Genomic DNA, 141,136 nt, shown 5'->3' with positions numbered 1-141,136 from the left:
CCTGCCCCTGCATCATGAGCCTGGTATTCCTTGGAGATCTCCCTTCCAAATACTGGCCAGGGCCAACCATGCTTAGCTTCTGAGATCTGATGAGATCGGGCTAGCCTGAGTTTACACTAATTTATTTTACACACACATTTGGGGTTATAGTTATAACTGTCCTTCACATTATTAAAGAGGTAGTGAGATGTAAATAATGTTGTCCTAGGCATTGTCTTGGAGGAGGCCTTTTTCTTCTCTGAGAGAAAAACTTGCCTTTTCCAACGCAATACCTGCCAACTGCAGTTTTTGAAAACAACAAAAGGCAAAGTGTGTTGTTGAGTTAAAACCGACTCTTAGCAACCCCATCATGTTCCCCCTCATGGCAGGTTTCAAGGCAAGAGATGACCGGCAGTAGTTTGCCATTAACAATAATTAAATGATCAGAAAGCTTGTATTGGATATAACAGAGAACAGATTGACTAAGTCAACAGTGACTCTGGAGCCACTGTGGCTCTTCTGAGTGCCCAGTTTGGAAAGTAGGCAAGGTGGTTGTCTGGTAGACCCTGTCTGGGAGGCAGTTCCCACTCTAAAAGCTGCTGCCTGAGGAACCGGATGGCTGAGCTGTGAGGCTCTTTGCTTTGTAGGCCATGTGCTAGGGATGGAAGAACCCTTCCTCTCCAATGACAACCTGCCTTTCTCCAGTCTCTGCACTCTCATCCCAGCACCTAGGTGGTGACCAGGACAGCAAACTCGCCATGGAGAACAGGAAGAGCAGAACAAGCTGGCCACATTGGGGACGTGCGGAGTGGGGTTTTACTTCTCATTCTTCACAACTAGAGTGTTCTCTTTCAGGCGACTTGGAAGACTCTCTTGCCTGAGCAGCCATGCCTCATGCTGAGGAGAGACTGAGAAGGCCCCTCACTCCAGGGCAGGCAGGGCTGGCCCTAGGCAAGGCTAACATCTGGTGCCCTTCCATTTCACTGATAACATCACAGAATCACATGGGGGTGCCCAATTTGGTACCCCTGAAGGCTGGTACCCTAGGCGATCACCTAGTGGCAGGGCCCTGAGGGCAGGCTAAGATTCAGCATTTGTAAGGAGAGATGAGGGCAGAGGTGGTCCAGTAATGTAAAAGGTTACAGTTAATCTTTTAATATTAATAGTTACATTATTTTGTGTGCGTGTGTTTGGTGGGGTGGCGCACAAGGGACACAGTAGTCGTGTAGCTCTTTCGGTAGTTGGCGACTGAGAACATGGCTCTCTGTGAAACAAACAATGAGAACCACCGGACTAAATCGGTGCAGTCCTAGTGAGAAGGGTTTTAAGGCTAAAGTGACATTCGCACTACAGTTGCTTTTTCCCAATAAGGCGTTCTCTGAAATACACCAGACCCTCTTCTCAAAATGCTAGCCCTCCAAGGAGGAAACTAAATGGCCTCCCCAGGATGTGGTGCTGGACTTAAAATATCAGCATTCTTGCAAAGAGGTTAGACTAAGTCTAGCACCTGGCTCTTGCAAACTGATTGAGAAAACCTCAGAGAAAAAGACTTTGCAGATGAAGCTGACCGAACTAAGAGGATGAAAGTCAAAGTGTACTATAAAGTTTGAGACCGGTGGCACCTTTAAGACCAACAAAGTTTTATACAAGGTGCAAGCTTTTGTGTGTATGCAGATACATGAAAACTTATACCTTGTATAAAACTTTGTTGGTCTTAAATGTGCCACTGAACTCCAACTTTGTTCTGCTGCTTCGGATCAACACAGCTATCCACCTGAAAATGTACTATGTTAGACTGGAATAATTTGCTTTAAAAAATAAATAAATAAACATAGCAAGTGGTTCCAAAACCGTTTTTGGGAAATCTAGTCTAAAAAACTGACATTTTCTAAAAATACAAATTGGGAAATAGCTTTGAATCTTCCCTTTTGTATGAAAGGAATAGCCTCTGAACAAGGAATGACAATATTTCACAGCACCAAGTGGAAAGATAGCAGCAGGGAGACAGTATTACATCTTCAAGTTGGTATACTGCTATTCTCTTAACTCCAAAATCTTGTACCAAGCCGACTAGGCCTTTTCAACAATGATTCCTTTCAGGGTTTCTCTCTGTTGACCTTCAGGAAAGCATTTTATTTACTCACAACCCACCTTTCTGAAAGCCTGTCTTTCCATTTTTCACCTGAACTGCTTTGCTGGTATAAAAAGAAGAGGCATTACCTAAAAAGGAGGGTAAAATAATGGACTGTGGGAACCTGCAGACTTTCATTTGGAGGACCTCTCTGACCCCATAATCGTCCTACGAATGGCACAGAGAGAACAATGAGGATCCTTTCAAGAGGCAGAAGTACCTGTGTGATATTAACAGCTGTTTTTTTCAATCTCCCAATAATCTCAGACCTATTTGCATGCCTAGCAAGCTACACACTTTTTAGTAAGGGGATGGGTTCACAGTTTGCCACACTTAATAGGCTTGGAAGTTAAAGGACCCTGCTGGTTCCAATCTCATTCCCACCATTTCCTTATGCATGAAATACTGTATGTATGACTGTGACAAGAACTGAGTTGTTTTTTTGCAGTCTAGAGGATGTCTAAGGATGCTGTCTCTTCCCCGTGAAGCATCTGGTGTTCTAAAAGCAGTGCTTTAGAGCCAAAACTGAGCCTGCACTCTACACATGTGTTGGGCTTCTCTCCTGTGTGAGTCCTCTTGTGCTTGGTCAAGGTGGAGCTATCACAGAACCCTTTGTCACAGTAAGGGCATTTGTAAGGGCGTTCCCCTGTGTGAAGTCTCCGATGGATGACCAGCTGAGACCACTGGCGGAAGGCCCGGCCACAGTCAGGACACCCAAAAGGTTTCTCCCCGGTATGGGTCCGGTGGTGGTTCAGGTAAACAGAACTCAGGACAAAGCCTTTCCCACACACGTCACACTTGTAGGGCTTCTCTCCTGTATGGCTTCGCCGGTGGATAATGAGCGAGGACGTATCCGTGAACCCTTTGCCGCAGTCCTCGCACTTGTAGGGCCGCTCTCCCGTGTGACTCCTCTGGTGCGTCACGAGGTGGGAGCTGAGGCTGAAGCTCTTCCCGCATTCCAGGCACTGGTGGGGTTTCTCCCCCGTGTGGATCCTCTGGTGCTTCTTCAGGGTGGAGTTCTCGATGAAGCTCTTCCCACAGTCAGGGCACTTGTGGGGCCGCTCCCCAGTATGGATTCTCTGGTGCTGAATCAGGTGGGAACTTTGGCCAAATCTTTTCTGGCACATGGGGCACTGGTAGGGTTTGTCCCGCGCGTGATACCGCTGGTGCCGAACCAGGTTCGAGGCCTCGCTGAAGTTGATGCCGCACTGGCCGCACCGGAAGGGCTTCTCCCCCGTATGGATTCTTTGGTGCTTCAAGAGATTGGAGTACAGGCTAAACGTTTTGCCACAGTCGGTGCAGTTGTGAGCTACGCCGTTGGTTGCAATGGCGGTGGCCTCTCCATTGCTGTCAATGAGAAAGGCCATTTCCGTCACGTGGGTTCTCTGGTGTACACGCAACCTCGCACTCTCATCGAAGCTCTTCCCGCACTTGTTGCATTTGTAAGGTTTGTCCCCTGTGTGAATCCTCCGGTGTCTGAGAAGGATCGAGCTGCGGTTAAAAGTCTTCCCACACTCTGGGCATTTGTAAGGTTTCTCTCCTGTATGGATTCTTTCGTGCTCTGCCAGGTTGTTGCTCCGAGTGAACCTTTTGCCACAGTGAGAGCATTTGTAGGGCTTCTCGCCCGTGTGGATTTTCTCATGCTGGACGAGATTAGAAGTCTTTGTGAAGCTCTTCCTACAGATGGAACACTGGTAGGGGGCTGTCTCTCCCATAAGGTCTTCCACAACATCTAGGAGGGGTCCAACGGGGGTATCAGATATCTCCTCAGAACTTTGTATAACTAAATCTTCCTCTTGCTCCATTTTAGGAGCCAGGAGGCTGAGTGTTCCTGGGGGGAAGATTAAAGAGACAATAAATAAGCTTAGGGAGTCTACAAATATCATCCATATACACTACAGAGAAAATGGCTGCCCCTTATGCCAATTATAAAAGCAACAAGACCACCCACAAACATAGTAGGGGTCCCTAGCTACTCAGGGGATTTTCTAGGTATACAAAAACAAAACTTTCTAAAGAAGACAACTCAATTTGATGATGGCTACATGTGCTCCAGGAGTAATAATTATTATTATTCTCATATGGCATGGTGCAGAACAGCCAGGAGATCCTAGGACTGTCTGGCAGCCAGAAGTTCTAGCTCTTTAAGTGTTATTCACCACTAGGTGGCGATCTAGACTTGGTTTTTCTAAGGCAAGAGATGTTTCAGAGGTGGTTTGCTATTGTCATTGCTCTGCATCAGGCCCTTGGTATTCCTTGGAGGTTGCCCTTTCAAATATGAGGCAAGGCTGACTCTGCTTAGCTTCCAAGATCTGATGAGATTGCCTTGCTTGTGCTATCCCAGGTGTACAGCATGCTAAGCACAGCTGAGAGTAAGGAAAACAAAGGACAACTGGAGAATCAGGTTCCTGAAAGAGTCAAGAATCCTGAGCAAGAAGGGAAAAATCCACAATTCCACCCCCCTCACCCCACTGAAATTCCTCATCCATCCTATCCTGTGGGGATTTTATTCATTAACAAAAGTGTTCTGATTTGTAGGGCTCTTCAAATATACTTCACTTCAATTTCTAAGAATACTAATGGTTGATAACTAATTTCTCTTTAGGGATATTCTCATTCTGAACCTGTGATGAACTGTCACGTATTTGAAAATGAGTGATTTGAACAGCTCAGAAGGTTCCATATTGAGGATGATTATTGAGTCCTGCAGCGTAAATGAAAAGCATGGGGTAAAACCTTTTACAATAAATAGATTAATTTTTAATTAATCTGAGAACCACTCAGTCACTCTTACAAAAGGGAACTGACTTTACCATGCCTTCCATACACAGAGCATTTAAGAATACAATCTCTATAAAAACAGTAATCTCCATCAAATAGATTTAATGTATGTTTCAAGCCATAAAGTTTAGTTTATTTCCTCTTTGTTTTTATTATTTTATAGTATAAAATGCATTGTTTGTGTCTTATGGTAGAACAAGGAATACAGTTTCATGTTGGAACCAGTACGGCTCAGTGGATACCAGGCTGGTCTTTTGTTCTGGGAGACCTGGAATGTGGCAGCCATGGCTCACCACCGCAACCGGCATTCGCTCTCACCCTCAAGTTCCCTTTCTGCCAAGTGGGCAACTTACAAGGCGAGATCACTGGAGTGACTAAAAGCAGGTTAGAAACTTAACTCATCCAGTCTCAACCTCTCCAGGTCCAATCTGAGGAATAATAAATAATACTGGCTGATCATATAGGGTTGTTGTAAGGAGGGTTCCGCTCACCTGCACAAAGTGCTTTGGACATTCAGAAAAGCTAATTTTAAACCATCCACAGGGGAGGAAAGGAGCACACCACAAGCTGTCTCATTTGAAAGCAATGGCTGTTTATCAGAGAATCAAATTATTATTATTATTAATTAGGGCAGGACAGTGTTCCCTCTAAGCTGAGTTAGTGTGAGCCAGCTCACAGTTTTTTACCCTCTGGCTCACACATTTTTGTTCTTAGCTCAGGAAAGATGGCTCCAGAGCAAACGAATTTATTCAGCAGCCAAATCATTCACTCACAACTTTAATGCCAGCAGCTCACGAAGCAGAGTTTTTGCTCACAATGCTCCACAGCTTAGAGCAGGGGTGGCCAAACTGCGACCCAGGAGCCACTTGTGGCTCTTTCACACATATTGTGTGGCTCTTGAAGCCCCCACCGCCCCATTGGCCAGCTTGGAGAATGCATTTAAAGTTGCTTTATTTCCACCTCCCCCCATCTCTTTGCCTTCTTTCTGGTTCTCAAACATCTGATGCTCATGTCTTGTGGCTCTCTAACATCTGATGTTTATTCTATGTGGTTCTTACCTTAAGCAAGTTTGGCCACCCCTAGCTTAGTGTATCTGTGTTGGCGGGACAACTGCACTGAACTAGAACAGACCCTCTGATCTATTCCAGCAAGGCTTTTCTTATATGGACTGCTGTTACTAAGCCTTATCCCAGCAATCCCCCTTACTGGCTGATTCCCACTGTCCCTTGGCTGGAAACTCTGCTCGCCTCCCCTCCTCACAGCTCCAGCCTTCCTCTGGCCAGGCACCCACCACAGCCTCTCTTTGCAACAGGATTGCCCTGCCCTGCAGCCCCCGCCACCCCCGTCGCTTCCTCTCCCTGCCAGACTTTCCCCCTCTTCGCATAACTTACCGAACTGGAGGCGCGGTTTAAGTCCCAGGCATCACCCCAGCCCCCCCCCCCCGCGCCCCTCCTCCCGGATGGTGTTTGCAAAAAAAAAAAAAAAAAGCCCACCTAGCTGCTTGCAAAAGAATATTTGGAGGGAGGCGCAGAAAGGAAGGTGCAACGTTTATTAGAGCCCCCCTCCCCTCTTTTTTTCCCTGCTACACCACCTAAAGTGCAAGAACAACAAGCGGGGAGGCCGACAGCCAGGCTCACAGCCTCTCTCAGTGGTTTTAACTCTTTGATTCCCACCTTTTGGCTGTTTAAATCCGCAGTGGAGGTTTTGCACCACGGGTCAGAATGCAGTGATAGGATTTGAAAATACCCCCCTCCCCGCGCAAACAAGAAATAGGATGTACAAGCGGAGCTCGGGGGGTTGGGAGGTGGAGGAGAATGCCTCCCTAATATTATATATCCAACCCTTCTTTAAAAATCTTAAAGGCATTTTGTATTTACAACAAAACAACCCTGTGAGGTAGGCTAGGATGAATGCTAGTGACCAATCCTAAATGACAAAAGAAATATTTTGTGGGGTTTGGATCTTGTGGGGTTTATTGGTTGAAATCCAGCTTTCTGAACCACACTGGCTCTCAGTATTATGCAGTCCACCCCCACCCCCCAAGATATCTTGTGGCTTAAAGCACCCCCTGTGTATGTGTGTCTCTGTCTGCACACTCAACCCCCCCCCCCCCCCCATTTTTGGCCTGAGATTGTCTTGCTTTCCTTCATCATTAATCCTCCCCCTTAATTTCATATCTCTTGTAGGAGCTGTATTTACTAACCTTGGTGTCAAAGCGAAGAGAGATGCATAATACTGCAGAATGGTTAGTGATTTATGTGGTACATGTGTATTTCCTTCTCCCACTGGTGCCAAAACATAATTCCCTAACTTTTCCCTATGCTGGTGTTATGGGGACTGTTACTCCCAGCTTTTATTTTTTTTAAAAAAGTCTCCTTCTGGCATGGTTGTGTTGTCAAATACATACACATGTATTTTATCTTTCTGTGCAAAGAAAGTATTAAGAATTTTAATAAAGACATATGTGTAATATTTGTTCATGTCTTGCAGCTCTCAAACATCTGATGTGGTTAAATTAAGCAAGTTTGGTCACCCCTGTTTTAGACCAACAAAGTTCTATTCTGAGTATAAGCTTTTGTGTGCCTGCACACTTCTTTGGAAGTACCCAGAATTAAACCTGATCCATCTAGCCAAATATTGTCCAATAATTCAGGAGTCCTGAAAGCATTTAGGCATAGGGTCTTTTCCAGTCCTGCTACCCACAAACCTTAAGAAGGAGCCAAGAACATGGCATCTATTACCATTTTTTTTTGCTGTGCTCTTCCTCACCAAGAAGCCCGGTGGAGTATATATAGCTTTCCCATCCCTTATTCATCTGGTGCATTCTTATCCTGCCTTTTCTTGAAGGAGCTCAGGGGAGTATAGATGCTCCTCCCGCCTTACAACAACCTTGTGAGGTTTAGGTGGAGACAGCGTGATTGAGGTCTCCAAATCAGCTGTATGACAGAGTGCAGGTTTGAAACATGGTCCCCTCAATTCTAATCCCATGCTCTAACCACTGTGCTGCACTGCTCAGTGTTCCAGGCACGTAGTCTATGCTTCCCACCGCTAGCCTTATCAGGGATGCTTTCTCAATCTCCACTTTACAAATAAGGGGAATGAATGCAGAAGTTGTTGCCTCCTCCAGCCAGATGACAATGTATTTTTAGGTACTTTAGTTCTGAGTAGGTTGCCTATGAATATCTTATTGATTTTCATGTAAGAAGAAGGGAAGACAAGATAAGAATAGAATAGCTGAAAACTTCCCTCTTAATAAAGAGTATTGAATACCAACAAATGTCAACTTTCCTAAGGATGCCAGTCTCCAGGTGGGACCTGGGGATCCCCCAGAATTACAACTCATCTCCAGGTTAGAATTCATTCCCAATCCAGAGTTGGCACCCCTAGTCCAGTATTCAAATGAGCCTCTACTATAGCTGTTTCAGTCCCAGTCAACCAATTGCCAATTGAGGTTATAAAAATATAAAAATGTCTCTTCTTCCTTGCTGGGGATCCCCCAGAATTACAACTCATCTCCAGGCTGCAGAGATCAGTTGCCTTGAAGAAAATGGATGCTTTGGAGGGTGGACTCTGGCAGCTGAAATTCTTTTCCTCCCCAGATTCAATCTCCCAATGGCCTGGCGATCCCCCAGAATTACAACTGATCTCCAGATGACAGAAATCAGTTCCCCTGGAGAAAATGGAAGCTGTGTGGGTAAATTCATTATAACCTGTTGACGTCTGCCCCTTCCTCAAACCCTGTCTTCTCCAAGTCCTATCCCCAAATCTCCAGAAATTCCCAATCCAGAGTTGCCGCCCCTAGTCAGTTTAGCGTAGTGGTTAAGTGTGCGGACTCTTATCTGGGAGAACCGGGTTTGATTCCCCACTCCTCCACTTACAGCTGCTGGAATGGCCTTGGGTTAGCTATAGCTCTGGCAGAGTTGTCCTTGAAAGGGCAGCTGTTGTGAGAGTCCCCTCCAGCCTCACCCACCTCACAGGGTGTCTTAGGGTTGCCAATCCCCAGGTGGGGGCAGGGGATCCCCTGGTTTGGAGGCCCTCCCCCCACTTCAGGGTGGTCAGAAAGTGGGGGGAGGGGAGGGAAATGTCTGCTGGGAACTCTATTATTCCCTATGGAGATTTATTCCCATAGAAAAACATGGAGAATTGACCCACGGGTATCTGGGGCTCTGGGGGGGCTGTTTTTTGGGGTAGAGTTACCAAATTTTCAGTATAGCATCTAGTGCCTCTCCCCAAAATACCTCCCCAAGTTTCAAAAAGATTGGACCAGGGGGTTCAATTCTATGAGCCCCCAAAAAGGTGCCCCTATCGTTCATTTTTTCTATGGAAGGAAGGAATTGAAAAGGTGTGCCATCCCTGTCCCTTTAAATGTGAGGGCCAGAACTCCCTTTGGAGTTCAATTATGCTTGTCACAGCCTTGATCTTGGCTCCACCCCCAAAGTCCCCAGATATTTCTTGAATTGGACTTGGCAACCCTAGGGTGTCTGTTGTGGGGGAGGAAGGTAAAGGAGATTGTGAGCTGCTCTGAGACTCTTCGGAATGGAGGGCGAGATATAAATCCAACACCTTCTTCTTCTTCTATCCAGTATTCAAATGAGCCTCTACTATAGCTGTTTCTGTCCCAGTCAATGAATTGCTGATTGAGGTTATAAAACTGTCTCTCTCTTCTTTCTTGCTGAGCAAGAGGAAAGGATAGGGTTAACAACAGGTCTAGAGAAAAATGTCCTGTCCCTTTAATAGAGGGGAATGTGTGGAAATGCGCAGCTGAAGTTTTTCATGGTATGGAGGTAAATAACATCCTATTAAGCTTTTGTTCAAGGAACTGGTACGGTTGCCTGATCAAGAAATATCTGGGGACTTTGGGGGTGGAGTCAGGAGACATTGGGGGTGGAGCCAGGAGCATGGTTGTGAGGAGCATAATTGAGTTCCAAAGGGAGTTCTAGCCATCACATTCAAAGGGACTGCATACCTTTACTATACCTTCCCTCCATTGGAAATAATGAAGAATGGGGCACCTTCTTTGGGGGCTCCTAGAATTTGACTCCCTAGACCAATCTTTTTGAAACTTGGAGGGTGTTTTGGGGAGAGGCACTGGATACTATGCTGCAAATTTGGTGCCTCTATCTAAAAACACAGAGCCCCAGATATCCACAGATCAATTCTCCATTATACCCTATGGAAATTGGTCTCCATAGGGAATAATGGACAGCCCAGTAGACATTTCCCTCCCCCCCTGCTTTCTGATGACCCTGAAGGGGGGGAGGGCCTCCAAACTAGGGGATCTCCTCCCCCCACCTGGAGATTGGCAATCCTAGAAATTGGCCATTTTTCTCTAGGCCAGTTTCCAAGCCTTGCCCAAGAGCCTGATTTCAAAAAGCAAAATCAAGAGTTGTCCCATTCCTTCTAGTCAAGTCCCCAAATCATTTTTAACCTACCAGTTGCAAACAAAAGCCTGGCCAATGTGGTTAATGATGATGACGGATTTTTAAAAATAAATAAATTCTGAAGTCTCATGTTTGGTCTGTTTGGAGCAGAAGCAGATGCAACATCTCTATGTAAAAAAATTAGGAAATGGGCCCATAAATAAACTAGCTAATTGTGTAATTTGACCACAGTAGACATCCATGTACTCACTGGTGGAAAGAGGAAGTTTAGCAATGTTTTAAAAAAGAAATCAGCACAGGGGGTTGCAGGCGCTGTGGGTTCTTGGTTTTTACCCCATAACTAAGACCATGCTATAAAAGACAGGATTGCATTGCTGAGCTTTGCCTATCAGACTAATTCAGTTTGTATGCTGCTGAAAACAACGAAGGCTGCTTCTGTACAGAGTCTTCTCCAGTTTGACATCCAAACTGGAGGGTTTTTTGGGGGGTGGGGTGGGGGTGGGGAGATGATCATCCAACTGATGTCCCCTGCCTCATCTACTTTCTGGGATAGCCACCATTTTGTAGTGATCTTTCCTAAACGTAGTTCAATACAGACCTTTTGGAAATCTCACAATAAAGCATGCCATTTGGACATGAGGCATGCATTTCTGAAAACTCTGTCCACATTGCTGCCATTTTCCTTGCCTCAGCTGTTTCCCCTTGCCTACCAGAGGGCTTTTGGGGGGCTCATTTTATGCGTTTGTTTAGGCTTCTATATTGCCCTCCCCACAAGTGGGCTCAGGGCAGTTCACAGCTAATTCATATTAAAGGTAAAGGTAGTCCCCTGTGCAAGCACTAGTCGTTTCTTACTCTGGGGAGACGTTTTCGCGGCAGACTTTTTAAGAGGTGGTTTGACATTGCCTTCCCCAGTCATCTACACTTTTCCCCCAGCAAGCTGGGTACTCATTTTACCAACCTCGGAAGGATGGAAGGCTGAGCCAACCTGGAGCTGGCTACCTGAACCAGCTTCTGCTGGGATTGAACAGATCATGAGCAGAGGGCTCCGACTGCAGTACTGCAGCTTTACCACTCTGCGCCACATGTAAATACATCAAACAGTCTAAATCCTGATTCATAAAACCTAACATCTACATGACACCATTATACAAATTTCTGTCTCCCCCCCCCATTTACATTAGCATGGGAGAAGATGGGGTGAAAAGCAGTTAAAAGCTGGATAGTTGTTAAAATTGTTAAAAACCATTCTACAGTTGCTAGGTTATAATGCAGTAACTTTCTGTTTTCATGATCTACAAGCTTTTCCGAATTCCCAGCTTTCATTACCCAAATTAAGACGCTAGCCCATTTCGTTGTTAAGGTATCTTTCCCCTTATATTTCTGCACTGAAAAGAACTAGAGCCTTTTTTTTTAATGAAAACTAAAATTCAGATAAGTTACCAACACTGGTGCAGGGTGGAGTGGATCATGTAAGGGAAGTGCAGGGAGAACTGTTGTGTGGAGGCTCTTCTAGTGATGCAAATGTTTTGTAGTGGCAAGAGTGCAACACACAGAATCATTGCTATATGGAAGTATGCCAATTTTCTAGTTCTCATGGATGGATGGATGGTTTATGCCAATTTAGAAGGTTTGCATTTCAGGCAGAATTGAGCTCTGACATCACTTTGTATAAAGCAGGAATACGATAGCTCTGTAAGGGAAAATTAGTAGAGAACCATGATGGACAATGTATCTCCTATATATCAGAAGGACAATGGAATAGCAATGTTCCCAGAAAATGCTGAGTAGGTACTGATTAACATGGCTCAAAGCATGAAAGTAGGAGAAGGGAAGGATGCCTAGGAGGGAAGTAGTTCTCCCTCTCTTCCAAAATTAAGAAAGAACTTAATGATGGTAGTGCATTAAATAACAAAAAATGTTTAAGATAAGCAGCCAAACCACAGTATATCAACTTCTGCATATCAGAATGTAAGTGTATAACTGTTGTGAACCTCATGAGACAGAACGCAAACCCACGAGAGTAGAACGTGCGTGAGAGAAAAGCAATCAAACAAAAAAAAAGTTGGGTAGACTTCTGATTCAGGCAGGAAATGATTAATGTCTGTTTTATGAAATGCAAGGATGATTTTTTTGCATGTCGTTTAGGCTCTTTTATCCAGTAAAAGAATGCCTAGTCAGCTGCTGTAAATGGGTCAATACTTTTCTTGTACTTCTATTTCAAGCAAATTGTATTTCTTCAGGGGTACTTTGGCACTTCCCTGACCTGGATGGCCCAGGCTAGCCCAGCCTCATCAGATCTCAGAAACTAAGCAAGGTTGTACCTCGTTACTGCTTCAGTGGGAGACCTCCAAGGAAGTCCAGGGTTGCTATGCAGAAGCAGGCAATGAGGGCAAACCACCTCTGTTAACCTCGTGTTGGGTTGCCTTAAGTCAGCTGCGACTTGCCGGTTCTTTCCACTGCCATTTTGTTGCTACAAACAAGCTGTTCTTCCCAGCTACTGCACTGACATCTCTTGAACTTTGTTTTGGGCTCTGCACCTATTGGACTGTACTTGTGTGTCAAGTGTGAGCTTTGTTTAAAAATAAAAAGGTTAGCAGCTACCGGATAGGATCCTCACTTTACCAGAGCATTTTTACATGTGTTTGTATTTCTTTTTTAAAAATGCTGCTTCTCATCTATGTACGTCTTCTGGTGTTCCATAATATGTATGTACGTCTTCTTTGTTCCATAACATTTCTGGTGTAAACAGGCTTTCCTTATGAATGAGTTGTCAGTCTCCAGGTAGGGCCTGGAGATCTCTTGGAATTTCAGTAGATCAGTTCTCTGGCAAAAATGGTTGCTTTGGAGGATGGACTGCATGGCATTATACCCTGCTGAGCTCCCTCCTCTCCCCAAAGTTCAGCCTTCCCAGGCTCCAGGAATTTCCTATCCTGGAGTTGGCAACCCTATTCAAAGTGGATTTGAGAAAAGTAGAAGCTTTCTTCTACTTTCTACACAACGCACATCGATTCTTCATCACCGTGAGAGAAGACTGAGCAGGTCACATGATGTTGACAGGAAAGTTATGAGGTGACTCCTACACCTTCACTAGCTCCTGCCTTAAAAGGGAATAGAATCCTTCCACCTCCCTCTGCTTCCTGCCACTTCAGTAGACGGATAAGAAAATAGAACCAAAGAAGTGTATCTTTAGTTTCAATTTTTCTTCCCCTTTGTCTGTGGGTTGCTTTACATATCTGAAGATATCTCCTTTTCCTCCTGTACGATAATAATATAAATATAATTTAAATAACATTGTGTTGGCTTTTCAGTAATGCTGAAACCTGTGGCCATGTGGAAGCAACTGCCTTATTCTCATTAATTGTAGGGCTGGCTCTTGGGAACAGGATGGTCAACATTCCCTCAGTAAAATGCAGGGTGACTGCAAGTGAGAACTGGGTAAGTGGGTGAATAGATCACATACATGCCAAGCAGATGCTTTCCCTCTGAACCCTCTTTATGCTGAGTTTTGTTGGTGACTAGGAATGGGCACAAGCTGGGGAAATGCAGTTAATTTTGGTTTGTGGTTTACGGCATGTCCAGTTTGTGATCCACGAACTGTCATTAACTTTTAAGAGCTAAATGAACTGGTTCACTTCATGAGGTTTGTGATGCAGTAGAATACCTCTCCATGTGCTAGAGACACCAAACTTACAGGGGATCTCTTGCTCTCTCTCCTCTACCTCCTCTCCAAGTTTGGAGAAGATTGGATTTACGGAGCTTGAGTTAATGCCCCCAAAAGAATGTGCCCCATCCTTTATTGCAAGGGCAACAGAAGTCCAGTAAAACAGAATCAAAATCCCAGAGAATCTCTGCAGTAGAAACTGAAGGGAGGGGGGGTTTACAAGCCCAACAGAACCAGTGCAATCAGGGCCGGCGCTAGAGGCAGCCCCCTGCGCCATGCCCTCCCCTACCCAAAACTCCCTCTATGGAGCTGATATTTAACATGGCACAATGACATCACCAAAAGTGACATCATCATGCAGGGAGGCAGGGAGGAGAGAACGAAGGGCGGTGCACAACAGTGCCGCCATGCCGCTTTCCCCCTGCAATAAGGTCAGCGCGTTGTTTTAGCGGCGCTGGTTGCTTTCAACCCAAAAGTGACGGTGCCACTAAAACAGCACGCTGAGCTTACTGCAGGGGGAAAGCAAGGGGAAATAGATGTAGCAGGTTCTCTGAATCCTGCCTTCAAGGCAGGGTCAGAGGAGCACTTTTGTAAGGGGGCACCTGGTGGTGCCCCCAGGCGGGGTAGTCCCTGAGGTCGCCGCCTACCCTGTCTATTGCCACGTGCTGGCCCTAAGTGCAATGTGTTCAGCAACAGGGGAGTCTTTAAAAAAATCGACCTAGAATATTATTTTATTGATGTACTGGGGGTTGGACTAGATGATCCTGGAGGTCCCTTCCAACTCTTATGAGTCTATGATTCTACTGTTGTAAAAATAGGTAGCAGGTTCTCTGAATTCTCAGCTTTCTGTTTTGAAAAAAGCAATTGCAGAGAGGTAAGGAAACCAAAGGGGATAGAGACTTAAACTGTTTTCTCACACAGCTCACCTCGGAGTCATGTCCCTCTTCACTGCACAGCGTCTGGTCGGATTTCCCACCATCTGCGCCGGAGGAGCAGGAAGAGTCACGGCTTCTGCCCCGCAAACGGAAACTGGGTTTTAGCAATTTCCGTTTGCGAAGCAGAAGCCGCAGCTCTTCCTGCTCCTCCGGCGCAGATGGTGGGAAATCCGACCAGACGCTGCGCAGTGAAGAGGGACGTGACTCCAAGGTGAGCTGTGTGCGAAAACGGTTTTACTTTTTAACATGAAAGCTGGGAATGCAGAGAACTTAGAATCATAGACTTGGAAGGGACCTCCAGGGTCATCTAGTCCAACCCCCTGCACAATGCAGGAAACTTACAAATACCTCCCCCTAAATTCACAGGATCTTCATTGCAGTCAGATGGCCATCAGAGACTCCAGGGAAGGAGAGCCCACCACCTCCTGAGGAAGCCTTTTCCACTGAGGAACCACTCTAATAGTAAGGAAGTTCTTCCTAATGTTGAGCTGGAAACTCTTTTGATTTAATTTCAACCCGCTGGTTCTGGTCCTACCTTCTGGGGTCACAGAAAACAATTCCACACCATCCTCTATATGACAGCCCTTCAACCTGTAGCTACAACAGTATATTGATTTACTGTAGTCCCACCTCCCCCGTGGTGCAGAGTGGTAAAGCTGCAGTACTGCAGTCTGAACTCACGACTTGAGTTTGATTCCGGTGGAAGCTGGATTCAGGTAGCCGGCTCAAGGTTGACTCAGTCGTCCATCCTTCCGAGGTCAGTAAAATGAGTACCCAGCTTGCTGGGGGGAAAGTGTAGATGACTGGGGAAGACAATGGCAAACCACCCTGTAAAAAGTCTGCCGTGAAAACGTTGTGATGCGACATCACCCCAGAGTTGGAAACGACTGGTACTTGCACAGGGGACCTTTCCTTTCACCTCCCATTGGCCATGTAGAAGTTCCATTGTTGCTGTGCTTTATCTGCAGCTGCACCAGCATCAGGGAAACCACAGAATCCCATCCCCATGTGGAAGACACCAAAATTGCCTAATACTTGCTGACTGATGTTAAAGGGACAGCTAAAAGGATGGCTTAAAAGTTGGCAACCCTACAAGGTTGCCAACAGGCCTGGAGATAAAGTGTCACATTCCTTTAAACAGTACCTTAATATGTAGAAATGTGAAGGTGAATATTTTCATTGCATAGAGGTAGATAACATCATCTGGTAAATCACATCCATTTAAGCCTCTGTGAAAAATATAAGGCATTTTTTCCCCTCCAGGCAGTTGGCACCTCTAGGGCAGGTGCTAAAATTTCTCTTCCAACATAGCCATGAGGGGGACGAAGCCCTATCAGCCATTAACATCTCTGAGAGTGCATCTAAAGAGTATTGCAACTGATCCTTCCCCTCTAGTAGTCACTCTGTATAATCCTGTCTCCTCCTTCTGGGCTGGACTTTCCTCTCAGTCCCTGTGCCAGAGAAAGGTCTTCATTCAGTCTCTATAAGCAGCTGCTATAAATTCTCCTCAGGGCTGCTCTTTCAAGCCACTTTGTTCTCTTCTCATCCTATTCCTCCCTCTTTTGAGGTAGCTTTCTTCTCACTTAAATGCTGTCAGACATGGCTGTTCTGCCTATGCTTCTTTACCTGGGCACAGGTAAGTGACCGCTGAAAGGGAAACAGCTCAGGGGGTGAGAAGGGGGTATTAATTTAAGTCTTGTTGGCTCTGGCCTTTTTTAAAACCCTAGGCTAAACAAAAGAGAAGTGTCCTTTTCTGATTTGGTGTGTTTGGGTTAAACTACCTTTAAAGGGGGGGGGGGGCTGTATTGAACATGTCGGAAGCTGTGAAGTCTGTGAAGCTGTGAAGTCTGGTGAGCAAAAATTCTACTTTGTGAGCTATTGCCATTAAATTTGTGAGCTATTGCATAAATTAGCTTGTTCTGGGGCCAGTTTTCATGAGCTAAGACAAAAATATGTGAACCAGAGGCCAAAAAACTGTGAGCTAGCTCACACTAACTCAGCTTAGAGGGAACATTGGTCACCAGCTACCAAGAAAATGGGATCTATGTTTTTATTTTGATGTGGTGGCAAAGGCAAGGAATAGAACAGCAGTAGAAACACCAGGGAGAAAACAGGTGAGCATTAAGGCAATCTACTTTTATCTGTTTCACAGTCAATGTTTTTGAAAGTAAAAATTACATCCTTAAGTGATAAGCAGATTCCTTTCTTCTGGTATTTTCAGGATAAAAGTTTGGTTGCAGTTTATTTTTTGGGGGAAGTTTGCAATCAATCTAAGAGGCAACATAAGAAAGTGAATGATGGGTTTTGAAAAAATAGCAATAGCTGGAGAAAGAAAGGCATTTTCTAAGATCTATCCTCTGTTGTTAGATGTAATCAGAAGAAAAGAATTGTAAAAACTTGAGGGATTTGGAATTGGTAAACTGAACTTGAGTTCTGGATATCAGCACTGAAAAGTAGCTGAAAGTATTAAGTAAATCTCACTACTAAAAGAGAATATGATCAAAATGTTTTATGTAGCATCTGACCCCTAGGGTTGCCAAGTCCAATTCAAGAAATATCTGGGGACTTTGGGGGGTGGAGCCAGGAGACTTTGGGGGTGGAGCCAGCAGACATTAGGGGTGGAGCCAAGATCAAGACTGTGACAAGCATAATTGAACTCCAAAGGGAGTTCTGGCCATCACATTTAAAGGGACGGCATACCTTTTCAATTCCTTCCTTCCATAGGAAATAATGAAGGATAGGGGCACCTTCTTTTGGGGCTCATAGAATTGGACCCCCTGGTCCAATCTTTTTGAAACTTTAGAGGTATTTTGGGGAGAGGCACTAGATGCTATACTGAAAATTTGGTGCCTCTACCCCGAAAATCAGCCCCCCCCACAGAGCCCCAGATACCCATGGATCAATTCTCCATGATTTTCTATAGGAATAAATCACCATAGGGAATAATAGAGCTCCCAGCAGACATTTCCCTCTCCTCCCCCCGCTTTCTGACGACCTTGAAGCGGGGGGAGGGCCTCCAAACCGGGGGATCCCCTGCCCCCACCTAGGGATTGGCAACTCTACTGACCCCTCATGAATCAGCTAAAATTAATCAAAGCATTAATGGTGATTGTTGGGTAGTGGAGTGCTTGGTGCAGACTTTATGCATATGTGCTGGAATCGTAGAAGAGCTGAAGAATATTTCTAGAACTATTTCTCAAGGAATAGGTAAAGAGTGAACTTTCCCCCCTCAATGCTTCTTGCTGAATTATGTATCTTTCCAAAGATGCTGAAGTGTCGTTTTTTAAAACCATAACCTCTGTAAGATTAGTTTTTGCTAGATACTGGAAAAGGAACATAACTCCACATAAGGAGAAGTGGTGATTGGAGAAACGTAAGGAATTAGTATAGCTGAGTAAATGAACTTAATTGCGTAAATTTGATAAATGAAATGTTGTTCTGACTAGGATGGCAAACTGAATTTCATAACGTCTATATGGTTTGTTTATAGAAATTGAATAGGAATCTGTAAAGCTTTATATCCAGCTTTCTTTTTATTGAATAGAAATAGAATAAAAACGATTCCAGCTTCATCTGAGCCTCTACCAAAGTTTACAGAAAGGAAAAAAAGACCAAGTGAAAGGGAAAAGCATGAATCATCCCCTAGGGCAATTTGGCCGTATGGAGCTGCAGAAGATTGGAAACAAAGCTTTGACCATTTTTGCCCTGCTCTGTGGGTCAGCTTGACCCCAGCCTTTAGTTCAAGGCCTTTAATAAGCATCCCTGGTCAACCATTTATTGTGTGACAAAGCCCTGTCTAGTTATAAAATGTTGGGCCTCGTGGGCAAGCAATTATTTTGTTTTGCAGCCCTTCCCTATATTTCTGCACACGTACCCCAGTTCTGCGGGAGCAAGGTTTTCAAAGCTTTCTGTTGTTCCTTTTCGCTGTTGTGAACAAAGGGTATTGTTTGGGATGAACTACCTTGGTCTGGAATTCCTGCATTCTGCCAGCTGCACACACACACAGAGACAATTCTCATCCCTCTCTGCCTTTTCACAGCCGCTGAGCTCCCCTTCCAGAGGGAACCTGTGACCTTTCAAAGGTAGAATGGGAAGAATTTAGATGGGAGCTGGGAACGGTTGCTGCTTTTTGTTTACTTTTTGCTGGCTGTGACCCTGGGCTTTTAAACTGCAGGCTGTGCAGGAATATGAGGCGGCATTTTAATTTTAACAAGCAAATCTGAATAAGCACAATATGCTTCAAACTCCCGATCCCCAAGTAGTTTCGGCTCCATCGTGAGAATGAATTTTGTGCTGGATCCGGCAAAGCTTTGGGGTGAGCCTGTATCTTGCCCTATTTCCCTTTTCTCTAGGGTAGCCAACCTCCTGGTGGTACCTGGAGATCTTCCGCTATGGTTATTGATCTCCGGTAGAGCTGTTAACCTTCAGGTGATAGCTGGAGATCTCCTGGGATTACAACTGATCTCCAGGTGGCAGAGATCAACTCACCTGGAGAAAATGGCTGAAGGTGGACTGCATGGCATTACACCCCATTGAAGTCCCTCCCCTCCCCTCTTCAGGCTCCACTCCCAAAATCTTCAGGTGCTTCCCAACCCAGAGCTGGCAACCCTAATCACCAGACAATCAAGAACAGTTAGGGTTGCCAGGTCTGTGTTGGAAAATACCTAGAGATTTTGGGAGTGGAACCATGGGAGGGTGGGGTTTGGGGAGGGGAGGGGCCTCAGTAGGGTACAATGCCATAGAGTCCACCCTTCCAAGCAGCCATTTTCTCCAGGGGAGCTGATCTCTGCCACCACGTGGAGATCAGTTGTAAAAATGGGAGAACTCCAGGCCCCACCTAAGATCAGTTCCCCCGGAGAAAATGGCTGCTTTGGTAGGTAGACTCTGGCATTATAACCTGCTTCTCCCCAAGCTCACCCCCCCCCCGCCCCGCGGAATCTCCAGATATTTCCCAAATGGAAGCCATTAACCTTAATTCTCGCTAGGGCTTTTCTGGCTGCTCATTTGCAGGAACTCATTTGCATATTAGGCCACACCCCCTGATGCTAAGCCAGCTGTAACTGCGTTCCTGCTTTTTAAAAAGCCCTGCTTCTCACTACTACAATCCCTCTTCTGCATGGCTTTGTCGGTGCTGGCACCATGGTAAAAGAAAAAGGGACTCCCCCATGGAAATCTGGCGGGGTCCAACTTCCTGTTCTTTCTGCCTCATCACGTGTTCTCAAAAGGCTTGTGCTTTAGCGTTCAAGAATACACCCCAGACTTGAGCCTCGGTTCAAACTGAAACCTACACTGAAATGGTGATAGTTTTACCACAACAAACACTGAGTATTCAATAAATGTGGCAATCCAAGGAGGAGGTGGGGGGTCTTGTGTGAGAAGGATGGACACTGAGAACCTTTTAATTCCGGCAGTGCTAGTGCTGTGCTGTGGATTCAGCGTGGACGTGGATTTGCCGACTGCCTTCCAGGGGCCTGCCCAGAGCTTTGGAAGCAGCGTGGCCCAAATCGAGAACATGTAAGAGGAAACTGATGTTGGGCTGGGCTGGTGGTGAAGTAGAGACATGGCTGAAATGAAGGCGCAAAAGTTGTAACGGAGCCTGGTAGGGGTACCCTTGCTTGCTCCATGGGGAGTCCACTTTTGCATCCCATGTTGGGCTCTCCCCAAACCTGCTTTTATTTCCTCCTACTTGTCCCTTATGCTCCAGTCTGACCCCACCCTGCCTTGTTGGACCTTCTTAGACATCCAGGGAAATCCTGTTCATCACTTTGGGGTTAGGAAGCAATTTTTCTGCAGGCCAGTTTGGCCAGGGATCCTGGAGCTTTTTTGCCACCTTCTGGGCATGGAGCAGAGGGTCACTCCATGTGTGTGGGAAGGAGGTATTTGTGAATTTCCTGCATTGTGGTTGGTCTAGATCAGGGGTCCCAAACCCCTGGGCTGTGGACCGGTACCGGTCCGTGTCCTGTTAGCAACTGGGCCTTGAGTTGTATAATTATTTTATTTTATATTACAATGTAATAATAATAATATGACGACACTGGATTTATATCCTGCCCTCCACTCTGAATCTCAGAGTCTCAGAGCAGCTCACAATCTCCTTTATCTTCCCCCCACAAACAGACATCCTGTGAGGTGGGTGGTGCTGAGAGAGCTCTCACAGAAACTGCCCTTTCAAGGACAACTCCTGCAAGAGCTATGGCTGACCCAAGGCCATTCCAGCAGCTGCAAGTGGAGGAGTGGGGAATCAAACCCAGTTCTCCCAGTCCTCAACCACTAAATCGAACAAATAAATCGAACAAATAAATAAAATAAATACACCAAACTAATGGAAATCAAAGTGCACAGTGGTATTATCCTGAAAACATCGGGCCAACCCTGCCCCCACCCCCACCCCCCGGTCTATGGAAAAAAAGTTTTGTCTTCCACAAAACTGGTCCCTGGTGCCAAAAAGGTTGGGGACCGCTGGTCTAGATGATCCTGGAGGTCCCTTGCAACTCAATTCTACGATTCTATGACTTTCCTATCAGAATAGTGACACCTCCCCCTTCTCTGAATCCTTTAGCAGGGGCCTCTGCTTCTCTTCTTCATTCCAAGGGAAATCAAAACACACCACGCTGCATGTATTCATTCATGTGTGTCTCTTATCTTAGCTGCCTTTTTGTCTGCTTCTTGTGTTGGCTGGGAGCTCCTTCCTAGGGTTGCCAACCTCCAGGTGTGGGGTGGAGAATTGAAACTGATCTCCAGACTACAGTTCCCCTGGAACAAAGAAGAACTTCAGAGGCTGGACTCTACGATGTCACATCCCTACAAAACCCTCTCCCCGTGCTCTGACCCCAAATCTCTAAGAATTTCCCAACCCAGAGCTGGCAACCCTATGCAGAGACATGTTCTTGGTCTGCACCATGTTGACTGCACCAGGCAAATGCTAATTGTGTCTTCTCCCTTCCCAGGCTGTTTGTGGGGGCTCCATTCCAGACAGGTGAAGCCGATGAAATGGGCAAACTCTACCAGTGTGCCTACCGCACAGGTGCCTGCAAAGAGATTAATATCCAACGTAAGTCAGCCTCAAGTTCCTGCTAAAATGGGCTCTCTCTGGATGGTTGTGCCTCACGGAAAGGGAGAGCAGGGAAGCCAGGACCCCTGCGTTCCCTTGGAGATGGGTCAGGCAGCCAGGGTTTCTGGGTGTGGGAGTTTTGTAGAGGTTGGGGAGGAAGAACATCTCAGTTTTGTGAGAAGTGAAATCATCTCAGAGAAAGCAAGAAAGGACTGACAGTGAGACTTATAATTCTGGTGTTTCTCTGAGAGGAGGAGTGGAGCCCAGGCAGTTAAGGCCCTGGAAACTGAGGAGAGGGAGAGAGAGAGAGAGAGAGATAGCGATGCCAGCCTCCAGGCAGGACCTGAGGATCCTCTGGAATTACAGCACCACTCCAGACTGCAGAGATTAGTTCCCCTGGAGAAAATGGATGCTTTGGAGAGTGGACTCTGTGGCATTGTACCCTACTGAGAACCAGTTTGGTGTAGTGGTAAGAGCGGTAGACTCTAATCTGGAGGACCAGGTTTGATTCCCCACTGCTCCACATAGGGTTGTCAAAGAGTTTTTTCCCATAGGTAATCATAGAGTTCTCCCTCAAATGATAGAGCGTTTCCCCTGCAATGTGCCCAGCGTGATATCACTTCCAGGTGATATCATCATGCCAGGCATGTTGCAGCGCACCGGCACTCTTTGGAGATGGTGCGCTCCCTGCCAGCAAGTTGCATTGTGGCAGGTTGGGGTCCCTGAAATCAGGGGAAACACCCCCCCCCCCCAAACAGGAGTCTGGGAAGCCTACCTCCACATGCAGCCAGCTGGGTGACCTTGGGTCAGTCACAGTTCTCTCAAGAGCAGTTCTTTTAGAGCTCTCTCAGCCTCACCTACCTCACGGGTTGTGTGTTGGGTATAAATCCAATCTCTTCTTATTCTGAAATCCCTGTTCTCCTTAGACTCCATCCTCAAATCTCCAGGAGTTTTTGAACCTGTCCCTCACAATGCTACTCCTCCCCTTCTCTCCCAATGGCCCGAGGGACCTAGCAATCCTATCACAATTAGGCTGCAATCACACACACTAAACAATGCACTTTTAATCCACTTTCAATGCACTTTCCAATTGGATTTTGCCAGTTCACGCAGTACAATCCAGTTGGAAAGTGCATTGAAAGTGGATTGCAATTGCATTATTTAGTGTGTGTGATCACAGCCTTAGAGTTATGTTCTTCTAAATCCACTGAAGTCAATGGGCTTAGAAGAGTGTAACTTTGTTTAGAGTGGCAGGGAGAGGGTCTGAGCTGATTCTAAAGGTCGAGGAAGGTTGATGACTTGAGAGGAATTATTTGGGAGTCAGAACCCCTATTTTTTGTTTAGATTATAAAGTCCTGGGAATACAAATGTGGATTAAAAAAAACAGGTTGTGATGTTAAGCACTGAATACATTGTAGGCTTTATTTATAACCATAACCTTAGTGTGTTCTTTCCCTTTCAGGACCTGCAGACGCTGTCAATATGTCTCTTGGCTTTTCATTGGCGGCCCAGAGCTCTCAAGTCCTAGTATGTACATCAGTAATGAAAACTTCTTACCTGGAAGTGTGTGGGGGGGTGGGGGGAGAGAGTCTAGGATTCATAGAGTTGGAAGGGACCTCCACGGTCATCTAGTCCAACCCCCTGCACAATGCAGGAAATTCACAAATACCTTCTCCCAAATTCACAGGATCTTCATTGCTTCAATTCACATCTTCATTCATACAAATTGTGGATGGTGGGGCCCTAAATGGCTTCTCCCCACACACACTGGTGGCCAAGGGGGACCTGGGATCCTTAGGTCAGGGTGCTAGAATAATTAAATCTTCCCATGCTATCCAGCCTGCCTGTTGAGATCCGCCTCTCAAACCCTGCTCTCTTGGCCCTGTTGCACCACCGAAGAAGTCCAGGGTCGCTTGGAAGAGGCAGGCTATGTCAAACCACTTCTCTCCATCTCTTGCCTTTAAAACCTTACAGGGTCGGCATCAGTGGGCTACGGCTTGATGGCTCTTAGCATTCTATCTCACAACTGCAGGGCATTTGACCCTAACGTGCAGGAATGGAGAAATCTGTTTTCATCAGAGCGGTTGCCTTCATCCTTCCTGTCTGTTCTCTTTGAAGGTGTGCGGCCCCACAGTGCAACGGGCCTGTGGGAAGAACATGTACGTAAATGGCTATTGTTTCCTCCTGAACCAGAACCTCCAGCAGCTCCAACGCTTTCCTGAGACCTTGCCAGGTGAGACCCAAACCTGAGTCTGAAAAAGGACAAAGAAGCCAAAAAGAAAACAAAAAGAAACCCCTACAGGGGAGTAAAAGTCTGAGGGTTCCAGGATTTGGGCCTTAAGCCGGGCATGCTGTGTATACAAAATATGGTTTCTAGGAACAGGGGGTGAAAGCGTTTCTTGTTTTCAAAATAGTTTTATTTAATTTTATTTTTAAAAAATGTTATCCCTGGGGCTTTCTTTGTAGAAAAAACTGAGCAGGAACTCATTTGCATATTAGGCCACACCCCATGACATCACCATTGTTTCACACAGGGCCTTTTGTAGAAAAAGCTCAGCAGGACTTCATTTGCATATTAGGCCACACCACCTGGCACCAAGCCAGCCAGAACTGCGTTTCTGCACAAAAAAAGCCCTGGTTATCCCTAATAAGTGAATGGACAAGAGTGAAAAATACCGGTTGCATTTCTAAAGCATTCAATGTAAGGATGGCACTGTTATAAAGATGGACTGGTAACAGGCTATTACCCCCCTCCCAACCGTGGGAAGAATTCCTTTTAAAACAGACACATGGAAACAAAGGCCTCTTTGCCTGCTCCACTGCTTTAAACACTAAACCACAGGGCTACCTGGAGATGAACTTCTCTTTTCAGTAACCTATCTCAATAGGTTATCAGCCCTCCACACGACTGTGTGCATGGACCAATAAGAACTTGGAACACCAGAAGCATTTCTATGGAAATACAGCATAAGGAACGGGAGTGCCATTCTAAGTGACTGAATTTTTGTATGGACTTTATATGCTTTCTAGTCGAGTCTGCATTGTATTGGGTTTTGTATAAAGATGGGAGTGTTCCCTTACGGGTGATGTAACAGAAGCTCACTCGAAAAGGGGTTATTGCCCTTCTCCCCAACAGCATTTTAAGCTTCACAACAATCCAACGGGGCTCTAGATTGCCCTCTGGGTTCCAGACCCCCATCGAAAGCTGCATCATTGTGAGGAGGGTGAGACCCCACCCCCCCAAGTAAGATCTCATGGACTATAAAGAAGGTGGAGGGGTGTGTGGAAGGAATACCTCGCTATCCCTGAAATGTAACCGGCGAGAGATTTGAGTTTATGAAGATTGGGGTGGCAGCATATCACTCTCCATTCGCCTCCCCCTCCCATGCAGAGCTGCAGGCGTATTCCGTTACCGCCTAGTCCTGAAAAGCCCTTGCAATCCCCAGCTAAGCCAAGTGGATGCCAAATGCCGATTGTCACGTTTTGTTTCTATTTATTTATTTTATTTTATCCTACCCCAGAAGAAGGGGGGGGGCCGGCAGTGCCAAAGGAATCTCTTCGATGTTCGAAGAGTCAGCAAACAGAGCACTGCAGGAGAATCGCTCCGTTCCTGGGGCCCCTCCCTCCCGCTCACCCCCTCCTGCTGGATATCAGTTAGGGGTTTTTATGTTTGTTTTTTTTGGGGGGGGGGATGTGCCAATTCCCTTCTGTTCCCCTTCTGCACCTTTCCCTTGTGCTGCTTTGATATTTGCATGTGAAAAGGGGGGGGGCGGAGGAAAATGCATAGATTTGGAGGGGGTGGTGGTACAATCCTACATCCCACTTTTATAATAAAATTTATCTCTAAAGCACTACTCAAAAGGGAGGGGAGAGGAGTCATTTTTATGTCCACAGAGAACAGAGAGGAGCTTTTTATGTACTGGGTGGGGGGAAGCGAATCTAGACCATTCCACCACCCTCCACACACAAGGGTTGACCTCCACCGAAGCTACTGTTCTTTGTTTTGCTAACAGGGCAGCAGGCAAGAGGGAAAGAGCTACCCCCCTCCTTCCTACACCATGGCTGAAAATACCCCCCTTCCCTTTTTGATAACAAACTTTATTAAAAACTATGTGCTTTCTAGTTGAGTCTGCATTGTATTGGATTTTGTATAAAGATGGGAGTGTTCCCTTACAAATGATGTAAAATTTCTTTGAATTCTTTTTCTAATTGCTTTAGTATCACTTACTTACAGCTAGTGTCTACCATGAGCCTTGTGCTTTCTTCTTTGATTCTGTTATACACAGTTTCCCTTTTTTGTTTTTGGAACGTAAGCTATGGCAGCCATTTTGTGCCTGGCTCCATCTTCTGCAGCAGCCATTTTGTGGAAGCCATTTTGTGGCTGTACCCACCATGCTGTATCAGAATTCCAAAAGTGCCTGCAGGCTCCAGAAGGTTGGGGACCCCTGTCATAATCAGTCCTCAGCCTATCTTGTCTATCCCTGCTCTGTGATCTCTCATCATATCCCCCTCTCTGTGACTTGTCTTTCACCAATTTATATTCTCATCCTTGCACTGTTTTATTATTTGCTTAGGGCATTTATTTGAAGACTGCAGATTTATACCCTACCCTTCTCTCTGAGTCAGAGTCTCAGAGCAGCATACAATCTCCTTTATCTTCTTCCCCCACAACAGACACCCTGTGAGGTGGATGGGGCTGAGGACTCTCACAGCAGCTGCCCTTTCAAGGACAAGCTCTGGGAGAGCTATGGCTGACCCAAGGTCATTCCAGCAGCTGCAAGTGGAGGAGTGGGGAATCAAACCCGGTTCTCCCAGATAAGAGTCTGCATCACTACACCAAGCTTTGCTGCCTCTTCAGAGTCCTGTTGGTGGCAGCTTTCACTTAAAATAAAGCGCAACAGTATAAAACAGCCATCCATTAAAAACAAGCTATGGGACATAAAAACAACCCACAAAACAGACCTCATATGAAAAACAGACTATTAAAGAAGCTGGCAAGATAAAACTCCAAATTAAAAGCCTGGGTAAAAAGATGTGCTTTGACCTGGTACCTAAAAGAAAGTGAAGTAGACACCAGGTGAGCCTCAAGGGGGAAGGAGATTCCAGAGGCAAGGTGCCACCACAGAAAATGCCCTGTCTCTATTCATCATCCTTCTCACGTCTGAAGGTGGGGGCCCAGAGAGCAGGCTTGAGAAGCAGAACTTAATATAGCAAGCTGTAATAGGATGGGCAGAGATGGTCCTTCAGGCACCCTGGCCATGAGCCATTTAGCACCTTAAAGGCAAGAACCAGCACTTTGAATGCACGAGCATAAGCTCATAGAAGGGCAGTGAAGATGACTCTGTGATTATATGCCCCTTCTGCCCCCAGAATGTGCTCCTCACCCAACTGACATCGTGTTCTTGATTGACGGCTCAGGCAGCATTAACAGGAGAGACTTTGAAAGGATGAAGGTGTTTGTTTCTAACGTCATCAACAGATTGTCCAGCAGGAACACACTGGTAATGGGCTCTTGGAGGGTTTCCCTGCTACATGCTTGCCTTGTCCTGTCTGCTTCCTGGAACTGGAATGGAGGAGCATCAGTTTTCCCACGCATGCACCTGCAGCTCATAGTGGCTGCCAGCTTTCCCGGCGATACTAATACAGTCTTTGCCAGGGCTTTTTTTAAAAAAGAAAAATCCCAGCAGGAACTCATTTGCCTTTTAGGCTGCACCCCCTGACATCACCATTGTTTCACACAGGGCTTTTTTTGGTAGAAAAGGCCCAGCTGGAACTCATTTGCATATAAGGCCACACTCCTGATGCCAAGCCAGCCGGAACTGTGTTTCTGTATGTTCCTGCACAAAAAAAAGCCCTGGTCTTTGCTTCCCTGGTCACTTTTCCCTGGGACCCCTTGGAAGTGTCCATGTGGGTGTTATGGAAGCCACACTTGTATTGTGCCACTAGAGGGCTCTGCAGTTCAAAGTTGGACTCATAATAATGTTCCTCCAGGTCTGGAATCTCTGGATCCACCCAGTGGTAATTCTCTATTTTGTGTTGATTGCTGCATTGGGCAATGAATCTTCCACACAAGATTTTTCTGTGCACTTTTCTCAGTTAGTCATTTTTTAAAAAAAAATCCTTTTCTCCCACAGAGGCGTTTCTCCAAGGTCATTTAAACGTATGTACTTGTTATAACTCTTCAGCCTTATAGCACTGTAGCAATCGCCAATTAATAAAACACACATGGGTGAAAAACTTCCAGGGGCATGATAGCAAAACTGGTGGCTGAAATGGAATATTCAAAATATGCACCTTTCTGTCCAGCATGCTAACTCATTTGGATTGTGTTCTTCCCAAAAAGATTGCAACAAAGCATAATTAATAAAACATGCCCAGGATAGGGAAACCTGGAACACCAACTATGACATCATGTGGATGCTTAAAAAGTATATAGAAAAGCAGCAGTCTCGTTTGGGAGCAAAGAGAGAGAAAAACATCTGTGTGGAAGCAGCTACGGCCAGTTAAAACACCACTAGTTGTCCATGCAAACTTCTAAGAAGCCAGTTTCTCCTTGGGGAAGCTGCACTGGGAAATGACAAGGCCTAAACTCTAATGGTGCACAGAACATGTACATATGCTAGCAATTTGGGACCAAGACATGGTTAAGTACTAGTACCAGCATAGCACCATCCTAATGAAGGGTCACTTTTGTGGGTGAATTCATGATGACAATTAAAAAGACATCTCTCTTTCTCTGTTGTGCAAAGTGAACTGCAAGAGAAACAGATCCTGGGTCATGGAATGAAACTGCATGACTGCTGCATGGCATGTACATGCGCTACGAAGCTGCAGACGTCATTGCACATTATGACAGCATTATGTGCCTGTTGACTTGAAGTAAAGCTTGAAATGAATTTGATGGGTGTTCTTGAGTGAGTTTTCTTAGCTCAGATTTACTTAGTCTAGTACTGATGCTGTTACTTGCAGCATTTCCAGTTACAGACAGTTTGTGGCCAACTTCAGGAGGGGTTCCAAAGGTGCATGCATGCTCTCTCTACCCCTCTACTCCATTTAAATTTGACATTGGTCTACACACATTAGACCTCCCCCCACCCCCCACTAACCCTCTTTCTTTTCTTCTCCAGTTTGCCCTCATGCAGTTTTCGGATGATTTCGAGGAACACTTTGATTTCAGAGCTCAAGACCCAGCAAGACGCGTGATGGATATTGAGCAGATTGGGGGCTGGACCTACACCGCTACTGCTATCCACAGAGTTGTGTATGTCTCTTAAAGCCATTTCTCCATGGAAGAACTTGGTCTCTTCTCCTCTTCTCTCTTTTGCTGTTTCCCCCCTCTTTCTTCCTTCTTCTTCTTCCTTCTCTGTGGTTCTTGACATTCAGCCAGCGGAATTGCCATGGCATCTTGCTTATCTTTTCAAGGAATCAGCTGTTCACCCCACGTAAAGGATCCCGGAGAGAAGCCACCAAGATTCTTATTGTGATTACAGATGGGGAGAAGGCAAGAGATCCCTTGGAGTACTGGAATGTGATTCCGGAGGCTGAGCAAGCAAGGATCATCCGTTATGCTATAGGGGTGAGAGCATTATAAAAGGATATCCAGATGACAGAAATCGCTGAGGGTTTTGACTTCTAGATGGTGGATTACATGGTAGATTGACTGTGTGTTAAAAGGACACTGAATTCTAACTTGCAAGCTCTTATATAGCAAGCTCTTCTATACTATAAATCGATATTGTTTCCATGGTGAAGGAAAGGGCTGTCAAGTTGCAACCAGCTTACAGTGACCACATAAGACTTTCAAGGCAACTCAGTGGTGGTATGCCATGGCCTGCCTTTGCATCACAACCCTGGACTTCCTTCGTGGTCTCCCATCCCAATACTAGCCAGGGCTGACCCTGCTTAGATGCCAAGATCTGATCAGAACAGGCTCTCCTGGGCTATCCAGTTCATGTTGTTTTTGCAACAGTTTAAATTCCATCGCTTCTCCCAAGTAGTCCTGGGAACTGCACTTCACAGAGATGCTTTCTCCAAGATTTCTTGGCATGAGAGAATAAGGGTCAAACCAATCTGTGATGCATTTCCCTCTTCCCTCCCTTGCAGGTCGGCAGAGCTTTCTCGACACCCAAAGCCCAGAATGAACTGCACACCATTGCCTCCAGCCCCAGCTCTGAGCATGTCTTTGCAGTACATGATTTCGAGGCCCTCAGGGGCATCCAGGACAAGCTCCAGGACAAAATCTTTGCCATTGAAGGTACAGCTGAGGCCATAAGATCCTAAATTAGTGTTTTCTCATGCTTCTGCTATCAGACTGTTTTCTGAAACTTGGAGACACACTTATACTTTTGAGTTGGAGGCATCTCCCTCACTGCCCTGTGTTTCTGTGTGAGCCACTGATCTGAGCATTCTTCTGTTTTGGAAGGAGGTAACTCCTGAGTGATGACTTGTACAGATTTACAACAAATTAACAATTCTATAAATGGAGAGCCAGTTTGGTGAAGTGGTTAAGTGTGTGGACTCTTATCTGGGAGAACCGGGTTTGATTCCCCACTCCTCCACTTGCACCTGCTGGAATGGCCTTGGGTCAGCCAGAGCTCTGGCAGAGGTTGTCCTTGAAAAGGCAGCTGCTGTGAGAGCCCCCTCCAGCCCCACCCACCTCACAGGGTGTCTGTTGTGGGGGAGGAAGGTAAAGGAGATTGTGAGCCACTCTGAGACTCTTCGGAGTAGAGGGTGGGATATAAATCCAATATCATCATCATCTTCAAGGACAGGTAATGTTGCTATGTCAGTGCAACGCTTGTGTTTGAATTATTCAATTCCATCCAAAGAAGAAATAAGACAACAGAAACTGATGGCAGGAAACCAAGCCAAGAGATTGATACCACGCAGAGATGCAGTAGGCAGCCTCTGCTGTGAGAACGTATAGAGATGCAGCAGGCAGCCTCCTCTGAAGGAAGATAATTTTTCTGAAGGAAGATAATTTTGGGCCTGCGGAGTCTTTGATTATTTGATGTTTCTCATAGCGTACTAGAAGTTCTTACACAGTATACTGATGTTTCTCAGCAAAGAGTTGGCAAATTACTGTCAATAGTGTTGGATATGACAGTAAATTATATCTGGAAATAAGGGCTCTCCTTCTCTTTGAGCAATTCAACAAATTAATATTTTGTGAAGAGCTGCAGGTCTTTGGGGAAAAGTCTGTAATTTTATTGCAATTAGAGAGCACACCAAAGATCACACCCTTCTATTTCTAGCAGACAAATGTAAAATAATTTGTGAATAATGCAGTTTCTAAGGTCATTGCTTGTTTCCAGGGTGTGAGTTTAAATTTGAGGGGTTGAGAGTCAACTTTTAAAAGCACCACTTTGTTGCTTTGATTTCTACAGTGAGATTGACACCATTAGGAATCAAGCTTGAAGGGAAGAGGCCTGCTCTGCCCAGAAGACTTTTACCCTTGATTCTATATATGATTGAATTGGTTTACTTTCTTTATGGTTAGGAAAAGATATTCTGCTCAGTGGTGTTCTGTTTATTTTTACATGACATTTTTCATGGTCTAAAATCAGGTCTAAATCCTAATAATGCCTGAGTCTAAATGATCCCTCTATTGGGTCCAAAATAAGCTGGGGTCAAAGTAAACCCTGCCCCCTCCAAGAACTAACAATTCGAGACGAGAGTTTTATTGTAACCCCTACTGAGTGTTCTTCCTGTTTGCTTGTGTGTCCTATTTCCCACCCCCTCCCTGCAGGGACACAATCCCAGAGCAGCAGTTCTTTCCAGATGGAAATGTCCCAGGAAGGATTCAGTGCTTTGCTGACCCCGGTGAGTTGCTTTAGTAGTCAGAGCCTGTGAGAAGTCTGCGTGGTATAGAGAGCCAGTTTGGTGTAGTGGTTGTGTGGACTCTTATCTGGGAGAACCAGGTTTGATTCCGCACTCTTGCACTTCCACTTTCAGCTGCTGGAACGGCCCTGGGTTAGCCATAGCTCTTGCAGAGTTGTCCTTGAAAGGGCAGCTTCTGTGAGAGCTCTCTCAGCCCCACCCACTTCACAGGGTGTCTGTTGTGGTGGGAGAAGATATAGGAGATTGTAAGCCGCTCTGAGTCTCTGGTTCAGAGAGAAGGGCGGGGTATAAATCTGCTAGTTGTCATCGTTACAGTGTCGGACAAGGATCTGGGAGGCCCAGGTTTGAATTGCCACTCTGCCATGAAAGCTTGCTGGGTGACTGAAACTTACTCTTAAAAAAAGACCGTGAAGAGGATGCTGAATTTAATACAACAGCCCCACAGGTGTTCATAATGAATAGCATTGATATATATCTATGAGGTTTCTTTCTAGCTGGATGAATCCAGTGAGTTGAAAGGAACAAGGATCTCAAAAGAAACTTTTTGATAGTTACTGTAATATTTAACTGCAACTGTAGGGGGTGCTGGCATCAAGTTATCAGTCACATTCTTTTTTCTTTATGCTTTCCTTTTCTCTTCTTTTTCCTGTTGCTGCTGGTTTTGTGTCGCTGTACTGCCTTTACTGTGTATGTAGGATGGCTCTGTCTTGGGCACAGTGGGAGCTTACGACTGGTCTGGAGGGGCGTTTCTATATCAGGGTAGCAACAGAAACCCAAGTTTCATTAATATCTCCAGCACTTCTTCTACAGATATGAATGATGCTTACCTAGGTAAGTACTAAACCAGTTGTTCCTCCCAATTCTACTATTTCTCCTCAAAACAAATGCATTTTCTCCTCCTCCTTGAAATTCTGCATCTTGGTTTCAGGTGAGCCAACAGATAATCATCTCAGTTCACCATGACCTCATAGCTACATGCTGGTAGCTAGTTAAAACTAGGGATTACCAAGCATGAGAATGGCCTCTCTACAGTTCTTGTGGAGATCTAAGTTTCTCTTTTGACTTAGGGACTCTCTGTTCCTCTCAGTCCTCCCAGGGCCCTATGATTAGGCAAGCTCTGTGCATGAGGACCTGAATGTGCAGTTCCAAGATAGTCCACTGGTTATCTTGCCATAATATCTGTGCCTGATTTAAAGATGACTCAGGGCTTTTTTTGTAGCAGGAACTTCTTTATATATTAGGCCACACACCCATGATGTAGCCAATCCTTCTGGAGCTTACAAGGCTCTTAGTACAGGGCCTACTGTAAGCTCCAGGAGGATTGGCTATATCAGAGGGTGTGGCCTAATATGCCAAGGAGCTCCTGCTAGAATTCCACCCCTGAGAGTGACTAATGGGAACCTCCACATTCAGAAGTAAACCTCTGTATACTATTGTCACAAGGCAACATCAAGGGAAGGCCTCAGCCTCTATATCCTATTGTTGGCTGTCCAGAGGAACTGGTTCACCACTGCGTGAGACAGAATGATGGACTAGATGGAACATTGGGGTGATTCCGCACTCATGTTGGTCCGGGGGAGGGGATGCTTCCGTTTTGGGGTGCAGCAAGCTGGCGATTTTGCAGCAGTTGCTCCGCGCCGGCATTTTGCGCGGGGCAAACCCATGATTTGCCCCACCTCAGTGTAAACCTGAAAAAAATAGGTTTACACTGCGGCGGGGCAAATCATGGGTTTGAAATGCCAGCGCGGAGCAACTGGTGCAAAATTGCCAGCTTGCTCTGCCCCAAAACGGAAGCCTGCCCCGGACCAACGTGAGTGCGGAATCACCCCTGGTCTGATCCTGCAGGGCTCTTCTTAAGATAAGTTCATTGCTGAGCTTCTAAATGGCCCCTAACAGCTTGGGTCATCCTTTGACATATTCAGAGCTTCCAACTCCCCCCTCACTGCTCCATCCCTTTCTAGGCTATTCTTCTCAGTTCTTCCAGCTCCAAGGTAGACGTGGCTTTGTGTTGGGAGCCCCCCGTTACAACCACATTGGCAAAGTGGTTGTCTTTGAGAGACCTACACGAAGCCGACAATGGCAGCTGACAATGGAGGCCGTCGGAGAACAGGTATGGGTTGTTTCAAAGGGGCAGCATGGAAAACCTTTGGGTGCGGATGGGAGATGAGGCTGTGGAGACCAATAGTGTGTGATTTACTGGCTTCACTGATATAAGCAGTGCTTCTCCCTGGTAAGAACATAAGAACATAAGAGAAGCCATGTTGGATCAGGCCAGAGGGCCCATCTAGTCCAACACGCTGTGTCACACAGTGGCCAAAATTTTTTTATATATATATATACACACACACACATATACACACTGTGGCTAATAGCCACTGATGGACCTCTGCTCCATATTTTTATCTAAACCCCTCTTGAAGGTGGCCATGCTTGTGGCCGCCACCACTTCCTGTGGCAGTGAATTCCACATGTTAATCACCCTTTGGGTGAAGAAGTACTTCCTTTTATCCGTTTTAACCTGTCTGCTCAGCAATTTCATCGAATGCCCACGAGTTCTTGTATTGTGAGAAAGGGAGAAAAGTACCTCTTTCTCTACTTTCTCCATCCCATGCATTATCTTGTAAACCTCTATCATGTCACCCCGCAGTCGATGTTTCTCCAAGCTAAAGAGCCCCAAGCGTTTCAACCTTTCTTCATAGGGAAAGTGTTCCAGCCCTTTAATCATTCTAGTTGCCCTTTTCTAGACTTTCTCCAATGCTATAATATTCTTTTTGAGGTGCGGCGACCAGAACTGCACACAGTACTCCAAATGAGACCGCACCACAGGGGCATTATGATACTGGCTGATTTGTTTTCAATTCCCTTCCTAATAATTCCCAGCATGGCGTTGGCCTTTTTTATTGCAAACGCACACTGTCTTGACATTTTCAGTGAGTTATCTACCACGACTCCAAGATCTTTCTCTTGGTCAGTCTCTGCCAGTTCACTCCCCATCAACTTGTATTTGTAGCTGGGATTCTTGGCCCCAATGTGCATTACTTTGCACTTGGCCACACTGTGCACTGTGCATCTGCCACGTTGGCGCCCACTCACCCAGCCTCAACAGGTCCCTTTGGAGTTCCTCTCTGGTTCTCACTACCCTGAACAATTTAGTGTCATCCGCAAACTTGGCCACTTCACTGCTCACTCCCAACTCTAAATCATTTATGAACAAGTTAAAGAGCATGGGACCCAGTACCGAGCCCTGCGGCACCCCACTGCTTACCGTCCTCCACTGCGAAGACTGCCCATTTATACTCACTCTCTGCTTCCTATTACTCAGCCAGGTATTCTGTTTTGGTCAATCAAAGGCAGTAGATTTATACTTGAAAGGTGTTCAGGCTGGTCCTCTTCAGGGCTTTTTTTGTAGCAGGAACTCCTTTGCATACCCCACCCCCCTCAATGTAGCCAATCCTTCAAGAGTTTACAGGGCTATTCTTACTGTAACCCGTTGGAGGATTGGCTACATCAAGGGGGATTGGCCTAATATGCAAAGGAGTTCCTGCTATCAAAAAAAAAGCCCCAACCTCCTTGGTGGCCATCAGACAGTTGTCTTTTTGTTATGTTATTGGAACTGGAGTTTGGCCTTAGGGCCAGCAGAGACTTGGCTGAACTTGAGACCCTACAACAATAGCCACCTGGATTCAGGAAGGAGGCCCATCAGGAATCGTTAGGCCAGCTGTTAACCTATAGTTGTGTGTAATGGGAGGATGGTAATGGGTTTTTGGGTGGGGAGGTTTGCATGCATATAAGCAGGGCCCTTGGTCCTGCCAGACAGTTCTGTTCGTATCTCACTATGCTGAATCACTGAATGAAGAGCTGAACTCACTATCTCTTGGGCGACCTCATGCTTTGAACCCAGTACATTTTACTTTTCTAAGACCTTTCCTAACAATCCTTTCTTCCCTTGGCAGGATGAGCATCTTAGAGTGTGATGATGGCATTTCTCTTCCCTACTCTGTCATCTTATAGTCTAATAGTGAAGTGTGGCCCATTCTGCAGACATCTGAATCAACAGATTGAGGCCACACTAGTTTTAAACAGATAGTTTTACAGACTTGCAAAAAAATCTAACACTGGGGAAAAAAAGATTGGAAGGATTTAAATCCCTCCTCCCAAACTACAATGTTGTCTGCACATGCACAGATGACCAACCCACCTCTTGTGTCCTGTAGGAGGACAAGAGCCACTCTGGGTCTGGAGCAACTTCTGGGTATTGTCACTGCCACATCTGGAGACAGTTGCAGAGGCCTGGAGCAGTGCCAGTCTCAGCAATGGGGGGGGGGGGAATGAGATTCCCCCCATGAGTCTTGTGGACCCCTCTTTTGCTCATATAATGTTTGTAAACCTAGTGGGAAGGAACATTCTCTGGCTGAACTGTGCACATGGTATGCATTAAAGTTTAAACCAATCTCCCCAAGAAAATTAAGAGTTCTGCAGCTGTATGAATCACACAAATGTGATGTGAGCACTTAGCTTGAATATTTTTTTTTTGGGGGGGGGGGTTCCCCTGGTCATGGAGGGGAGCAAAAAACTGGGCTATGACTCACTGCCTTGTGAGCCGTGGAAAGATAGCTTAGTTTTCCCTTTTTGCCCAACTGGAAAATTGCATCAGATGTAGCTTTGAAACCTTTTATTCTAATCTTAATGGCTAGAATTTTTTTGGGAGGGGGGGGGGAACGGGCTGAGATTCCCAGGATGCTAAATTCTGCACTGTACACTGACCTGTGCACTTATGAGATACAGTAAAGAAATTCACAAAGCCCCGGGTGTTGCAGGCTGTAATTCTTCTGTGCATGTTAGTAGCTTACTGAACCCCACACCAGAGGATGAAACATCAGAATGAACTAAAACTGAGCTTTTGTCTCCCAAATCAGATTGGCTCATATTTTGGAGCGACGCTCTGCTCGGTGGACCTCGATAGAGACTCCAACACAGACTTGGTTCTCATTGGAGCCCCCTTGTACTATGATGCTGTTACAGGAGGAAGGGTTTATGTCTGTCATTTTCAGGTAAGAAAGGAGAAATGTGTGTGTGTATAAAGAACTGATTAAAACCAACCGGCCTGTCATTTGAGTGACTGGTGTTGAGGCTGCCCCTGTGACTTAAAAGGCCGGCCACTAGGGTTGCCAGCTTTGGGTTGGGAAATGCCTGGAGATTTTGGGGGTGGGATTTGGAGGAGAAGAAGATATTGGATTTATATCCAGCCCTCTGAATCTCAGCGTCTCAGAGCAGCTCACAATCTCCTTTATCTTCCTTCCCCACAACAGACACCCTGTGAGGTGGGTGGAGCTGAGAGGGCTCTCACAGCAGCTGCCCTTTCAAGGACAACCCCTGTGAGAGCTATGGTTGACCCAAGGCCATTCCAGCAGCTGCAAGTGAAGGAGTGGGGAATCAAACCCAGTTCTCCCAGATAAGAGTCCACACACGTAACCACTACTCCACACTGGCTCTCAGGGATCTCAGCTGGGTATAACACCATAGAGTCCACCCTCCAAAAGCAGCAATTTCTCCAGGGGAATTGATCTTGGTCATCTGGGGATCAATTGCAAGAGAGGGAGCTGTCCAGGGGCTACCTGGAAGCTGATGACTTTACCTGCCACCTCCTCTCCCTCCCAGGTTTATGGGAGCTGGTTGTGTTTATTCAGTAGTGAAAAGATAACACTCTGCCCGTGTTTGGTGGGAGCCCACTCTATGCCATCGTTTCTTGATATGCTCCAAGGCATTGTAAAGAGATTTTTTTGGGTTGAGTTGTGGCTCTCTTTTTTACAAAGTGTCCTATAGCATCCCCAGTTATAATCTCAATTATAATTTGTCAAATTAAAGATTTATGCCTGTTGGTAACTATAAGACAGAAGAAGTAAGCAGTCATGTGTGTGCGCTTGAGAGAGAATGAGGAATTGTGAACTGGGTTTTAAAATTAGTCCGTGTTGGTGTTAGCATCAGGCACTTTAAGATGAAAACTGCTGATGCAACAGTATGTAACTCCAACTATACTAGCTAATGAGAGGCATGTGAAGCTAGTTAAGTGGGGTGTAACATGATTGGCCAGCTGCACCATAAGAACAAGGAACCTAACTCTTAGTCTTTGTTGGGTTGATGAGGAGGAAGGACGTGTTGGAGAAGTGGAGAGCTATTGTTATCAGAGACTGTTACTCTGTCCGTTTGACTGATGATGGTAATGACCCTGGTATGTGTAGACTATTCTCTGGATTTGTGACTGTGTACTTCTGACCTGGATGAACTGAACTAACTGTGCTTTGACTATCTTGGACTGCCTTTAACTACTCTTTTGCTGTAACCCCAATACAACTGTTTCAACCGGCTTACTGAAGTTGTGTCTTTGTAGACTTTTTACTAGAGGCTGCACTTATCAGCATACTCATACTGCAGAACTCCCACGCACTACTGACAGTTGGTACATTCAGAGTGAAATCCACTTAAGTGATACTTGAGGGCCGATGTATAAAATGCAGAAGTCATATGGATGCTAAGTTGGATCTCACAGTCATTTGCTTGGCCCCAGGAGTTATATCAAGGGGGCTGCAGTCTCTGATAGAATTTTCCACAGTTTCTATAAGCTGCAGCTCCCAGGATTCTTTAAGGGACAGACATGACAATTTTGCTGGTATGAAACTGATCTAAGCTGCAAGGTAAGTATCTCCTGTGAGCAGTGCTTATTTTTAGCAGGAACCCACAGGAACGCAGTTCTGGCTGGCTTGGCATCAGGGTGTGTGGCCTAAATGAGTTCCTGCTGGGCCTTTTCTACAAAGTCCTGTGAAACGACGATGTCATGGAGTGTGGTCTAATATGCAAATGAGTCCCTGCTAATATGCAAAAAAAAGCCCTGTCTGTGTGAATCAGTGAAGGAAGTTGTGTTGTACAAAGGCAGGACAGCTTGCATGGAAATGTTGCCTTTTGATTGCACCCATTCATGTATCCACCCTGCAGGAGGAAGGTCTTCAGTGTAGCATGACTCTGAAAGGACAGGAGGGACACCGTTTTGGCCGCTTTGGGGCCAGCATGGCGGAAATAGGTGAGGTCACAGGGGACAGATGGACAGACGTTGTGATCGGGGCCCCCCTGGAGGATGAGAACATGGGAGCCCTGTACATCTTTGCGGGCAAAAGGACATCGCTTAGTCTCCAGTACAGCCAGGTGAGCCAAGATCCTGCTAGGGTTGCCAGTGCAAGGCTGGGAAATTCCACGAGATTTGGGGGTGGAACCTCAGGAGGGAGGGAGCTCAGAGGGGCATACCACCATAGAACAGGGGTGGCCAACGGTAGCTCTCCAGATGTTTTTTTGCCTACAACTCCCATCAGCCCCAGCCATTGGCCATGCTGATGGGAGTTGTAGGCAAAAAACATCTGGAGAGCTACCGTTGGCCACCCCTGCCATAGAAGAATCTGCCCTCCAAAATAGCCATTCTCTCCAGGGAATCAGATCTCTGTAGTTGTGTGCTCAGTTGCTGTCCTGGGAGTTCTCCAGGCCACACTTGTAAGTTGGCAAGCATAGCTCTTACTGTCTCCAAAGGGCCTTCAATGGCTGTGCAACCACTTAGTGAACCTTAAGGTAACTCTCTCTTCTGCAGCTTCTCCGTTCTGAGGGCTTGCTTTAGGAGGGTGGTGAGGGGAATCTCCTGTCGTCCCCTGAATGTTTGCTGAAAATCCTTAAATTTCTGTCTTCCTCTTTGTTTTTAAATACATGATTCCCCATTCAGACAGTGTTAGATATAGAAAGGGCAGAGAGTGTAAATAGAAAAGCAAAGGGAAATACGATGATGTTGGCCTCCAGAGAATCTGCCCGTGTCACTGGATCTCCGGTTCATTTTTAATGTAGTTATTTATCGGTGGAAATCTCCTTATTGTCAGTGCCCCAATCAATATCACTACAAATTACAAAAAAACTGGAGAGTGTTTGATCAAAATTTTTAAGAGCAGTCCTCCAGGTACCCAAGGGCATTCCGAACGCATTAATTAGGATAGAAACTGGCATGATTACAGTAGAAGCGAGGCTTTGGATTTTGGCCATCCAATTCTGGTTGAAACTTATGTTTTTTTCTAAGGACTTGATCAGTTTAATTCTGCAAGATACCTTGGTCCCAAGATGAATTAGGGCCATAGAGGACAGAATTCATTATTACGGGCTTTCAAAACAATATCTCAGTTCTCTTACTTATGATAATGCTAGGGAGAGAGTGAAACAGAGAACATTGGATGTAGTCAGACAAAATGACCTTAATAGCACAACCAAATGGTGAGCTCTGACAGAACCAATTAACAGGGTGACCCCAATGCCCTATCTATACCGCTTAACAAATAATGAATATAGGAGAACGTTTACTCTTACGAGGTGGGACGTTCTCCCTTCAGTGGTGGTGGAGGGGAGATATAAAAAAGTGCCGTTCCAATAACGATTATGTCCCTGCTGCAATGATGGTATCGAATCTTTAGTCCATATCATTTGACTGTGAGGTGTATAATGATCTTCACGAAGTACTTCCATTTCCCACAGCCATACCTTTTACCAGTAGTCAAAAACTGTAACTCCTTAAGAATCTTCTTGATGATAAGATCTCTGAGGTTACATACAAATTAGCAAAATTTGGCTGGCTTGCCACAAGAGTAAGGAAAACTCTAATAATTCAATCAGGAAATGGCTAAACACCTTTGCCAATCTGTTTGCTGTAACTGCCATGTTCTGTTATATTTGTAGTTTTACAACAGCATTTTATGTCTTTTTATGTATGATTTTAGGGTCATTCAGTTTTAATTTTGTATGATTTTACTGTTTTAAATTCTGGCTTAGGCTGTGAATAAACTAACAAACCCTTATTGTCAGTGGTTTCTTTCTGAAGTCACCCTCTTCCTCTCCTTTGCCTCTCTCGGTTTTTGTGCAGCGCATTGAAGGCTTGCGATTTTCCGGTGGGTTCTTCAACTTTGGCCAGTCTGTCAGCGGAGGGACAGACCTTACAGGGGATGGCCTGCTGGACCTGACAGTGGGAAGACAAGGGCAGGTGCTGCTGCTGAGGTGAGAGAGGACGTCCCTTCTGTTCCTCCAGAGCAAGAAAGATGCCACTGCCTGTCTTCCTGTTTTATTTTCATTTTTGAAATAATATACATGCACTTGCTAGCAGAGCAGCCTCAAAGCAATTGCTGTCTTCAAAGTGAGGGCAGGGGATCTCCCGGTTTGGAGGCCCTCCCCCCACTTCAGGGTCATCAGAAAGAGGGGGAGAGGGAAATGTCTGCTCGGCTCTGCAGTATACCCTATGGGGACTGATTCATAGGGTATAATGGAGAAATGATCCATGGTTATCTGGGGCTCTGGGGAGAGGGCTGTTTTTTGAGCTAGAGGCACCAAATGTCCAGCATAACATCCGGTACCTCTCCTCAAAATACCCCCAAGTTTCAAAAATATTGGATCAGGGGGTCCCATTCTATGAGCCCCAGAAGAAGGTGCCCCTATTCTTCATGATTTCCAAATGGAGGGAAGGCATTTAAAAGGTGTGCGGTCCCTTTAAATGTGATGGCCAGAACTCCCTTTGCAGTTCAATTGTCACACCCTTGCTCCTGGCTCCACCCCCCAAAGTCCCCGGACATTTCTTGAGTTGGACGTGGCGTGGGAACCCTCCTTCAAAGCTCCTGAGTGAATACAGCCCAGATATCAAAGCCCCCCTTGCCCCTGAGCTCAGGTAAGCGCAGGTAAACTGAAGGCTTAACTACATGTGATGGAACACAACTTAGCCCCAGATGTATAGAAAGAAGGTTAAAGTGTGTGTTGAGGGAGGGGGGGGGGGTTGATTTCTTTGATTACCATGAAACGAGAAAGAGTTCTGACCTGGGCGGCCCAGGCAAGCCCAATCTTACCAGCTCTTGGAAATTAAGCAGGGTCAGCCCCGGTTAGTATTGTGGGTGGGAGAGGAATCACAGCGAGATTAAGGCCCCTCACCAGTTTCCTCCTTTTAATGTTAAAATCATCTCTCCCCACCCCCCCGAAAGGACTTCATTATGTTTTAGAATACTGAATTTCAAGATATATATTATGGACAATGCTACGTTATGGAATGTTTTAAAGAGCCATCTGACTGGATGCTATTTTGAAATTTTGGCAACCCTCCCGTTAGGCTGGGGGGAGGATCTGCTCCTCTCACCCAGGCACCTTTTCCTGTTTAAGATCGAGCCCCCACCACCAGGGCTTTTTTTGTAGCAGGAACTCCTTTGCATATTAGGCCACCCCCTCGCCAATGTAACCAATCTTCCAGGAGACCCTATGCTAAGAGCCCTGTAAGCTCTGGGAGAATTGGCTACATCAGAGGGGGTGTAGCCTAATATGCAAAGGAGTTCCTGCTGCAAAAAAAGCCCTGCCCACTACACTCCTTGTATACAGATGCTTCTCTTCCCAGATAATTGGAGCAATCCTGCTGTTGAACTGCTGCTGTCTTGTAGGTTTTGGCTCTGAGGCCGATTTTCAGTGCTAATGGCTTCATCACTCTCTCTGTTGCTTCTGCAGGCAGCAGCATCTGGCCAGGTGTTGTTTGCCTGTTTCTCAAGATTTTCTTCCTCTACAGCCATGAGAATTAGACACTTACTGTAGAAAATCTTGAGTTGTTGCCTTATTACTAATTATTAGTAATATTAGTAGTTTTAACTAATTATTTATTAATTATTTATTCAATGTATTTTAATGTATTTTACCGTACAATGTATTAAATGTAATCATGGTACTTCCATGTCTGTGAGCCGCCCTGAGCCTGCTTCGGCGGGGAGGGCGGGATACAAATAAAATTATTATTATTTAAATTATTATTATTATTACTAGTGATACGTGTTTGCTCTGTGGATTCATCTGCAAAAAATGCAGCATCTTTGGCCCGATGGTGACAGTTCTGCCCTTTTGTCTTTTCTGGTAGGTCCCGCCCCGTTTTGCAAGTGGGTGTCTCCATTGCGTTCCAGCCCCCTGTCATCCCCACCTCCGCCTTCCAGTGTCAGGGGCAGGAGCAGCAGCAGCAGGTGGCCAGTGCTGTCAAGATATGCTTTGCTGTCTCCAAGGCTACTCGGGATGCACTAGGTGAGACTGTGAATTCCATCCTCTTAAGCAGGTGGCTTCTCTTCCTGCGAGTTCTCATCACCCCAGTGGGTACCTGACTGACAACAGAGAGACACAACAGACTCCCAAGTGTTACTGATACTGTGTACAATTCTGGTCACCACACCTCAAAAAGGATATTATAGCATTGGAAAAAGTGCAGAAAAGGACAACTAGAATGATTAAAGGTTTGGAAAACTTTCCCTATGAAGAAAGGTTGAAACGCTTGGGGCTCTTTAGCTTGGAAAAACATCGACTGTGGGGTGACATGATAGAGGTTTACAAGATTATGCATGGGATGGAGAAAGTAGAGAAAGAAGTCCTTTTCTCCCTTTCTCACAATACAAGAACTCATGGGCATTCGATGAAATTGCTGAGCAGTCTGGTTAAAATGGATAAAAGGAAGTACTTCTTCACCCAAAGGGTGATTAACGTGGAATTCACTGCCACAGGAGGTGGTGGTGGCTACAAGCATAGCCAGCTTTAAGAGGGGATTGGATGAAAATATGGAGCAGAGATCAATCGGTGACTATTAGCCACAGTGTGTGTGTGTATTGGCCACTGTGTGATGCAGAGTGTTGGACTGGATGGGCCATTGGCCTGATCCAACATGGCTTCTCTTATGTTCTTATGATACACAGGGCTTTTTTTGTAGCAGGAACTCCTTTGTATATTAGGCCACACCCCCTCCGATGTAGCCAATGCACCCAGAGCTTACGGGGGTCTTCTTATTGTAAGCTCCAAGAGGATTGGCTACATCAGGGTGTGTGTGGCCTAATATGCCTGCTACAAAAAAAACCCTGCAGATACAAATTAAGTGGTTTACTGGAAAGCCCTACTGCTCAATACACTACAGAAGCAAATGACAGATGGAATCAGGTGCACGATACATGAATACCCATGCCAAAGACATGGATACAAAACCATCAGAAAGATCTGCGTGGAAGCGGCAAATACGTATTTTTCGGTCCATAAGGCGCTCCGGACCATAGGACGCACCTTCCTCCTGGGGGGTGATCCGCTGCCTCCGCCTCCGATCCCGGCGCTTCCCCCGCACCTGCCTGCCTGCCTGGCTCCAGCTCTGCTTCCAGCAAGCGCTGGGATCGCTCCAAGCTGCCCCCACCGCAAACCCAACGCTTCGCGAGCGATGGCTGCGGAGGGGGCAGCGTGCTTCCTCCGTGCCTGTCTGCCTGGCTCCAGCTCTGACGCTTACAGCAAGCGCCAGGATTGCTCCCTCCGCCCTCCGATCCCGGCGCTTTCTTTAAGCATCAGAGCTGGAGCCAGGCAGACAGGCACGGAGGAAGCACGTTGCCCCCTCCGCAGCCGGAGCTCGCGAAGTGCTGGGTTTGCGGTGGGGGCAGTATGGAGCGATCCCAGCACTTGCTGGAAGCAGAGCTGGAGCCAGGCAGGCAGGCGCGGGGGAAGCGCCGGGATCGGAGGCGGAGGCAGCGGATTGCCCCCCCCCCCGGAGGAAGGTACGTCCTATCGTCCCTTTGCTCCATAAGACGCACACACTTTCCCCCACACTTTTTTGGGGGGGAAAAGTGAGTCTTATGGTCCAAAAAATACAGTAATTTGTGCTACATGAACAGGCAGTGCTTAAGCATGAGCAAACAAAGCATGAGTTTACAGTGTAATTCTATATTTGAAATTTTTATTTTTTACGAAGAAAAAGGGGGAAAGGGGAGTAGAAACAGAAAAGTAATAATACATCTATCAAGAAAAAATAGAATACATTCTGGACAGTGTAATTCTAAACCAGCCGCCAGCAGAGGGCACATTAGGCAAAACTTCCAAGCACTGACTTGGACTTCTGCAAGGCCTAATGGCTGTAGAGCAGTGGTCCCCAACCTTCTTGGCACCAGGGACGGGTTTTGTGGAAGACAATTTTTCAGTGGACCGGGAGGGGGCGGGGGCAGTGGTTTTGGGATGATACAATTGTGCACTTTATTTTGGTGTGGTGGTTAAGTTTGCAGACTCTTATCTGGGAGAACCGGGTTTGATTCCCCACTCCTCCACTTGCAGCTGCTTGAATCATCTTGGGTTAGCCATAGCTTGGGTTAGCCATAGCTCTCACAGAGTTGTCCTTGAAAGGGCAGCTTCTGGAAGAGCCCTCTCAGCCCCACCCACCTCACAGGGTGTCTGTTGTAGGGGAAGAGGATAAAGGAGATTGTGAGCGACTCTTAAGATTCGGAGTGGAGACCAGGATATAAATCCAATGTCATCGTCTTATTATTACTACATTGTAATATATAATGAAATAATTATACAACTCACGGCCTGGTTGCTAACAAGCCACAGACCAGTACTGGTCCACGGACCAGGGGTTGAAGACCCCTGCTGTAGAGAGAAAAATTACTGAGAAATGGGCAGGCAATGCCTGGCCAGATGCTGCTGCCTACAAAGGCAACAAACTCAGAGTGATGAAGCCCTCCCTACCAGACCTGGGAATTGGCCTCAGAACCAAAGTCTACAAGATGGCAGCAGTTTAATGGCAGGGTTACTCCAATCACCTGTGTAAAAGAGGTGGGGTGGAGGCTCTGTTCTTAAACTGGAGATATTAATCATAAACCTCTAGTTGTTTTAAATACAGTTTGAAGTAAAAGGCTGCAAACATGAGAGGGCCTTTGTACACAGCCTAGAACAGGAAGCACCTGAGGGTGGGAATCGGGTTGAGAAAGAAACGTAGTTCCCCTGATATCCCCCTGTGGACCTTTTCCTAGTTGGTTCTCCCAGACCAGCTGTAGCTCCCAGCTCCTTTTTCTCCCCTCTCCTTCAGGTAACATCTTTAGTGACCTTCGGTATGTCTTGGCCCTGGACTCGGAGAGAAGCAAAATTCGGGCCTCCTTCAGCTCTAAATCCCCCGTTCTGAATGAGGGCTTTCAGATTGGCCTTGAGCAGAAATGCCAGAATCACCAGATTGAATTGCCTGTGAGTTTGGCAGTATAATATTATTGGCTGTGGTGGGGGGGGGGGGAGAACTTCTATGCCTTTTGGGGTCTCTGTCTCTCTAAAGCCCTAGTCAGGTGACGCATCACACCCAGCGAATGTCTGTGTAGGGGGATTAGTCCCCTAGTCTTGGACTCCAAACTCCACCCCCCTTCAACTAAAATAAGCGGTTTGCCCAGTTTCAATTGAATATGCAGAAGCCAAGAGGCAGACCAACAAATGCAATTCCCCTGCCTCTCCATTTGTTATTGAAATACTTTGTCTGTCTCAAAGGCCCTCGGAGTGCCCCATCTGCCTTTATGGCCAAGGGTGGCTGTGTGCATCAATGAACTAGCTAATGGCTGTTTAATTTGAAGAAACTCAAGCCATAGCTGTGTGGCTGGTTTATCACAGGTTTGTGTGAAACATGTTACATCTTTTATTTCTGCAGCCTGGAGCTGTGTGATAGGTAGAAATCTGACTGGTGCAGTGGTCTCTCCCCCCCCCTCCCCCCACAGGCTGGGAAAGGCTGCTCCTGTTATGTCTTGTGTGGCTAAAGGAAAAAGAGCTTTGCCTGTGTGGGGGGGGGCAGGATGGCATTCACTGCAGCATGTGGTTCTGCCTGCCTCTGACAGCCTTGTTGGTGGGGCAGCTGACTTCTGGTGTTTATTGAGCTAAAGAATGCTGGGAAATTTTGAAGATTCCCAGGGGTGTTTGGGTGCCAGCCTCTAAATGGGGTCTGGAGATTTCCATGAACTACAACTAATTTCTAGACTACAGAGATCAGTTTCCCACAAAAACAAAACAAACCCCAAGTGCTTTGGAAAGTGAACTGTATGGTATCATATCCTTCTAAGGTCCCTCTTCTCCCGGTACCTAGCCCTTCCTGAGGCTTTTACCCCAAATCTTCAGGTATTTTTCATCCTGGAGTTGGCAACTCTAACCAGGGATATGAGGGAGTGTTTTCAGGAAGAAAAAAAACTTGGAATAATGGGAAGGCTTTTAGTATTTGCTGCTAATAATCAAATAAACGTGGATATATCTTGTTGTTCCAAACTTATATGTAAAACATTCTTTGCCATTTACTCTGTGCAGCCACAAAAAGCCCTTGTGCTTGTGCAGAGGGGGCTGTGAGCCTATCCACAGTCCTCTCTGAGCTTGTTCTCTCTGATTTTCAGATCTGCATTGAGGATACCCTGACCCCGATCACCCTACGGCTCAATTACAGCCTCCTGGGGATGCCCATTGCTGAAGCCCAAGGTCTGCACCCGATCCTGAGGGAAGGATCCCGGCAAGTCTACACGGCGCAGGTCAGAGCATCTCTGAGTCTTAACACTGCAAAACCAAGAACCAGCAACAACGACTCCAGTAGCTTAGCAAGTTGATTGTGCTGTTAGATGCCAGTGTCCTTTTCCGAGTATTTATGACAGGCTGTGAGCAGAGTGAAAAGCAACTGGTCTCCATGCACAAGCCAGCAAATGCAGGAGAAACAGTGATGGTGAAGGGGGCTGGAGTGGCTTTCTGGGTGTGGCATGCTGTGCAAGTTGCCCAAGCGTCAAGACAGTGTTGCCGCAGGTATAAAAATCTGTGCCTGGCAAAGCTGTACTGTGTGACCAGGATAAATTTCATCCTTTGTTTTTTTTAGCTGCCCTTTCAAAAGAACTGTGGCACCGATGGGAGATGTGAAGACCGCTTGCAAACCTCGTTTGATTTCTCAGGGTAGGCAAAAAGTCTCTGTCTCTTCCTGTCCCTGTTCTCCCACCAAAGCGAGATGCATTTGCCTTTGGGAAGCATGAGACATTTTAAAAAATCTCCTCTTTGTGGTTTACAAAGAGTTGCTGCAGTGGGATGTACAAAAGATCCCCGAATTGAACAAGGCAAAACAAGGGTGTTTAACGTTTAGAGCTTCCGAATATCATTTCTCTGCCAAGAGCAGCCCCACGGCGAACCTGGCTGGATTGTGGCTGCAGATGGGGAGGAGGGAGGTGGCTGACCTTCCCCTTGGGACATTTCCCAGACCTCAAATTGCTCTGTGAAGCAGCCGTTAGTCTTCTTGGGGCAAAGGGGCTTTTCTACATTCTTATTTTGTTCACTGGCAAATTCCTGTTTCTTCAGGGTTCTCTCCCCCGCACCCCCGTGGCCTTCTGCAAGTATTTTACTACCTCTAATAGTCCATTCAGTACCACACAGGTTTATTTCCAGCATATCTCCCTGCAGATTTAAACGTCAGGTTTTTATGCAGCATGCAAATAAGAACATAAGAGAAGCCATGTTGGATTAGGCCAATGGCCCATCCTGTCCAGCACTCTGTGTCACACAGTGGCCAAAAAAACCAGGTGCCATCAGTGGGGCCAGGACACTAGAAGCCCTCCCACTGTGCCCCCCCCCAAGCACCCAGAATACAGAGCATCGCTGTCCCTGACAGAGAGTTCCAGCAATATGCTGTGGCTAAGAGCCACTGATGGACCTCTGCTCCATATGCTTATCCAATCCCCTCTTGAAGCTGTCTATGCTTGCAGCCACCACCACCTCCTGTGGCAGTGAATTCCATGTGTTAATCACCCTTTGGGTGAAGAAGTACTTCCTTTTTATCAGTTAAATGCCATTGGGGGTTGCTGTACTCTAATCAGACTGACTCCCTGCCTCTCCTTGTCCCTCCCCTCTTCAGTTTGGACACCCTGGTTGTGGGCCTGACTCCAGAGCTCAATGTGACAGCTTCCGTCCAGAACTACGGGGAGGACTCTTACAGCACCACTCTGCGCTTCTTCTACCCAGCAGGAGTGTCATACCGCAAAGTCACATTGCTGCAGGTAGGTGGAGCAGAGGGAGTGCCAGGATGGGAAGGAGCCAGGGAAGCAGGAGGGGGCACCTGTGTCTCATCCCATGCTCTCATGAACTTTGGGTACCTTGCCGTGCCTTTCGCAGCCCAGCAGGAAGGTCATGAGTATGAAATGCAACTCGGCTCCTGCATCCGAAGAAGATACCAAGCGGAATGCCACCTGCAACATCAACCACCCCATTTTCTGGAGTGGGGCAGAGGTAAGGAGCTCTTTATGTCTTCATAAATCATTGCTAGAAGAGGGAAGGAGGGCAGCTGGCATAGGGCTGATCTACACATTCAGAAAAAAGGAGATGGTGGAGCTTTCCTGAGGAGCCCCGTGGTGCAGAGCGGTAAGCTGTAATACTGCAGTCCAAGCTCTGCTCACAACCCGAGTTCGATCCTGGCGGAAGCTGGGTTCAGGTAGCCGGTTGAAGGTTGACTCAGCCTTCCATCCTTCTAAGGTCGGTAAAATGAGTACCCAGTTTGCTGGGGGGAAAGTGTAGATGAGTGCGGAAGGCAATTACAAGCCATCCCATAAAAAGTCTGCCAAGAAAAAGTCATGGTTGAAACTGAGGACATGGAATTTCAAATGGTATGGGATGCATATAAAGCAGTGATGAGAGGTATTTTAATTACATTGAATAATAAAAATAAAAAAAAGAAAAGAAAAACAAATGTTAGACATTCAAAATGAAATAAAGAAAAAGGAAATGGAACTAAGGAAAAGGCCTGGGAAGAAGGAAATTATTAGGGAGATTACAATGTTGTAGACACAACTGGGACATTTGTTGAATAAAGAAGCAGAGTAGAACCTGAAAAGACTGCAACAGAAATCTTTTGAAGGAGCAAATAAACATGGTAAATATTTGGCTTGGCAATTGAAAAAAAAGAAAAGAGAAGCTAAAATTATGAGTAAAATAAAGGTTGGTGGAAAAGAAATTGTAGATCAGGAAGGAATAAAAAGGGAATTTTTTAAATATTACACCAAATTATTTAAAAAATTGAAAATAAGTAAAGAAAAGTTGGAGGTATATTTGCAAAGAATTAATGTGGCTCCATTGACAGAAAATATGGAAAGTCTTAAATGAACCGATAGAAAAAATGGAAATTGAAGCAGCAATAAATGTAATGAAAATGGGAAAAGCACCTGGTCCAGATGGATTTACAGTAAAATTTTATAAAGTCCTCAGAGAAGAGCTAATACCGAAACTGCACAAATTGATGAATATTGTAAGAATGGAGGGGAAAGTACCAAATACGTGGAAGGAAGCAGTGATTTCTTGATTCCAAAAGAAGATAGAGATTCACAGATGTAAAAAATTATAGACCAATCTCATTGTTAAATGTGGATTATAAAATATGCACAAGAATACTAGCAGAAAGACTTAAACAATTTTTGATGAAGTTTATTAAAGAAGAGCAAGCAGGATTTCTTCCAAGGAGACAAATAAGAGACAATATTAGAACTGTTATAAATATTGTAGAATACTATGAAAGACATCCTGAAAAAGAAGTGGCGCTATTCTTTGCGGATGCACAGAAAGCTTTTGATAATTTAAATTGGGACTTTGTTTGCGGTGATGGAGAAACTGAGATTGGGAGAGAATTTTATTAGAATGGTAAGAGCAGTATACACTGAACAATGGGCAAGACTTTGTATTAATATGGATTTAACGGAGTATATGATGATCAGCAAAGGAACAAGACAAGGTTGCCCTCTATCTCCGTTGTTGTTTATAATGACTTTAGAAATTTTGCTGATGCAAATTCAGGAGGATAAAGAGATAGAGGGACTGAAATTGAAGGGATTTTCCTATAAATATAGAGCATTTGCTGACTATGTTATGTTCATAAATGAAAACCCATTAAAAGTAACGCCACTGCTCTTGAGTAAAATACAAGAATATGGAGAACTGACTGGATTTTATATAAACAAAGAGAAATCAAAAATTTTGTGTAAAAATATGAGAATTGAAAAATAGAAAGAATTAGAGAGCTTAACTGAGTGTGAAGTTACAACTAAAGTAAAATATCTAGGTGTGGAAATTACCATGAAAATATTGATTTATATAAAATAATTATGAAAAGTTATGGCATAAAATGGAAGAAGATATGTTAAAATGGAATAGACTCAATCGGTCGTTAAGAATAGCTGCAATAAAAATGAATATTCTACTGAGAATAATGTATTTGTTTCAAACAATTCCAATTGTGAAGGATAATAAACAATTTATTAAATGGCAAAAAGGAAAATTTTGGAATTTGTGTGGGCTGGGAAAAAATTAAAATGAAAGTATTAACAGATGCTAAAGAAAGAGATGGATTTCAACTACCAGATTTAAAACTATACCATGAAGCGGTGTGCTTGGTGTGGATAAAAGAATGGATAACTCTGTTAAATAAAAAACTTTTAGCATTAGAAGGACATGGAAACAAATTTGGGTGGCACGCATATATGTATTATGGTAAAAGTAAAATGGACAGCTTTTTCTCTCACCATTATATAAGGAGAAATCTGTTAAATACATGGGTAAAATACAAAAAATATGGAGATGAGAGAAAGCCATTGTGGATAGTGCCAATGGAAGTAATAAAAATATATGCTGAAAGTGAAGGAAAGTGGCTATCATATGGTCAAATATTGAAAATTCAAGGTGGTAAAATCTAACTAAAGATGGAAGAATTAAGTAACAAATATGATTGGTTTCAAATTCAACAAATTGAGAACCTGGTGGAAAGCGACATTAAAAGTGAAGGAATAAGAAAAGAGCAAATCGAATTGGAAAAAGTTCTGCTTGGAGATAATGAAAAGTTGATTTCAAAACTATATAAATTACTGAAATGGTCTACTGAAGATGAAGTAGTAAAATCTCAAATGATAAAATGGGCAATTAATGTTAATAAAGAAATACAGATGGAAACATGGGAATACTTGTGGAAGAACTCTACGAAAATTTCGACATGTTATAGTATCAAAGAAAACTGTTATAAAACAATGTAAAGGTGGTATATGACTCCTAAAAAGCTAGCAAAAATGAACAATAAGATGCCAGATGTTGGAAATGTAAAAAGCATGAAGGTTCTTTGTACCATATGTGGTGGACTTGTGAAAGAGCGAAACAGTTTTGGCAAATGATTCAACAAGAAATTTCTAGAATCTTGGGATATGAATTTAAGAGAACTCCAGAGACTTCCCTATTGGGATTACAAATGGAGAAATTTCCAAAAGAAGATAGAACTGTAATTTGGTACTTGCTTTCAGCTGCTAGGACATTGTATGCGCAGTTATGGAAGCACGATAAAATACCAAAAAAATGGGACTGGATTGTAAAAGTTATGTCATGGAGTGAAATTGATAAACTTACAAGAATCTTGAAAGACTATGATTTAGAGGGATTTAAAATAGATTGGGATAAATTCAGAAGATATATAGAAAAAGAATGGAAAGTAAAAGGACATTGGATGATTTTTGAGAATACCACTTAGGTTTTTAGAAGAAGAAAGAAGATGAACTATAATAACTGGGTGGGATTTTATAAAGTATAAGAAATGTGGGGGGGGTTTTGCAAAATTTCTTTGCAAAATGATATATATTTTCTTTTTTATTAAGATTCTTTTAAAGTTAAAGATACCTTTTGATATTAGAATTTTAGGCAATTGGCACCGGCGGAAGTCAAGATGGGGGGGGAGGGGAGGAGGGAAAAACGTAATGTATGGGGACGGTAGTAAGTGTTTATTAATATTTTATTAGTAGTGGATATAATTACCATATATTACCAAATACAATTGTTTTAATCACAAGAAAACGTCATGGTGTGGGTCGGTAATGACTTGGTGCTTGCACAGGGGACTACCTTTACCAGTGTCAGATGTTCCTGGCAATGCCCCAACTCAGAGAACACTCAGGGATTGCATTAGGGAATACACTGTCAAAAAAAATAATCTTTGCCTCTGAAAAGCTAGCATATCAAGGAGGTTTTTCGCTTAAATGAATGTGCTTGTTTTTGGCATACAAGGCTTGTGTCTCACAGTCTGTTTGTCTGACTGTCTGTCTAGATATCTATCTAGACATCTGTCTGCCTATTTAGATACAGAAACAGAGAGAACTGGATTCAAACATTCTGTCTGCCACTCACAATTTTACAGTCTGAGAGGGGCTATACCACATGCTTTCCCTGAAACAGATTTGGTTTCAAATCCCATTCATAAATATATCACTGCTACCCTCCCAAAGTCATCCGACTTCAAAGAAAATCATTAATAAAACCACTACCTTTTGAGAAAGAAGGAATTAATGGAAATCTATGGGGGAACCAGAGCTTAGAGCCAGACTAGCTGTTACATGTGATACAGGTCAGGACACATGCATAACTCACCATCACATCTATGAACTGGGGAACTTACTGTTCAAAGTGCTCCATGTCTCAATTCAACTTGGGTTGGGGAGGAGGCTTCTGCCTTCTCTCCCGCACCATTTTCACCGGCAGAAATGACTGAGGAAGGGGACCAGTAACCTCTCCTTCTCTCCTTGCAGTGCTTCAATGCCAAATAGAGCATTTTCAGGACAAGTTCCCCAGCTCACAGGTGTGACAGTGAGTCAAATCAGGGACCCATGTCCTGACTTGTGTCACATGTACTTGTCTAGGTTGACTTTTAGTGGCAGGACCACTGCTTTGAATTCAGAAGGTCCCTAGTTCTATCCTCAGCATCTCTTAATAGAAGAGTTGGGAAAGATCTCTGCCTCTGAGACTCTGAAAGAGGCCCTGCTAGTCAGAGCAGTCAGTGCTGGGCTAGGTGGACCACTGGTTTGATTTGGCAAAAGGTAGTTTCATATATGTCAATACATCCATACGTTGAAGGAAGCAGAAACATGAACTCTGTTGTGTAGGTGAAATTCGCTCTTGTCTTAAAACCCACACTTGTGATACCAGCCCCCATCGGTCTCCATGTGTTTCTGTGTTCCAGGCCACCTTTGTTGCCACCTTTGATGTTTCCCTGGATGCTGATCTGGGGGATACACTGCGGATCATGGCCAAAGCCAACAGGTGAGCCTCATGTTGCTGGTCCTTGCAGGCTAATGCTGTGACTCTGCCCCTCGGCCACAAAGTGCAGAAGCTGACTGCCTGCTGGTGTCTCACAAAGGGTGCCTGTAAAATCAGGCTTCAGGATCATGGCCTGAGAATTCTGCCTTCTAATGTTCAGTCTTTTTAAAATATCCAACCTTATGAAGAGCTCTGGTGAGCTTAAAATAGGGGTGTCAAACGCATTTGTTATGAGGGCCGAATCTGACATAAATGAGACCTTGTTGGGCTGGGCCACGTCAGGTGAGGCTGGGCCATGTGTGTGCCTATTTAATATTAGCTCACAGAGATATAAACTTTATAAAGGACGCAGACAAACACAATGAAAGATTGTGATTGAGAGAGTCTGGCAAAGCAAGCTCTGCCTCTTCCCCTTCCTCCCCAAGGGAAGAGCTTCAGCCAATTGAGAAAACAGAGGCTTTCCTCTGTAGCTCCTGTGCAATTGAGCAAACCTGGCAAAGCAAGCTGTGATGCAGAAGGAAGCAAGAGAGAGGAAGAAGGAAGCAGACAACAGCCAGTTGCTCGAGGGCCTGATAGGAGCCCTCTGGGGGCCTGATTTGGCCCTTGAGCCGCATGTTTGACATCTCTGGCTTAAAAGCTTGTGCTTTTTTGAGCCAGCCTGTTTGGCCCTCATGAAAGGTCTTCATGAGAAAATAAAACTCACTGGGAAGCATAATAATGCTAGAAAAAGTTGGGCAGTAGGAAAAGAGGAAGCTCCAACATGAGATGGATGGACTATAAAGCAGGGGTGGCCAAACTTGCTTAACATAAGAGCCACACAGAATAAATAAATGTCAGATGTTTGAAAGAGGGAGGGAGGGAAAGAGAAAGGAGGAGGGAGGAAGGAAGGAAATAGATAGGGGAGAGAAGAAGATGATGATGATATTGGATTTATATCCTGCCCTCCACTCCAAATCTCAGAGTCTCAGAGCGGCTCACAATCTCCTTTATCTCCCTCCCCCACAACAGACACCCTATGAGGTGGGTGGGGCTGAGAAGGCTCTCACAGCAGCTGCCCTTTCAAGGACAACTCGTGCAAGAGCTATGGCTGACCCAAAGCCATTCCAGCAGGTGCAAGTGGAGGAGTGGGGAATCAAACCCGGTTCTCCCAGATAAGAGTCCGCACACTTAACCACCACACCAAACTGGGAGAAAAGTGGAAAGAAAGCAACTTGAACTTTAAATGTATTCTCCAAACCTCCAGCCGGCTTGGCTTGGAGAAGTGATTTAAAGAGTCAAATGCCTTCTCCAAGCTGGCTGACAGGGCGGTGGATGGTTTGAGAGCCACATGATGTGTATGAAAGAGCCTCATGTGGCTCCCAAGCTGCAGGTTGGCCACCCCTGTTATAAAGGAAGCTGTGGCATTTGCTTCGCAAGACCTGAGCAATGATGGGACGTTTTGGAGAACATTAATTAATCAGGCCACCATAAGTCAGAAACAACTTGATGGCACTTAACGCACACAATAGAAAATGTTGCACAGGTTTTGTGATATGGCCAAACATAGTTGTGTATTCTGGAAGGTGTGTGGTGGTGATAAATCCAACTGATGTGTGTGTCTGTGTGTAGGGCACAGAACTGATCTGTGTAAGTCTTATTATCATCTTATTATTGGGGGCCAGCCTTTGAATACGGAGCATACAAATGACATAGATTTCAAACATTGGTCCAGAGAACCCCAAAGTACCCTTGCAAGCTTATCTGAAGCTCCTCAGTGGAAATAACAGAATGGCAGATGAACTTTCCCAAAAGGCAGCTCTCTTTTGCTATCCCCTCAGCCCTGTGCAACGTGGACACATATCAAAACTCTCTGGGGTGATACTTCTTCACCCAAAGGGTGATTAACATGGAATTCACTGCCACAGGAGGTGGTGGCGGCTACAAGTATAGCCAGCTTCAAGAGGGGATTGGATAAAAATATGGAGCAGAGGTCCAGCAGTGGCTATTAGCCACAGTGTGTGTGTGTGTGTTTGTATTGGCCACTGTGTGACACAGAGTGTTGGACTGAATGGACCATTGGCCTGATCCAACATGGCTTCTCTTATGTGATTCTGAAATTAAAAAAAAAAAGACATGGCCAATCAAGGCCTGATGCAAAGTGTGCATCTCAAATGTGTCCCAGAATCCTCTGATCTCAAATGCTCAAATCCTCTGATCTCTGAGCAGACCAGTCAAGCTGGGAAGTGAATTTGTACCTTGAATATGCTCTGTTTCACTGTACAAAAGACCTGGGGAGCACAGTGGAAAGAGCCACACCAGTTGGGAAGTAGCACAATGGAGCTGGTGTAGAGCATGATGGTGAATGTGATGCACAATGCAATAGATGTTAGAATAGTGTCTTATATTCACAGAGAGCAAGAGAGAGATTTAACATGTTTGTACTTTCCCACTTGTCCAGTGAAAATGGTGGTGACGTCACAGCGGACATGGTTCATCAGGCAGAGCTGCCGGTCAGATATGCGGTCTACATCATCGTCACGGCGTAAGTGGCAGAGGGTATTTTAGGGAAGAAAGTGGTCCTTTGCAGTTCCCTGAGGGCACAGCCTCTGAAATCTCCCTTCTCCATCCACATTGGAGCCCCACCCTTTTCTCATTTATGGTCCTTTCTTCCCAGTGCTGAAGAATCAACCAAATATATCAACTTCACATCCAGTCAGGGGGAAGCCAACGCTAGCGTGGAACATCGATATGAGGTAAAGAGCTGGTTGAGTGGGGGGAGGATGAAGAGGGTCCAAGTTAAAGACGCTAAGGGAGGAGTGATGGACCAGAATGAGAAAATGGAAATCGAGCGCATTGAAAGATAACCTTGTGTTTGTTTTATATGTTGTTTATTTGTTTGAAATATTTCTACTCCTTCTCTTCACATAGATATCTGTGAGGCAATTCCTAACTGAATAAATATCAATAAAGCAGTGCAGTAGAATAAGAACAGGATAAAAAGTTTGCAGATAAAAGAAAATTAGAGCTGTCAGGTTCTACATGGAAATCTGTTATTACAACTGATCTACCAGACAACCAAGATCCCTTCCCCTGGAGAAAATGGCTGCTTTGCCAGATGAACTCTATGACAATATGTTCCGCTAAGCCCTGCCCTCCCTAGGCTCCACCCCCCCCCAAAAAAATCTCCAGGTGTTTCCCAACCCAGAGCTGGCAACCCATCAGATTAAAAACGGTGGCTTCCCCCAAAGAATCCTGGGAATGGCAGTTGGGTTTGGGGTACTGAAAATTTCCTGTCAGGGTTTCTTTGCTGCTACCTCAGCTGCAACCTCCACAGCCAGTTGGGTTCCTGAGGGTGTCAGAGGAGAGAGAATGACAGTTTAAATCTTTAGGACAGGTATTTATTGATGTATGGAGCTGCTGAGTCAGACCACTGGTCCCTCTAGCTCAGTACTGGGTAGCTTGCATCTATCCCATCACCTGCTACTTGAAGATCCTTGTGCTGTGGTGGCAGGTCTTGCCAAACAATTTATTTTTTAAAAAAAATCTGAGCAGCCAATCCAGTCTCCAGTGGCCAATCAGAAATTTTGCTGGGTAGAAGCCCCACTTGGCCCCACCCACTTTCTAAAAAACACTTGGCCGGGAAAAGTGTTAGCAGGCACCATGGTGGTGTCCACAAGCTCCATGCTTGTGGGTCTTTGTTCTATGGTGTGTATAAGCCAGGCTTTAGTTCTGGGGCCAGGAGACCAGCTCTTTACAACTAATTGTGTGGAGGGCGGAGTAGCAAGGTTCCAGATGAGGCCATGTGGTCTCTGTCTACTTTACCTCTTTCTCTTCCAGGTGAAGAACCTCCGTAAGCGAAGTATCCCCGTCTCGGTCACATTTCAGATCCCTACAAAACTGAACGGGATCCAGATCTGGAACGTGTCTCAGGTTATTCCCTCCAAGGTATATTTTCTGCTGTCCTGTGATGTGCAGTGAAGCACTGATGCCCTTCCTTCCATTTTGATGGGAGGGATGTGACCTACGGATAAGAAGCCCCTCCCTGTTCACATCCCACTTTGTGCTCCTCTGCCTGATGTGTGTCTGGGGAGGGGCTTAGGCAGAGCTTTTTTGTAGAAAAAGCCCAGCAGGAACTCATTTGCATATTAGGCCATGCCCCCTGACACCAAGCCAGCTGGAACTGCGTTCCTGTGAGTTCCTGCTCTTAAAAAAGCCCTTGGGTATAGGACTCTTCAATGGCTGGCTGACACTTCTCTTCCCTCTTCACTGGTGAATTCTTGAAATTCTTTTCTTCCACAGCCTCAATTTGCAACTTGTGTTTTGGAAAAAGAAACTGCAGGTGACAAAGACGTTGAGGAGAAGCTGAAAAAGCGCCCCCTTCTGGTGAGTATGTCCTCCAGCTCTTCCTGTAGCCCTACCCCACCTTTAAAAGGAAATTGGGAAGAGGCTTGTCATAGGCAGAAGAGGGCAAGCACTCGTCCCACTGGTTCTCCCCTGCAAATGCCTTCTCACCAGCACAATCATGTCCTTTCCAGACTTGGGTTGGGAACATACATTTGCTTAGGCCATTTTGCCTGTATTTGTCTTCCTGATTTGTTCCTGAGTGTTCTCCAGGCATTTCCTGCATATTGAGGCCTAGCTTCAGAATCAGAAGGACTGCTAACTTGATCTTTTGGTGAAATAACAACTAACGCTGTTAGATGTGGAATTCTGCAGACAGAGAGAATTCAGACAGTCCTAGCTGAAGACATTCATCCTCAGTTATGAGTATGTTTCCCTTGACCCCGGGGTCTCTTCCTCCTCCCCCTACATCCAGGACTGCTCAGTGGCTTCCTGCAAGACAATCCGGTGTGACATTTTGTCCCTGAAGATGTGGCAGCCGGTGGAGTTCACAATTAAGGGCAACGTCAGTTTCCAGTGGACATCTCAGGTATGAACACTGTTGTTAAGGTAGAGATCCAGCAGGGAGATCCCTGGAATTACAACTGATCACCAGACTGCAGAGATCACATCCCCCAGAGAAAATGGCTTCTTTAGAGGGTTGACTGTAGAGCAGTGCACTCCACGCATCTCTTTCCCGTCCCCAAACTCTGCACACCCGGGATCGATCTCCAAAATCTCCAGCAATTTCCCAACTCAAAGGTAGTAAAGTTAAGGACTAGGGATGTCACCTCCAGGTGAGACCTGGGGATTCCCTGGAATTTCAGTTCATCTCTAGATTACAGAGATCAGTTTCCCTGGAGAAAATAGCTGTTTTGGAGGGAGGACTCTGCGGCATTGTACCCCACTGAGGTCCCTGTCCTCCACAGTCTCTATCTCTAAATCTCCAGGAGTTTCCGAACCTGGATCTGGAACCCTACCCTCCCATCCCCTGCCAGTGGCTACAGGACACCTGGTGACCTTATTAAAGGCATAATGGTAAAGAGGGGCATTGGGGTAAGAGAAGGAAACTTCTGGCAGAATATTAATGTGTTCCACCTCAGAGTCAGCAGCATCTGAGTGTCCAGCTATGCATTCCTCTTTTACTCACAGTTCCAACAGGCTGAATACCCACAATTCTTTATTGATTCTTTTTTTGTAGCAGGACCTCCTTTGCATATTAGGCCACACCCCCTGATGTAGTCAATCCTCCTGGAGCTTACAGTAGGACTGTACTAAGAGCCCTGTAAGCTCCAGGAGGATTGGCTACATCAGGGGTGTGTGGCCTAATATGCAAAAGCATTCCTGCTACAAAAAAGCCCTGATTCTTGTCCATTGGAACCTACTGAGGGTTTGACTCCTGTCTCATGGAACATTTTTCTCCCCCATCTCCTAGACCAAACAGAAGAAATTGATCCTAGTGAGCTCTGCGGAAATTTCTTACAACAATCAAAAATACACCCAGAAGGAGGGTTTTGTGAACCAGCAGGTAATGAGAGTGCCCGAGGGAGCTTCGCCCACTGTGGGATCCTGAGCCCCTGTTTTTTCTGCAATAGGGCACAATTTAGGATTGTTAAGAAGCAAAGGCAGAGGCCTTGGAGCAGGGGCTTTGGGAGGGAAGTGGGGTGAATAAGGATGGGCATGAATCAGCACACAAACTAAAATTTGTCACAAATTTAGGGCATTTTGTTTTTTTTGCAAAGCAATGTTCAGGAACTGAAGAACCACCATGAACTTTCATGAATTTTGATGCAGTTTGTGGGGGTTCATGAAGAGCAGAAAGCAAAGATTTAACGTGAGTCATTTAAACGCCTGCTTTTTGCTCTTCATGAGAAACAGTTGGTCCACAGTAGAAGAGCTAGTTGAGCAATAGCATAACTGTTTGGTTTAAAGAGCCATTTAAAACCACTGCTTTTTGCTCCCCACGAAAAGCAGCGGGGAGCAGAAAGCAGGGGTCACAAACCCATATATGAACTGGTTCGGTTTGCGAACCAATCTTACAATCTGTATAGGTTTGTGGTTCAGCTACGAATCATGAGCTGAACTGCAAAAATCTGTCTTGTGCCCGTCCCTCGGGTTGAACTGGGCTGGAGGGGGTGACTGCTATTGCCTGTCTCTGTGAAGACTGCCCCTCCACTCCCCTTGTGTCCCCAGGTGCAGACAGTGATGGAGCATGTTGAAGTTTACAACTACCTGCCTGCCATCCTTGGAGGAACCTTTGCAGGGCTTGTCCTTCTGGCTGTCATTGCTGCAGTCCTCTATAAGGTGAGATGGCCTCGAGAGAGATTGGGAAGGGAAGGGAGGAAGGTTTAGATTCACCTGTGGCTCCTTAGAGCTTAGAATGTGTTGACACGTGTGGACTGGCAGAGGAGGGGGTTTCTCCACCTATGTTCAGAGTATGTTTTTCTCGCCATTAGAGTGATTCTAGCCAGTCACCAGACATCTGGGTTTTAGGGCTTCCGGGTCAATCAGATAGGGTTGTCAGCCTCCAGCTGGGGCCTGGAGAACTCTGAGTATTACAATGACAGAGATCAGTTCCCCTGGAGAAATTGTGGCCAGGTGGCAACCACATTTGTTTTACTTGGCATAAAAGTTCATTGCAGATAATTCGTTTGCATGTACCTATGTTTGTTCTGTTAACTGTTTTGTTGGCTAGTTTCCAGTTGGGGCCTGGGGATCTCCAGCAACTGCAAGTACTCTCCAGAGTACAGAAATCAGTTCCCCTGGAGGAAATGGCTACTTTGGAGGGTAGACTGTATGGCATTATACCAAACTAAGGCTCCTCCCCTCCTCAAGGCTCCACCCCCCAGATGTTTCCCAACCCAAAACTGGCAACTTTCTCAATGGAGGATATGAGAGTTGCTGTGGTATAGTTGTTACTTAGAGTGTTGTCCTATGATTTGGGAAGCCTGGGTTCAAATCCCCACTCTGCTTTGGAAGGCTGCTTTGTAACTGTGGACTAACTACCCTTTCTGCCTAACATACCTGAAAGAGGGGAGAACAATGCTGTATGGTGCTTGGGTTCCCTGATAGGGAGGGAAGGGGTCATGAATAGATGCACATGAGCCTTCCTATTGGCTTGACCGTCAGTACCACACTTCTTGGAAATTGACCCTTTAAGGGTGTCAAGATCTAGAGCGTTTCAGAGAGTAGCCATGTTGGTCCACAGCAGAAGAGCTAGAATCAAGTCCGGTAGATTTTTTTGGCGGGCGGGGGGCAGGAATGTGAAGAGCTTTTGAGAGTCAACACTCCCTGGCAAAGGTATCTGAAAAAGAGAGCGTTCTTGAAAACTCATACCCCGAAAATCTTGTTGGGCTCTAAGGTGCTGCTGGACTCCATTTTAGCATCTGTAGATTTTATTATGTGACAAGGACCTGTCTTTTCCTTTTGTAATGTATGCGGACTCAAGTGAGAACTGAATGTGTGTTCCTGCCTGGCTGATTGGAGCCAGACAGCCAGAGCTTGGGGACTTGGGAACAATGGGCAGCAGGATCTAAAACCCTGCTGCCCTTCTCCAATCACGGGCCCCCTACTGGTTTGAATGGACCAATCAAACGCTTGCGTGGGAACACGGGTGTGTATATAGTTGGCTCTGTGGGCCCAGTTCAGCAGTCTCACGATGCTGTAATCAATAAAGAGCTGATGCTTCACTACCACCTCGCCTTTTCCATGCATTGAACCCACTATATTATAGTGGTGACGAAGGTGGGATCCTGGTGAGTGGCCCAGCTGGCATCGCATTGCACATCACTGTTCTGATCCAGCATTGCACTCCGCACCACCGCAGCTGACGAAATGGCCGCTACACCAAGCCCGATTCAGGCTTTCAACGTGGGCCTCCCGGAGAGATGGGAGACCTGGTTAGAGCCACTGGAGAACCACATAAACTACAACAAGGTCACAGGGCGCAAGAAGAAGGCGCTGCTGCTCAGCTCCTGCGGCATGGACGTCCTGGAGTTGGCCCAAGGTCTAATGGCGCCCGTGACCCTCAAGGCGGCCACCTTCGATGAGATCATCACGGCCCTCACGACACACTTCACTCCGCAACCAACCGTCCTGGCCCGCCGCCTCAAGTTCTCAGAGCGCCAACAGTCTAATGAGTCGGTGGCAGATTTCATCACCGCCCTCTGCCAGTTGTCACTCCGCTGTGACTTTCCAGTCCTCGACAAAGCGATAAGGGACTGATTCATCTTTGGCCCGCGGGATGAGAAACTGAGGCGAAAGTGGGTGGGTAAGGATGACACTGACCTAGCCAAGGTCATCAAGGAGGCTACAGCGTATGAGAAATCAAGGAAGGAGTGAACTACCGCTGCTGCCATGTCCTCATCCGAGTTGGAGGACTCCGGGGAAGACGATGCACACAAGCTATGGCATGCAGCACAGAAGAAACTGCAAGCCATTCGTCCCAGGCAGCGTTTGCTTGAGAGCGTGCCAGCTGTGGGGACCCCCATGAGTGACGTTCCTGCCGATTCCGACCGGCGGGATCCGGGCAGAAACCAGGACGCTGCCCTGGCAGAAGACCTCCACTCCATCGCCACTTCAGATGAGCAGGTATGCCAACTTCCCCTGCCCTCCCCAGGCAAGTGACTGTTCTAATTGAGGGCAAACCCTGCAAAATGGAAGTGGACTCGGGGGCCGGACAAACTATAATTTCTCTTAGGACTTTCTGAAGGTTATGCCCCGGGGGGGAAGCCAAACAGAAGCCATCTCCCTTCATGGTTCGGGACTATCAGAAACGGGAGATCACAGTTAAGGGAGTGGGCTTTCCGAGGGTGAAGTACGGCGACTTCTCAGGACGGCTGCCCCTGATAGTCATGGAAGGGGACTTGGGCAGCTTGCTGGGCTGAACATGGTTCGGACCCTTAGGGATCCAAGTAACAGGATTAAATCAGATCCCCACATGGCCCAGAGACTTCCAGAGCATCTGGGGGAGTTCCCAGCAGTTTTCAACGGGACCCTGGGAACTTACACAGGCCCCCCAGTGTCCTTACAACTAAATCCAGCCCATAAGACTGAAGGCACGGCAAGTTCCCTTTGCCCTCAAACATAAGATAGAGGAGGAGCAAGACCTCCTGGTAGCTCAGGGAGTACTGGAGCTATTCGCTAAGACATGCTGGGAAACACCCATCGTCACCCCAGTGAAACCTGATGGCTGCGTCTGCCTCTGAACGGACTATAAGTGTACCATAAACAAAACACTGCAAGGCCACGCCTACCCAGTGCCAGTGGTGAGCCATGTGTTGGCCTCCCTAGCAGGGGCAAAAATTTTGGGGAAATTGGACTTGGCCCAGGCCTATCAACAGCTCCCGGTGGATGCCGCTATGGCTGAGGCGCAAATAATAGTGACACATAGAGGTGCCTTCAAGGTCAAGCGCCTCCAGTTTGGGGTCAGAGTGCCCCGGGGATCTTCCAGAACTTAATGGACTCTCTTTTGAAAGGTATCCCTGGGGTCCAGCCATTTTTCGATTATGTGTTAATCGCCGCAGCTATGGAGGATGAGTTCGCTTCCCGCCTCTGTGCAGTACTCCAACATTTTGACTCAGTGGGCCTAAAGGTGAAGAGGGAGAAATGTACGCTGGGGGTGCCCAAGATTGACTTCCTGAGGTATTCGGTCGATGTGAGCGGGATCCATCCTTCGAAGGAAAAGGTGGATACCATTTGTGATGCTCCCACTACTAAAGCAGAACTACAAGCTTTCTTGGGCCTCCTCAACTTCTACCATGCCTTCCTTCCTCACAAGGCGGCGGTAGTGGAACCCCTCCACCGTTTGCTGGACAAAAGGGTCCCGTGGGTGTGGGGCTGCCAGCAGGCCGCCGCCTTTCAAGCAATGAAGGACCTTCTGACATCAAACAGCCTGCTGTCACACTTCGACAAGCAGCTGCCCATGATCTTGGCCTGCGATGTGGCTCCCTACGGAGTGGGGGCAGTCTTAGCACGTGCTGCTGGATGGCTGAGAGGTTCTGGTGGCTTACTATTCGAGGACATTGCAAAAATTGGAGCACAACTACGCACAAATAGATAAGGAAGGGTTGGCCATTGTAGCCGGTGTTAAGAAGTTTCATGATTATCTGTATAGTCGGCCCTTCACCATACTCACTGATCATAAGCCCTTCCTGGGCTTGTTTGCCCCCGACCCCCAAACGCCCCAGATGCTGTTGCCCCGGGTCTTAAGGTGGTCCATTTTCGTAGCAGGGTAGCAATATGACTTACAATACCATCTGGGTAAGGCTGTGGGCTATGCAGACACTTTGAGTCAGTAGCTGCTACCCTCCGGGGACCTGGATCCGGTGCCAGCGCACCAGATAATGTTGTTAGAGTACCTCCCAGACCGCCCGGTTCATGCAAAGGACGTTGCTTGTTTCTCTGCCCAGGATAAAATCCTCTCCTGGGTTCTCAACTGGGTGTGGAGGGGATGGCCCACAGGCCGGGTGGGCTCAGAGTTTGCAGCGTTCGCTTCCCGCCGGGACGAACTATCGATCCACAAGGGCTGTCTGTTATGGGGGGATTGGGTAGTGGTGCCCCCCGTGCTGCGGCAAAGAGTCCTCACCACACTACACAACTCTCACCCCGGTCCGGCGGCTGCTGCAGGTCCGACCCCCGACCTTCCGCCAGAGCCGGAAGCATCCGGGAGCCCGGAACCACCAAGAGAAGCTTCCGCATCCCTGGCATCTCCGTCCATTGTGCCCGAAGTGGTCGCCGCACTGCCTCCCTCTCTGGCACCCGTGTGGTCAACAAGGGAGCACTGCAAGCCAGCTTACCTAAAAAACTATGTATGTCAGGGCTTGTGAACTCGGAAGGGAGGGATGTAATGTATGCGGACTCAAGTGAGAACTGAATGTGTGTTCCTGCCTGGCTCATTGGAGCCAGACAGCCAGAGCTTGGGGACTTGGGAACAATGGGCAGCAGGATCCAAAACCCTGCTGCCCTGCTCCAATCACGAGCCCCCTACTGATTTGAATGGACCAATCAAACGCTTGCGCGGGGTGTGTATATAGTTGACTCTGTGGGCCCAATTCAGCAGTCTTATATGTATGCCTCATGATGCTGTAATCAATAAAGAGCTGATGCTTCAGTACCACCTCGCCTCTTCCATGCATTGAACCCACTTTATTATACCTTTGCTTTGAACCCTTTTGTCATTCTAGGTCGGGTTCTTCAAGCGTCAGTATAAGCAGATGTTGAGTGATGCTGGGGACGACAACGGACCTTCACCTCCCATCCAGGAAGGCACAGACTCCTCTCCCCCTGACAAAGTCTACTGACAGCCCTCCTGGGTCTTCCGACACTCTGTTGGGGAGCTGGTGGAAGAAGATGGGGAGGATCCTGTTTGCCCACCCAAAAAAGGCTATGCTGGGGACCAAAGGGGCTATGTCTACAAAAGCCACCTGAGGCAAGGACTGCAGGATGGAGGAGAACTGGGAAAGACGGAGCGAAAAAGCTGGCTGGGTCCAGCCCCAGGACTTTGTTGTGGCAGTGAGTTGGCAGAATTGTTTTGGCAATTTCAAACTCAGGTCTTTGAGTACAAAAACCATTGTGAGTTAGATTTGCTAATAAATTATTCCAACAATAAGCAATGGTGAATTGTTATTGCAGCTGTAGATGAGAACTGGACACGGTCCGCATTGGTACACTTCCCCTCACATAGCTGAGCTAGAACTTGAAACTATCTTGAAACCCATTTCCTTTTCATAAAGTAAAAAGTATATAGAACTGTCATAAACATGAGCAGATTTGTCCAGCAGGGGGCAGCAGCTAATTTCCAGATTGGATAAGATCTCTGCCCCAAAACATCCATCTTTCTCAAAAATACTCAGTTTAAACATACAGTAAAGCTGCAGTAAAAGGACAGCTCAGCCTTAATTGCTGTATGAGGTTGTGCGTAAGGTGCTCAGGGGACCTCAACCACCAACCTAGCTAGAGTATTTGCAGGAGATGCTCTCCCAAGACACAAGGACTCTTCATGGGCACTTAACGTTGTCTATAAATAGCTGCCAGAAATCCAAGGGGTGGGGTGGATGGTCAGTTCCCGGGCCTCAGGCCAGATTTGGTCCTTCGACGTGGGTTGGGTGACGGCCTTCTTGGCTGATGTCCAAACTGGGTTATGTTTATCCCACAGATTCATTGGCCAAAGCAGGGTCAGGTGGCCATGACTGTCAGGGCCAGGGGATGGTGCTGGGGGAGGGAAGAGGCGGAGGGGCTGCACAGGAAGGCCTTGACCCAGGAGCAGACAGAGACCAGCCTGCCCACGGTGAAGGTGAAGAGTCCTCTGTAGTCGAGTCCCTCTGGCTAGTGAGGTTTCTCGGCATCCCTGACTTTTGGCGATGACTCCCTGGAGGAAGGCAGCTCAGCTCGCAGCCAAGGGGCAAAGTTTTGCAACGGCAGGAGCCTCCGGGCACCACGGGGATGGGGCAGGCAGTAAGTGAATTCTGTTAAGGGCCCAGAAGCTAGGGTAGCCAGGTCCAATTCAAGAAATATCTGGGGACCTTGGGGGTGGAGCCAGGAGCAAGGTTGTGAGGAGCATAATTGAACTCCAAAGGGAGTTCTGGCCATCACATTTAAAGAGACCGCACACCTTTTAAATGGCTTCCCTCCATTGGAAATAATGGATTGGGGCACCTTATTTGGGGGTTCATAGAATCGGATCCCTGGACCAATATTTTTGAAACTTGGAAGGTATTTTGAGAAGAGGCATTAGATGCCCTGCTGAAAATTTGGTGCCTCTACCTCAAAAAACAGCCCCCCATGAGTCCCTGATACCCACGGATCAGTTCTCCATTGTACCCTATGGGATGGGTCTCCCTAGAGAATAATGGAGTATCCAGCAGACATTTCCCTCCCTGCCCTGCTTTCTGATAACCCTGAAAGGGGGGGGGGCTCTAAACCAGAGGATCACCTGCCCCCACCTGGGGACTGGCAACCCTACCAGGAGCCCAGAGCATTCTTAGTTCTGTTGTTGAATTTCTTTGACCTGCCCTATCCTACAGATTCAGGGCAAAGCATGCACTGATTTAATTACACCAAGTAAAAGCCCCTGGATAGCTTTTGCTCTCTTTCCCTTTCTGCCAAAAGATTGGTTTCAGACAATACCTCCCCACCACCAGGGGCACAGCCTTGAGCACTGTGTGGATAACATGTTTCCTTAGCATCTTGGAGAGGGTGCATCTCTGGAGGTGCACTGGTCCTCCATCCTTTCCCATCATCTGGCTCTCTAAGGTGCCTTCCCCCCCTCCCTTTAGCTGGAATGCAGGGCCCATTTGCTTTCCTTCTGAGTTTGGTCTTCTGAAAAATCCTGGGATTCAGATGTCAGCTGGCTGTTTAAGGACTGCAAAAGAAGGTTGCAGCCAGAGACCTTGAGAACAACCTTTGTCTGTTGCAGGGTATGTGCAATGAGGAATAATAGGGACAATGCTCGTCAAGGGATGCTGGCTGCTCCCCTGGGAGTCAGAAGTGATGCTTGTGGCTCAGGGTAACAGTAGGGGGCACTGTTCTGCTTTTCCACACCCATTTCCCCTTCAGGCAACACTATCAGCTGTAAGGGGGGGGGAAGGTGTGTCTTGGAACATCCTACCTCCATTGTCTGTGGTGCAGGCCGGACCTGGAAGATCCTAACCGCCACGGTGGCATTTCCGGGCGTGGCCGTGTGCATCCTCAATGCCTGGCTGCAAAAGCAGAACCATCCACAGGAGCGGCCCGAGTTTGTGCCTTATCAGCACCTCCGCATCCGAACAAAGGTAGGCCTCCATCCAGCAGGTGAGGCTGATTACTGGCTACAGGGGCTCCTTGCCCTGACCTGATATGTCAAGACGGGAAGGGGAGGGGAATGGTAGGAGGATTGGTGGCATTATCTGTCAGTCAACTGCGCTCTTTCTCTTTTCAGCGCTTCCCCTGGGGTGATGGAAATCACACTTTATTCCATAACCCTCATACCAACCCACTGCCCACAGGCTACGAAGATGCAGGTGGCCACCACTGAACCACTGACATTTTCTTTTTCTCCGCCACTGACTGGAAGAGGGGCAGAAACTCCCCTACATGTATGGCACTTCTTTGAGACAGATCTCCTTGACTGGAGACAATAAAAATACAGGAATGGAACTTCTCCCTGGTGTTCATTGGGGGAGCTTTTGCGGGGAGGCGAATGCAGCAGCCTACTGCCAATTTTTCAGTGAGCAAAGGGCCTGCTAGTAAGCTACTGAGATCGCATAGGACATTAAAGTATGAAATGGCTTTTAACCCAGGACTTCTTTGGCCTAGGGTTGTGCAAAACCACAAAGAGGACTTCCTGCTTGAACTTCCTTTTCCTGGACCATTCATATCAATTACTGCAGAAAACAGGCTGGATTTAAACTGGTCCAGTTTAAGAGCATAAGAGAAGCCATGTTGGATCAGGCCAATGGCCCATCCAGTCCAACACTCTGTGTCACACAGTGACCAAAAAACCCAGGTACCATCAGGAGGTCCATCAGTGGGGCCAGGACCCTAGAAGCCCTATAATCCAGTTTGTACTTTCACATTTCCTGTGCTTATAGATACTTTAATATACTTGCTCATGTTTGGCCTGCAACTTTTTTTAATGTTTAAATTTGAATTAGAACTATGGAACCCAAGATACAGCACAGCTAAGAGTGAAATAAACATCCATAAGATCTAGCCAGACAGCAACTGTTTTCATCACAGGGCTGTAGCAAATTTCAGTCTGAATATTTGCCTCCAAAACAAATTTTCCACTAGTGGAAATCTTAAAATGCCATAACAAAGAATTCAGTCAAATGTTGTGCCCGTGGATTTAAATTCTGTAGCCACAATTTTGGAAAGTAACCATTTAGTTTTTTTATTTCTTCTTCCATGATCCAGGTATTTGAAAAATCTGTGATGTTCCTTCCCCCCCCACCCCCTCCCCCTCAAGAATTAGGAAGGCAGGACAGAGATGACACTGGCAGGGGCCAGGGGATAACTGCTGTGGAGGGAAGAAGGGTTAAGAAGCTTCGTGTTTCCCCTCTCAAACAAAATGAAGTTTGCGCCGTTCTTCACAACCAGAATCTCACCAAATGTTGCCTACATTAGTTCTCATTTTGCTACAATCCTTTGGTTGTGTCCTTTATTGAAACTGCACAAAGTTCCCCACTAGCTCAGGAATGAAGGTGGGTGCAGAATAAACATATATACCCAAACCTAAATGTGAAGTTACAATCTGTCAATCTCACACAAATGGGTGATCATGCCCTATATCAGATCACTTTCCACATGGGAAAAATGCACTCTTGGCTTGACAGCTATTTGCTCAGCACAACGTCCCATATTGCTGACAGGTGTTCAGAAGGTGCCAGAAGAGGGCCAAAAGAAGCTGTGGATTGTGGCATCCCTTATGCCTTGGCAGCTTCAGGGCCAATTTCAGTGCTTGGGAGAGGTCCGGCCCTTGCATCACCCTCTCCTACCTCATCCAGCATCTGTTTGTACTGTCTTTTGAAGAACCCGAGCTGGAAGGAGAAGAGAGGAGACAAAAGTCAGAAAAGGAGGATCCCAGTCTTCCTGGGTTGTACTGCTATAATCAGTTGTAGACAAAGGGCGCAGCTATGCATCACATCGCAATTTCCTCTGGGATGGCCAGAGTTTGGCTCAAAAGATGCACCCCTGGTGTTCCTTACTTCCCAGGTGTGCATGGGCTAGACTGAGACTGGAACCATGGTGTAGACCTTTCTCCCTCATGCCATTTTCCCCAGGAAGCCAGTGTTGGACCCATTGAGGGCTTTACGTGTACACAGTGGGCCACATGTTATGCTTCCCCAGTTAAGCAAACAGTGGCTCTCAGGGGCCATTTGAGATTAAGCGAAATGGTGGGGGGGGGGTCTAAACTCTCTTTCCTTGTGCTCTATGATCCTGACCTGAATTGGGCCAGTATCTGGGAAGTTTAGAACTCTAGAATATGTGGCATCCCTGGGGGTAAAGTTAATGGGGTTACATGCAGCTGCCTTATGCCCAATCAGCCTCTTGGTCCATCAAGGTCTGTATGGAAAGCTCCTCCAATAGCATGTCACAGCCTGGGAAACTCCTACAAGAAAATGACTCAGTGCTACCTCACCTTCCTGAGAAGATATAAATTACCTGCCTACCATCTTCTTCTCACTTTGACACAGAAAGAACTGTATCCTTCTGTATTATACCTCTGAGGATGCCAGTAACAGCTGCTGGCGAAACGTCAGGTTCTGCGATGCCAAGCCCATGGCCATACAGCCCAGAAAATCTACAGCAACTAAAGGTCTGTATTGTCCACTCGAACTGGCAAAGGGTCTCAGGGAGAGGTTTTTCACATCACCTGCTCCCTGACTCATTTAATGAGGTGCTGGGGATTGAACTTGGGACCTTCTGCCTCTTCCACTAAGCCAAGGCCCCTCCCCATAGTTAAGCCTTAAGGATGTGCAATTGGCCACCTTGTGTAGGATGTCAGCTCTTTCCCCTTTTCCCAACCAGGTCCCTGCTCATGACATCTGGCTTGAGCAAGAGTGGCAATCCTGAAAGCCACAGCTGGAGCTCACCTTGTACAGAGCAGCCACAATCAGGGCCAGGAGGATGATCCCCCCCACACTGCTGCCAATAATGACAGGCAGGTAGTTGTAGACCTCCAGGTATTCCAGCACTGTGTTCACCTGCAGCACGGGAGAATCAAATGGTGAGAGGCATCCTCTCCACAGCAATCCCCTCTTTACCCAGAGCCACAGAAGGGGAGGGGGGAAAGAGCTGGGATTCCCTCTGATCCTCACCCGCCTCCTCCTCTTGCGACTGGCTTCCATCCTCCTTACCTGGCTCTTTATAAAACCCTCCTTCTGGCTGTACTTTTTGTCATCGTAGAAAATCTGTGCTGTGCTCTCCACAGTCACTTTCTTCTGCTGGGTCTGGAAGAGAAGGCAGAAACCTGCTAAGTGGCTGAGAGGTTTTGTCAGATGAGGATCAAGGAAGACTCTCCAGCTGCTGATATGCAAAATGCCAGATGTGCAGCTAGCTCTGAGCAGAACTACATCAGAAATGTGTATCAGCTTTATATGAAGTCATCGACCTCCGAGCGGGGCCTGGAGACATCTAAGAATTACAACTGATCTCCAGATGACAGAGATCAGGTCCCCTGGAGAAAACAGCTGCTTTGCACCTGCTGGAATGGCCTTGGGTCAGCCATAGCTCTGGCAGAGGTTGTCCTTGAAAGGGCAGCTGCTATGAGAGCCCTCTCAGCTCCACCCACCTCACAGGGTGTCTGTTGCGGGGGAGGAAGATAAAGGAGATTTTGAGCCGCTCTGAGACTCTCAGATTCGGAGTGGATGGCAGGATATAAATCCAATGTCATCGTCGTCGTCTTCTTCGAAGGGTCTTTGCAAGCTACCTAGTCCAGTCCCCTTGCTCAGGGCAGGAAATCCAGTTCCAGCATCCCTGGCAAATGATTGTCCAGCCTCTGCTTAAACAGCCTTGGTGAAAGAATACCCAACATCACAATGTGCCTCAAGGAATTCTGGGAACCAGTGTTCCCTCTAAGCTGAGTTAATGTAAGCTAGCTCAGTTTTTTAGCCTCCGGATCACACATTTTTGTCTTAGCTGAGAAAAAATGGCCCCGGAGCAAACCAATTGATGCAGTTGCTCACCACTTGAATGCCAGTAGCTCAGGAAGTAGAATTTTTGCTCACAAGACTCCACCCCTTAGAGGGAGTAGTCCTGAGAACCCTAATATGGAGAAACTGCTGAGACTTCTCACAGTGATTCCTCACAGAATCATATTTCCTAAAGACTTTTTTTTTGGGGGGGGGGGGTGTGACTGAAAGTACCATTTTAGTCTGTAATAGCGACTTTTTAAAAAAGTATTAAGCACATGGGAAGGAAGAATGTGCTTTACCCACAGCCTGAACATCCAAATAGACAAGCTGTTGAGGAAAGAAGATGAGAAGCAAAAGGAAGCAAACTACCTGCCCTGAGGGCCAAGCGAAACATGGCAGCCATGGCTTTTGCCGATGGGGTCATGGGCACTTGAAAAGGCACACGGTGGGGAAACAAGATTGCCCATCCCCCCTCCCATGCAACAGCCCTTATGACATTTTTGTAAATAGCCAAATTCTTCTCTAAAATTGCATCAGTGGCCATCATAGGTCCAATCCATGGCCACTGTAACATCTAGTCTGGCTCTGAGATACAACTGATTCTAGAGCAGAGCAGAGCACAGCAAGAGGATGTTAACAGCTTACAAAGGAAAGGGTCCTATCGCTCTCCCTCCCAGGCCCAATAAAGCCCCAGCAGCCACCACCTTACCTGGGACAGCCACTGGAAGCCAAGAGCCCCCCTGATCCTGAACTCCAGCGGCCGCCCCTGCTCCAGAGACAGGATGTTGCAACGGATTCTTTCACAGGCGGCCACAGTACAGTCCTAGGAGGAGGTGGAAAGGCAGAGGGGGTCAGGGAAGAGGACTGAGCGTGAACACCCTCTTGGCCCACAGGGCTGATGCTTATCAAGGTCTTCTCTGGATGGTCCAGTTGCCTCTAAAAATGAGGCTGTTGGCATTACTGGGGACCCAAGCAGGCAGGAAGCAGGTGGTGGTGGGGAGATATTCACCAGAACAGCTCGTTTGTGGAGTTGATTCACAAAATCACTGGACCCGGGAGTCTTTTTTTCAAGGGCACATTGAGCCTGGTGGAAATGCTGAGGAAATAAAAAAACAGAGATTGTGGAATTAGTTAGGGGTATGTGAAGCCTTTTCCCCTAATGGACCCTGAGGGGTAAAAGAGGCTATTTCTGAGCTTGGGGGAAACAGAAGGGGCCCCTGTTTGGCTATGCAGTGTTGTTGGTTTGATAAAGTTTGATAAAGTTCAGCCATGGCAAGAGGGTGGCTCAAAAGCAATAACAGTAAGAATGCATAAGCAAACTAACACACACCACCTCACAGTACCTTATCGTGTGAACTTCTGAGTTCTCCAGAACACTTCATCATGCTGGTGAAGGGTTCCAGAGAACTTGGAAGCTCACACCCTATTTTGTGTCATTTTGGCTGATCCAAATAAAAGATTTCATATGGTTTTGGGAGGTATGTTGGGCGGGGGGGGGGGGGGGTTGCTTTGGACTAACCTGCAACCTCTGGCTGCTTTGAGAAAGAGAGGCAGAATGTAACTCCTGACAGTGACTGCGTGTGAGAACAGAACTAGTAGCTGGATATGAGCGCACAAGAGCTGCATTACTAAATGAAGACTAAGAAAAGATTGGATTTATACCCTGCCCTTCACTTGGAGCGGCCTACAATCTCCTTTCTCCTCCGCACAGCAGACACCTTGTGAAGTAGGTGGGGTTGAGAGCGCTCTCCAAGAACTGCTCTTTAGCGAAACAGCTCTGAGAGAACTTGTGATTGACCTAAGGTCACTCCAGCAGCTGTTGGCTTGGTGTCAGGGGGTGTGGCCTAATATGTAAATGAGTTGCTGCTGGACTTTTTCTACAAAAAAAGCCCTGGTCAAGAGAGTATTAAACAAGGTAAAGGGAGAGACTATCCCATGAAAAACTTCAACTGCCCATTTCCGCACACTGAGCCCTATTAAAGGGACAGGACATTTTTCTCCGGGCCTTCACACAACCATGAGGATAAATCCTGTGTCCATTTTCTGCACCTTAGTATTGAATGTAGTTTCATTAACCTAGCGTAATCCCATTGACACAGTAGCACGGGGATGTACCTCAGTGGCAATGTCCACAGATGCATTCCAAACCCACATCCCGTTCAGCTGCACAGGAAACTCAAATGTCACTGAGACAGGAACTGGTCGCTGAATTGAATTCCTCACCTGAACAAGAAGCAGATCCTTAGTAAAGTGTGAGGGGAAGCTGGAAATCTAACACTCTTTCCTTCTCACTTCACTTGAAGTAAGAGACTTTTTGTTGTTTTCCAGTATTTACATAAACCACCCTTCTGGTGTGCTGCTAGGGAAATTCTTGGAGATTTGGGGTTCTGCCTTGGGATGGCAGAGATTGGGAACAGGAAGGAGTTCAGTGGGGATGTCATTTCATGTTCTTGATATCACATCCAGCTCAAAGGCCGGCCCCACTCCTCCCCTTCACGCAAGGTCCCTTCTATCCTAAGACAAATTTAAAATCTCCCTCCTTATATTTCCCACTGTCCTGTCCCCCATTGCACATCATTTGTAGTCTGTTTCACCAGTTCTCTATGGTATAATGTACAGTCTAAAACAGCCCTCTCTAGGATTTCCATTTCAGCTAGGCTCTATGGTATAGCACAGAATCTAGGAGAAAGGAAAGCCCTGAATTGGTATACCATACAGTCTATGCTCTGAAGCTGCCATTTCCTTCAGGGGAAGTTACAGTATCTGTGTAGTCTGGAGATCACTTGGAGATCAGGCCTCACTTGGAGATTGGTAACCCTAATAACTGCCATGTTCCTCATCCCACGATGTTTAATCTCGCTTGTATCCCTCCCCCCTTACCTCATAATGATGTTCAATTGACTGGTTTCCATTTTCCTCCCCCATGGAAAAGTTGACGTACTTGGTTGAATCGTCAATACTGGAAGAAAAGAGAAGGTCTAAGGTGTATTTCTGAGAGGAGAAGGGAAGAGGGGAGAATCTGGAGGAAAGGAGCAAAGGCATGAGGCACACAGAAAGCTCAGATCTAAAAAGTCCCTTCAATGGGACTGCTCTCTCCCTCCTTGCCTATTCATTGTGACTCCAAGATGAGGCCCAAACAAAGGCAATTTCCTCCAGGTGGCAGGATTTGGGGTGGGATTAACTGGAGGCAGACAAGCACCCTGACCCTTTAACAGAAGCTTGATGAGATGTTGTTTATGCCATGAAAAACTTTAACTGCTCATTTTCACACACTGAACCCTATTAAAAGGACAGGGCACTTCTTTCCAGGCCTACACACAACCTGGAGGCAAACTTCAACGGGAAGGGCGTTCCTCAGGTAAAGTGCCACCACTGAAAAGCCCTGTCTCTGGCCATCACCCACTTTGCTTCTTCAGAGAGAGGCGCAGAGAACAGGGCTTTTGAGAAGGATCTCAAATTATGTGCTGGACTGGAGGGGAAGAGATGGTCCTTCAAGTACCTCAGCTCCAAGCTTTGTATGCCTTCAAGGCAGGAAGTAGCCTTTGAATTTCCACCCAAAAGGTGGTGCAGATCTTTCAGCATGAGAGGTTCAGGACAGACAAAAGGAAATACTATTTTACACTGACAGTGATTAAAACGTGGAATTCACTGTCAGAGGATGTAGTGATGGCCACAGGAATAAACAGCTTTAAAAGGGGATTAGGTTCATGGAGGATAAGTCTATCAATGGCTACAAGCCCTGGTGACTGAGGGGAACCTCCACATCCAGAGGCATTAAGCCTCTGAATCCTAGGGCCAGGAGGCAACATCAGGGGAAAGCCTTGGCCTCTATGCCCTGTTGTTGGCCCTCTGGAGGAATTGGTTGGCCAGCGTGGGAGACAAGTTGCTGGACTAGATAGATCACTGGTCTGATCCAGCAGGGCTCTTCTTACGTTCTTATGTGATATGATCCCTGTATTCAGCCTCCAACAGCTCTCTTTGGACTGGCTGAAGTTTCCAGATAATCTTTAAAGGCAGCACTATATAGAATGAATTACATTCTAACTTGGATGCGATTGGAGCATAGATCACTGTAGCCCAATCCTGGTTTTTGAGGAGTGAACAGCCACAGTTGGCATAGAAGCTGAGACTAATAAAAGGTGCTGTGTGTGATGGAAGAGACCTGAGTCTCTAACCATAGAGAGCAGAATGCAGCAGCACCCCTAAGCTACAAACTCAGTACCTTCTCGAAGAGCAGCTATGAAGAGGTGGAAGGGCAAATGACACGGTGCAAATGTGAAGATTAAATAGTTTTGCATTTACTCCTAGACAGCTTCAGCTTCTGATTTGGAATTTTCTTTTGAAGAGAATTACCTCAGGAAAAATACTCTAAGGTGGCTCTTCCCTAAAAACAACCTTGGTTATTTTGGTGGTGGGGGCAAGCAGTGGGCACTAGCAAGATGGTGTGATGCCAGGCAGGCGTCTGCTTCTGCCTGATAATACTTGTGGTTACTTACTTCTTGACAGAAACATATATGGCATATTTAACGGGCAGTGTTGCTTGGTGAAACATGTCCTGGCTGACGGGGCTGTTGTTTTCACTGGAAAAGGGACACACGGGAAGAGCGAAATGAATCAAAACATACCACACATGCCACTGACCACTCATGTTCTGCAAACACTCCCCTGCTACAATGTATTTTCCTTCAATGGATGCTGTGACTGAACAGAGAGACTCTCTAGGCCCAGCTACATTAGGAATTTAAATCTGATCAAAAGTGGTTCCACAGGTACAGCTGCAGATTTGTAACTGGCTATTCTGCAAGCATGTCCCACTTCAGACACGAGTGGTAAAATAGGATCTACAGGCTTCCCCCATTAGACCAGGGGATGAAAGGACCAGCCTTGTTGAGGTCCCAAGTGACTAGACCTCAACGAGGAGAGTTTTCCTCTTCCAGCCCTTTTCTCTACCTGCCCATCTCACCTGTCTCCAAACCAAACTTTCCTAACTGTGTTTTCAGCATCCAGCACTAATAATAAGAAGAGGATGGCAGGTTTAGTCAGCCTAGAACTAAACTGTGCCTTTGTGTCCTGACTTGCCAGGTACCCACTAATGGTGGGCAAACTCCCAGCCATTTCGGCAACTACCCACTGACGCTCTGTTGGTTGGCAAGTAAAATCAGCCCAGCCAAACAGGAAGGAGCAGCAACTGTCGTCACCATGCGATGATCCAATTCCAATTCCAAAAACCTTTATTGGCATAACAATATATATATATTTTTTAAAAAGTAGCAGTACAAATCAGCCTATATGCCAACAAGAAGAAACAATCAAAGTACAACGATTTGTAACATATGTAGTAATAATAATGGGACAAATTGATAAAAGTTTGGATCAGTGATCTCAAATATTACAGTAATTAAAACGGTTAGAGTAAAAAGCTTAACTATGCAAAGAGGAATCACAGACACACCTTATTTCTCTCACTCACTCCCCCCCCCCTTCCCCTCATCCCTCTTTTCTTTCCACGTTTTCTTGGCCCCTGAGTACATTTGTCAGGAACTCTGCCACTTACTCAGTAACTTTGTGGGGGTTTGTCTGCTAGGAAGAATTCAGTGTCTTTATTGGTCGCAGTCTTGGAGAGTTGAAATAGAGGACTAATCAAATGTGTACATAGTTGAGTAAACAGCAGGCAGTTTAAGAGGATATGCTGACCAGAGTCAGGTTCTTTACAGAGACATCTGCAGAGTCTTTCCTCACAGGGGATACCCTTGTATCTGCCTGTGACCACGGCTGAAGGAAATATATTGAGTCTGGCCAGCATAAACCATGTAATGATGTCACTTCCTGTGTGATCCAGAAGTGCTAGCATCACACAGCGACAATGATTGCTGCCCCCCACAGTAAGTACTTGCCCTCCCCCTCCAGCAACCCTACTTCATGCCCCATATATTGATTTACTTTGAGAACCAATGAGGCATAGGGGTTAAAGTGTGCAACTAGGGCCAGGGAGACCTGGGTTTGAATTCTCACTAAACTATTATGCTCACCTTGGAACATCTATTTCAGCTTAATTTACCTCAGAGGAGAAAATGCAAAAAGAAAATGGCCCACCATCTGCAACCACCCAAAGCGCCTCAGAGGATAAGCAGAGTGATAAATATGTCAGACAGAGGGAGCCTCACCTGCCAGCTGTAGCATTGATCTGCACCTCGTTCCCCAGAACTCCTTCAGGGTCAATGGAAAAAGCTACAACGAAGACAACCTAAAACAGAGGGAGACACAACATGCAGAGCATAGGAGAGCCCCAGGAGATCTTAAAGCCAATTACCACATTGATAATGGTTAACCCCAGAGGTCATTTCTCATTTGCATATGCCACACACCCCTGACATCACCCGAAGGTGTACTAAATTATATCACCTCAACATCTCTCTCAAAATGATTCTTGAATTATAATTGCCACAATAAAACCTTATTCCCGTCATACTTTTTAAATGACTTTCTCCTATGTGGCCACAGTGGTATGATGAAGATTTCCAACTGTCTGCTTTATATGTTTTGGCTAGTTTCCCTTTTTTTTGTGGGGAAAAATATTTAAAAGTTTGTCAAATCAGCAAAATTTTCAAAGGGGGTTTGAACAACAGAGCCCAGAAGCATGTATTTGGGGGGTGGGGTTAAGAAAGAAAGAAAGCACAATAAAATTTAGAAGTTCTGGCGGGCTGCTCCTGCCCAAAATGAAGCCTGGCTACCTCTCATGGCCGCTGCTTCTCCTAGTCTTCCAGAGATCTGAGGAATTTTAACCTTTAGATGGGCCTGAGGATACTGGGGTTGCCAACCTCCAGAGGGGCCTGGAGATCTCCCATAACTACAACTCATCTCCAGCAAACAAAGATCAGTTCCCCTGGAGAAAATGACTACTTTGAAAGTTGGACTCCACAGTATCGTCTCTGCTGAGGTCCCTCACCAGACTCCACCCCTAAAACCTCCATGTATTTCCCAACTCAGAGCTGGCAACCCTACCTGTCCTATAAGATACTTTGGAGAGCACAGTGATTTTTCTGGAATAATAACCTCTAGAGAGCCCCATGGCACAGAGTGGTAAAGCTGCAGTACTGCAGTTGGAGCCCTCTGCTCACGACCTGAGTTCAATCCCAACGGAAGCTAGTTCAGGTAGCTGGCTCCAGGTTGACTCAGCCTTCCAACCTTCCAAGGTCGGTAAAATGAGTACCCTGCTCGCTGGGGGGAAAGTGTAGATGACTGGGGAAGCCAATGGCAAAACCACCCCGTAAAAAGTCTGCCATGAAAACGTTGTGAAAGCAACATCACCCCAGAGCCGAAAACGACTGGTGCTTGCACAGGGAACTACCTTTACCTTTAATAACCTCTAGACTTCCTTCAGACTCTGGAAGAAGATGGTTCCCCTCTTATTTACTGTGAACTCAGGGCATCCTTACACAAATGCGCTAGTACACAAGGGAGTACGAATCCCAGAATTCACTTTAACTTTTGTTTATATCCACGAGGAGCAAATAGGGTCAGCACCTGAACAGCGTTTCCTCTAGGCTAGTTGCTAAGCTCCCAAAACACCTCTGGGGATCGTGATCCACCACACAGAGATGGGCCTTCCCAGCAGCAAAGGGACATATTTGGCTGTGGAATTCCCCCTCTTTAAGGGCAAATATTAGCCACACGGAAAGGGCTTGCGGCACCTCAATATTCTGAAGGTGGGAACTTACCTCAGCTCCACTTCGGAAGATGGGGTGGTTGATGTAGCAGGTGGTGTTCCTCAAAGAATCCTCCCTTGAGGCAGGGGCAGACAAGCACTTAATACCCACGTTCTTCCTATTAGCCTGAGCAGCAGGGGGACAGGATTGTGAAAGTGGGTAAGGGAACAGGCAGAACCTCCCCACCTCCATCCCCAAGCCTGGCCCCATCTCTTACTCCCTGACATTTCTTCTCCACACACCTGCAGTATTTTGAACCTTCGGTAGGAGAGTGCCGAAGGGTAGACAAAAGTCAGGTTGGAGCCGTAAGAATCTTCTCCGTCGTTCCGGAAGAAGACAGTGGCATTGAGCTCCAGGTCCTGACCCACCACTAGTGTGTTTAGGCTGAAGAAAAGGGGGAAAGAGCCTGTGGTGAATCTCTGAAACAAGACATTTTGTGATATTTCTGTGAGGGAAGGGAAAGACTCCACAGTACACCCAAGTCCAATCGTCCTCCATTGCTGCTTCACAGTCCTGAGAAGGAAAGTATGTTCTGAGCAGGAGCTCTGGATGAAGTTAGGAAAAGATGGTGGAAAGCAGCCCTGTAGCTAGGGGGCCATGGGGGAGGGGGCCCTTTAATTTGTGCAGGAGGCTGGTGACTGCTGCTGCCACCCCTCCTGCATAATTTAAACCACACCGATCAGCTGATACCATACTGTTGTTTTCCTCCAGAGGAGGGAATGAAGCCGGCGGGAGTTGCAAGGTGCATCACCTCCTCCTCCTTTTCCTCCTCATTCCAGCCTGCCACTCTTGCGGCACTCACGGGGGTGGGGTGGGGAGGAATGTGTGACAACCTCCTGAAACAATCATGCTGTAGGCACGGTGTCCCTGCCAGCACTCTGTGCCCCTGCCTGTCCACCTCCCCTCCCCCTCTCTCCTGGGAAGTGCAGGGAAGCTGCTCTGCATGCAAGGTGGCACAGAGAAGGCATCCCTCCCCTCTGGCTCCCTCCTCCTGGGAGCAAGTGGGAAGGCAGCTTGAGTACCAAGTAGGTGCATGCTCACCCTCCCCTGCAGACAGGTAGGAAGGTGAGTGCGAGCAGCGCTGTGCGCCATGGGTGTCTCTCGCTCCTTTTGTAGTCGGCAAGTTCTTTCTCCTACCTCCCACCTCACCTTCCTCCCTAGCAAAGGTGCCCGTCGCCTCCGCTTTCCCGTCGCCTCCCCTCACGGAGCCAGCTGCGCAGTGCGCCCTTACCTGAAGGTTGCCTGCCTGCATGGAGCCACCTGCTTGCCTTTACTCCAGCCACGCTAGGCAGATGAGCCTACCCATGTGATTTAAATCATGCAGGAGGGAGGCAGCAGCCTGAAGGTGAGGGGCCACCCAAAACTGTCAGGGGGCCAGGCCCCGTGGGCCCCTGGTTAGCTACAGGCCTGGTGGAAAGTAAGCCAAGGCAGCATGATGAGCTTCCTAGAAAGGTGTCCTGGCAGCAAGCATTCTGCTACACGTCAACACAAAAGTTGAGTGGCCCAGAAGTTAACGGGATATTGGCAATCTGATGCCCAACTTACTGGGGAAATTTCATTTGGGCAGAGAGGGATATGGAGGAAAAAATCCTAACTTACCCTGAGAAATTAAAGGCGGTTTTTAAGACATCTTTACAGATTCCATCATGGCCACAGTTCTTCTCAAAGGGCAGCTGAGTGGAATGAGGAGGGACACAGAACATGTCACTATTGCTGGAAGTAGGAACAATTAGCATTTATCCCTATACATCTCTTAAATTTAGAATCCTCCTCCTTTGATTTCAATGTCAAATATATTTATCCATCACATGGCATTTATCCCCAGCAACCATAGCTTTTCCCTCACTCTCATATTAAGCATGACTTGCTTTATGGCAGAGCAGAAATTTGAACCCAGAGCCTTTACGGTACTGCAGCATTCATTACATCACACTAGTAGCTAATCCCTTTTAATAGCTGGCTCTCTGTAGTTAAATAGCCTGTAATTCTGCGGACCTACCTAGCAAGTTCAGTTGTGGCAGACTGTTGCAGTGCAGACTGTGTGGCAGACTGTTGCAGTGCTGATCGCCTTATCCAGTGAGATCTGCTTGTGGAACAGACCTCATGAGAACTTCCCTGCTTCTCCCTTCTGCTACAGCCTACTAATCCCCCTGCCCTGTTCTTCCTAGGAGTCCACGGCCTCTGTGAACAACCCATAAGGCAAAGTAGGGATCAGAGAATTGGCAAAAATGACAGTCCTCTTTTCCAAAGACAGAAATGCCCCTAATTCTTTGAACCTGCTTGGCTGGATGTGAGCTAGCTCTGTGTTCATTGGAGAGCTACAAGCGGGGGGGGGGGGGGGGTTGTAGCAGGAACTCCTTTGCATATTAGGCCACACACCTCTGATGTAGCCAATCCTCCAAGAGTTTACAGGGCTCTTAGTACAGGGCCTACTGTAAGCTCTAGGAGGACTGGCTACATCAGGGGGACCTAATATGCAAAGGAGTTCCTGCTACAACACCCCCCCCCCCAAAAAAAACCCCTGGCTACAAGCAAAGCATGTTATGAGTGAATGGGCTAAATTCAGTGAGAGTCAGAAGCTAGATATGTTTTTCCTTGTATCAAGCCTGGGATCTCTGCTGGTTGCACACACTGAGATACAGCCAATCCCCAAGCAAGCAAGCAAGCAAGCAGAGCTGTCTCAAGGTAACAGAGGGCACACCGGCTCACCAATCCTGCAAACAGACGGTGTGAATCTTCCTTCAGGATGGCTCTCAGGTTGTCCGCAGAAGGAATGGGGTCTCCTGTTAGGTTATAAGTCAGCTGCAGCTTTATGGGCGTGAGGCTGTCTTCTATACAGACCTGGCATCATGGAGAAGCCGAAAGACAAACTGGATCAGGTTTGCTTGATTCCACCATGACAAGACTTGCCTCTTGTGCCAAAAGGCCCACTCCCTGGCTTTTCCTTTTCCTCCCCCGCTGAAGCGCTGAACTCACCGGCAGCTTTATGCGATAGTTCATGCACTTCTGAGCCAAGCCCATCTGCATCGTATTGGTGATGGTGGAGGAGCCACTGTCAAAAGCAGCCCGGACTTTCATCCGACCAGGATCCAAAACCAAGGAGTACCAAACAGTGCTTGAAATCCTATTGGCTGCAGGAGAGGAATTGAAAAGAAACAAGGGAAATGCAGAGCCACTGTGGGTATGTCTGGGATGTGCTGTGTAGCTTCTTTTCTCTAGGGGGCGCTAGCTGTAATCAGGGGCTGAGATCAAACTACTGCCGTGACTTTCCTTCCTTTAGGGAACCACTTCCACTGTTCCACATCCATATCTCTGCTGAAGAACCCTTGTGGGATACAGAGGGCAAGAGTGTGTTCTAGTGTGCTCACTAGCAGGGCTGTGGCTCTGTGGCAGAGCTGTCAAGGGGCCTTGCCATTTTTATATTTCTGTATGCTGAAATGCCTTTCTATTTTAAGAGTGGGGGAGGGTGCCTGCTGCTTGCTTCAGTCTGGCTTTGCTCTATCCATTGTAACAATCACAAGTATTTGTCTGTACTCTGTAGAAGAGAGTGAAGCCACTTTATCTCTTCTTAGAGACAGCTCACGCTGCTAAATGTTTAGGGAATGAAAGGTGTTGGTGGGAACCAGTTTCTACTGCTTTTATATGGGCTTTTTGTACTTTTGGCAGGCTGCATAACGGCCCTAGATAAAGTGAGCCAGTTCTGACACAGACGTATATTGCTACTGTTTCTCTCTATCAATAAAGCCAGCTTTCTGACCACATTGAAAGCCTTCTTTAATTGAGGCTAGTCCCAGAGCTGACAAGAGCATCTGCTTGGCATGTAGAAGGTCCCAGCCAGGTTCAGTCTCTGACATCTCCAGTTAAAAGGACCAGACAATAAGTGATGTGCAAGACCTCTGCTTGAAACCTTGGAGTGCTGCTCCCAGTCTGAGCAGACAATACTGAGCTTGATGGACCAGAGGTCTCATTCAGTATAAGGCAGCTTCATGTGGTGTGTTCACTTGGTTCATATGGGATGCTGATGTGTTCTTTTGGGCCCCACACTGAGTGCACCGTAATAAGTGTGTTGTGTCTTGCATTGCATGCCTGAAATTACAACACAGTGGACGCTATGGAGGAGGCCAGTGGAAGTCCCCGGATGTAGCTCCCAAACACGCCCCGCCTATCAAGATCTGTGGCAGGAAGTTTAACTGGCCAGGATTGGACTTGGCCAGACTGAGGGTTGTTCCGGGGTATGTATATAAGCGGGACCTGGCCCGCGTGGGCCAGCCTTGTAGTGTACTCGCAATAAAGCATGTTGCCTTCAACACGCCTCATCACTCAGTACATTACAAAGTGCTTTTCATGACTCTGAAGCTTCCAGGAACAGCTAGAGTGGTGGACAAGCTGACTTATCTCCCATTGTCCACATTTACATATTTTCTTCCTGATCTACACCCAATAAGCTTCTGAGGGACCTGTGTTTGAAAAAATGTTGATAACCAGGGTTCCCTCCAAGCTGAGTTAGCGTGAGCTAGCTCGCAGTTTTTTAGCCTCCGGCTCACCCATTTTTGTCTTAGCTCAGGAAGGATGGCCCCAGAGCACACTAATTTAGGCAATACCTCACAACTGTAATGCCAGCAGCTCCCCAAGTAGAATTTTTGCTCACAGGTCTCCACAACTTAGAGGGTGTATTGTTGGTAACTATGGCAATGATGCATAACTAAAATAGTGCGGTGGGTCATCTGAGCCATTCTCACACTGCTTCAGGACCTGCCTTTGTGCGTATGCTGTACGTACACTGTTACTGACACCCACATTCCGTACTTCCCCCCTCCCCGGCTTCTGTGGACCTACCTAGTGTAAACGGAGAGTTCGACTGGATGGTGAGGCAGACGGTTGCTGTGCTGACCTCCTTATTCAGCTGATCCTGGCCATGGCACTCGAAAGCAGAGAGGGGGATCAGAGATGGGGAGAAGGTGATGCTGGGCAGGACCTGGAGCACAGGCCGAGACCTGGAGTAGAGGGGAGAAGAAGGAGGCATCAAATCGTTGTGCAGACACTCTCCAAAAACATGCACAGCAGCAAAAAGAAGCATCCTTTGGATTGTGTAACACCACGCATTTTGCAACCTGTCCAAGTTAGGGCCTTTCCAGATGATCACCACAATATGCAAGACATGTACAGTGGTTACACATCTGTTGTATGGGAGGGTTGTTAGTTACTGTTACTCAAGGATGTGTTTCTGTGACTCACTCTCCCAGGACTCAAACCACAGGGGAAACTTCCCCCTTCCCACTCCAGCCATCTGAGCAGCAGTCAGCTGTTTGTGGGCCCTGGGCACCTCTTGAATAATGCCACCAGCAGCAGCTGATTGCGGAGCTGTCTGATGAATGGGAAGAATTCCACCCTTGGCTGTGAAAATGCTTTTGGCAGTCCTTAGGAATCCTTGATGTCGCTGGGTATGAGTGATACAACCACTTCCCTTCCCCTCAAGCAGTGTTCCCTCTAAGCTGAGTTGCGTGAGCTAGCTCACAGATGTTTAGCCTCCAGCTCACACTTTTTTTGTCTTAGCTTAGGAAAAATGGCCCCAGAGTACAATAATTTATGCGGCAGCTCACAATTTTAATGCCAGTAGCTCACAAAGTGGAATTTTTGCTCACAAGACTCTGCAGCTTAGAGGGAACAATGTCTTGTGCAATTTTAGAGAACTATTGTAAATGAGAAGAATCTTGAGAGTCCCTTGAACTGCAAGAAGATCAAATCAGTCAGTCCTAAGGGAAGTCAACCCAGACTGTTCCCTGGAAGGTCACATGCTGAAGCTGAAGCTCAAATACTTTGGCCACCAAATGAGAAGGGAGCACTCACTGGAGAATATCCTGATGCTGGGAAAGTCAGAAGGCAAAAGAAGAAGGGGACAGCAAAATATGAGATGGCTGGACAGTGTTACTGATGTAACAAACACTAATTTGAGCAGACTTCGGAGGATGGTGGAAGACAGGAGGGCCTGGCATGACTTTGTCCATGGGGTCGCAAAGAGTCGGACTTGACTGTGCGACTGAACAACAAAATTGTAAATGGTTATATTTTTTTAAGCTTTATTAGAAGTTAATGACTATGTGCTGCAGCACTTGAAAACAAAAGACTCTGGCACAAGGACAGAGCCTGTGCTATGCCTGCAAAAGGTTCAAGCTTCAGTCTCCACTTGAAGGATTTGGGGCCGTGAGAGCTGAAAAAGACTCTTTGCCGCCTGGAGGGCTGCTACCAATCAGAGCAAATGATACTGAGCTAGAGGGATTAGCGGCTGCCCCATGGGTTCGTCTGCTCAGGGCAGTGTGTTTGGCCATGGAAAGTGCTATCAAGCTGATTTATGGCAGCCCCTTGTAGGGTTTTCAAGGTAAGAGAAATTCAGAAGCGGCTGTCCATTGGTGTCTCCGCAGCAACAGTGGACTTCCTTTGTGATCTCCCACCCAAGTACTAACCAGGGCTGACCTTGCCTTGGTGGCCTCCAGGGCCTTTTTTGTAAGCAGGAACTCCTTTGCATATTAGGCCGCACCACCCTGATGTAGCCAATCCTCCTCGAGCTTTCAGTAGGCCCTGTACTAAGAACCCTGTAAGCTCTTGGAGGATTGGCTACATCAGGGGTGTGTGGCCTAATATGCAAAGGAGTTCCTGCTACAGAAAAAGCCCTGGTGGCCTCCCATCCACGTACTAACCAGGGCCAACCCTGCTTAACTTCCAAGGTCTGACAAGATCAGGCTAGGCTGGGCCAGCCAGGTCAAGACGCAAACCTTTGGTGGTGGAAGTGCCACCAAGTCACAACTAACCGATGGCAACCTCATGTGGTTCTCAAAGTAAGAGATGTTCAGAAGCTGTTTGCCATTACCTGCCTCTGGTGACCTTGGACTTCTTTGGTGGCCTCCCATGCAAGAACAGACAAGGGCCGACCCTGTTTAGCTTCTGAGAGCTGATGAGATCTAGCTAGCCTGGGCCATCCAGGTCAGGGCAGCAGTAAGTTTAGGCAGGGCTTTTTTTGAGCAGGAACGCAGTTCCAGCTGGCTTGGCACCAGGAGGTGTGGCCTAATATGAAAATGAGTTCCTGCTGAGCCTTTTCTATTTAAAAAGCTCTGTGTCTGGGCAAATGCAACAGGCCACCCCCCAGTCCTTTACCTTAGCAGCAGCACTTGGCCACGAGCCCCCGCTGTGATGTCCAAGAGTCCATCTTCTGTAAGATCCCTCCCAGCGGCAATAGCTTGGCCAAAGTAGTGAAGCTGGTTGGGGAACTGAGATCCTTGGATGTGCTGTGAGGCAGGAGAAAGCATGTCAGTTGGGGGGGGCAGCTGTGCCACCATCAGTATGAAGGAGGCTGTGCCCAAGAAGTTGGCTTTGCTCCTGAAGAATGAGGTGTGGGGGGAGTGATTGGCTCTCACTTGGCTATACTTCTGGTTGATGGAGCCATAGTTTCCCTGGAAGATGTACAGGGCTCCTCGATTCTCATCCTCCATGGGAGCTCCGATTGCCACATCCATCCATCCATCTCCAGTTACATCACCTATTTCTGCTATGCTGGCCCCAAAGTGGCCTAAAGGGTGTTTGCGCTCCCCTTGCAATTCCTGGGTGTTGACAAATGTCTCCCCCTGGCAAGTTAAGAAAGGGACAGGTGTGAACAGGTGAAGCAAAAGAACCAGTTGGTGATGAAAATGCTCTGCCAAAAACCCACACACTGACTCTTTTTTGGTACCCACTGGGTGGTGTCCTGAAAGGTTCCACACTGACTTGGAAGAAACAAGTCACCTGTGCCTACAGAACCAACATATCTTCCTGATGTTGATTCTTCCCTTTGTCCAATCTAGCAATGCACTTTGGAGTCCTTAACAACAAAAAGCTCCTCCAATGACACACCTTGGTTCTAACATACCACAGTTTTATCCTGCCCCTCTTTCAAGGTTCTTGGGGGAAAGCAGATAATTGTCTTCACTTTCTTTTTATCCTCATAACAACTCTGTGGGGTAGATGAGGCTGGGGGAGGGAATGACTGGCCCAGGGTCACCTAGAGAGTTTTGTGGCAGACAGAAGGTCTCCCAGGTTCTAATCCAAGACTTTTAACCCAAGGGTCCCCAACCTCTTTGAGCCTCTGAACACCTTTGGAATTCTGACACAGTGTGGTGGGTGCAACCACAAAATGGCCACCAAAGGAGGCTGAGCCAATTACAAAATGGTTGCCACAAGAGACAGAGACAGGCACGCAGAGGAAGCCCAACTGCAGGGGAGAATAATTAATTAAGTACACTAGAAAAGAGGGGTGAGAGAGAACAAAACAAACACTGTACTGGCAGCTGCCACTGAAATGATGTTGTTTTACTCTGTATAGCCAATCAGAAGCCCTGCTGAGTAACAGGCCCACCTCACCCCACCCATTGTCTAAAATCACCAAGGAAGGTGTTGGTGGGCATTATGGCACTCAAAGGCACCATGTTGAGGACCCTGGCTTTAACCACTATACCACACTGATGTAAGAGGGATAACAAGAGATAAGTCTTGTGGATTTCATTAGAGACTTCCTGTCTTTCCCGATGATTCAAAGACCAGCCCATCCCACTGTTTAATGCACAAGTATTATGTCTGCTACCCTTTCTTGGTCCCACTTCCTGTTCCTCAGATGTCCTTTTGATAATCTGCTGCAGCTGAGAAGCTACTCTTGAAGATCTGTCCTTAGGGGCCTTCTCAGGCCATCTAGCGGAAAGGTCAACCCAGCGTTCTTCCATCACGTACCTGCCTCTGGAAAACGTAGACCTTCCCTCCTGACACACCATCATAATGCATGGGTGCGCCGACGAGAACCAGGTCTGTGTCAGAGTTGTGGTCCAGGTCCACAGAGCACAGCGAAGCCCCAAAATAAGAGCCAATCTGGGGGGTCTTAAAAGTTTCCATGGTTAAAGTTGTTTCTTAACTTTGCCAAGCTTTCAAAACAAGCAACCTTAAAAACATGACAGAGTTTCCGGTGACCCAAAAATTTTCTGTCACTTGGTCTCCCTTGATCTTAGTCAGTTTCTCCTCCTTGATTCCTCTCCTTCTGTTCCCCATCCACCAGGGAGAGTCTTCTAGTCACTTTGGACTTAAACAAAGGCTGTTGTCTCATTTGGCTCAAAACTTTGAGGTCAGATACTACAGAAGACACTTCGGTGAGTTGTGGAGAAACTGCTGGTCTACAAAATTAACTTAAATCGCATTGTGACAGGTTTTACTATCGTGGCATTCCCTAAAGCGTGGGTTGGGAGAGGACCCTAAGGTGGGTTGCAAAACCTCACCTTCTGAGTCATGAGCTCCTACAGAGCTCCCATTTTTGTGCTCGTTTGGGGAAGGATCTGCTGGTAGAGCACAGACATAGAAAGTAAGCACCTCTTACCTTCCTTGGCACACATTCCAAGAAGGGCAGAGAGGCAGGTCTTGCACTCTTTGCAACCCGTTCTGGAAACAGGGTCTTCTTAGTAGTACCTCCTTTGATGAAGCTCCCTATGAAGGCTTGCCTGGTGGTAAGTTTACATTCTTTTTAGGTACCAGACAAAGACACTGTTTGTCTCCCAAATGTTTCATACACCCTATAGTTTTGGGTTTTTTTAAAAAAAAAAAAATTCCCATTTTATTATGTCCTTATTGTAGTGGCCCCATGGCGCAGAGTGGTAAAGCAGCAGTACTGCAGTACTGTGATCTGAACTCTCTGCTCACAACCTGGATTCTATCCCAGCAAAAGCTGGTTCAGGCAGCCGGCCCAAGGTTGACTCAGCCTTCCACCCTTCCGAGGTCAGTAAAACGAGTCTCCAGCTTGCTGGGGGGGGGGGGGAGTGTAGATGACTGGGGAAGGCAATGGCAAACCACCCCATAAAAAGTCTGCCATGAAAACGTGAAAGCAACGTCACCCCAGAGTCGGAAATGACTGGTGCTTGCACAGGGGACCTTTCCTTTCCTATTGTAGCTGTAGATATTTAGTACAGGCTTTTTAATCTGGAGCATTTAATATTGCACAGCTCCTTTTCTTTCAGGTCCTTCTTTTAATCTGATATTTAGGTAGGATGTTTTTTTGTTTTTTTAAAAAAACCCATAATTATAATTTTAATATGTTGCAAATAATTGTGCTTTATTTTTTCCAGAGAGGCATAGTATAATCAAATAAACTTGCCCCCTGTTGCCCGGCCCATTTACCTGTTTCAAAGAAAGTTCTGACTTCCGCTGCCACTGCCCGTGTTCTTGGCTGAACAGGATGACCCGGCCGGCATGCATATAACGAGGGGCCCCCACCACGTAGCTGCGCCCTCTGCTCAGCTGGACCATCTGCACTGAATAACCTTGGAAGGACAAAAAGACAGTCGCAGAGCTGGGGAGAAAAAGCATGGCTACCTCTAGCACGGAAATTAGGGTTACCAGCCTCCTGGTGGAGCCTGGGATCGCCTGCTTTTACAGCTGATCTCCCACTGGTAGACATCAGCTCCCCTGGTAAGAAAAGAGGTTTAAAACTGACTGCTCCAAAAAAGAGAGCTTTTTTTTGCCATCCAAAGGAACGGCTTGCTTTTATTATAAACATTGCTGAGAGCACTGCTCTCACTATAAATATAAACACTTAAGTGTGCTGAGAGGTAAGTTTTTTATTACAATAAATTAAAATTACTAAGATTTATCCTTTTTTCATTCAGTTTTGTGTTATATCTCAAAATTATCATGGTTTATTCCAGAAAGAGAATTTTTGAAGAAAGGAAAGATGCTGCAGAAAGCATTAGAAAACATTAATAATGAACTGTAAAAAGTGCTGATAACCCTTGAAGGAAACAGGACTACTCCTGAGGAAATCTTTGGACACGACGAAAGGAGCTTATATCTGGATGCTCACAGGGACTGACCTTTCTTGTAATGTTGTGGATGACCCTCTTTGTAAAGTTGTACTTACAATGTAATACATACAACAGATTTATATGACTCATAAAGTTACTCAACATTGTAGCTTGTATAGTACAGTGTTTGTTCTTTGTATGTTTGCCCCTGGAGAAAATGGCTGCTTTGAAGGGTGGACTCTGCGGCATTAAATCATGCTGAAGCCCCTCCCTTCCCCTCCCCAAACTCCGCCCTCTCCTGGATCCACCCCCCCAGTCTCCAGGTATTTTCCAACCCAGGCCTGGCAACCTTAAGGGAAGTAGTCAGCTTACAGTTTTATAAATGTCACTCCCACACTGGAGATTCACTTCAGTTTTGCTGTTGATGAGAAGCAAGGTTGTTGTTTTTTTTAAATGCTTCCACACAGTACCATGGTACTCTTGTGTACCTTTTGGCTTCTCCTCAGCTTTCCTGTGATCTTTTCTAAACCTGGGATGCTCACGTGGAAAGAATACTCTGGTTCTTTCCCACACCTGTGTATCCTGGCACCCTGCGTTACACTTTGGTTGTTGATGAGGAGGGCATGGAGATGTGCAAGCCGCACCCATCCATCAGGTTACTCAATCTCATTTGGTGCAGAACAGAATAGAAAAAGCGACAGTTTAGGCTCTGGGAAGATGCCAACAATAACATTGCCGTGAAGACAGTGTGGGCTGTGCGCTTCTTCTGCCCTCCAACCACACAGCCTGCACAGTCTGTATTTTGTGAACAACCCGAGAGGCCAAAAGTCTGCAATACCATCTCATCCAAAGGAAATTGATTCTGAATGGCTTCTCTGAGGTTCCCGCTAGTCAAAGAAATGGAAAATGCTCCCAGCAGTTCTGACACAGCAATCAGACACACAGGGGGGAGGGGTACAGAGAGAGTTGCTTTTGGACTCTTACCAAGATAAGCATCATTCATGTCCTCAGTGGAGCTGGTCACATTGATAAAGTCTGGATCTGCACCACTGCCATATAGGAAAAGGCCTCCGGACCAGTCGTAGGCTCCCACGGCCCCCAACACAAAGCCATCCTAGAACCATCACAAGAGGTGGAAAGAGCGCCAGTGAAGGAGATCACATGAACTAAGGTGGGAGTTTGTGGGGGTGGGGGAGGATCCCAAATATAAGTTGCAGCTAATGGCAAAGCCCCCCTAACTGTGACATTTGGTAACTTCCTATTTGGGGGACAAGCACCCCCCCATACTCTAACAGTATTTGGAGATATCTCAGCTACTATTTCCAAATACATTTATGAAGATTTCTTCCTAGTCTATCCCAGTAGCTCCAGTATATCACTACTTCATTTTAGCGTTAAGCATAGACTCAATCCATCCCTAGGTCTCAAACTTGAGAACTACGGGTATTATGGCAGAGACTCCACCAAGTTCATGCCAAAGAAGGAAATAATATGATATAGATGGAAGGAAAGATGGAAATAATATTAGATTTATAGAGGCTAGGTCTATCAATGGGCAAGATGACAAAAAGGCACCTCCTTATCCTGAGGTAGTAAAACTTTGAATCCCAATGGCAGGAAGAAGAAGAAGGATTGCAGATTTATACCCCGCCCTTCTCTCTGAATCAGAGTCTCAGAGCAGCTTACAATCTCCTTTATCTTCTCCCCCCACAACAGACACCCTGTGAGGTGGGTGGGGCTGAGAGAGCTCTCCCAGAAGCTGCCCTTTCAAGGACAACTCCTGCGAGAACTATGGCTGACCCAAGGCCATTCCAGCAGCTGCAAGTGGAGGAGTGGGGAATCAAACCCGGTTCTCCCAGATAACAGTCTGCACACTTAACCACTACACCAAACTGGCTTTCTTCAATGTCAAGGGAAGGCCTCGGCCTCTATGCCCTGTTGCTCACCCTCCAGGATAACTGCTTGATCATTGTGTGAGACAGGATGCTGGACTGGGTGGACCACTTGGTCTCAGCCAGCAGGGCTTCTCTCAGGGCTTTTTTTTGTAGCAGGAACTCCTTTGCATATTAGGCCACACCCCTCTGATGTAGCCAGTCCTCCTGGAGCTTACAGTAGGCAGAGTTCCCTCTAAGCTGAGTTAGCATGAGCCAGCTCACACATTTTTGTCTTAACTCAGGAAGGATGACCACAATAGTTTATGCAGTAGCTCACCACTTTAATACCAGTAGCTCAAAAGTAGGATTTTTGCTCACAGGACTCTGCAGCTTAGAGGGAACATTGACAATAGGCCCTGTACTAAGAGCCCTGTGAGCTCCAGGAGGATTGGCTACATCAGGGATGTGTGGCCTAAAAGGCAAAGGAGTTCCTGCTACAAAATAAGCCCTGGCATCTCTTATATTCTTAACATTATACGGGAATTGTGGGAAGACAAAGTGGGCCTGGGGGGATCCCTCTCAACCTTGAATTGGCCTGGTCAAGTCATGCGGCAGTCTCCATTCCCTATACAAACTTCAAAGGGATTCAATGTCAATTTTCCCCACAAAGCAATTCATACACCAAAGCCCCTTTGCCAATTTGTGTGATGGAAGTCCATTCTGTCATTGATACAGCCATCCTTTGAGAAACATCATTGAGATTGGAACCTGGGGGGGCGGTCTTGTCTCATCTACACTTATTCATCCAAATCTAGCTTGTTGGGCTGGGGTGGGAGCAACCAAGAGGTATCAGGCTGTCAAATAGGTAGCTTGAGAGCAGGAAGCACTTACAGGGGTCACCAAGGCGCTGAGTCCTTCCTGGGACATCTCCAGCTGAAAGGAACTACTGCTTTGGAACATTGTACCTGCAAGGAGGAGAGTGGTAGGAAAGAGACTGTCAAAGGTCCAAGGCTCTGGAGGTGAGTGGTACCTGGTGGGGGCACAAAGAAGCAACCGGCTGTGCTAAGCAGCCCAACAGCGAATCCAGATGGATGGGTCCAGGGCTGGTGTCAACATTCCCTGAAGTGGGGCAGCTGCCAGGGCTTAGAGCTCCTGGTGGGCCCAGTGCCACTGACCAGGCATGTCCCTGGATGCCCACGGACCCTTCCCCCAACCACTTGCTTGCAAGCAATCTGCCTTGCCCCCCCAACATCTGGAACTGACCCTGGGAGAGCACAAGCTCTCAGGACAAGAGGAAACCAGCTTGCTGCTTTTATTCTTGCTCCTGACTGTCAGATTTTATTTCTCTCCCTGGAGACTAAGCCCTTTGCAATCCTGAAAACACTTTCCTGGGAGTAAGCTCCATTGAATAAAATGGGACTTACACTCAAGTAGACCTGCATAGGATTGCTTAGTGAGACTCCTGGGGAACCCAGAGAGTTGACTGATGAAGACTGTTTTCCTATGTTGGACAGCGCTAACAGGGTGAATGGGTGGGTGAAGGCTTGCTTTACAGTTTTCAAGCTCATTAAGCAGCAAGCTAGAGGATGGGTTCCACTCTTTATTGGAGATGACAGAAGGCAGAATTGGACTGAGCTCCAGTTTCTTTTGACATGGAGTACAATTTGTATTTATTTAATTAATTTCTGTCCTGTGCTACAGAATCTCTGTTGGAAATCAAACCTGCTGGACCCAGGATAATTACAAAATGCAGAATAAATCATAGTACTGTGAGGAAGCCTAACTTGACCATTTTTAAACATCTACAGAAACACAGGTTTTCATTCCCAACGTATCTTCCTTATGGATCCCTCCCTCCACACAAATCATTCCCAAAGTGGAAGAAAATGGCAAGTTAAGGAAACCTGTAAGGAGGTGGATAGTAGCCCAAATCAGATGATACTTGGAAGGGGGGAGAGAGAGAGAGAGAGACTTTATATTTGCTCTCCTTCCCCATCTCTGTCTGCAGAAGAGTGGCAGGCCACGACATGACATGAAAAGAACCCCCATGACAACTGTCATGTCAGGAACCACAACCTGGTGTCCTGCATGTGTGGATCCTCTCCTTTACTTTGGTGGTCTGTAAAATGCAGGCTGGATGTTGCTCCAGGTTTAGATCCAGCTAGATTTGGTACCTTCGATGGCGAAAATTTTATCCTGAAGTTTGTTCTCGATGTCCTTGAGGGCGTTAAAGTTGCTGACTGGGAAGACGTGCTCTGAGCTGGGCCTGGAGGCAATGTCGTTGAGCTCTTGCCTGGCAGCACCCACACTGAATGCGCTTCCAACCTGGGCAGAGTGAGGAGGAAACGACAAAGGGTGGGGGGCTTCAGCCAAAGAATGAAAAGTATCAGAGCAAAACAAAGCCAAGGGTTTAAACACTATCCCAGCCTGTTGCCAACCTCCAGTTGGGGCCTGGTGTTTACAGAGAATTATAGCTGCTTTCTAGACTGTTGGAAGTGAAGGACTATTTGCACTGTATCTTGCCTCAGTCTACAGCGCGCAGGTGGCCAAACTGTGGCTCAGAAGCCACATGTGGCTCTTTCACACATATTGTGTGGCTCTTGAAGCCCCCACTGCCCCATTGGCCAGCTTGGAGAAGGCTTTTCTCTTTAAATCACTTCCCCAAGCCAGCCAGTGGCTTGCGGAATGCAGTTAAAGTTAAAGTTGCTTTCTTTCTACCTCCCCCTCCCTCCCCCATCCATTTTCCTGCCTTCCTTCCTTGTCTGTCAGCTCTCAAACATCTGATGTTCATATCTTGTGGCTCTCAAACATTGGACATTTATTCTATGAAGCTCTTACATTAAGCAAGTTTGGCCACCCCTGCTACAGAGGAAGACAAGAGAGTTAGAGAGAGAGGCTAGGATTATAAATATCCTTTCCTTCTCTCTCTGATGCTATCCCTTTGAAGTGTAGATTGCTACACTTAGGGAAAGTTTGTTTCCTTCAGTCCTAACTCACTGTCTCCACATACAATGCCTTGGCTCTCCATCCTGGCAACAGATCTCCATGCATCTAGCAAATTAGTTTAGATTAGGTAATCTCTCTATCCACTTTCCTATCTAGAATATAGTTCCTTAAATATAAGAACTCTTGTTCATTTGCAGGTATAAAAAGGTCTCTGTGCCACTTGGCCCTTGCTTGGGCACACATGTCCAGATGGCTCTGCTGTGCTTATGAGGCTTTGCGCACTCTACTACCAGTATAATCCATCATATACTACAGAGATCAGTTCCCCTGGAGGAAAGGGCAGCTTCAGAGGGTGGAAGCTGGCATCACATCCCTGGTGAGCTCTCTTTCCTCTTTCCTCCCCAAACTCTGCTCTCCCCCAGGCTCCATCCCCAAACCTCCAGCTGGGAGTTGGCAACCCTAACAACATAAATTTTGAAACTGAAATCATGAGTGCTCTTTGTTAGAAGCCCTGACGAAGCTTCTTTTTGTTTGTTACTATTTAAAAGTTAAAAGCTCCTTAAGGGGCAAATTGAAGAGGAGAAATGGGCAGCTAAGAATGGTCTGTTCTCCTCTGCTCTGATGTCATGGTTCTGCTATGCAGATTTGCATTTGAGATACAATCACACCTCCAAGCAAAGGGAATTAGAGGACAGGTTTATCGGTGGCTGCTAGCTATGGTGACTGAGGGGAACCTCCACACTCAAAGACAGTTAGCCTCTGAATCCTAGAGCCAGGTAGCTACTTCAAGGGAAGGCCTCAGCCTCTATGTCCTGTTGTTGACCCTCCAGAAGAACTGGTTGGCCACTGTGGGAGACAGAATGCTGGATTAGATGGACCATTGGTCTGATCCAGCAGGGCTCTTCTTATGTTCTTATGTTTAACCCCTTCTTCCCCACTCTGTGTTGTTTGAATTTGGCCCCTTGGGCATCTTAGGTGCTCAGTCCCATGTGTAAACCAAGAGCCAGGGAAAGTACAGTGGCTGGGCAAGGGGCCTAAAGGAATGTCATCTGGGAGAGAGTGGGTTAATGAAGTCACACACCTTCTGCAGCAAACAGCCAAGGTTCTCATCCTTTCCTCAGTTTTAAAAAAGCCCAGATTAAAAAATAATAATTGAATCTGGTCATATCCGGATTGTGAGTCCTTGTTCAGCAGCATATGGCTTACAGTTCTACATGTTTTTGAACCTCAAGTACACTGATAGCACAGAACTAGTGCCCCTCCTGCGAACACTTTCTTGAAGGTAAACCCCATTTAACAGAGTTAAGTTCAGTAGGATTCTGAATAGGCATGTTTAGAATTGCACTGAAATATGCCAATGACTGTTTTGAGAACTTCTGGGGGATGAATATCACTGCTGTTCTTTTTGTGTACTGCTAACACACTCCAACAAAATAATCTTGGATGTGACTGCACATATAATTGTGTGACTGCATAAAGATTATTTTCAGGCATTATTTTACTGATGTGAACTGGCATTCTCGGGCACTGGTTAAACACCACATCAAAAGAATCGCAATATAGTAGTAAGTACAATCACAGCTTTTATGTGCTATTTAGCAAAGCAGCATTGGTAAAATCACACCCAAAAAAAATGTAGGTGCAATCAAACATATGACTCCATTGATTGCTGGTTTGCAGTGCTTTATGAATGTCCATGCTTCAAATTTTGGTTCCATTCTGGAAACAAGATGAGGTGATTCAGAACCCCCAAGACGGGGGCAGGGAATTCAGGGAAGAATGTGCAGACATCCCTCAGGTTTCTTGGTTAGTTTCCTTACCCCAATTGCATAGCGGATTATGCCCGCTCTCTCAGCCTCTGGTATCACGTTGCTGTATTGCAGGTTATCTGTTTTTTGTCCATCTGTTATCACAATCAAAATCTTGGTAGCTCCTGGGCGGGATCCTTTGTGTGGCTGAAAGACCTCCCGCCTAGGGAAAGAAAACGTGGGTCTCAGTTCCTTTTTTAAAAAATGCCAAATAGTTTATTGATTTTTAAAAACAAATTACATAAAAATTAAAGCAGATAAACAGAAAATCGAAAGCTTTAAACAGAGAAAGCACCAAAAAGAATTATTAATTGTATTTAAATTCTTAAACGCGAATAAATACCACACTTATTAAATGCAAAAGACAGTTGCTCCACTCCAACTAGTTTAATTGCTATGGTGAGCCTTTGATTTACTGCTGAATGAGTTTTAAGTCTGAAGTCTTTGGTAACCATCGGTTTTGTGTATTTGAATAGCAAGTTTGCCTGATTCATGAACTTTACTGAACATTCCTATTAACATAGAAGTTGTTGAAATTTTTATTGTAATTCAAAAGCTATTGTTTATGAGAATGTAAGAATGCAATAATCTGACTGCAGGTTACAGCTTCATGTGCTACACAAATTTATTCCAAAAACATGCAAATATACAAGTCATATTTGATGTGGTTCCATCAGGGCTTTTTTGGTAGAAAAAGCCCAGCCAGAACTCATTTGCATATTAGGCCACATCCCCTGATGGCACCATTGTTTCATATAGGGCTTTTAAAAGAAAAGGCCCAGCATGAACTCATTTGCATATTAAGCCACACACCCTGGTGCCAAGCCAGCCGGAACTGCGTTCCTGCTCAAAAAAAGCCCTGTGGTTCATTAATTCTCTGTACAGTTCAGGCCTCATTTTGGTCAGAAGCTCACAGGAACAGAGCTCCAGAACCTCTAAATTTTATTTTGCTCTTTCTTTCTTAAACACCCCCTCCCCCAATATTTGCTTCTGGACTCCACTGTTCAAACCCCCTGCTGCGAGAATTTTGCTGAACTGTAAGATTTGACAAACTTTCTAATATTTTTCCACACAAAAAATGGGAGAATAACCAAAACATGTAAATCAGACAGATGGAAATCTTCATCATGCCACTGTGGCAACACAGGAGAAAATAATTTTAAAAGGTATGGAGGGAGTAAGGTTTTATTATGACAATTATAATTCAAGAAGCATTTTAAGGTAGATGCTGAGCTGATATAGCACCTTCCAGAGATGTCACGGGTGTGTGGCATATGCAAATGAGTTATGCTAATGAGCTCCAGCACCTCTTTTTCTACAAATGACCCCTGGTACAGTCAATCACATTTTTATCCCATCCTTCTTTCCAAGTCCTGGGAGGTGGACATTTCATTATCTCCTAAACAACACTGCAAGGCATGTTAGTCCTAGAATTACCAAACTCCAGGTAGTGGCTGGAGATCTTCTGGGATTACAACCGATCTCCAGGCAACAGATATCTGGGAGAAAATGGCTGCTTTAGAAAGTGGGTTCTGGGATAGTATACCCCACTGAAGTCCCACCCCTTCCTAACCACTCCCTCCTTTATCTTCTCCCCAAAAATCTCCAGGTGGTTTCCAACTTGCAGCTGACACCCTAGTGACCAGCCAGAAGTAACTGTGAGTTTCTGGGCAGAGTCTACCTAGTACTAGTTTCAGCTGGGCAGCTATGTTGGTCTGAAGTCCAGTGGCACCTTTGAGACCAACAAAGTTTAATTCTGAGTATATGCTTTCACGTGCAAATGAAAGCTTATAGCCTTGATATGGGCCATCCAGATGACAGCAAATCCAGGTCTCTGTATTCAGGGGTTGTTTTGTAGAAAAATAAGTAGTGGAGCTCATTAACATATGCCGCCACCACCACCACCACCTGCCAAAAGCAACCCGATGCAAGAATGGAGAGCCCCGGGCGAGCAAGGCCTGCTTGGGCTGGCTAGAGATCCAGTCAACCCAAGCAGGTCTCTCTCATTGGGGCTCTCCTTGGCCATAAGCTGCCTGCCACCCAAAATCACATAAGAAATGGGGAAAGGGTGGCATGGGCTTCTCCAGGAGTTAATGGGGGTGTGGCAAAGCTCCTGGTGGCTGGCTGGCTGCCCGCTCTCCTAATCTAGAGATCATTATGCAGTTGCACCTACTATTCAAAGGACAAGGTAGGTTGGGGGGAGGAGGAGGGGCCATCAGAAAGGTTCAGGAGGTTTGCTCCTGTGAGCTCCAAGAGGGGATTGGATAAGCATATGGAGCAGAGGTCCATCAGTGGCTATTAGTCATAGCGTATTGTTGGGACTCTGTCTGGGGCAGTGATGCTCTGTATTCTTGGTGCTTGGGGGGGGGGGCACAGTGGGAAGGCTTCTAGTGTCCTGGCCCCACTAGTGGACCTCCTGATGGCACCTGGGGTTTTTTTGGCCACTGTGTGTTGGACTAGATGGGCCATTGGCCTGATCCAACATGGCTTCTCTTATGTTCTTATGTTCTCCTGCTGAATTCAAGGCCTACTTGTACTAGGGATGCCATGTACCTTCTATGGGTGGGAAATCTCCTGCTCCTAGCTCCCATCAATCACTGCTAGAGATGTGAAGGCCCGGAAAAAAACAAAGAAAAAAATTCAGAAAAAAAACACGTTTTTTCCCCGAAAAATTGAAAAGAAAAGAAAAAAATGACTATGGAATGTTTTTTTTTAACATAATGAATAAAATATTTTAAGACAAGGAGTTCAAATATTTTCCAAATCCTTTCTAAAAAATGTATGGTGTCAGATTATTCTAATTTCTGTGCACTGAGGACAAGCAAGTCCTAGGTCGTGCCCATTCATTGAAACTTAGTCCTACACTCCCTTCTATACACTTCCCCCCTCTTCAATTCTTTTTATGAGAATGAGTTTTTTATTTTTATTTAGTACCGTGGAGAGGAAATATGAATAATTGTTGCTTCTGGATTTTTAAAAATTGTTTTGTGGAGGTTTTTTTGTCTGTTCCACATAAACTAGTAAACAGTTCAGGAGATTGTTGCTCCATTTGTTACTATTACAAATAAATATTATCTAAAAAGTAAATTCTGTTTGTAATAATTGTTTGAATACACTATATTTTAATATGCTAGCTGCGATAATTTCATGCCAAGTAAAATTGTCCATAGTCATATTTTATGTTCCTAAAGTAATAGAATGACTTTCAATCTAGAAAAGAAAAAAGAAAAAGCACTAATGTTGCTTTTTTTTTCAATTTTTCCCAAAATTTCCAATTTTTTCCGGGAAAAAACCTGTTTTTTTTCCCCCAAGCTTCAAAATTTCCGGAAATTTTACATCTCTAATCACTGCTATGGTTGTGCTCCTGATGCCCCCCCCCACATCTGCCAGTTGCCACCCAATGGCTGGCAACCCTAACCTGTACAGAATATCTTTTTGCATTGCCTGATCAAAGAGGAAATACTTACACCACCTTCTGGATATAGGTAGCTGTGTAAGTTCCTCCGGACAGCTGTGCAACATGTCTAACAAGAGCATCAGGATTTCGGTTGTTCTGGAACTCGCCGAAGGTGAAGTGCTCCTGATAGTGGTTTGAATACTGGGCCAAGGCAAACTGAAACCAGTGGGAGAAAGAATTTACATCAATTGTCATAACTACAGGGTGTTTTTACAGTGCTGATTATTGACATTGTTTTCACGTATCTCATTAATTATGTTAATGTTATTAGGGCTGTGATCTCACACATACAAAATAACGTACTTTCAATCCACTTTCAAACTGGATTTTACTGTCTGAACTGGCAAAATCCAGTTGGAAAGTGCATTGAAAGTGGATTGAAAGTGCATTATTTTGTGTGTGTGATCACAACATATGTGATCCTTCTGAATATAGGAAGCTGGGTAAGTTCCCCTGGTCAGCTGCTCATCTTACCCAGGCATATTGGGCAAGTCTACTTCTATTGTATATTTTTGAATTAATGCATCCCGCTAGTCCTGGGGAGAGGCAAAGGGTAAGGTTCTGAAAGGGGTGGTGGTGAATTGAGATGCAGAAATGGCCCTTTGGCCATTCAGCTGGGACTTGGCCATAGGCAAAGAGAATGATAGCCACAGGCTTGCCTGAAGCTTCCTGCCACATTGATGCCTGTAGGCTTGCCAAGTCCATTGGGAAATTCCTAGATATTCTGGGGGTGGAGCCTCGAGAGAGTGGGGCTTGGAGAGCAAAGGGACCTCAGCAGGGATGTGATGCCACAGAGCGTGGACTCCAAAGTAGCCATTTCCTCCAGGAGAACTGACCTCTGCATTGAGGATCTCTGTATCGTGGCTCTTCAGGGCCCTTCTGAAGGTTGGCAGCTCTATCGGCTGGGTCTGAGTCGAGCAGCTATGCAGGGCTACCCAGGGGCAGTGCTGGTTTTTTTGCCATCCCAGGCTGCCCCCACACTTGCACCCCCCCAGAGGTCAGAGTGAGGCTGCGCCACCTCTTTCATTTGCCCAGCTCCCAGGCAGGTGAAAGGGGCAGCGGGGCTGCTGTGCCTCACTCCGATGACTCCCGTTTCAGGGAAGGCAGCTGGGAGCGAATCTGCACCACCTCCTTCGTCCACCCAGGTCCCAAGCAGACAAAAGAGGCAGCGCAACCTCGCTCTCAGCTGCCTCCCCTGCAAGAGGAGGCAGCCTCAGAGTGAGGCCACTCTCCTCTGAGTCCAGCTGGGAAGCTAGGCTTGGAGGAGAGCACACACTGGCGCGCAGTCCCGCTGCTCTCAGCTTCTAGGGTCTGCAACCTAGGAAGCAAGAGCAGCAGAGTGGTGGGAGGGGGTGCCTGAAGGTGCCCTGTAGGCGAGGGGGCGCCCAAGGCGGCCACCCACCTCACCTACTCCCACGTGCTGGCCATGGGCCTACCCACAATGTTGGGGCTCATCTCAGCTTGTTTCAGGACAGCAGGCCTCTAATAACTTTCCCATAAGTGAAAAGGTCAATCCTCTCTTGTCCTAAAAACCCATCCAACCAACCACTGAAAATTGCACTTAATTCCCCCACCCTCAGATTTCACAAGGCTCTGCCAATTTATTTCCAAGCCTGAAACACTAGAATGGATTTTTAAAAAACAAAACCACACCACCCTACAAAAACTATAAGTCAAAACCTAACATATATATTTTCTCCAGCAGAATATGCCCTGGACAAAATTATCTTTTAATTGTAAGCTCTCTTGAGCAGGACTCTGAAGAGACAGCATAGAAATATTCTGAATAAATAATCTGGACAAAAGATGTATTTCAGATTGGCTTTATCAAGATTTCAGGACTACAAAGTCTAGTACATTTTCCCCTCCCACCACTCCCTGGCTAGAGTTTTTGGATTAGTTTACTTAACAAAGCTAAAACATTGCCCCCTTTCGAACTGCCTTTGTATTTTGTTTTAGTAACTAATTGCTAATGGATTTTTCCTGTCATATCAGACAAACCCTTATTAGTAACCAGCTGCTAGTGGAACTTATTTATGTGTTCATACAAAGCCTCTTGCGTTGGGGTTAGTAAAGCATGGCTAAACAACTTTTGAGGGAAACTGCTTCTCCCCGCACACATTTTCAACCAATTTGTTGCACTTCTGAATTGCTGTGGTGTACTGTTTAAAATGTCCTTAGTGCTTCCTACACTGCTGCTTTTTTCACCCTGCTCTTTTTTGCAGTGCAATCTTCCTCTGACCTCTTTATAAAAAATATTCTAATGTGAACGCTACAGCTAGGCTTCCCAACCCTCCCGCCCTGGCGGGGGACCCCAGAATTTGCAGCCTCTTCCCCCACTCTCCAAAAATCTGGAAGTGGAGGGAGGGGGGAAACGGCGCCAAGGAGCGTGGCGAGCCGCAAGTCCGGGTCCTTCTGAGCCCATCTCGGAGGAGCAGCTAGGTGAAGCGGAGAACAATTCCCATAGGTAGCACTATTATACTACCCAGGTTTAATCCGCTGCATTCAGGGTTTCTAAATGGTTTCCCTTGCGTCCACCAATGCTTACATTGGTCTCTTTGCCTATCCAGAAAGTACCAGCCGACCAACCACGATTCAGCGTGCTGAAGGGAACGAGCAAGGCGCGCTGCTGATTGGAAGCAGAGTAAAGAGAGGTGGGTGGAAGAAAGAGTAGGCGAGCGACGATTGTTTAGATTAAGCTCCCGCCAGGGACCACAAGAGCAAAACAGATTGGTAGAGGAAGGGTGGAGGCGTGGTCTCTCCTGTGGAATGGGCGGGTAATCTCAGGCGCAAAGTGTCAGGATTGGGGGTGACGCGCGTATTGCTGCCCAGTGATTGGCCGCATCACTGCCGTGTCGTTAGAGCTGTTAGATGTGCGAGAAGGGAGTGAGATCTGTCATGGCGCGGGTGTCTGTGCTTGGAGTTTCAGTGCTGGAAAATCCGAGCCAACTCAGCCACCCGCTTCGTTTCCAGGTGCAGTTTGATTGCGGAGAGGCTTTGCCGCACAGTAAGTGGGGAGGGAGGCGCCGTCTCTTTCTTCTCACTTGGATGCCCAGGTAGGGGAAGGGCTTGGGCTCTACCCGTCAGACCAGCTGCCTCCCATCTCCACCGACTAAAGCAGGCAGAGTGTCTTCATATCTTGCCACGTGGAGAGGGGGGCGGAAGAGAGACTTGTGTGTTCCCATGAGAGGGGAATTGATCCGTGGGTATTGGGGGCTCTGGGGGGGCTATATTTTGAGGTAAAGGCACCAAATTTTTAGTATAGCATCTAGTGCCTCTCCCCAAAATACCCCCCAAGTTTCAAAACAATTGGACCAGGGGGTCCAATTCTATGAACCCTAAAAGATGGTGCCCCTAACCTTCATTATTTCCTATGGAAGAAAGGCATTTAAAAAGGTGTGCTGTCCCTTTAAATGTGAGGTTCAGAACTCCCTTGGAGTTCAATTATGCTTGTCACACCCTTGTTCCTTGCTCCACCCCAATGTCTCCTGGCTCCACCCCCAAAGTCTCCTGGCTCCACCCCCAAAGTTCCCAGATGTTTCTTGAATTGGACTTGGCAACCCTAGCTACAGCGCTGTATTGCTCAATGGAGTCAGGGCATCTCTATGATGCTGCTATAGCACAACTTCTCTCCTGTTTTCACACAAATAGAGCTTGGTGCATAAAAGGTGTTTCCATGACAGGGTACTTTGTATCCATAGTTAATTAATAACAAAATTTCTATACCACCTTTCCTTGTGATTCAAGGCAGCTTACAATTGTAGCTAAAACATTAGAACAGAATTCAAGTCTTTGTTGTTCTTAAAGGTGCCACTGGACTTAAACTTTGTTCTGCTGGCTTCAGATCAACATGGCTATCCCATTTGAATCTAAATTAAAAATATTTTCAGTGCAAAACCAAAAATAAAATAGCCAACCCTGAATCTCCCCCTTTAAAGGATGCCTGCCGTTGAACTCCCTCAGAAGTCCATGCAAACAAGCAGGCCTTGAGGAAGAAGAGGAGCTGACTTTTATATCCTGCCTTTCTCTACCTTAAGTAGTTTCACAGTAGCTTACAATCGCCTTCCTCTTTCCACAGCAGGCACCTTGTGAGATAGGTGGAGCTGAAAGAGTTCAGTGACTGACCCAAGATCACCCAGCTGGCTTCATGTGGAGGAGGAGGAGGAGTGAGGAATCAAACCCATTCTCCAGTTCAAAGTCTGCTGCTCTTAAAACACTAAACAAACGCTGGTTCCCAAAGATTTCCTGGAAGGCGACTCCCCTCACCTTTTCAGGGAACCCATTCCATAGAATCACAATGGAAAAGACCCAGGCTGACAAACAGGCCACTCTAAGTGATGGGATAGCCAACAGATGGCTGCCTGACAACCATACTTGGTGCAAAGGGACATATGGAAGGGGATGGTCCTTAAAATATTTGGGTCCTAGTTCACAAGGGACTTTAAAAGTCATAACCAGAATAATCTTGCTGTGCTCCTGACCATAAGCACAGAGCTTTTAAATCTACATCAGCTCTGAGGGTTCAGAGTTGGGAATTTTTGACCTCAGAAGCATAGAGCTAGGGGTGCTGCTATGCCCCAGCACAAGGAACCTTCTCCACATGACAGAGGCCCTTGAGCAGAAACAAGTCCATGGATCCCACGCATGATTGCTTCATCCCATAACCCACTTGACTTCTCCACCACAGCTTTACCTGTGTGTTGGAGCTGAGGAAGCGTTTCATGATTTCAGAAATGAATGTCTTCATCTGTCTGAAGTCCTCAGGTTGAATGCTTCCCGAGCCATCTATCAGAAGAGCGATGTCGTTGGCTTGTTTTGCACATTCTAGAGGACAAAATGCCTATTAGTGGTGGAAAGTGCTGTCCAGTTGCAGATTACTTATGATAAACCTGTAGGGTTTTGTGAGCAAGAGACCCCTAATTTCAGTTATATACGGACATCATAATCACCCGTTTGGTTGCCAGGGTGCCTGGAGATTCAACTCACACACATCTGCTGTGAAACATGGGTTTTATCTATCATTTTATAAGAGACTTATGTGAATACTAACAGCCTCAGCATTACAACAGCACTCTATATCTCTGGAAGAGTGCTAGCCAGAAGTACAGATGAGTTTCCAGCCACTCTGCGCGTGCACCATCTCGGCCGATGCAGTGGAAGAAGTCGCGCCACCAGGAACTGTCCGGGCAAGCAGTTTCCCGCCTTGACCATGAAAACCATGTTGGTAGGCTAACATCATCAGCGACCATCTTCCTGCAGTGCCAGACTCCATGACAGAGAAGCGAGAGGCTCACGTACTCAACAGCTGTTACATCTACATAAGGCAATCAAGCTTAGCTTAGGCGTGGATCCTGCCAGATCACCCAAGTCTTTGTCAAACGGAACTTCAGACAAAGGACTGTGCTAGCCAGAAGAGCAAGAAGAGGAAGACCAGTCTCCCCCAGAGCCAGAAGTTCTTTGTATAGATCGGGTGTCACCTTAGGTACCAATTTGGCTCTCTATTGTCATCTTTAGATAAGTTTGGATAGCTTGTTTAATCCCCTCCACGCTTGCTTTCACCCATGCCTTGCCCAAACTGCCACTTTGGAGTCTCCCCCTGTCCCATTATTACCTGGAGATCCATTCAGGTGACCAGAGTCAGATCTGCTCATTGGCTGGAGGTGGGCATCCAATCAGGTACCCAGAATAGACTAGATACTGCCCACCAACAAGCCAGCTCCTTTTTGGGAAGACCTTTTCCTTTCCAAAAATAATATAACCAGAGAGAAAGCCATGCTCACTCTCTCTCTGCCTGAGCAATATGTAACCGGATTGTTCCTCCCTCCCTACTCTAAGTAAGGAGCATCAGGCATGGCACTTCACAGTGCATGTCTATATCTTCTAGTTGTGACTGGACCCTAAGCCACCAGGATCAGGTCGTATACCCTGTCTATGTTTTTACCCTTGTGTTACCCCTCTATCAATTTCATATCTGTTTTCTTAGGCCTGCATGTATGTTGTATGATTTTATACCCTTGTATGTTTGCCCTTATTCCTTCAATAAAACACCCCATTGATTATTAGACTATCTTGCCTCGTTACTGGGAGGGTAACTCTCAAAGCAGACACCTTCTGTATAAACAGGTTTTTAGATCTCGCTAAAAGGCTGATTGCCCACCACTCCAAATTCCCCAAAAACATATTTTTAGGGCAATTTGCCTAACAGTTTTCAAAGCAAAAGACAAAAAGATAAGAGATGCCAGCCTCCAGGTGGACCCTGGAGACCCCCCAGAATTACAGCTCATCTCCAGATTACAGAGATCAGTTCCCCTGGAGAAAATGGATGCTTTGGAAGGTAGACTCTAAGGCATTGTCCCCTAGTGAGGTGTCCATCCTCCCTCAGGCTCTACCCCAAAACTCCAGGAGTTTCTCAACCTGGATTTTGCAACTTTACCCTTCCTATCCTCTGCCAGTGGCCAGGAAGAACCTGGCAACCCTACAAACCGAAGGGGTTTGCCATTGCCTACCTCTTCATAGCAACTCTGGACCACCATAGAGGTTTCCCATCAAAATACTAACCAAGGCCAACTCTATTTAGCTTCCGAGATCTGATGGGATCTAGCTAGCCTGGGCCATCCAGGTCAAGGAGAAATGCCCATGGCTGGGAGGAACCATGTGAACATAACAGTACATCTTTTTTTGGGGGGGGGGGGAGTGGTTCAAATATTTTATTAAGAAACATAAAAACAAATTGACAGAAAATAGAAAACAAATAAATAAAAGTAAACAAACATACAAACATATAAAGGAACATATGAATCATTTCTATTACATAAAACTTATTCCATCAACTCAATTCCCAACTGCTTTGCCCATTCATATATTGGTTTCCAAGTTTTTCTGGATTCTTCTAAGTTTCCTTCTCTCAATTTTGCAGCTAAAAAGTCCATTTCCACGGCTTCAAACAGCTTTTGCAAAAATTCTTCTCTATCGAGTAACAGTTGAGTTTTCCAATATTTAGCAAATAAGATTCTGGCTAAGGTCACTATATGAAGCAGAAGGTTTTTTTCTGTTTTAGAAATGGGTACCTTACATACATTCAGTAAATACAATTCTGGAGAATGAGGGATTTTTGTTTTTAACATTTTCTGACTCCATAAATATATTCGAGCCCAATATTTCTTAGCAAGCTCACACTGCCACCATATATGATATACAGATCCTTTAACCTTCCTACATTTCCAGCATTTGTTGGTGACATTTGGATAAACTTTAGAGAGTTTCTCTGGTGTAAGGTACCAACGATAAATCATCTTATACAGGTTTTCTTTAAAAAGTGAAGACTTAGTTAACTTCAAATTTTCCTTCAAAATTTTTCCTCATTCAGCCAATTCAATATTATATCCAAAATCTTGTAACCGCTTTATCCGAACTTCTTTGACCACTTCATCTTGCATCTTAGACTCCAAAAGCCAACTATAAATCTTAGAGATAAGTTTTCGATCTGTCTCACAAATTATAGAATCAAATTCATTCAGTTTTTTTGTAAAGCCCAATACTTTATCAAAATGAAATCTCGATTTAAGCTGTAATTTGATCCACCAATCTAATTTTGAGTTATCATCCAAGCTTAAGTTACCCTTATTGTCTAATAGAAATTCATAGGTGCTCTTCCCAGCCATATAAGTTTGGGTGGATCGAAGCTTCTAACGGAGAAAGCCAAATAGGAGTATATTTATATATTTGAGTTTTAATTTCCATCCAAATTTTGTATAATGACTTTCTTATCTCGTGCCTAAAAATATACTATTTTTCAAAGGAGCTTGATATCATATGTACGAGTGCCAACCCCTTATTAAGTCAGCACCTTCCAGTACCAAGAGCCTTTTGTTCTTTAACAATAACCAATCTCTTATCCAGGTCAAAGCACAAGCCTTATAATAAGTCTGCCAATCTGGAAGCGCAAAGCCCCCTCTCAGTTTAATATCCTGTAAAACTTTTAGCTTTATTCTAGGTCTTTTGTTCTGCCATATGAATTTTGTTACCATCTTATTTAGTTGTTGAAAGAAAGTCTTTGGCAGTACAATTGGGATCATCTGAAAAAGAAACAGAATTCTAGGCAAAATATTCATTTTGATCGAGGCAATTCTCCCTAATAATGAGATTTGCATGTCACACCATCTCTCAAGGTCTATTTTTATTTCCTTTAAAATGTTTTCGTAATTATCCCTCTGAAGAGTTTTCAAATCCGCTGTTAAATATATACCTAAATATTTTACTTTTTTCTCATAAGTAAACCCAGATTTCACTTCAAGCTCAGAAATTTGCTCTCTAGTCATATTATTAGTCAAAAAATTAGGTTTTTGGTAATTCACCTTAAGCACATCTTGATCTATGATGTGGGTAGTGGACTTTTCAATGCAAGTAGGCAGACAATGGCCTACTTGCAGAGCTCTACTTCCTATTGAAATCACTCTCTCCTGAATGCACTGGATTAGGATGGTGTGAAAAGCTCAAGAACCCCATTTGCGCACACACGGGAAGTATGAACGCAGTGAGACTTGCATAAGGGCACGACCCACTGGGAAGTTTGTGAGCAGGGCAAGAGTGTTGCCAACCTCCAGCTGAGGCCCAGAGTTCTGCAATTACAACTGATTTCCAGACTACAGAGATCACTTCAAGATGTGTACCGTCTACAAGGGGGTGGGGAAGACATATTTGAAAGTTGCGTGTTTGTGTTTCTAAGCTAGTCAGCATGTTCATCTGTTTGTAAAAAATGAAGTCTAAACAAGGCCCAAGGATCTTCCTTCATTTATCATGGTTCTGAAAGAAGACATTCACTGACCTTGAAGTTATTACCATTTTAGCCAGCAGGGCTTCTGCATTTTATTCAGCTGCATGCTGGAAATAATTTCTATTGGTGAAACTTCCACCATTGCATTGCTGCAACTCCCACATTGGGAAAAGAAGTTAATTTTTTACACTAGTGTTCAGTGGCGACGCTAAGGTGCCAGCACAAAGCCAGCGCCCCAGGTAAGGCTCCACCCCCACCCACTCCCATGCACGAGCCTGAGTGTGCGCACAAGCGCAGCAGCCCACCCAGTGAGGCTCTGCACCCCATCTGTGCTGGAAGAATAGACACGGACGCTTTGTAGCGTATTTCACACAACTCAGGCACACAGGTGCACACGAGCGGGTGGGAGGGAGGGCCAAAACTGCTGCCCTCTCCCAAGCCTGCACCCCAGGCAGTCACTGAATGCTGCCTTATGGACACGCCAGGCCTGCTAGTCTTTAAATTAGGGGAAAATCTGCCAGGAAAAAATGTATCACATGTCTATTTACATACAGTGCTAAGTATAACCAGTCCAAGATTTCCCCTCAAGACAGCCGAGCATAGGCTTCCTACATCCCACCCAAAAGGTTAGGCCGCTATGTTCCCCATATCCCAGGCCCCCTCTTCCAAGCCCATAGGTGGTCTGTGGCTTCTATTTCTTTCCTCCTTTGCATCCTGGTCTCACCTGGCAGAGTGTTGGGGAAGTGCTGGGTCTCCCTCAGGTTCTGGTCCAGGAGAAAGCAATAGCTTTTGAGATACGTGTTTTGCCCACAGGTCTGATGCACAGTGGGACCACAGGCCTGTAGAAGCAGGGGTGGTGATTAGCAACAGATAGGGGTGATGATGATGATGATGATATTGGAATTATATCCTGCCCTCCATTCCGAATTTCAGAGTCTCAGAGCGGCTCACAATCTCCTTTATCTTCCTCCCCCACAACAGACATCCTGTGAGATGGGTGGGGCTGAGAGGGCTCTCACAGCAGCTGCCCTTTCAAGGACAACCTCTACCAGAGCTATGGCTGACCCAAGGCCATTCCAGCTGGTGCAGGTGGAGGAGTGGGGAATCAAACCCAGTTCTCCCAGATAAGAGTCCTAGGGTTCCCAATCCCCCCGCTTTAGCGGGAGACTTCTGGGTTCCCAGCTTAATCTCCCGGTCTTCAAAAATTGAGAAGCGGGGGGGTGGGGGGGTGGGGGGGGAGAACATACCTATAGAGCTCCTGTTGTAGAGCTCCTGAGCAGTTTGTAAAATCCCTGTCCCTTTAAGGCTGGGCAGGAAGGAGGAAACAGGAAGGGCTTCGGAGAACGGCCCCTCCCTTCTTTGCTTTCGTTTTCACAGCAGGCACAGTTCTCCGGAAGAAGACCAAGTAAGTATTTGTGTGTGTGTGTGTGTGTGTGAGAGAGAGGGAGGGGCATTCCCTGGTATGGAGGCCCTCCCCCCTCCCTTTAGAAAGCGTGGGGGGGGGGAGGGAAATGTCTACTGGGCACTCTATTATTCCCTATGGAGAATGATTCCCATAGGGAATAATAGGGAATTGATCCGTGGGTATTGGGGGCTCTGGGGGGGCTATTTTTTGAGGTAGAGGCACCAGATTTTTAGTATAGCATCTAGTGCCTCTCCCCAAAATACCCCCCAAGTTTCAAAACGATTGGACCAGAGGGTCCAATTCTATGAGCCCCAAAAGATGGTGCCCCTATCCTTAATTATTTCCTATGGAAGAAAGGCATTTAAAAAGGTGAGCTGTCCCTTTAAATGTGATGGCCAGAACTCCCTTGGAGTTCAATTATGCTTGTCACACCCTTGTTCCTGGCTCCACCCCCAGTGTCTCCTGGCTCCACCCCCAAAGTCTCCTGGCTCCGCCCCCAAAGTCCCCAGATTTTTCTTTAATTGGACTTGGCAACCCTAAAGAGTCCGCACACTTAACCACTACACCAAACTGGCACTCAATTGCCCACCAATTGCTGCATAGGTGCATTTTGATCCGCAGCTCCCTGCAATTTCCCTTGCAGCTACTGGATCTTGTTTTTTTGAGGGAAATTGGAGGGAACTGTGGATCAAAATGCACCTGTGGGGAACTGATCACTTGAGCCAGCAAAAGCAGAAGCCCAGGGGCGGAGCAACTGCTAGTGAGGAATCTTTTCTTGTTCTCTCTGCTCTGAAATTCTTATCCGCTACTCCCCGCCCACTAATTATTCAGGTAAATCCTGACATCCAGGGCTTTTTGTAGAAAAAGCCCAGCAGGAACATATTTGCATATTAGGCCACATCCCCTGGCACCAAGGCAGCTGGAACTGCGTTCCTGTGCGTTCATGCTTTAAAAAAAAAAAACCTTGCTGACATCTGTTGCTCAAAGATAGGATAAGCATTCCTTAGGAGTCAGGAAGAGAGATGGGGTCCTGATGGGAAAGAGTCCATTGGGGAGATATTCACACTGTTCAGGGCCTAAAAGGAAAATTCCAATTCCACTGGCTTTTAATGTTGGGTGCTAATTATGTTCCAGTTGCAAAAGCATTTCACTGGCATTATAGCCAAAGTTTGATCTCTTCATCATCTCCTTCCTTCCTATCCTTTCTATCCAGGGGCTTACTGGGTGGTTGGGGGCCCTCACAAGTGATAGGCTAATGTCACTTCCTGTCGGCACCAAATATGACATCTGTACACCACACAAACATAGAGTTTTGCCCAAATTCCAGAGCATCCCCAATGACATCACTTCCAGGCACGTGGAGAATGATGTCAGCACACTGGGATGCTGTTGACAGCCCTCCTCCCCCAGTCTTGGTGCCATTTCCCCCTGCCAGCCATCTGAGTGGCAGTGGGGAGTGCCTGCTGTGGGGGTGCGAATTCTCTGCCCCAGTGGGCCGGACAACCCTATCCTTTCCTTCCCTCCCATAAGTGACAAGGTTGCCCTGAAGGCTTCACTAAGGTTGCCAGCCCCCAGGCTCCTGCTTTTACAACTACTCTCCAGCTGGCAGAGATCGGCTCTCCTGGAGAAAATGGTTGCTTTGAGGGGTGGACTCTATGGCACTGTACCATGCTGAAACCCCTCCCCTCCCCAAACCCTGCCCTCTCCTGGATTCACCCCCAAAGTCTCCAGGTATTTTCCAACGCAGACCTGACAACCCTAGGTTTGTCCCACTGGCTCCTGCCACAGCCCTGACTCTACCAATTCAAGATCAGGCTACACAGAATTAACAGTACCTCTTCTTATGCTTACCAAAACCCTGGATTCCCAGGCAGACAGGGACAAACCAAGTGACATGTTCACAGCATCGCTGGGATCTGAAAGGAGCAAGAAAACATATTCTGCTGAATGCAATATGTATTCATTTGTTTACAGCCCATCTTTCCTGTTGAGATTCAAGATGATACAATTGAAAACAATGCAATCAGAGAAGTCTAATGTATATAGTCAGAATTAGAGAGCAGTGCACTATGAACAATATGCTATATAAAATAAAATATTGTAATAACAAGAAAATATTTAATAAAAGCAACCCAAAATAGTGATGTTAAAGTTTGGTTTTATGCTTTTTTATGTAATCTATTTTATTAATGGTTCTAAGCCACTTAGAGCTCCATATGAAAGAAAGGTGGCCAATAACTATTTTAAATTAATAATTAAAATAAAATAATGCACACATCAACCAATGAAACAAACAAGATAACAAAATGAGACAAGCCATGCAGCTACGTAATGAATACAAAACAGAGCTTTTTTGTAGCAGGAACTCCTTTGCATATTAGGCCACACACCCCTGATGTAGCGAATCCTCCAAGGGTTTACAGGGCTTTTCTTACAGGGACTACTGCAAGCTCCAGGAGGACTGGCTACATCAAGGAGGTGTGGCCTAATATGTAAAGGAGTTCCTGCTACAAAAAAAGCCCTGAATACAATGAACAAATACAGTGAAAACTCCCTCAGATGTCACACACATTGTTTATTGGAATTATAGTTTATTGGAATTATCCCTTTATTTTATATTCTAAAAGCATTTGGACTTGGAGGATGTCAAGCCACTGCACTGTGCATCAACAGCCAATTCTTGCTTTTTCATACAGGCTCTCAGGAAGGATCCATTGGTACCCTGGATAAAAGCTGTGAAACCCAGCTCCTTTCCTCTGCTTGCAGCTTCCCAAGCAAGCAGATCTCAAATTGCAGTATACTTACGTTGTACAGGGACTTCTTGGCAACTGCCCAACTTACTTGGCATCTGCTGACATTTATAGATTTTACCCATTTCATTCACATTCCCTCTCTGGAGTGGGGCACCAACAAGCAACCTACAAGAGTGAGAATACATAACATCTGGCTTTTTTGTAGAAGAAGCCCAGCAGGAACTCATTTGCATATTAGGCCATGCCCCCAATGTCATAGTTCTTCCACACAGGGCTTTTTGTAGAAAAAGCCCAGTGGGAACTAATTTGCATACTAGGCCACACCCCCTGATGCCAAGCCAGCTGGAACTGTGTTCCTGCTCAAAAAAAGCCCTGCATGACATGAATGTCAAAGGTGTCTCCTGTGATGGCATAAGGCAGGAACCCCCAACTTTTTGAGCCTGTGAGCATCTTTGGAATTCTGACACAGCATGGAGGCCCCAGCCACAAAATGGCTGCTGAAACAGATGGAGCCAGCTATACAACGGCTGCTGCAGCTTACCTTCATTCACACTGGGACGATGCGTGCTGTGGTGGTAGCTGCTGCCAAAGCAATATTTTTTTTAAAATCTCCACAGCCAATCAAATCTCCAATGGCCCATCAGAAGCCTTACTGAGCAAAAACTCCTCCTGGCCCTGCCCACTTTCTAAAAACATTTGGTAGGCCTCAGGAAAGATGTTGGTGGTCTCCATGGTACCCACCATGGCCCTTGGCATAAGGTGAAGGGATAATAAGAGCCAAATGATCCCACATGAGGATCACTAGAATAGCTCCAGGTACACTTACCCTCCATCAGCTCCTCTTCCAAACTGCACTACAGTTTGCCCAAAACCTTCTGCTGCTTCCTGGAAGACAATCGGACGTTCTGTATCTATGCTGAATCCATGGCAGGCCATCAGCACTGCAGGGGATAAATCACTAGTTCAGGTTTCTTACACAACAAAAGGGAAGCGACCTCAGAGAGGATGGAAGTTCGGCAGCCCATGGGTCTAATTCACAGGTTACATCCTAGATTATAGAGTTGCAAGTTTGTTCCCTTTAAACTGGGGGAGACTTGTGAGCAAAAATTCTGCTTTGGGAGCTACTGGCATTAAAGTTGTGAGCTACTGCATAAATTAGTGTGCTCAAGAGCCATCCTTCCTGAGCAGGCTGACCTAAGACAAAAAAGTATGAGCCAGAGGCTAAAAAACTGTGAGCTAGCTCACATGAACTCAGTTTAGAGGAACACTAGTTGTCACCCTCCAAGTGGGGCCTGGAGATCTCCCAGACTTATGATTGATATCCAGGCTACAGAGATCAGTTTCTTTGGAGAAAACTACTGCTTTGGAGAGTGGACTCTAGGGCATTCCATCCCGCGGAGGTCCCTCCCCTCTTAAAATCCTGCTTTCCCCAGGTTCTACCTCCTTAATTTTGCAGGAATTTCCCAGCCCACAGCTGACAATCCAATATCAGGCTGGGGGTCAGGATGCAAAATTGAGGCTCAGCAGGACACTCCAGCATGGAAGGGACCTGAATAGTGGAGACTGGGAGTATCTGATACTCTGAGGGATCCTCCTCTCACTCTCTGAAACCAGAGGCAGACGGGGAAATTAAAATGTCCCAGGAGCAAGCCAAGCAGGGTAACTTCTACAAGTGGTGCAAGCCATCCCATTGGCTGAGAGCTAGCCACCAGTAGCCTATGATTGCCAGCCTCCAGGTGGTGGAAGAAGATCTCCTGGGACTACAACTGATCTCCAGGCAACAGTAATCAGCTCCCCTGGAGAAAATGGCAACTTTGGAAAGTGGATGCTTTGACATTGTATCTCATTGAAGTCCCTCTCCTCCCCAAATCCTGCCCTCCTCAGGCTCCACACCCCAGATCTCCAGATAATTCCCAACTTGGAGCTGGCAATGGGTAGCTTTGAACACCCCAGTCTAAAGAGTCCATCAACCACATCTGGCACTAGGAGAGAGGTTGTGTGACTCAGTGTTGGAGCATATGGTTTGCAGACAGAAGGTCACAGGATCCATCCCTGACATCACTAGTCAGAACTTGAAGGACCAGACAATATACCTACCTAGTGAAAGACCTTTACCTGAAACTCTGGAGAGCCACTGACAGTCAGTGTACACTGTATTGACCTTGATAGGCCAAGGGTCTGATTCAGTATAAGGCAGATGCATGTTGTGACTTCAGTTAGCTCTGCAGATCTGCCATCTTTTGCAGCGGAGAAAATGTGAAAGCCCATACATTGCTATTGTGATTGTCATGTCCAATGTGATTGTTTGAATGCATCATGGCCTCCCATGGGATATGTATAACAGCAGAACTTTCCCTGCCATTTTTGTGCCTTTTTCCAAAGTTTTATTCATTTGTTTGCTTATAATATGATGCCCAAATCATAGGAATTTAAATCTGCTGCATGAAACACACAAACCTGGAAGAAGCTGAAGACAATTGATTCAACTAGGCTTTTGAATGTCACAGTAGCCCTTAAAATGGCACCGACTGCTTTTCCTAGGAAGATGGGTCATTTTGGATATATTTCTCTTAATAAATAATAATTGTGTGCCATCAAGTCTGACTCAGGGTGACCCCAGGGCCATGGGGCAGAGGTGGTTTGCCACTGCCTTCCTCTGCATATGCTGCCATGGACTTCCTTGGTGGTTTACCGTCAAAGTATTAACCATGACCAATGCTGCTTAGCTTCCAGGTTCTTATGAGACTGAGTTATTCAGGCTGTTTCTCAAACTCCACACACACACTGCCTATTTTCCCTCTCTCTCAGCTTTCTGACAGCTCCTCTCCTGCTCGCTATAGTGAAGGTTTTAATGAGGAGAAAATGGATAAGAGACATTCAACGTTATCAGTATCCTTACTGGTACCCTTACTTTATCACTCCAGTACAGGAACAGTCATCTAGCTTAAGTGACAAATATCAGTTCAGCAACCCCCACAATGCCCATTTAGGCTTTCCATGCCATGCACATGACAAGATTGGCCAATTTAAGGAAAAGCAACTCAACACAGAAATCCATGAGTAAAGATGGGCATGTGGTGTCTGCAAAGAGATGGACTTCCTTTTCATCCCACCCACTTTTTCTGCCATCCATCTTCCTGCCTTCAAACTGTGTGGCCGGAAGCATTTCATCCTTCGCGCAGCCTTAGTCATTTCCCCTCCTGCTGTTACTCCTTCTTTGGCTGCTGAGGAACTCCCTCCTCTGTATTTCACAGTTTGCCCTCAGAGAAATGGTAGGAAGGAAGTCAAGAAGTCACACATACTCGCTGTGGGTTTGACACTGATGGTGGCTAGATGGACAGACACATAAACTGAGGCCTAGCCAGCTTATGCAGAGCAGACCTGGCTGTTATTTCCTGAACTGCATTGTGGGTAGTGGATCCTGTGAGCATCCCAAATCCTTTTTTGCATTCTGTTATCTTTTGCATCATCCTGGTTCCTTGGGAATACCAAGCTTATTTCCAGTTGTAACTCTGGGAGAACTCCAGGCCACATTTGAAGGTTGGCAACCTTACAACATGAGCAGCTTGGGCCCAACCTCTTCAAACAGAATCCCCCTCTTGCCTCTGAACTCTCACCCCAGCAACTAGGGTTGTCAGATTCTTACAACTTCATATAACTGGAGTTCGGCGTACTAGAGAGTAATAAGAATGGAAAGACTAATTCTATCAATCAGTTAAAGAACTCTAATTCATTGATCATCTGCCTGTTAACCAGTTAATTGAATTTAAATGTATGTGCATGTTACCAAAGCCTCAGTATCAATGCCATTTTTAGACATTGAAGGAAATGTGATACTTTATAATCCAGTAAACAAAACGTACTACAATTCTAGAAATGAAAATCTTCTTGTGTGTATTTTTCATTCCCCATCATAGTAGCACAATGGAAGAGAAACAGCTATGGGGGGAAAAAGGTGTGCCTTTAACTCACAGCTGGTCCCACTAATTAATCAACAAAGCACATTAGTGACTGGTTAATCTGGCAAGAAAAGTTTGCAGTTTTAATTTTGCAGCAAAATAAATAAAATAAAAATTGCCTATCATAGTGCATTTGGAATGAATATTGTTTCTTGTTAAGCTTTTAGAGGATTTTCCCCCGTGTCTTCTAAACACTTCTGCTTCGTGTTGTGAGAAGCTTTCTTGTGGTTCTTTTCTCAAAAGCAGAATTTCCCGATATCTTAATTCTAGACGGGTAACTGTGCTGTGTCACAGCAAAATAAATTGGGAGGCCAGTGGCACCTTAAAGACTAAATTTTTATTCCACCCTAAACATTTGTGAGTCAGAGCTTACTTAGTATGACTCATTAAAGTTTGTGTAAAGTGCCATGAAGTCACAGTTGACTAATGGTGACCCCCACAGGGTTTTCAAAGCCAGAGGAAAGTTCAGAGACAACCCCCTGGACTTCACTTCCCTTCCTTTTCTTAATTGAATTTATACCTTGCCCTATCCCACAAGTGAGCTCGTTGGTGGTTTCCTGTCCCATCCAAATTCCTTGGTGGTCTCCCATCCAAATACTGATTAGAAGAAAACGACTGAAGAAGACTGCAGATTTATACCCTGCCCTTCGCTCTGAATCAGAGACTCAGAGCAGCTTTAAAAAAGGTAAAGGTAGTCCCCTGTGCAGGCACCAGTCGTTTTCGACTCTGGGGTGACGCTGCTTTCACAGCGTTTTCAAGGCAGACTTTTTACAGGGTGGTTTGCCAAGAGCGGCTTACAATCTCCTATATCTTCTCCTCCCACAACAGACATCATGCAGGGTCGGATTGGGGGGGGGGCAGAGGGGGGTGCTTGCCCCGGGTGCTGATGGAGGGGAGGGCACCAAATTGGGTATGGAGTCCATTGTATTCCATTAGAGTGTAAGATAGAATGGCCCATAAGGGGGAGTCATTTTTTTAATTTTGCCCCCTCTCAGAAAACATGTAGATCTGGTCCTGACATCCTGTGATGTGGGTGGGGCTGAGAGGCTCTTTCAGCAGCTGCCCTTTCAAGGACAGCTCTGTAAGAGCTATGGCTAACCCAAGGCCATTCTAGCAGATGTAAGTGGACGAGTGGGGATTCAAACCTGGTTCTCCCAGATAAGAGTCCGCACACTTAACCACTACACCAAACTGAATTAGGGCTGACTTTGCTTTGATACTGGGATATGATAAGACAGGAACAGTGTGGGATGTCCAGATCAGGACCATTAAAAGCTAGACTGAAAAAAATGTTGATACTTACTAAGGTGCCACCAGACTCCTGTTCATTATACTTAAGTGGCAGTTTGTGAGGAGGGAGGACTCAAGTCTTCCCCCTATATCCTATTCCAAATTAGCTCTGTGAAGGGAAACACATACAGCTGTAGTACCTGTATGGTTCTAGGGTTACCAATCCCCAGTTGGGGGCAGGGGATTCTCCCAGTTTGGAGGCCCTCTCCCTGCTTCAGCGTAATCAGAAAGCAGGCAGGGGGGAGGGAAATGTCTGTTGGCACTGCAGGATACCCTATGGAGACTGATTCCCATAGGGTATAATGGAGAGTAGTTTTGCGGGTATCTGGGGGGGGCTGTTTTTTGAGATAGAGGCACCAAATTTGCAGCATAGCATCAGGTACCTCTCTTCAAAACACCCTCCAAGTTTCAAAAAGATTGGACCAGGGGGTCCAATTTTATTAGCCCCCAAAGAAGGTGCTCCTATCCTTCATAATTTTCAATGGAAGGGAAGGCATTTAAAAGGTACACAGTCCCTTTAAATGTGATGGCCAGAACTCCCTTGGGAGTTCAATTATGCTTGTCACAACCTTGCTCCTGGCTCCACCCTCAAAGTCTGGCTCTACCCCCAAAGTCCTCAGATATTTCTTGAATTGGACCTGGCAAGCCTAAATGGTTCCTCTATAGTAACTCCACAACAAATGAATGAGAAAACTGTTCAGAGGAAGGTGAATCTGTTCTCTCCTGGCACTTGGGCCCAGATACGAATCCTCCCACCCACCATGGCTACTTTTAAGCCTAAAAATATTTCAGATGGGGTGGAAGTGAACTAAAATTTCTTAGTGGCCCTATCTTGCTGGCCCTTACCTAAATGGCCCAGGCTAGCCTGCTCTTGTCAGCTCTTGTCAGCTAAGCAGGGTTAGCCCTAGTCAGTACTTCATTGGGAGACCCCCAAGGAAGTCCACTGTTGCTACTCAGAGGCAGACAATGGCAAATCACCTGTGTTCATCACCTACCTTAAAAATCTGCAAGGTCACCATAAATTGGCGGCACTTTCCTCCACCACTATCTCACTGAAGGGGCTTGAAGCAGAAGAATGGAGGTACCATTTCAGGCTTTCTTACCAGAATTACTTTGTTCCAACCCATATCAGCTCACTTTTACCCCTGTCTTCAGGTGACCTACTAAGAGATCTCCTTCATCCCATCTAGCTCAGCTTTTGGTGTCCTCTAGACCAGCATTGTCCTCTAAATCAGGGAGAGCACTTACCAGCAGCTGAGAAACAGATGAGCAGGGGCAGGGCATCCATCATTGCTAGGCTTGGGAGGCTGGCTGAATGGGCCGCTTATTTCCAGAAGAAGTGGCAGCTTAAGCCATGACAGTGGATATGGATGTTGTCAAGTGAAGCAAGCGAGAGTCATTTGCAAAACTGAGGGATAGGAAAGGGAAGAAGCAAAAAGGGAAGTTGAGTCAGAGACAGAGGAAGGTGGGATGCACAATTGTGACCGCAGGAGAGGAGGTGGCAGATAAATTAATATTCCTTCAAAGCCTCAGACCCAGAAGTAGAACAAATATTCCCTCTATTGTGTTCCTTTCACTTTGCAAATTCAGGAAGTGCTTTATGGATCTTTTAAAAATGTAAGCATATGCATATACATTTATTTACTTATTCATTTACTTCCTTTATAGTCCCCCCTTCCTCACTGCAATGCATTTGTGGATAATGTTTGTAATAACAATGCAATAAGCATAGTGTAATGCAATTAAAATATAATACAATGCAGTGTAGAAGAGATAATAAAGGATGCCAAGAACTGCCTAAAAAATTTCACAGGTGTTACTGCAGCCCTATTTATAGCTCTTAGTGAGCTAAAACTATATCTTCATGAAAAAATGTGCATCTGTGCGTGTAAATCACAAAATCTGCTGAGCCCTTTTGTCTTCAGATGTGCACAGTCCTCTGCTCAAAAGTCTGGTCTCTAATCTTCAAGCTGGATTGAGAAAAAATTTTCTTGTAATTTTTCTGTAATGTCTGAAGAGTATATGAGTCTGGAAAAGTTCAGTAAATATGAACAAATGAATCTCACAGGTTGAGAAAGATCCATCCAAACAATATGAACTGTGTGGATTGAAAACTTTTCCTCTGCTATTTTCCTGTAAAGTCCGAAGAGCATGTGATCCTGAAAATGTTTTGTAACTATGAGCAGAAGACCCCCTCCATCCAAACCAGCATTCTGTTTCTCACAGAGGTCAAATAAATTGTTTTGGGGACACCCACAAGTAGGGCATGACTGGAAGAGAGAAGATATTGAATTTATACCCTGCCCTTCATTTGGAGTCTCAGAGTGGTTTACAGTCTCCTTTCCCTTCCTCTCCCTACAACATACACCCTGTGAGATAGTTGGGGCTGAGAGAGCTCTGACTGAGAACTGCTCTTGAGAGAACAGCTTTGAGAGAACTTTTGACTCACCCAAGGTCACACCAGCAGCTGCAGGTGGAGGAGTGGGGAATCAAACCTGCAGATTAGAACCTGCACTCTTAGCCACTACGCCAAACTGATTAGGACTGACTTTGCCTCGCTTCTGAGTTCTGAGAAGATTAGGATAGCATGGGACATCCAGGTCAGGGGACCATGAAAGTTAAAGCTGAAAAAGATGTTGGTGTTTTCTAAGGTGCCACCGGACTCCTGTTCATTATACTTATTATGGCAACCATGACATATACTGGTAGCTATCATTACTGTTGATGGACCCATCCATGACTAATATATCCAGTTTCCTTTTTAGAGCCTGGGGCCCTCACCACTTCTGGAGCAGTTAATTCCATAAGACAGTGACATAGATGTACAAAGAAGCCCTTTCCCCCTTTGTCCTGAATCTCCTGCCCCCTGGATCCTGAATTCAAGATAAGTTTTCTCAATACACTTTTCATTTCAGAGGAAGCTGAGGTTCCTTGGAATACTGAGCTCTGTACTCAGCATCCATCATTGAGCTGTATTTGCATTCATTTAAGAGGCAAGATCTGGGAGATGAGGTGATGGCTGATGAGGAGGTGGGCTGTGCGCTTTGTTTCTCAACTTTTCATTCTGTGCTACAGGAGAAGATGGGAAATGGCCAGAAGTGTTGCAAGCAGCTCAAAAGAGAGGGCTTTTTTTTGTAGAAGGAATTCCTTTGCATATTAGGCCACAAACCCCTGATGTAGCCAATCCTCCAAGAGCTTACAGGGTTCTTAGTACAGGGTCCACTGTAAGTTCCAGGAGGATTGGCTACATCAGGGGGTGTGGCCTAATATATAAAGGAATTCCTGATATTTTTTTTTTAAAAAAACCCTTTTTCCAGCACTGACTGACCAAAGTTTTCACTCCCTCAAGTCTTTCTCCTTGTTTTCTCTTCCCTTCCGGCTCTCTAAAGAGCTGTGCTCTCAAATTGTACACCGATTCCTGGGACTGTCGTGAAGAAGGGAAGTGTGGGGAGGGGGGGGGAGATATATACCTACCTCCCAACATTTCTTGGATGAATATAGGAATTCACTTCTATGCTAGTAACATCTTCATTCTCAGATGAAAAATCATCTCCCCCCCCACCCTTGGCTGCATGTTGTGTAAGATCTTGCTTGCTGTAAAACATTCTGTGAGTGCAATAGATGCCCTTAGTCCCCTGTTTCAGACTCCCAAATAATAGTAATTTTCAGAGTGGTGGAATCATATGAACCTCTGTGCTACTTTATGAAAGACTGGGCTCTGTCTCCCCCCCCCCCCACCGCAACCCCTCTGTCCTCTGCCCTGCCGGTAGCCATGACAACATTGTTTTACTTATCTCATTTGTTTATTTATTTATTTATTTTATATCCCGCCCTTCCTGCCAAGGCAGGCTCAGGGCAGCTCACAACATAAAATCATAACAATTAAAACAATTATATTATAAAATCACGAATTCTACAGTTTAAAACAATTCAAATAGGTTTGGTGTTAATCTCATCAGATGTTGTATATTTCCGGTGGTGATGGCATTTCTCCAGATTCCTACGATGTAGGCTGCACGCCAATTAAAAGCCAGCCAGAAAAGAGCAGTCTTGCAGGCATTGCGGAAATGAGCAAGGTCCCGCAAGGCCTCCACCTCCTCTGGCAGTTGGTTCCACCAGTGAGAGGGCTGCAATTTGGCTCTGATTATTTGATTACAAGGCAGGCATTAGCCCACATTGCCCTTGGGTTCTACAGTGCCAAAAGACACCTTTCCTAGTGCCTGCCAAGTGTTTTTAGAAAGTGGGTGGGGCCAGGCAGGGCTTTTGCCTATCAAAGCTTCTGATGGGCCACTGGTAGGGTTGCCAGGTCCTTACCTGGTGCCAGTGGAGGGTGGGAAGGAGCTCTCTGGGAGTGTGTGGGGTGGGGTGATGACATCACACAGAAGTGACGTCTTCATGTTGGGGACGTCCTGCAGGCTTGTGGCTGCTGGAGGCTCCCCCACTCCCACCAGGGAGATTTGATTGACTGCAGATTTAAAAAAACAACAACATTGCTTTGGGCTGGCAACAGCTGCTGCCACAGCACATGGATCTTCACTGGGTGGGTTACTGAAGGTAAGTTGTGGCAGCCCATCTGTGTTTGATTCCATCTCCTGTGGCATTCAGATTATGGCAGCCAATTTGTAGCTATGCCCATCTGCACTGCACTGTCAGAATTCCAAGGTACCTGCAGGCTCAAAAGGTTTGATGACCCCTGCAGTAGTGCTTAATATGTAAAAATGTGTGTCTCACCAAAGTCTTGTGGCGAAGCAGGAAAAAACCCCGCTGCTTCCCAACACCAACCAAGCCAGGGCAAACAACTCTTGAACAATGTTCCCTCTAAGCCTCAGAGTCTTATGAGCAAAAATTCTTCTTTGTGAGCTACTGGCATTAAAGTTGTGAGCCACTGCATAAATTATTGTGCTCTGGGGCCATTTTTCCTGAGCTAAGACAAAAATGTGTGAGCTGGAGACTAAAAATCTTAGCATAAAGGGAACACTGCTCTTGAGTGACCTCTGTCACCGAGACCACCTTTCTGTCTCTAATGATTCTGCTGACTGCCTTGGAAGAAGGGGAAAGTTTGCATCTTAGTGTATTCATCAAAGGGTGTGAGAAGGTGTTTGCCTCACTAGTTGAGTATGCATGTATGATTATGCGGCCTAATGTTTCTTCAGAACTTTGTGGACAGTACATGAATGATGAGAAAAAGGGAAGTGGGGTGATCTCTTTTCAAACTCTGTTCTGGCTGTGGACGATTTACCACCACTATAGCTGCATACAGGATTTGCTAACAATATGGCACGTTCAGTATGGCAATGACACTGATTGAATGTTGTAAATGGAATAGTCAGGCTTCATTCTAATGCTCAGGGGCTGCAGTGGGATTCTGAATTATTTGCCCATCAGGAATTAAGGGTTGCCAGCCTCCAGGTGGGGCCTGGAGATCTTCTGCTTTTACAACTGATCTCCAGCTGGCAGAGATCAGCTCCCCTGGAGAAATTTGCTGCTATGAAGCCATTTGGCATTGTACCCTGCTGAGGCCCCTCCCCTCCCCAAACCCCACCCTCTCTCAGATCCACCCCCAAACTCTCCAGGTGTTTTCCAACATAGACCTGGCAACCCTAATCAGGATGTGCTGTTTCTCTAAGATGAAATGCCCCCAAGGGGATGCTGTTTACTCATTGGGAAAATGTGTAGCCCATGCCAGCTAAGTTTTCAGCTGATTTTCCTACCTCGTTGTGTGTATACAGTTTCAGGAGGGTAGCCATATTGGTCTGCAGTAGAAGAGCTAGGTTTGAGTCCAGTAGCATCTCTGAGACTAACAATAGTGTTTCCAAAACTGTTTCTATGAAGGTAACAATATAATAACAGTCAGGGGTCGTTTTGTAGAAAAATAGGTGGTGGAGCTCATCCAGGGATTGTTGTGCAGCTGCAATACTATTCAATTGTAAGGAAAGCCCCCTACTTTTCATACATATGGACATCGTGATCACCAGTATGGTTGCCAGGGTGCCTGGAGTTTTGACTCTCACACATCTGCTCTAAGAAGTGGACTTTGCTTACAGTTTCTAAGGCTTATGTGGATACTATAATAAGCCTCAGCTTTGCAGCTACATTCTACATCTCTGAAGGGTGTTAGACAGAACTACAGACGTGCTCCAGCTACTCCTTGTGTGCCCAGTCTTGGCCGCTGCAGTAAAAGAAGCCACACCACCATGAACTGTACAGGCAAACAGTTTCCAGCCTGTTTCCATGAACCAAAGGCTAACACCACCAGAATCCATCTTGTTTTCCTGATTCCGTCTCCAGCATCTGCTTCAGCTTTTGCAAAAGGCAATCAAGCTTATCCAGGCATGGATCCTGCCAGACCACTCAAGCCTTTGTCTAACGAAACCCAGGACAAAGACTGGTGCCAGGAAGTAGAAAAAGAGGAAGACCATCTCCTGTCAGAGCCAAGTCTTTTGTCTAATGTGGGTGATACCTAGGTCAATATTTGATTCCCTATTGTCACTTCTTCAGATAAGCCCATCTAATCTTAAGTGTTCCCCACTCAGTAATCACTTCTATTCTGTCACTTGGGAGCCTGCTCCACGGCCTGTTTCAATCTGAAAGTTCTTTCAGGTACACAGGACCCAGGCAAGTTCATTGGTCAAGCGCAGGTACCCAATTAGGCACCACCAAGGGACTTGCTATTGGCTCTGCAATAGTCCAGCCCTCCTGGTCATTGCAGAGCCTCCCCTTTCTCCTCCCTCCAACCTCCCAGCCCCTGAGGGTCTAAGGTAGTCTATTTAACCTCTGACCCAACTCCACTCCTGTGTGCATCTAGCAGTACCCCAGTTCCGCTGTCTAGATCCATCCCCAATTCTGGCCACAGTTTTGGGTCCATTTCCCCCATCCTATTTTGTCGCCATTGGAGCCTTCCTTGAAGACTACGATAGGTAATATTACCCTATGTGTCTACCCTTTATGTTCCCCTATCAATCTATCTATATTTCTAGGACTGTATGTATGAGTGTATGAACATTTTGTCTTGTATGGAAGTCTATATATTTTTCCAATAAATTATAATTGATTTCACTAAATTAGAGTCCCATTATTTAAGCATCACTTTTCTGGACGTATATTCTTGTATACATTGGTAAAAGATCCCTAGTGAGCCAGGTGCCCACCTAACTAATTCCCCAACCTCATTTGGAGGGCATTTAGGCTAACACAATGGACAAGGATGTGGAATTCTCAGGAGGAGGAGGTGGAACTCTCAGAAAGGTTCAGGAGCTGTGCTCCTGTGAGCTCCCACTGAATCTGAGGCCTGATAACAGTACATGTTTATGCTGATCCTGTCATGAAATAGGCATAAATTTGAATTGTTATAATATTGTTGCCTGGGTCCTTCAGCATGTCAAGTAAGTGTTCTACCACTGAACCTTGGCCCATCTTTTGTGCTTCCGCTGTGATAATGGGCAAAGAGATCTACTGTTCTTCAATCAGGGCTTTGTGTGCTCCAACTTGAGTGTGGAGCAAAGTGAAATTCTGCGCTCAGAGCAAGATAATGTTCACAAGATAGTTTTGTGCCAGCATGCTTATTTTCACACGCTTTATCAATTTATTTCAAATAATTTATTATTTATTGTGTGTGGGAGCTTACAAAGAAGAATGAGATAGTGGAGAGAACGGAATGAGGGTGAAGAGTTGGAAATGGAGATTTCAGATGACTAGGATTGTGGGAGAGGTGAGTGGTAGCAGCCACGGCACAGAGGCTTTCTTATTTTCCCCATTTCTCCCCATTCTTATTTAGAAATATGCTCTAAGTTCTTCCTTGTTTTGAAGTCTGCAGACCCTGCCTACGTATTTCCAAACTCATTTGCAAACTACAAGGGCTGGAAAGTTGTATTTTTTAATCAGTGAAAGCTGAGATCAAGGTGCCCAACTCTATGCAAGATTCTATATTTACGTAGGGAACAGTGATTTTTCTCTCTGTACATGGGTGTGATTGGGACAGCTTGTAGAGCACGGAGCAGAATTAAAATGTCAACAACTGCTGGAGTTGTGGGTTATGCCTTGGCCTGGTGTGGACCTTCCTGGATACTTCTGAGCTTTGCAACTGGAGTTGTGGCTGAGCCGGGCCTGGGTGCATCTATAACATAACTAACGATTGAGTGAAGTTCAGAGCATTTCTTCCACAGTCACCAGCTGGTTACTGCACTCCTGACTCTGGAGTATAGATGATGAGTGGTTGGCTGTTTTTGCCCTTGTCGTGCCAGCATACATCGAAGAAGGGGTAGACAGTGCCTGTGAAGCGCTCATGGAAAGCAAAGATCTGCAGCAGGTTGTCTTCATCGCTGGCATCATAGAAGGCGAGGATGCCATCGTCAAAGCTGAGGTAGACACCGATGCGGCTGGGCTTCCCCTCCAGCTTCAGTGGCCGTGGCTCCTTGTGTTCCACATGGGCCTCGTAGGTCTTGCCTTCCTTGCACCCCACCAGCCAGAAGCCGTTGGATGGGGTGGCATGCAGGCGGCCCTTGCGCCCGGCCTCGGCCAAGATGACCCCCAGAGCCCAGCGTGGCTTATCGTTCACAATTACCTCCCAGTAATGTTCCCCCTGCGAGAAGCTCTGGCGCGACACCACACAGTTGGACTTATCGAAACGCTGTGGGTCGTCTGTGCTCACAGCTTGCTTGTGATCGGAACACTCCACCCGCTTGCCGTCCTCTGACACCACCAGGTTTTGTTGAGCAGTGTCGGGGTCAAAGGTCAAGTTTTCCAAGGCTGGGGAGGAAAGGATGGGAAAAATATAAAAGTGGTAAGTAGGACTGCTGTGAAGCACTGACTTTTAAAGAAAAATAAAGCAAGGATTCAGCCCACACTTCCATCTTTTATGGGGACTGGAACTTCATATTAGCATGTAGTTCCATGGTATTTTTGAAGGCATCTTTTGTTGTTGCAAAAAGCTACTGTTGGCATGCTGTTTGAATCGGAAAACTGGTGCTCAGCTCTGGCATTTTAGGACAATTGTCATTTATATAAAAAAGAATCATGGAACAACTCATCATGGGAAATGCCCCCATTACTCTTTTGGATCATGAGTAGAGACTGATTCAGTACCATGTGACGATGACTTCACTGCATAGTGAAACCACCAAACATTGCCTTCTGGGGATGTGTGGAGAACTTAATCAGTTTTTGGGATGCTGCAAAACATCTCTGCCAGCTGCTTCTTAGACTCTGGATTGTTCTGGGCATACATAGGATTTGGGTGCAGAACTCAGCACCCTGAGAATCTGAGCTGTGATTTTTTTTTCTGGCCTACCAAGGCAGGTCCAAAGCTGTATGAGCAATAACCAGTGAAACCTGATTAGAATGAGAGGGGAAAATAAAATCAGCGGTGCCGTAGTGGTTAGAATGTCAGACTAGGATCTGGGAGAACCAGGCTCAAATCCCCACTCTGTTATGAAAGTTTGTTGCATGACCTTGAGCCAATCCCCAGGTGGGGGCAGGGGATCCCCTGGTTTGGAGGCCCTTCCCCTGCTTCAGGGTTATCAGAAAGCGGGTGGAGGGATATCTGCTGGGGACTCCATTATACCCTATGGACACTGCTCCCCATAGGGCAGGGTTTCCCAAACTTTTCTTTCCTACGGCCCGGTTGTTTTTACACTTCTCCTTCGTGGCCCACTAAAATTCGGGGGGTGGAGCCAGGAGACTTTGAGGGTGGACATGGAAAGAAAGAGCATAAGAACATAAGAGAAGCTATGTTGGATCAGGCCAATGGACTATCCAGTCCAAAATTCTCTCACACAATGCCCCAAAAGCACCAGAATGCCCACCAGTGAGGCCAGGGCACTAGAAGCCCTCCCACTGTTGCTCCCCCCACAGCACCAAGAATACAGACAGAGTATCACTAGGAAGGAAGGAAGGAAGGAAGGAAGGAAGGAAGGAAGGAAGGAAGGAAGGAAGGAAGGAAGGAAGGAAGGAAGGAAGGAAGGGAAAGAAAGAAAGAAAGAAAAAGGAAGGAAGGAAGGGAAAGAAAGGGAGGAAGGAAGGAAGGAAGGGAAAGAAAGAAAGAAAGAAAGAAAGAAAGAAAGAAAGAAAGAAAGAAAGAAAGAAAGAAAGAAAGAAAGAAAGAAAGAAAGAAAGAAAGAAAGGGAAAGAAAGGAAGGAAGGAAGGGAAAGAAAGGAAGGAAGGAAGGAAGGAAGGAAGGAAGGAAGGAAGGAAGGAAGGAAGGAAGGAAGGAAGGGAAAGAAAGAAAGGAAGGAAGGAAAAGAAAGAAAGGAAGGAAGGGAAAGAAAGAAAGGAAGGAAGGGAAAGAAAGAAAGAAAGGAAGGGAGGAAGGAAGGAAGGAAAAGAAAGAAAGAAAGGGAAAGGAAGGAAGGAAGGAAGGAAAAGAAAGGAAGGAAGGAAGGAAAAGAAAGGAAGGAAGGAAGGAAAAGAGAGAAAGGAAGGAAGGAAAAGAGAGAAAGGAAGGAAGGAAAAGAGAGAAAGGAAGGAAGGAAAAGAGAGAAAGGAAGGAAGGAAAAGAAAGAAAGAAAAAGGAAGGAAGGAAAAGAAAGAAAGAAAGAAAGAAAGAAAGAAAGAAAGAAAGAAAGAAAGAAAGAAAGAAAGAAAGAAAGAAAGAAAGAAAGAAAGAAAGGAAAGGAAGGAAGGAAGGAAGGAAGGAAGGAAGGGAAAGAAAGAAAGGAAGGAAGGAAGGAAGGAAGGAAGGAAGGAAGGAAGGAAGGAAGGAAAAGAAAGGAAGGAAGGAAGGAAAAGAAAGAAAGGAAGGAAGGGAAAGAAAGAAAGGAAGGGAGGAAGGAAGGAAGGAAGGAAGGAAAAGAAAGAAAGAAAGAAAGGGAAAGGAAGGAAGGAAGGGAAGGAAGGAAAAGAAAGGAAGGAAGGAAGGAAAAGAGAGAAAGGAAGGAAGGAAAAGAGAGAAAGGAAGGAAGGAAAAGAGAGAAAGGAAGGAAGGAAAAGAGAGAAAGAAAAAGAGAGAAAGAAAAAGAAAGAAAGAAAGAAAGAAAGAAAGAAAGAAAGAAAGAAAGAAAGAAAGAAAGAAAGAAAGAAAGACTCACCATCAGATGACCCCAGCCAGCAACAATTCTGCCCAGGGGTTGTTTGGTAAAAAAAAAATAGCTACTGGAATGCCCACTCCCCGCCCCTCCCGGCTGAAAAAAACACCCCCCTCTTCTTTACTGCCCAGGCCTCCCGGGGAAATCTCCCCAAAAGAACATACTGCAAGGCACATGAAAGCTCATACCTTGAAGAACATTTCATGGGTCTAAAGTGCCAGTGGACTCCAGTTTTTCTCTCAAACACTGGGAGGAGGAGAGAAGGAAGGAGAGGCAGCCCAGCTCCTCTCTGCATAACACAGAGATGGGGGAAGGAAGAAACCAAACGGAGCTCAGACTTTGCAGCCTGTGTCAGTCTTCAAGGCTAGTTTTTCTCTGCACAACACAGAGAAGGGGAAAGGAAGCAAGCCAAATGGAGCTCAGACTTTGCAGCCTGTGTCAGTCTTCAAGGCTAGCATTTCTCTGCACGACAGAGAGATAGGGGAAGGAAGGAAACAGAACAGAGTTCAGACTTTGCTGGGGGTAGGGCTAGCTTTGGCTTTTCTTGTGACCCGGTATCAAGGCTTCCATGGCCTGGTACCGGGTCATGACCTTGCAAATGGGAAACACTGCCATAAGGTATAATGGAGAATTGATCTGTGGGGGCTGTTTTTTGAAGCAGAGGACCCAAAGTTTCAGCATAGCATCTGGTGCCTCTCCTCAAAACACCCCAAGTTTCAAAATGTTTGGACCAGAGGGTTCAATTCTATTAGCGCCCCCCCCCCCAAAAGGTGCCCTATCCATTATTTCCAATGGAGGGAAGGCATTTAAAAGGCTCATGGTTCCTTTAAATGTGATGTCCAGAACCCCCTTCAGAGTTCAATTGCACTTGTCACACCCTTGCTCCACCCCAAAGTCTCCTGGCTCCACCCCCAAAGTCCCCAATTATTTCTTGAGTTATTTCTTGACCTGGCAATCCTAATCCTCACCTAACTCATGCTGTTGTTGCTGTAAGAGTAAAATGGAAAAGGAGAGAATTATGTAAACTGCTCTGAGTGCCAATTAAGAGAAAAGCATGGCATTAAATAAAATTTCCTGTACTCAAGGGGTAAGACTGCAGTATGCCACATTGTCCCCACCCCTGCGGGAACAGAAGCAAAACGTTGTGCAAAATAATCAAACACATGCAAGATTTTCTATGTTGCCATTAACTTACATGTGCTACAGAATCCAGTTTTTTGCTGGTATAGAGTGTGGTTTTCCTGAATACAAAATGTTGACTTTTAAAGCTGTCCCTGATTTACAGACACCATAACCATTTATCATAAATATTTTAACTGATTAATTAGTTGATAAAAATAGCACATATTTGCATGTTAATAAATTATCATTCCAAAGAAAACAGCATGTTTTCCATTTTGAAGTACCATCCGCACGTCATGGCTGACAACATCTCAAGATTTGCGTCTGTGTGAGTGCTTGCATTAAAAATTACTATGTTTGAAAAATTCTGCCCACCTTTTCAGTCGATCAAAAGATCTTGAATTCATTCATCTGAATTGATCAAAAGATCTTGAATCCTTCTGAACTTCAAGTTGCATGCTATCACATGGCAGCGAGTGAAGCCCCTTGGCAAGATGTCTAAGGTTTCTGCATACTCGGGGGATTCCCCAAGTATGCAGGAAAGTATTATCTTGTAAACAAAAAATAGATGCCCCTCCAATGGCTTGCTCATTGCCCTGGAATGGTGACAGCTGATAAAGCGCTGGGGTGGGGGGGATGGAGGGAGATTAGGAAACTGGTCTGTTGAAATGCATATAAAATGCCCTGGAAGGAGGAGATTTGAGCTGGGGAGGGGGAGTTTCCCAGTTGTTTACCTCTTCACCTTTGCAGTTTCTTGTGGTCTCCCAACTTTTCTAATCCACTTACCGAGTAAATGTTGCAGCCCCTTTGTTTTTGTATATAGACCCCATCCTGCTGAGATCTCTAGTACCTGGCATCAGTGCACGAAACATCTTCTTCCACACTTGGAACTTGAACTCATCTGAAATGATGGGGAGCTGGATGTCCATGCGGGCGATGGGTGGGGGTTCTCCAAGGATCTTCTGCAATCTGTATGAAGGAAGAGAAGGTGGACATCAGAGGAAGGAAATGAGCGGGAGGATCCACAGAGTCAAATGCCAAGGAAGCTGAAGCTGTGACCCTTTCTTCTGATAACTATTTTCATTTCTGTTTTTCAAATGTATGTAGTTCATGCTTGAAAAGTTTTCCAGAATGGATAAGGGGATTGGACAGATTTATGGAGGAGAGGTCTAATGGCTACTGGCCAAGGTGACTAAACAGAACGTCTGCATTCTCATGAATACCAGTGCCAGGAGGCAACATCGGGGTCTGGGAAGGCCTCAGTCTCTGTGCTCTATTGTTGACCTTCCAGAGGAACTGGTAGGTCAATGTGCAAGATAGGATACTGGGCAAGATGGGCCACCGGGCTGATCCAGCAAGGATCTTCTTATGTTCTGAAGTTCTCATGCCAATCTAACAAGGCAAGGCAAGCATCATGAACAGGGGATATGGCCAGTGAACATTCTATTACTAGAAAACACTGTACGGAGGTCAATTAGATTTATTCAGTTGTTGGAGGTTTGCTTAGAAGAGACAGTGTTGGTTTGGGGTTCCTATCCTCTTCAAAGAGAAGGAGGAATTGACCAAAGTCCTGATAGTTTAGGTAAATTCATTAGGGATTCTATGTTACTTTGAGACCCCTTTTTACCACCATGCATTATTGATTAGATCAATAGCTAAGATTCTGCAAGCTTCCCTTTAGGATTTATGTATGTTAATTTGTCCAGATTCCTATTTCTTTTAATGCCTCAATAAATACCTTGTTTTCTTCCCAGTTCTGTGTGCATTGTGAGAGAAAGGACTCAGAAATGTGGAATCTGTCTCCCTATGTCTGTTTAGGTAATGCTGTGCAGCATAATCTTCATGTATAAAGAGAGAGACTAAGAAAGTTGGGATCCTTCTTGTAAAAACCAGGGAAGGGACATATTCCCCCTCCAATATGTTAACACTTTAGTGGTGGCAGTTTAGAGCCTGACAGGGTGGACAAGGCTCCAACTTGGCCTCAGCCATGGCAACCTTTCTGAGAGGTAATGCTGTGCACCTGGCTAGGTCTCAGAACAGGTTGTTAACAGCAAGTAAAACAACTGAGGTAAAAACTTAAGATGTTTGTAGCATTCATGATCAAGGGGTCAAAAGCAAGGCCGGTGCAAGATGTGGAGAGCAGAAAAGCAATGCTGGGTGTGGTGGTATAAAGAGACAGTTACTCACCTGCTGGCCACCAGGCAGTATTTCTGTGGAGGATGAGAAGAAAGAAAGAGGTTAGTGAGAAGAATAAAAAGAGGTAGACAGCTTACAGCAGGTGTTTCACTGAGATCCATTAAACTAGCCAAAACAGGAGATGAGACTGTCAGGAGGGTTCATCTATGGGAGGTGAGACTGTCAACTGGCAGCTTGGTTAGAGTGCCAGATTAGGATCTGAGAAACCCAGGTTCAAATCCCCACTCTGCCAAGGAATATTACTGGGTGCCAATCACATTCTCACAACCCAATCTACCCAACAGGGTGGGGATTGTGAGGATAAAAGGAGACTATTAAAATGTAAGCTGTTTTGAGTCCTCATTGTGCAGAAAAGCAAGGTATAAATAAATACTTAGAGAAAAGATAAACTTTTGAGGATGCTGGGACTGGGGGCAATATCACAGGAGCATGGTTTTTTAGAAGTGTATGAATCTGCAGCCACTAAATCCATTGTGCTTTCTTCCCCTGACACAAGCTTCATGCTTTGAATGTGACTCTGGCTAAAAGGATAGATAGGGACCAATGTTCCCTCCAAGCTGAGTTAGTGTGAGCCAGCTCACAGTTTTTAGCCTCTGGCTCATACACTTTTGTCTTAGCTCATGGCCCCAGAGTAGACTAATTTATGCAGTAGCTCACAGCTTTAATGCTAGTAGTTCATTAAGTAGAATTTTTGCTCACAAGACTTCACAGCTTAGAAGGAGTATTGATGGGGACTCCAGATTTGGTGTTGGGACTGACAAGCAGAAAGAGACAGTGTTTGTTGTTCAAATTTCCTGTAAAGTCTGTGAAAGAGTAGGGCTTTGCACATCTTAGAAACATTAGTTGTACAATCTTGTTTGGGAGGAAGTGAGTTTTGACTCATGAAATCTTATGCCAGAATAACTTTAGTTAGTCTTTAGGATAACCACTGCACTCCTGTTTGATTTTGCCACAAGAGACTAACAGGGTTATTCAATAATTACAAAAGATCAGATGGCAGTGTTGTCCTAAAACCACATCAATGAAAATCAACATGGCTGGGAAAGACCAGTGGTGTAAATGCCATGCTGAGTATTCAATTAGGCTTGAGCAGTCATGAAAAGGATCTGAGATACTTGGTTGTCAATGTGCTCCTGAGTCACCGATGATGGTCTCTTGCAACAAAAAGCAAATGCTCTATTGCATTGCAGTGGAATTTAACAGTACTGTTTCCAATTTGGTTCTGCTTAGACCTTGGATGAAGATTGCAAAGGACTGTAAAGAAGGGAGCGCCTCACCCTAAGAAACTCAGTCTGCGGCTCTTCTTGCACTTCTCCCAACACGGTCTCCATCTGCTTGAGCTGGTCCAGGTAGCGATGCATGGTCTTGCGCTCGTTTTGCAAGGCCTCTGTGGCCTGATGCTGCACACGCTCAGCCTCTTGGCCCAGAGAGGCCTCTAGTGTTCCCAAGAAAGCACGCATCACTCCCAGCTGTTCTGACACCTGCCGTTTGAACCGAGATACAGTATCCTGAGGAGAAAGAGAGACAGAGAGAAAGGTAGCTCCTGCAGTCACTCCCTGGCTTCCTGCTTCTCTATTTCTGCCATTTCTTTCACTTCCTCACAGAAAAACTTTATTCTGGTTCTAGTTGAGACCCAGTTTGTGGGGTGTTGGTTAGAGTATCAGAGAAAACCCAGGTTTGAATCCCCACTCTGCCATGGAAGCTTGGGCCAGTCATATACTCTCAATATAACCTACCTCACAGGGTTCTTTTGAGAATACAAATGGAAGAGAGGAGAATGAGGTGAGTTATTTTGGGTCCCCATTGGAAAGAAAGGCAGGATATAAATGAAGTAAATAAATAAAATAATAATTTCCATCAGCACCCTCAGCTTTATGGGGATTTTCCCCATCAGTCCCTTGGGCTTGAAGTACTTGCAAGAGTCTTTCCCCCTCACACATACAAATGTAAGTGCTGTAATGTTTAGAGTAGCCATTGAAAGAGAGACCTCAAAACCTTGTACTCTTTTAAAAATGTATATGTATTTGTTTGCAAATTTTCTTGTTTGACACTGAGGATTCATCCATAGGTTTTCATCAATAGCTAGCCTTTCTAACAATGCCCTTGTTGGGCAAATCTGAATTACAGACTTAAGCTTGTTTCATAGTTAAGCTTGTTTCATAGTCCCCAGGATCCCAAGGGATCCTGGGGACTAATTCTTTGAGGTGTTACTAGGGCCTGCTGACAGAATTCTCAGCATTCTCCCCAGACTATAATTCCCAAGATCCTTTGAGGGAAGTCATAACAGTTAAACTGATATAAATGAAAGGCACTGACTAGGAGGGGTTGCGAACTTGGAATGTTCAGTGAATGGCAGTTGGAAAAAACGGACAGTTAAGAGAGATGCCTGAGGAAATCAGTTGGAAGGCAGTTCTCTCTCAACCTGAGAGAAAAGGGAAAGAGAAAAGCTTTACCTTGGAATACTAGTGTTGACATTTTCCACAACATTGTTGCTTTCCCTCCCTGGGACAGCATTGCGAACTACAGGAATTTTATAATACTGAGGACCTTCCTACCAAGAGGTTCAAACTGGATCACAGTGCCTCAGAACTCTGTTACCTTCTCTATAGGAATGGCATCAACTTCAAGGAATAGACATTTGTTTTGTTCCTGAGAGTTTCAGGGTACAACCGTGTCATTAAGGCTTCTAAACTCAGAGACTTTTTAAAATATTCATTTCACTCAGCACTGGTCAGAGCCTGTTAGTCATCTGGGTTTGAATCCCTAATCTAAACCATTTACTATAATGATCCACTGTGATAAGTATGGTTGCCAACCTCCAGACAGGGCCTGGAGATCGCCTGAAATTACAGTGGGTCGCTAGATCAAAGAGATGAGTTCTCGTGTATAAAGTGGCAGCTTTGGAGGGTGGACTCTATGGCATCACATCCCTGTTGAAGTCCCTCTCTTCCCCAAATTCCACCCTCCCCAGGTTGTGCCCCCAAGTCTCCAGGAATTTCCCAGACCACAGCTGGCATCCCTGTTAATAAAAATAAAAAGATTCCATAAGTTTGTAGTACAGCTCCGCCTTCTGGCTCCTCCTATGTGAACAACTTGCCTCCACTTCTGCTATTTGCCGGTTCAGAAGGGCAATGGTCTTCTCCTTCCGCACTTGGGCCTCTTGCAGCTGGACTTGCTGCTGGGGAAGTTGCTTCTAAAACCGAGAGATGAGGGAGAATTATAGGTCAAATTCAGGACAAATAGAAGAGGATAGGTGAAATTACGACTACTACTGTCATTTTAAACCATTGTATAGCTGGGTTTGTGTGTTTTCCCCAGCCTGGACAATCCAGGCTAACTTGATCTTGTCACATCTTGGAAGCTAACCAGGGTCAGCCCCGGCTAGTATTTGGATGGGAGACCACCAGGAAAGTCCAGGTTCATGATGCAGAGGCAGACAATGGCAAATCAGTTCCCTATAGCCTGTGACTCCTACCCCCAGATTTCTAACCTACTCTGGTCCTGGAGAATCAGGCAAGGCTTGGGGTATAAACCTAAAATTTACCCAAAGTGGACTGGAAGAACTGGGAATCAATAGGAGACCTGGATTGGGGAGGCCTGAATCTGGGTTACTTAGAAGGGCTCCTTCTCCTCCCGATACCTACTTTCATCCTTTGATGGGCCTCAGCAGCAGTGATGATATTGTGACCCTTGTGTTTGCCCAGAGAAGCGCAAACTCCACAGATGACCTGCCGGTCCTGCTCACAATAGACACTCAGTGGGTCCAGGTGCTCCTCACAGTGGTCGCGGGGGACCTGCCGGAAGGACTGTACCAGGTGTTCCATTTGCTGGTTGATGCACAACTGCTCCACCTTAGCAAGAGCCTGGCAAGTAGGGCAGGAGGTAGCCTTGCCATCCTCTTCCTTGGGCACCCGGGACAGGCATTCCTGGCAGAAAGTATGCCCACATTCTGTTGTCACAGGAGACTGGAACAACTTGAGGCAGATGGGGCAGCTGAGGTCCTGGTGCATGCCCTGAATGAGGTGCTGCTGGGAGCTCGACATGTTGGCTGGAGTCAGAAGAACCTGAGTACAAGAGATGAGGAACCTAGTTCAGACCTGTCAACCCATCTTCTCTGCCATGTGTAGACACCAGTTGGCCGGTGCCACCTTGCTCTCTGGATGGGAACAGGCACTTTTACAGGTGAGAAATGTTTCATAATTGTACATTTTGGGATTTCTCTCTTCTCCAAAGGAAAAAAAAAAGTGAGGCTATTGCTCAATTAGAACATCTTTGCACCTATACAAAACTCAATAGGTCTTTGCACAGGCACAGATTTTGGTGCAAAGGAAACAGGAAGCCCTGGTTCAAATTCAGGTCACAGACGTTTCTATGTCCTTCCTTTGCATTTGTCTAGTACATGCCCAAGCCAGCATCCTTTGGAGCTTAAGACAGAAAAACCAAATGCTATAAATACTCTCCCAATGACCAACATGTGGAGGGGCCACAATCTATCAGTAAGGCCTCTTGTGCAAACCTTCTGGGAATGAACTGCTGTGCTTGTTTGCAGCTCCTGTTCATTTGAATGGGGCTTCCACAAAAAGTTGTGTTCCATGGGTCAAATCTGTCTCCTTCCCAGCCAGCCTTAATGGAAAGCCCAGATCCATAGCTGAATGCATCATAGTGGGGTCTGCCTTTGAGTGTTATACCTGTAGGGGTCCAGTAGGTCCTTGTGCCTCCTATAGGAAAAGAACCTCTGGAACCTATTCACTCTGACTTCCCTAGCCCACCCTCTGGACTTTGGGGATGTGGTTTGCTTTCTTTCCTCTCCTCTTGCTTCATGTATGCTGTGTCGCTGGCACTCAGGACTGACTCAGCCTGACCTATTGAAAGTAGGAGAGAAATGTTAACCCCGCAAAACAGCTGGGCCTTTTGCTGGGCATGCTGACAAATGTCCTATAAATAGCCCAAAATGGTAACTGGAGCTCAGTTCTGCAGCCTGGTGAGCCGTGCCTGCCTGCTTCTTCCCTTTTCCTTCTCTCTCTGTGTAGAACTCAAATGTGCTTTACTATAACGATTGCCTTTATGCACCTGCATATCAGTAGCAGGACTCATTTCACCTTATTCCACTCTATGGGGCATTTTAAACTATAAACAACCTGATTGATGTTGTCTGGTACAATAGCTTATACAATTGGGTACAATTCAGGAAAGAGAGATGTCTGTCTGAAAACGTTTATCCTCAATCAGCAGATCATTCTTCATAATTGATGGGTGGGGATTCTCTGGGTTGCTTGCTGTGTTGCTGAGCCTTTGGGACTGTAATGTATTGCAAGGTATGATAAGATACTTCCACGTTGCATTACATTGTGTCACATAAATGCCCATTTTGCAAGACAAGCCATTTTTACTGCATCAATGTTTGATCAAATTGAGTGGATCAGTGCAGCTGAGATCATCATATTGCAGTGGAGGATATTTGTACACAAAACATGATAAGGGGAAGATATTGAATTCCATTTTTATGCCAAAGATTAAGCACTTTGAAACTTAAAGCTTTCATAGTGGCTGTACCCTCTCCATCTTTCCCACCTTCAAACCACTCACCACAGCTGAGGTAAAAATATTAAGAAAAAAGCTGTATTTATACCCTACTCTTCACTCAGAGTGGCTTACAATCTCCTTCCCTTCCTCTCCCAACAACAGACACCCTGTGAGGTAGGTGGGGCTGAAAGAGCATTGAGATAAGTGCTCCTGAGAGAACTGTGACTGACCCAAGGTCACCCAGCTGGCTGCATGTAGATGAGTGGGGAACCAAACCCAATTCTCCGGATTAGAGTCTGCCACTCTTAACCACTACACCAAACTGGCTCTCATGAGAACAACTGTATTACCTTAAGCTACAGAAAATTTGCCTGGTTTCTATCAAGAGCATAAGAAATTGCCCTGTAGGATCAGCCCAAGGCTCCCTAAGTCTGGCGTTCTGTGCCCTTTTCTTCTGTTTGATGAACTCTTTGGCCTACAAATTGCATTGCTTTTAGGCTTACAACACAGACATAGGAGCAATAGACCTGGGCAAGGCTGTCCTATGAATCTTTGGCTTGGTAATAAAGCATAATCCAGTAGCCTGTTCCTAGGAGGGGCCTTGGCCTCTGCAGTCTGTGGGACTTTTTTGATGCTGGCCTTTCTCTCCAAGACTGAGGTCTCCACATGCATTTCAAGACTGCATCAGATTCCCACCCCTGAGATCTAATCTTTAGAGCAAGGGTGGCCAAACTTAATGAAAGAGCCATACAGAATAAACATCAGATGTTTGAGAGTTACAAGACATGAACATCTGATGTCTGAGGGAGGGAAGGAAGTAAGGAAATCAGGCAAAGAGATGGGGGAGGTGGAGGTGGAAGGAAAGCAACTTTAAATACATTCTTCAAGCTGCTGTCTGGCTTGGCAAAGTGATTTAAAGAGAAAAACACCTTCTCCAAGCTGGCCAATGGGGGTTTTGGGAGCCATACAATATGTGTGAAGGAGCCACCTGTGGCTCCCAAGCTGCAGTTTAGCCACCCCCTGCTTTAGAGTCCATGGCTGGCCTTACACTCATTTTGGAAAGTATCAGGACTGTAGTTAAAGGCATTAAGTGTGAACCTAGAAGCACAAAACACAGGAGAACAAAACAAGGGAAACGTGACAATAAAAAATTCTCTTACTAGAGTTGGTGAAAGTGGGACTCCAATGGAGGCAGCAGCAACCAGAGGATGAACAGCTAGATCAGATAGGCCAAGGAGACGTCGACCATCCTGGGGCAGGCGCTGCAGTCAACTGAATGACCCTTGGGCCCGCCCCAGCCCTTCCTATATATAGTTCAACAATGCACTATAATTCTGGGAAGGCTAGGATGCTGTCCAAATTTTTGTCTCTGGGGGAGGAAGGTATGGGAAGGAGTCCTTCCCCACACCAGTGATGCAACTCACCTCTCTTGGTCCCTGCTGCTGCTCCTTGAAACAGTCTTCTCCCCAGGTCCTAGGGAAGCTTCTAGGGATGAGTGCCTGGCATGGACTGAAGTCTAGCTCCTTCCCATGGGTGGAGACAGCCTCTTGAGTGCTTGGAGCAGCTGAGGGTCAAGGAGGAAAACCAGAAAGATCCAATTTCCCAGCAAAGGGTATTGCAGCTGATAACTGTATCTGGCATTTGGACGTGGGCAGAGGGAACAGAGTGAGCAGCAGAGGCCATGTAGTAGGTGGTGAAGCTGGCTATGAACTTAGGCTAGACTTAGGGTTTGCTCCATCAACCTGCAGATGATGTAGTAAATTAGCATCTGGGCTGTAGTGCTTTGAGCGACAGATGAGGCCTTGTTTGATCGTGCTAAAAAGGAAAAATCCCTGACCATCAATAACCAGCCTGCCAATGTAAAGGTTTTAGCCTAGCCTGCTCCTTGATATGCTAGGTTTTAAAGTGAAGGCATCTTTTTTGAACCAACATGTAAGCCCTCACAGGAGAGCCAGTTAGGTGTAGTGGTTAAGTGCACAGACTCTTATCTGGGAGAACCGGGTTTGATTCCTCACTCGTCAACATACACTTGCTGATGTGACCTTGGGTCAGCCACAAGTTCTCTCAGGGCTGTTCTGCTCAAGAGCAGTTCTGGGAGAGCTCTCTCAGCCTCACCTACCTCACAGGGTGTCAGTTGTGTGAAGGAGAAGAAAAAGGAGATTTGTAAGCCACTCTGAGACTCCTTTGGGTACTCATTTTACCAACCTTGGAAGGATGGAAGGCTGAGTCAACCTTGATCTGGCTACCTGAACCCAGCTTCCACCTGAATTGAACTCAGGTCATGAGCAGAGCTTGGACTGCTGTACTACAGCTTACCACTCTGCACCATGGGGCTACTAAAGAAGAGAGAAGAGGTGGGAGATTTGTCTTTGAAAATAAAAGCATCTGCAACTGTATTTGCATTTTCAGATCAAATGGTCAGATTCCCTGATTCTCTACCCCCATCAGATCCTTAGCTGAAGCCTGAGGTTGTATAGCAGACAAGGGATATCCCTCTGAGAAGCCACAGGTGTGTCAGAAACCATAGAAGAAGGTGAAGAGTTGTTTTGTATACCCTGCTTTTCTTTACTCACAGGGGACTATCTTCACTTTATCTTTTTCTCTATTCTAAGTAGTCTCAAATCAGCTAACCTTTCTCTTCCTTTCCTCACAACAGGCATCTTGTGAGGTAGGTAGGGCTGAGAGAGTTCTGAGAGAACTGTGACTAGCTCAAGGTCACCCAACAGGCTGCATGTGGAGGAGTGGAGAATTGAACCCACATTAGAATCTGCTGCTCTTAACCACTACACCATGCTGGCTGTCATAGGGGACTCCTTCTCTGAGGAGATGCCAACATCTCAAGTGAAGGATGCCCCAG

At 46.1% G+C, this 141,136-nt stretch overlaps 5 protein-coding genes across 6 annotated transcripts; 2 read left to right on the top strand and 3 right to left on the bottom strand.

Annotated features, from left to right (window-relative positions):
- Positions 1–2,521: 2,521 nt before the first annotated feature.
- LOC132584725 (zinc finger protein 883-like) lies at positions 2,522–3,936 on the bottom strand. The gene has a single exon (XM_060256623.1). The coding sequence runs from the start codon at positions 3,913–3,915 to the stop codon at positions 2,560–2,562; it is 1,356 nt and encodes a 451-aa protein (XP_060112606.1). The 5' UTR covers positions 3,916–3,936; the 3' UTR covers positions 2,522–2,559.
- Positions 3,937–16,347: 12,411 nt separating this feature from the next.
- On the top strand, positions 16,348–65,642 carry LOC132584188 (integrin alpha-X-like). 2 transcript variants are annotated; one of them, XM_060255997.1, is made up of 30 exons: positions 16,348–16,504; positions 20,280–20,382; positions 21,816–21,919; positions 23,382–23,446; positions 24,038–24,152; positions 27,290–27,420; positions 29,047–29,180; positions 29,342–29,495; positions 30,023–30,173; positions 31,668–31,741; positions 32,455–32,590; positions 33,721–33,869; positions 36,676–36,810; positions 38,750–38,956; positions 40,698–40,828; positions 42,708–42,865; positions 45,663–45,814; positions 46,990–47,121; positions 47,457–47,530; positions 48,480–48,621; positions 48,737–48,850; positions 53,598–53,677; positions 56,112–56,195; positions 56,328–56,406; positions 57,491–57,598; positions 57,953–58,036; positions 58,470–58,583; positions 59,469–59,561; positions 60,227–60,337; positions 65,218–65,642. In XM_060255997.1, the coding sequence occupies exons 1-30, from the start codon at positions 16,456–16,458 to the stop codon at positions 65,332–65,334; spliced, it is 3,480 nt and encodes a 1,159-aa protein (XP_060111980.1). In that variant the 5' UTR covers positions 16,348–16,455; the 3' UTR covers positions 65,335–65,642. The 2 variants fall into 2 exon arrangements, with proteins under 2 accessions (XP_060111980.1, XP_060111981.1); XM_060255998.1 differs by lacking the exon at positions 56,112–56,195.
- A 602-nt stretch (positions 65,643–66,244) lies between these two features.
- On the top strand, positions 66,245–68,086 carry LOC132584190 (cytochrome c oxidase subunit 6A2, mitochondrial). The gene is made up of 3 exons (XM_060255999.1): positions 66,245–66,487; positions 67,661–67,803; positions 67,950–68,086. The coding sequence occupies exons 1-3, from the start codon at positions 66,394–66,396 to the stop codon at positions 68,043–68,045; spliced, it is 333 nt and encodes a 110-aa protein (XP_060111982.1). The 5' UTR covers positions 66,245–66,393; the 3' UTR covers positions 68,046–68,086.
- A 1,349-nt stretch (positions 68,087–69,435) lies between these two features.
- ITGAM (integrin subunit alpha M) lies at positions 69,436–119,707 on the bottom strand. Its single transcript, XM_060254974.1, has 30 exons — positions 119,668–119,707; positions 113,997–114,111; positions 113,223–113,335; positions 112,269–112,333; positions 109,737–109,851; positions 104,933–105,063; positions 100,250–100,395; positions 96,795–96,945; positions 94,203–94,353; positions 92,920–92,993; positions 91,139–91,268; positions 89,532–89,674; positions 88,104–88,247; positions 86,762–86,968; positions 86,502–86,632; positions 84,189–84,346; positions 82,329–82,483; positions 82,062–82,193; positions 80,952–81,025; positions 79,595–79,736; positions 79,365–79,478; positions 77,811–77,890; positions 76,143–76,226; positions 74,527–74,605; positions 73,762–73,869; positions 72,656–72,742; positions 72,356–72,469; positions 70,870–70,962; positions 70,606–70,716; positions 69,436–69,549 (listed from the first exon to the last, which is right to left on the bottom strand). The coding sequence occupies exons 1-30, from the start codon at positions 119,705–119,707 to the stop codon at positions 69,436–69,438; spliced, it is 3,501 nt and encodes a 1,166-aa protein (XP_060110957.1).
- A 6,285-nt stretch (positions 119,708–125,992) lies between these two features.
- On the bottom strand, positions 125,993–139,557 carry TRIM72 (tripartite motif containing 72). Its single transcript, XM_060256250.1, has 7 exons — positions 139,440–139,557; positions 136,401–136,820; positions 135,854–135,949; positions 134,034–134,264; positions 132,748–132,770; positions 131,411–131,529; positions 125,993–127,164 (listed from the first exon to the last, which is right to left on the bottom strand). The coding sequence occupies exons 2-7, from the start codon at positions 136,797–136,799 to the stop codon at positions 126,593–126,595; spliced, it is 1,440 nt and encodes a 479-aa protein (XP_060112233.1). The 5' UTR covers positions 136,800–136,820; positions 139,440–139,557; the 3' UTR covers positions 125,993–126,592.
- Between the last annotated feature and the right edge of the window lie 1,579 nt (positions 139,558–141,136).

The sequence above is a fragment of the Heteronotia binoei genome, chromosome 15, assembly GCF_032191835.1.
Source record: "Heteronotia binoei isolate CCM8104 ecotype False Entrance Well chromosome 15, APGP_CSIRO_Hbin_v1, whole genome shotgun sequence".
NCBI classification, from domain to species: Eukaryota; Metazoa; Chordata; class Lepidosauria; order Squamata; family Gekkonidae; genus Heteronotia; species Heteronotia binoei.
Note: the sequence above shows the minus strand (reverse complement) of the source record. Positions and strands in the feature narration are given on the sequence as shown.

What these genes read in the sequence shown, in the direction of transcription:
- LOC132584725 (XM_060256623.1), bottom strand. Translation starts at nt 3,915, where the DNA reads ATGGAGCAAGAGGAAGATTTAGTTATACAAAGTTCTGAGGAGATATCT.
- LOC132584188 (XM_060255997.1), top strand. Translation starts at nt 16,456, where the DNA reads ATGCTGTCAGACATGGCTGTTCTGCCTATGCTTCTTTACCTGGGCACA. An exon ending in CTTTCCTGAGACCTTGCCAG is followed by an intron (nt 24,153 to 27,289) that starts GTGAGACCCAAA and finishes TTCTGCCCCCAG; the next exon opens with AATGTGCTCCTCACCCAACT. An exon ending in GGGCAGGTGCTGCTGCTGAG is followed by an intron (nt 40,829 to 42,707) that starts GTGAGAGAGGAC and finishes CTTTTCTGGTAG; the next exon opens with GTCCCGCCCCGTTTTGCAAG.
- LOC132584190 (XM_060255999.1), top strand. Translation starts at nt 66,394, where the DNA reads ATGACTCCCTGGAGGAAGGCAGCTCAGCTCGCAGCCAAGGGGCAAAGT. An exon ending in CCACGGGGATGGGGCAGGCA is followed by an intron (nt 66,488 to 67,660) that starts GTAAGTGAATTC and finishes TCTGTGGTGCAG; the next exon opens with GCCGGACCTGGAAGATCCTA. An exon ending in ACCTCCGCATCCGAACAAAG is followed by an intron (nt 67,804 to 67,949) that starts GTAGGCCTCCAT and finishes TTCTCTTTTCAG; the next exon opens with CGCTTCCCCTGGGGTGATGG.
- ITGAM (XM_060254974.1), bottom strand. Translation starts at nt 119,707, where the DNA reads ATGGATGCCCTGCCCCTGCTCATCTGTTTCTCAGCTGCTG. An exon ending in CCAAGAAGTCCCTGTACAAC is followed by an intron (nt 112,334 to 113,222) that starts GTAAGTATACTG and finishes TGCTCCTTTCAG; the next exon opens with ATCCCAGCGATGCTGTGAAC. An exon ending in GCTTCCAGTGGCTGTCCCAG is followed by an intron (nt 70,963 to 72,355) that starts GTAAGGTGGTGG and finishes CTTCTCTTCCAG; the next exon opens with ACCCAGCAGAAGAAAGTGAC.
- TRIM72 (XM_060256250.1), bottom strand. Translation starts at nt 136,799, where the DNA reads ATGTCGAGCTCCCAGCAGCACCTCATTCAGGGCATGCACCAGGACCTC. An exon ending in TACTGCCTGGTGGCCAGCAG is followed by an intron (nt 131,530 to 132,747) that starts GTGAGTAACTGT and finishes TCCTTCATACAG; the next exon opens with ATTGCAGAAGATCCTTGGAG. An exon ending in GTTTCGTGCACTGATGCCAG is followed by an intron (nt 127,165 to 131,410) that starts GTACTAGAGATC and finishes TTTCCTCCCCAG; the next exon opens with CCTTGGAAAACTTGACCTTT.